At 47.1% G+C, this 144179-nt stretch overlaps 1 long non-coding RNA gene across 1 annotated transcript; it reads right to left on the bottom strand.

The window, feature by feature from the left end:
* Positions 1-27334: 27334 nt before the first annotated feature.
* LOC129386724 (uncharacterized) lies at positions 27335-67164 on the bottom strand. The gene is made up of 4 exons (XR_008614026.2): positions 67093-67164; positions 56926-57120; positions 32301-32406; positions 27335-27551 (listed from the first exon to the last, which is right to left on the bottom strand). It is a non-coding gene; the product is annotated as an uncharacterized lncRNA (long non-coding RNA).
* Between the last annotated feature and the right edge of the window lie 77015 nt (positions 67165-144179).

Here is a 144179-nt window from a genome sequence, read left to right as displayed (position 1 = left end):
TCTCCTCATCCGCCGGCTGCGCATGGCATGGTTTTTGTCCTGGGCTCCCTCGGACGCGCCGCAGCATTCTGTTGAGCCGTGTTATTTTGGGCCAGTTGCGCGCCCCAGTGGTGTGGAAAAATTTGGGAAATGCGCATAACAGCATCGATAATTCTGAAGGCAACATTTACGAAGAGATAGGTTCTTCTTTAAAGCCGTATGAACGGGGCATACTGATGTAAAAGGAGCTTTGAGGGGAGTTCTATACTCCAGAATATATTTCTTCCACATGATGAGATGCTTTACTTTTTTACGTCTGATCTAGTATTGTTTGTGGCATATCCCTTTGCGCGCGGCTTATTAAGCATCAGAGCTATGTGTCAAGGCCGCGTTGTGAGCTACAGAAAATATCACGTGACCGAAGGAAGGCCGGAAGCAAACCAAAGCATGTGCAGCCGTGTATCAGAGATGATCACTGATTAGCAAAGTTAAATAATGATTGATTAGTGATTGTATTAAGAATAATTAGGAGTAATTATGGTGCATTAAGGATGATTAAGGTGTACTAAGGAGAATTAGGCCGGATTAATGTCGATGAAAGTGGATTACGGTGAATGAAGGTAGATGAAGGTGCATTAGGGAGGAATATGGTGGATTAACGTGAACGAACAAGGATTAGGGAGGATTAAGGCGCATTAAGGAGGATTGTGGTGCGCTAGGGTGGATTAAAGTGAATGAAGGATGATTAGGGCGGATTAAAGAGGATTAAAGTGGATTAGAGTGGAATAAAGTTGATGAAGGTGAATTACAGTGAATGAAGGCCAATTATGGTGGATTAAGGGGAATTCAGGTGCAATAAGGAGGATCGTGCTCCCAGGACTATCAGCATCCCAATCTACACCGCCATCACCACGTATAAAGCCCCCCCCCCCCGGAATCAACACCCCCTTCAGTGGACTCGGCAGCACTTCCAAAGACAGTCACGTCAAAATGACTCGCCTTTACATCGTGCTGGTAAACAATCCTTACCTTCTTTTTGCGAAGCGAATACGTTACGCTGGTTGATGGTGCTGCCGAGTACACTTTGTTGTATTGCTTTTGCAAGTGACTGCGCACATGTCATTTTCCACCTTCTATTGCTATGTGGGGACATTGAACTAAATCCTAGACCGGGACCTAACACGCGCTTAGGCAATACAGATTCGCACAAAGAATTGCTTGAGCCATTGGGAGAGGTAAAAAATGGGCAAACAACCCTTCTAAACAAGATGAAATCAATTCACACAAGAATGGCTCAACAAGAGAAAGCGTTTGGGGAGATAAAATCAAGAATAACAAAAATTGAAGAAGCATGCGCCTCACTAGAGCCCCTTAAAGCCCAAGTTAACGAAGTCCAGTGCCTCACCCAAGAAAACGCAAACAATCTGTCAGACCTTGTACATAGGCTAGACGACAGTGAGGACAGCGCCCGTCGTTCCAATCTCGTATTTTTTGGTATGAAGGATACTGACCGCGAAACCTGGGCCAAATCCGAGAATCTCCTAATATATATTTGCACATCCGAGCTAAATCTCACAATCGAACCTATGGACATAGAACGGGCCCATCGGCTTGGTAATTTCAATATTGAGAAGAACATGCCTATTATCGTCAAATTCGCACACTTCAAAACCAAGGAACTGGTTCTTTCAAACGCAAAAGTGTTTAGGGGTACAATTCACAGCGTATCCGAAGACTACTCCCGTAACACTCGTATTGCCCGTGAAAACCGCATAGATTACGCCAAAAGTCATGAAAAAAAGTTTACGCTTTGACACGATAGGAGGGTAATCGGTACCATCACATACACATTCGATCGGGCATCGCAATCAGTGTTACATCGAACGCCATAGCTATCATCCAAACACACCCGAAAAAACACTTCCAACTCGCTCTCACTCCTTTGCACTAACATTATAAGTCTCCTGCCTAAACTCGATGCTCGATGCAATTTCATATTATGCCGATTGACTCTCCCATCAAAATATTCTTGATCTGTTCTAAAGCCTTATTTCCGCCGACAGTAATCTGCGCTTGCTATCGTGCTCCAGACAGTGATGCTTCGTTTATTCCTTCCTTCCACAACACCCTTCATATGATAACTTCGGAACTTCCACGCGCTTGTCTCTTTGTCCTAGGTGACTTCAACTTTCCCAAAATTAATTGGCAGAACCCATCTGACACCACTAATTCTTGTGCGCGCGATTTCTTGAATACTCGTCACACTTTTGGTCTGACCCATCAAGTCACCAGCCCAACAAGGCAGAATGCTCAATCATCGAACATATTAGACCTAATACTAACGTGACATACAGGAAACTTGATATCACTCTTGAATCTGCTGGGAATCAGTGACCACTCAGTAATACACGCCATGTGTTTCAACCACTTACCACACCTCACAAGAATAACTAAAACAATCACACTTTTTACGAAGGAGACTATGAAAGCATCAACAGGGAACTTGATGCGTTCCGAACCTGGTTTCTAACCGATTTTTATGATCGCACTCCTGAAACTAATTGGCTACTGTTCAAAAACTAAATGCACGCTTTAATTGAGAAACTTATACCTACCATCACCATAACAGAGCGCATGAATAACTTTGGTTCAATTCCGTGCTTAAACGCATGAATAACAAAAAGAAAGGACTTTCCCGAAGCGTCAAAAAAAAAAAAAAACAATAACCCCACCACGTGGCAAAATTATTACGAAGCAGGAAGATCCTATAACCTACAAGTATACGAAACTATACACTGATTTTTTCCTTCTACTCTACCTGACATGAGTCGTACAAACCGACGTCACTTCTGGAAGTGTATCAATCCTAACGCCATCAGAAATATAACACTGTGTGACGATGATAACCCGCGGCATGACACGATGCTGTACTAATCTCGTCACCTAGTCCACTGCATTCCTTCTCATGTAGTTTGCGGTGTCGACATTTGCGGTCTCGTTGTTTGCGGTGTCAACGCAGGCGATTCTGTAGGATTCTGTGGGACTGGAATGAGTGCAGCATTGGTCGTACGCGTGCCATTCTGCGACCGTCTGTCGAGCCTGTTTAATTTGCCATCTGAGTGCTCCACCACGCTGTTTAAGTTTTGTCATTAGCGGTTCGAGGTTCAGGCCATTGAGCTATATCTGGCTGATTACCGGAATGTAGGAACCGTCTCTCACCAGCACCACGGAGTTAACGATGTCCAAGGCCAGCATTGCGATTAGTTTGCTGCGTCTCATTGAGTCTACCGCGTTGTACAGATGTTTGAGGACCAGTCGCATCACCGCGCACCAGCGTAGACACAGACGCGTGTAAGAGATTCACTGGTCTGAAGAGGACCCCCGATTGTAGTTTGATTTTTTCTTAAGTCATATTTGTGCGTACCTAAAGACTTGCTTTTCCAACGATGCTTCCAGCATCTATGGAGATTTGTTCTAAGAGGCTCGTAGAGAGACTGCGTTAACGTCCTGCATTTTTGACATGTGTGACTTTGAATGGCGAAGCGGAAGCGGTCGAAAAGTCACTTGTGTTATTGCGAGGACTAGCGCAGAGGCGCAACTGCTTTCTATCATTTTATTATTTACTTTATTATTGTGTGTTGCCTCGCTTTTCCTCGACGCTTCCCCTAATTCTGTTATCTGTCTCTTGCAGGTAGTTGCCTCTGGCACGTTCTTCTTCTACATTAATCAGTACCTAATTTGCACTGGGACCTCACATTTGCTTTCGGTTGTCTGTTGCTGTTACCATTGTGTGCTTGCCTGAGACTTTCGAGCGCAGACATCTTCGCGTCACGGTGCCGCCTATCGCATTGTGTGCGTTTAAAAGCTTACTCGATTTGTCAGCTATCGGCTGCTCCTTCGAGAGAGTAAAAAGTCGGAGTCCTGGTGGCTGTATCGGCTGCGGGTGCCACACCTTCCACGCCTTTGCTGAGAGGACGTCCTTCGGGGATAGCTGAAAGAATTACACTGCCTCCATCCGCTTTCTTAGCAATGTTGCGTGTTGCTGTGCGCATACCTGCCGCTGCTTCAGTATTTGCATTTTGGGTCATTGGCTGGAAATCATCTTCGGTCACTTAGGAATGCCAGTACAATTTCCTTATTTGTTCAAGATAACTCACAAGGCTACTTTCAGAGGCATTGCGGAAAGGGGTCTAGTACAATAAAAACGGGAACGTAACACAAAAATAAGCACACTCAGATAAAGCTCTGTATGGAAATAGAGGCATCAGTAAAGATACCGAGAAAGTTATTGTAACAAATTCATATATCTCAAAGGACTACGATCTGCTATATGCAATAGCTATGCGAAAACGTCTGTTTAAAAAGTTATATGAAAACTGAGTTTAGATTATTACGATATGATCGAGAGATGCTCAAAAAACGAGCCGCCGCGAGAACGACGATGAAGTTGGTCGGTGCGCTCGGAGCGAGCGAGTGTCGGCCTGGCTGCCTGGCTCCAGTGTAAATACCCTGTAAATAGCCGCTTCTGTCTCCGTCTTACCACAAGCAACATTCTGGTGGAGGTCAGCGATCCCCGCCCTCACCACGGAACTCAGAAGCGGTCGGCACACCGAGCTTGTCACCATGCCTTCCGGTGACGCGCCCACCTCTGCAACGGCTTCGGCTTGTCCCACTGCTCCAATCGTCACGGTCGCCCCACATCGCGACCCAAGTGTGTTCTCTGGCCTGGAGGGCCAGGATGTTGACGACTGGATCAAACTCTATGAACACGCCAGTGCTAATAACAGGTGGAACCCAACGATTATGCTCGCCAATGTCATCTTTTATCTCGGCGGCACCCCACGCGTGTGGCACCAAACGCATGACGACGAGATAACCAGTCGGTACAATTTCAAAGAGAAGCTACGGCAACTGTTCGACGACCCCATTAGGCGCAAGGCTGCCGCGAGAAAGGCTCTTGGGTCTCGTGTTCAGTCACCTACGAAGCCGCACGTTTCCTACATCCTCGACGTCTTAGCTCTATGCCGCAAAACTGACGATGCTATGTCCGAAGCCGATAAAGTGTCACATATTCTAAAAGGCATCGCCGAGGGCGCTTTCAATTTGCTTGTTTTCGGCAACGTCTCGACTATCGGCGCCATCATCAAAGAATGCCGTCGCCTCGAACAAGCTAAGAGCCGCCGTATCACATACCAGATCACGCGGCTACCCAACACTGCTGCTACGTCGACGTGTTTGACCACGTCGAACAACCACCTGTGACGGCGTCACCCGTATTGTTCGCCGCGAACTCGAGGCCACCTGTTCGCCAGCTTTCTCTACGACGCCTCCCGATCCGGCAGCAACCACCAATGCGATGATCTAGGCTGTCGTCCGACAGGAACTTGAGAACATGAGTCCGAACTCCGTGTGTTCCACGTCTCAACCCAGCGTTCCCCAGTTGACTAGCGGCCCTCCTCGTCCTCAGCAGTCCTTTTCCGCCACATCTCGTCGCAACCCGTCCGACTGGCGTACCCCTGATGACCGGCCGATCTGCTTCCACTGCGCATCGGCCACGTCGGTCGTCACTGCCGCAACCGATGGCCACCACCGTCCACGGACATACACCGCCGCTTCCTCCCGCACCTTTGGACCTTCTGTTCCCTATACCACCCACCATGAATCCACTGCCGCTGATGCTCCTGCTCCGAACCTTCGATACAGCCGCTCGCCCTCACCTCGACGCCATCAGTCTCGTTCGCCCCAACCCCGTCGCATCTCTTCGCCGCCTATCGTCTCCCGGATCCAGCCGGAAAACTAGGCACTGCAGCTTCTGGAGGTGAAGCTGCTTTGTCGACCCTGCCCTCAAATCCTCTGCTCACGTTACCGACGAACCGAAACCTTCTTGACGTTGACGGCTATCCTGTCACGGCACTCATCGATACAGGAGCACATCTTTCAATTATGGGTGATACCTTCCGACGCCGACTGAACAAGCTCCTCACCCCAGCGTCGGCACGCGTCGTCCGCGTTGCGGATGGTTGTACTGTGCCTATCATCGGCATGTGTACGGCATGCGTCAGCATCGCCTGCCGCCACACATCTGTCGTCTTCACCGTAATTACTCATTGCCCCCGCGACCTCATTCTGGGCCTCGATTTTCTCTCCGCACATTCTGCTCTTATTGACTGCTCTTCCAGTACCCTTCGCCTTGAGTTGCCGATGCTTGCTGAACCTTCTGACGCACCCCACTGCCGCTTACGTCCCACAGGCTTTCTTCGCCTGCAGCCAAAGTCAATAGCCTACATTGAACTGTTGTCTTTTCTACCAGTTCCTGATGACGAGTCCGTCGTCACTCCTCTGCCCGACATTCCAATAAGGTATGACGTTACAGTGCCTCACAGTATACTTAAGATTACTGGGAACCGTACTCGCATGCCTGTCTGTAACTTTGGATTGGCAAAGCAAATTCTACGGCAAGGTATTTGCCTTGCCACCCTTGGTTGTCTCGGCGACTAATATGTGGCAGCGTTATCGACCGATGGTTCTCGCGAGCTTAGCAGGCCCCTCGCGCCAGCCTCGGGTTCCGATCCCAATATAAAGAAACTGGTTGCGACGGGCCTGTCGTCGGCGCAGGCTGAAGAGCTTTGCCAAGTATTATCGTCTTACCGAGATATTTTCGACATCGACGATCGTCCTTTAGGCCAGACGCTCGCGGTCAAGCATCCGATTCTTACTGGCGATGCTACGCCTATTCACCGACGACCGTATCGAGTTTCTGCGTCGGAACGCCGTGTAATTCAAAACGAAGTCAACAAAATGCTCGATAAAAACATCATTGAGCCTTCTTCGAGTGCTTGGGCGTCACCTGTGGTGTTGGTTAAGAAGGACGGCACGTGGCGCATCTGTGTAGACTACCGTCATTTGAACAACATTATTAGGAAGGACGTCTACCCGCTCCCACGTATAGACGACTCCCTTGACTGCCTGCATGGTTCCAGCTATTTCTCGTCTATTGATCTTCGTTCGGGATACTGGCAGATTGCTGTTGATGATATGGACAGAGAAAAAACCGCGTTCATCACACCGGATGGCCTATACCAATTTAAAGTAATGCCGTTTGGATTATGCAACGCCCCTGCCACCTTCGAGCGTATGATTGACTCCTTGCGCCAAGGTTTCAAATGGTCCACATGCCTCTGCTACCTCGACGACGTCATCGTCTTCTCGCCAACCTTGCACACTCACCTTGAACGTCTCACAATTATACTTAATGTATTTCGAAAGGCGAAGTTGCAACTTAACTCGTCCAAATGTCGTTTTGGCCACCGCCAAATTTCTCTTCTGGGCCATCTCGTTGACGATTCCTGAGTACAGCCTGATCCCGACAAAACTCGCGCTGTCAGAGAGTTTCCGGTTCTGAAGACAGCCGCAGACGTTCGAAGTTTTGTGGGGCTATGCTCGTAATTTGTAGGGCATGTACGGGAGGATATACGCGAGAGCCGCGATTCCCCATCCTACGACCGTACAATGCAGAGCGTCCGAAGTTTCAAACTAACTTCCAGATGCGGTGATGTGTGAGATCCCGTCAGCGTCGAATGAAGGTCGCTAGTCGATGAACTTTGACTCGTGCTCCGACGACTACAAGAAAGTAGCCTATGTCACATCAATGTTTCATAACATTTTCGAAAAACGACAACTGATGAGCCTTGTTCTGGTCACTAATGACTACCGCCTTCAGGGAAGAAACTGAGGAGAACATCCATAAAATGCTTCTACCAAGGAACGCGAATTTGGGGATTGATGAAGGCATGTTGAGTGATGTGGTGGTGGTGACACACCAGGGTGTTGCGTCCGTAGACCAGAATGAATTGCAGCGCTTATGTCTTGAACACGGTTCCTCAGAAGGCGTCGATGGCAGGAACTTCGCTCACGAGCTGTCCCACCTTTTTGAACAACTGCAAAATGTGAAGGCTGTCCTGACTTATTTGAAGCAGAGCAGACTGATGAGCCAGCTACCATACGGAGTGTGCCAGTAGATATGCATGGGGTGGAATTTTGAGCTGGCCATGATCAACTTCGCTATGAAAAGGCCTAGGAATAAAAAAAATCAGGCCGCTTGTCAGTAGCCGGATATTTTAACTATCAGGGCACGTTATGGGGCTATAGCAAGGTCAAAGTTAACGAAAGAAAGCTGTATGATGCAGGTTCAAAGCAGCGAAGTCACAGTCGGCACTCAAACCATACAACCTACTAGTATTGAGACACCATTTGTTATCTAACATGGAGTAATAAATATCACGACGTGCGCCACCACAACACAAGAGAAAATCATGGCCACTTCAGCTTAGAAATTGAAGTAGGTTGAAAACGCATAATAGTTGCGATATGGAGGACTCACGGCTTCACGCTGCGCAATCACGACTAAGCCGTTACGACCGAAGAAGGCACAGCCAACAAATTCGCAAGACCCGGAATGCTTTTGCTTGAATGTTGACAGTAAAGAACCTTTCTATCTCCTGCTAACAACCTAAGATAAGTTGACATTGTTGTCGGAAGAGGTTCTCAAACAAATGCACTATTCAGCGCACACATTAAAGAGAACTTCTATTCAAACCTCTCAGTTTCCTTTCTTTTCATTGATTTATAGCACGGGTCCTGAGTCCGTTCAATAATACAAACTTTCAATTGCTATAATAGGTGTCACGGTGTAAGGGGATAAGAAATTGACACTCACTTTAGCAAACGTGAAGAAGGTGACGATGAAAGCGTTCTTGCTCAAGAGACAGCCATTAAAATATTCACATTCTCATTTGAATGCGTTGTTACCTCGTTTTACTTGTTTTCTCCCCCGAATAATTGAGGGATCGCGTGCGCTAATGGACGCTACCTTAATAAACCCTGTCTTAAGTGCCTTAGCAGAGATAAACACCACATGTTGTTGGTTCAAGTCGCATCGAACTTTGTTGTTCAAGTGCCCTAATTGAGTTCATATCAATTAACTCTGCCTTAATAAACTTGGCTTAAACACCACAGGTCCTTGGTTCGTCTCCCAACGAAGGTCGTCGGGAAAATAATTTTGCCTTCTTTAACATGATGACCGAGATTGGAGCGCGCTATAGAAGAAGACGCCTACGAACAGGCATGAGCGCGTGTCTGTCCGAGGCGAGCTCAACCTGACTTTCTCTACCGCACACCGCGTTTTCCAGACAATTGGGGATATGAGGCACTTAAAGGTTTCATCTTAAAAACGGTTGCAGAGTATGCGTTTAACGGGTCCAATGGTTTAACATCCCCGTACAAAATTTTGCATTAAGCTGGTGGCGATAGTAGAGCAGGCTGGTAATGGGCGAACCTTGCTCTACGAGAAGATGTTTCCTGAAAGTGCTCAATATTTCATACTACATAATGTTCTTTTCATTCATAAATATGTTGTGATTTGACTTAAACAGCACAGGCGCGTAGGCTGTGTGCCCAATATATTCGTTTTAAAACAAACAAATATTGCAGCGTTTTTGATATTTACGCAAGTTCGATGTTATGTGATACATATTGCAGACAATCTTCTCTCCTAACATTCTTTTGTCTCGGCTTTCACGGACTCTACTAATATCAACACGCTCATCATATGGGCCTACATGACGGCGCTGGGCTTAATGGAGACCATGAGTACGGGTCGGCTCATGCAGCTCGGCGTCCATAACAACATAAAAGAAATAGCCGAGGTGCAGCTCACCGCGCAAATGAAGCGCCTCTCTAACACAAAGATCGGCCGAAGTGTACTGACGTCCCTGGGTTACAACTTCCATGCTCCCAGAGGGCAACCGTGTGAGATCAATGATGAAGTGCGGGCCGCCATCGACATGGACCCCTTCCCAAAGAACATGCACCCCGAATGCGACCAAGAACGGCGGCAGACGCGGGCCAAGGCCCTCACTGAAGAACACGCCCGAGACCCGCACGCCCGAAACGTGGACGCTGCGGAATACAAGCGGCAACGCTTCGTGACAGTGGTCCTTGTGGCAGCTACCGACACCAAGGCAACGGCAGCGAGCGTGCGGTGCACGGACGCCACAGACGCTTAGGAGGTTGCCATCGCTGTGGCCAATTCCGAGGCCGAGGGTGCCACCATGCTGGGTGATTCGAGGAACGCCGTGCGCAACTATGCCAAGTGGCGAGTATTCGCGCCGGCGGCCTCCTTCATTGGCAAGCTCAAGTTCCAAGACCGCGCTAGCACCATCCATACGAAGTGGCTCCCGACGCACGCCGGCGAGCGTGCATCATCACCGAACCACAACGAGACGGCCCATTCGGCAGCGCAGCGCTTACCCCGGCGTCCCCAAGAGTGACCGTTCCGTGTGGTGGTTTGAAACCAAGGACCGAGTGACCGCTTATGGCTAAGTTACCAAGTGCTAACGCTTATCTCGACGGACAATGCCGCCTGCCCACCGGGCAATCAGTCGGGAAGAGGCCGTCATCCTAAGGCACATACAGACCGGGTCACTCCACGCCCCGGCAGTGCTACACGTGCTTCACCGAAAACTCTATTCGAGTTGTGTGTGCGGTGTTTGTGCAGTAGGTCCTGCAGACCAAGGTCACATTATGTGGGACTGTGCCATGTTCCCGACCGAAACTACCTCCAGGACATGCCCGCTTGAACTTCAAAGTGCAGTGCAGTGTACAGACAACGACACTAATTTATGGGCCGTCCAGCAGCTGAGGGGTGCGATCGAAAATGCACAAGCCTCACGAACCACCACAAGCGGGCCGAACTGGGGACGTGAAGAGTAGGGCATAACCCAGGGTCGACGCTTGGCCAACGTCACGACTCGTTAAACCATCTGCTTCTGGCATAATAATCAAGATATTCCTATCTCTATCTATAACTAGCTACTGATGTGACCTACGTGGATATCATTTTCAATAATGTCAAAGCTGAAAGGCAGCAGGCAAAAGCATTCCGCAGAGACACCTAAGACTGCTTACGAGTGGCAATGCGGAAGCATTAGAGTCCCTTTGGTGAAATGTCAGCTTTCCCCGCGTTCGTTGTCGTCGGGTGCTCTCACCTTTGTTCTAAATGCGCCTCGGTAAGGTCAAACACAACGCGCCAAACTTGTCAACGCGCTCGTTTGACCGCGAGCAGTTCACAACTCGAAGGACAGAGCAGCTGCGTTCAAAAACTGAAATGTTTTTTTGTTATTTTCTATGCCCTCATGACGTCATACGACATCCTCCCCAATTGCTTTGCCGTCATGTGCCCAATGACTCACACACTAGGCCTCATCTATGACGTGTGCAATGACGCGCGAACTTACGCAAACCTTTAGTCATGCAGAACCATACAGCCGCCGTGGCGTCTGGGAAGCGTGCTCGTCTCGTACCCAGGAAGCCTGTGCTAAATTCCCACCGACCACATAATTTAGCCAATTTTACCTTCAAAGCCGTCGATTTATTTGGTTGCAGGAACCAGCCAGAGAAAGTTGAGGTGAATTTGCGTAATTTTGACGTGTTTTTACACTCTGCGCTGTCAGCCATTTCGGTACTATCGCCCGTTGGCAAAACAAAGGACGGCGCGTTTTCCCCCAATGGGGGATATAATACTTTCGCATTAATAAAGATCAACAGGATGCAGTTTCACTTTCCACATTCTGATTATGTAGACATGCCTTCAATGTAATGCATAAAGATTTTGCGAGCTTTTGTGCCTGCTTGCCGGTGTTTCTCGGTACGTGCGTACTTGTAAGAAACTGGCCGAGCAGTACACACTTCTGCACAACTTCACGACGAATGCTACTCGGAACCGTTCTGCGCTCAAATAAAGTCAATGTCAGAGAAGGAACGTCTCAAGAATTAACGACCTCAACTGTTCGCCATAAATGGGCCGAAGTAATTTCATGTGCAAAAAGTACATGCATGCAGGAGTAGACACTCGCACAATCCGACCTTTCCATACCTCATTATCAATGTCCTTATGGCGAAGATGCAAAAATAAATTGTAAGCGCTATCCAGACAACCACAAACTGAAATACAAAATAAAGATCTTCGGGTCTATCAATCGCAATGATTTCGAGAGAAGCAGAATAAAATTAACACTTCCTTTAGATATGAGAGGTGTGCGGGCCGATCATTCTTACCAAACCAAACACTGTGAAAAAAAAGTAAACTCTCAGGTATATCATCTCTTATTTCATTTATGCATGACGTTGCACAAAATATGGGAAAATAATCGTACGCTACGCTTGGCAAACACATATCGCTTCGGCAATTCTTCAGCTCTCATCGTTAAAAATATATGAATACGTCTTTCTCCCCAGAAGAAGTACTTGTTAATATGAAATGTCTGATGACCCTCAATGAAATTTCTGGAGGTAATGCAGGCTACGCAATTAGAGAAGAGAGAGAAAGCAACAACAGGAAAGGCAGGGAGTTCAACCAGAAGAGCACCTGGTTTGCTACCCTACACAGAGGGGGAAAGGGGAATAGAAAGATGAAAAAGGTGGAGAGTAAGCACTGAGCGCGCGTGGGAGCGACACTGCACACAGGGACACTATAAACGGTATCTTAAGCCGGTGTACTTCAAGTAGCTTTTCTTCTTTCAATACGTTAGCATGATTAGGGTACTTCACGTACATTTCGGGGACTACCTATATCTTCAACTAAATATGCCTGTATCAAATCGTTTCTCCTCTTGGGTAACTGACTAGTCCATGATCGAATAGGTAGCGCATTGGGTTGCTGTGCTGAGAACTGCGTTCGATAAAAACCGTCGGCCCAACTTGGGTGCATAGGTGTGTCAAATTGTACTTATGGCCAAATCAACCGCGAGTCGCTTTCACGCAGACCTGGATCACTCTAGATTTGAGATACCGAAGCTTCTGTAGTTTAAGAAAACATTTTTGTCACCAACACCGGCCACTGGGTATGTGCACGTAAATTGCTGCCGTTCTTCAATGAACACCCTTGACGCCAACTAGGGACTCTAGCGATCAGCTACCAAGAAGGTGCCGCTCTGCCGGTAAATAAAGATCCCTTAAATTTATGTGATCCTGAGTGTAATGAAGTCCAAAAACAAGAAAGGGGCTGACAGATGGAATAGTACACTGTGGTATAAAGTTTGTAAACAGGGATAAGGTGCCTCAGAAAGGCTGGCCAACGTTTCGATAGGAGGACCTATCTTCGTCAAAGGCGGCTTCGTCATCCTCGGCGTGTTAGCTTTAAAGGTATAGTGCAGTGACGTCACGTGCGGGTGTTGTCGCTGGCGGCTGGTTTTAAAGAGAGAGATTACCAGAGAAAACAAGCGCTGTCGTCCGACGTCTGTGAGCTTCATTCCCAAGACGAGGGGACAAGAGCGTGAGAGTGGGCACGCGGGGAGAAAAGAAAAGAAATGGAAGCAGAAAAAAACATGCTTTTTTTTGTGGGTGTCTGTTTCTTTTTTTTGTCTTTTGTGTTACTCGCGCACTGACCGCTTGACCGGCCGTTCTAATGCCTCAAAAACATGCCGCCAACGACTCCCCTGGAATACCCCCTAACCTTTCGCATCCCCAACACGCTCCCAAGCCCCCGTATTTCATAAAAATTTCATTTTTTTCTTTGTTTTTCTTTCACTCTCACCCCCCATTCTTTTTTGTCTGTCTTGGTGCCGCCCTGGCTTCCCCCACCTCCCCTTTCTTTTTTTTTTATTTTTTTTCTGCTTCTATTTCTTTTCTTTTCTCCCCGCGTGCCCACTCTCACGCTCTTGTCCCCTCGCCTTGGTAATGAAGCTCACAGACGTCGGACGACAGCGCTTGTTTACTCTGGTAATCTCTCTCTTTAAAACCAGCCGCCAGCGACAACACCCGCACGTGACGTCCCTGCATTAACCCTTTAAAACTAACACGCCGAGGATGACGAGGCCGCCTTTGACGAAGATAGGTCCTCCTATCGAAACGTTGGCCAGCCTTTCTGAGGCACCTTATCCCTGTTTACAAACTTTATACCTGAGTGTAATGAAAGCTACTCAACACGGGTTCCTCATGGGCACCAACCCGACACTTAGTGTCTGCGCCACAAACGTAGTGTGTGTGGACCTTTTTTTCAATGAACGTCCCACGGCAACGCTTTGGTCAACTGCGTTATGAATGCACTAGTATGTGCCACTCTTTAGTGACAATCTCGCCAACTCCAGTGCCTGAGTATGTGCCACTAGTTGTGCAGGAAGTGAGGGCAGAATATTTATCGTTCGTTGGTGTAGGTGCACCACGCTTCTCATCTCGAAGATTATGCGTGAACTTACTGGCTGTCCCACAATAGATGGTGCAAGGTCTCCAGAAAGAAGCACCAGAGGAGTGTTTTAGCCGCTTGACGCGTTCCTCAGCACTTCCCCCTTCGGGGTGCAGTCCATTTCGGAGGCCGCGTGCAGGCTTCGTGGCGGTGGCACTAGATGGCGTCGAGTTTTCTTAGGGATGGGCGAATGAGGAGCTCCAATGCAGTAGACACCTCACGCATAGTTCGTGTGGACCGCACATAATACGTTGCGCTGCGTATTCGCATAGAGTTCTCGGCTCGAAATTAAAAAAAAATAAACTCTGACTTTCCATTTCACATCTTCTAATCAACCTATTATGGCAAAATTAATGAAAATAGAATGTTGAAAAATGATGTATTAGTCTAACGATTTTACGTACATGGGACATGTCTGGATAAAAACACTTTGCCCATACAAGCCTACTGAGGACAATTTACAGAACTAGTGAACTTTCCTTATCGAAATAATTTGTTTTGGAAGACACGCCTTTGACAACGCGTTGACAAAATCTTGGTGGAGTCGTTTTCGACGAATTAGTTATTGATTATGCTGTTTTTCTGATCAGAGTTGTAATATAGTGTGTGGGATATAAAGTGCACGAATCAATGGTTTTGAGCAAAGCAATATTCAGCAATTTAAATGAGCTTATACTACAATTTAAGGGAGGAAGGGGCATTCACACATATGTGTCCCCGTGTACCATGACAGAGTCCTGGATGCCAAATGGCGGCGTTCACTTGGGGGCGGTAGTATTATGCTCTAGTAGCCGCTTGAAGTGAAAAAAAAACGTATTCTGTGATAATATTCAAAACCAAAGGGCATTTGATAAGGTGGCACAGCCGTGATGACCTTTCAGTGCATTTACCCACGCAGGACTGTCGCGATCGCCGTAGCAGTCGCGCGAGTGATCCCATACCAGCCATGAAGCGTTGTTTGTCAGTGATGTCTCAACCTGATACATAGCACCAAAGTGGATCAGAACCCAATGTGAAATAGGACTGTGCACTACGTCTTAATAAGAGCGTTTTCACCAAATTTGCTTGAGGAACGACGTGCCCAAGTCCTGCACGAACCATCGCTGACATGGACGGTAATAAAATTGTATGGCGGCAAAATCGAGCTATATGCGCCAGCGAAAACGCACTAAAGGGCGCTCTAACGAAGGATTTGCATTTACGCAGAGCAGAGGGAACTGCTACAATTTTATGAACGTTCGGAAGAATTCATATATAGAAGGTGTTCTGAAAGTAGAAAATACAGTAAGAAATAGCGAAACGCCAGCCGTTTAGGTAGATATGCGAAGCCTAGAACCTGGCACCATTTGAAGATTAATCTGCGCCAAGAACCCGAAGAACATTCCAAATGCAAACTTCTCTCATCGAGCCGTGTAAATCTACCAACATAGAGTGATCATCCCTCGTCATCCAGTGCAGAGGGCCATGCACGTCCAGATATTCAATACTCACAAGTTAACTCACTGACATAAAAAGAAGAGCTAACACATGCCCAGAAACATACAACGACAAGAAGTGCTACTGTAAAGTCAGCAGGAGCTATCAAAGATGCTCGTTTAGGGAAAAGGAAAACCTAAAATTCTGGAATTTTACGCGCGAAAACTTATGAGGAATATGAGGATTATGAGGTACGCGGAAGTAGGGGATCAAGTGCTTGAGGTTTGTTGACGACTACCTGGTAGTTATCCGCTGTCGAAACAGTTCCAAAGATATTGGAGATATTATCGGAGCCTTTGATAAAGAAGGAATGGGTCTCAGATTTGCACATGAGCTGCCCAGTACTAATGAAATTCAATTTTTCGATCTGCAGTTAAGATTAACAGCGCAACATATTTGTTGGCAATATAACCCCAGGACAAGTAAAGCAATTCTAAATTACGCCTCGGCACACTAAAAACTTGTGGAAAGAGGAATTGCTATGATGTGTTTGGGTTCCGCACTAAGAAAGTCAGGCCACCACCTCGCCAATATGAGCTTTTGGGAACAAGTCAATCGTCTAGAGATGGCCGGTTTTCCTAAATCTATTATCGTGTCAATATGTGAAGGGCTAGTGAAGAAAATAAAAAAAGGGGAAGCACCCCAAACACAGATCGAAAAAGTTAACACGTACGCAGTCATCCCTTATCTACATCAGATGACGCATGGGTTAAAAAAGACAGCCATGAAATATGGCGTTGAAGTAGTTCTTTCAGCAAAGAACTCCTTAAACAAGAGAGAGAGAGAGAATGAAGAGGAAAGGCAGGGAGGTTAACCAGATATGAGTCCAGATTTGCAATCTTGTCAATAGACCTAAACAGGCGTACAAAGGTAGATGCCGTTTCAAACACTCGGGGCCGCTTGTGGCATGCTCGGTGGGAGTGGTCTACGTCATTCCACTTTCGTGCGGCAAAATGTACTTTGGGCAGACGGGACGCTGCCTTAACATCCGCCTTAGGGAGCACCAAGGTGCGATCAGGAATGAAACAGGTTCTAATCTGGCCGCGCATTGTAGAGTTTGCTCATGCAAACCCATGTTTGAACAAACGGAAATATTGTATAAAAATATGCATCAAATTAAGCGCAAGATTGTAGAGGCCTACTTCATGCATGTGAACCCAGGCGCATGCATCAGCCAGACTTCTATCACTCTGCACGATAAAGAAACTGATTTTTCGAATGGCAAGATAGGGTAACACCCTTGTAAAGGTGTTAGCCTAGTCTGCGCTCGCATTGTGTACTTCCTCTCGTCCTTCGTCCGGGTTGCGCTGCCCACCCATAGGAACATGAAGTAGGGAACTTTGAATATTTTGACCACATGGGGTTACGTAACATGATACGTAGACACCGTAGTCACCTACACACCCACACCATAGCCACTAAACAACTAAGACAGGTAGAAAATAGATCATTAGCAATCCCCAAGTGCAACCATCGCTGGCGTTGGAAACCACCAGCTGCTCCAGAATGTTGCCTTTGGAATGTTGTCGCTCAAAAAGATCAGGGAACGCTGTTGATTGTTCCAAAAGATGGCACTAGAGCACATAGAAAAGCGAATCTGCTATAATCGCGGTACGGCTAACAAGCCTACGCACATAATTTAGCAAACGGATGATCAAGAAATAAATCGTTTGGAAATTAATTCACACATGGACCAAGGTGGCGCGAAAGTTCTAGCCCCTTTATTTTAGAAATTCAAGTAGGCTGAAGCAGGAGAGGAGTTGTGACATGGAGGACTCTCGGGGTCAGGTTAGCCAATAACAAATAAGGTATTAGGACTGCAGAACACACAGGCCAATGGACGCGCAAGACTTGAACTAGGACGCTATAGCGTAAAGCTATTCCAAGCTTTCCTATTCCGATTCTCCAATCAGGCTTCAACGGTTGGTCGAAAATTTTCGGGCCACCCCTCGGCGCCTGTCTATCACGGGACGCCACGGATACAGTTAAAACACCCTATATGATGCAATATGAGCCCACTGATTACGCATGAATGAAAGAACGAAAGAAAAATAATAAATGCTGATTCAGCGCTTTTTTCGCCACTAGTGAAAACGGCATCGTTTGACCAAATGCTATTGGTCAAATGTTTTCGGTGTGCCCACTTCGCCTTTCTGTCCCCCGACGTCAAATAACCGCAAGTGACACGTACGCACTAGAGACGCGTTAATATGCCGAACAAAAATAATTTTTTTCAGTATACCCGGAGACTGCCACCTTCCTCAAGGAATAGAAGATGGCTCCGATCGCTCTGGCAGTGGCTACTGGGAGCAGCGGAGGAGCATGATTTCATTTGCGTAAGATAAAAGAAAATTGCGGCTTAGTTTAACGTTATCGACACCTTCTGGCTCGTATTTGACATCGCTATTAGGATCAAATAAAGTTCCTTGTCTGTCTGTCTGTTTGTCTGCCAACTCGTCGGTGCTGAGTATCCATTTTAGCCTCATTTTTAACCTTCCATTGCAAGCTGCGGCGATTTTCGTCCAGCCACCGCACGCTAAGAAAACGGAAGCGGACCGATCGCAGACGTAGGCACGATGGTCCTCATCCGGTTATGTACTGTCACTGTGCTAGCTCCGCCCCATCGAAACTCTCTCTCTTTGAGTGTTGCCCCGGCTCTTGCCAGCCATTTAGTTAACAAAAACTGCGTAATGTAGGCAATGCGATTCGCTTTGAAAGCAAGAAAACTGAAATCCTGTAAACGAGAAGCGCGTTTTTGCTTTTCCAGCAATGCTGCGGGTTACCACCCGATGCTTGCCTCGGTGTTAACATCAAGGTGATGTCAAGAGACTGGAATAAAAACAGATTCGAATAGGTTTACGTTATAGACTCCCTCGCTTTACTTGAATATCTAGAGAGAAGACTATTTATTTTTTCTCCAGGCTACCTATGATTCCCTCGCACGATTGTAACAGTTTCCGAAACAACACTTTTCGTCACTCACATTAAAAATTATTAAAAATTGGACCCCTCAGTTTCCCTTAAACTCGTTCACTCATAGCACGGGTCCTGAGTCAGGCAGCTTTGATGCCTGTTTCGGTAACATACGAAGTTATTTGATTGATAGCCAAATTGATAGCCATCGCAATATTGAATTTGGCAGTGTAATGTACGCGTCTAAGCTGTGCGAAATGCAAGGGACGACATATCACCCCAATGTGTGACCCAAAATGAAAGCAGAAGAATACAGAAACGCAGACAACTGTTTCCAGCTCGTCAACAGACTCGCTAACGTACAGAGTTCTTCTGCAGACCGCTCAAGCTTGGTCTCTGGACGCTGGAAGAAAATGCTTTGTAAGAATGTTGATTGATGGTGGCTGTCAATGCAGCTTCATCATGGAAGAATTGTCTAGGAAGCTGAAAGCCACTGTGTTAGCCGAAGAACAGCTCACAATCTCGGGATTTGGAAACGTTTCAGCACCACGGAAATATTATCGGAGAGTACGAGTCACGCTGCATAGCCCGTACGACTCAAACTCACTTGAAGTAGAGGCTAAAGAAGTTCCCGAAATATGCAATAACTTGTTAGCATTAACAGAGACAAATTTACTTGCAAAGTTGAAAAGGAAGAACTTACGCTGAAGTTTCTCCTGAGCCTGGAATAAGCGTTCTTATAGGTGCGGACTATTACTGGCAGCTCGTCAGCGATAGAATTCATCGACTGGACGACTCCTTGACCACCATCGAAACTATCATAGGATGGACACTTCATGGAGGTACCCGACGTCCACTAAGTTCTACAAGCTGGAAACAGTAATGAACTTCAATATATGCCTAACGGAAGCCAATGTTTCCCATAACTGAGGTCTTTCTGGGAAGTAGAACATCTGAGACTAACGAAGACGTACTTTCCAAAGAAGACGAACACGTCCTGAAGAATTTCGTGGAAATAACTGTTGGAAACAGTGGTCGCTATCAAGTTTTGACGTAGTAGTTCTGCGGAAACCCGCAAGGTGGAGAGAAGTAATGAATAAAGGGAAAAATCAGACATCCACCCGTTCGTAGCAATTGCTACAAAGGAAACCCATACGGGTTCCTCGAAAGAAAAGCCTCATAGTTGAAGAAAAATTCGTCCTGGTCCGGGACTCGAACCCGGGACCACCGCCTTTCCGGGGCAGCCGTTCTACCATCTGAGCTAACCAGGCGGCTAGCAGATGGCAGGGCGAAGTCGAATTTGTCGACAACACACGAGGCAAAGGCAAGGTTTGACGTAGTAGTTCTGCGGAAACCCGCAAGGTGGAGAGAAGTAATGAATAAAGGGAAAATCAGACATCCACCCGTTCGTAGCAATTGCTACAAAGGAAACCTATACGGGTTCCTCGAAAGAAAAGCCTCATAGGTGAAGAAAAATTCGTCCTGGTCCGGGACTCGAACCCGGGACCAACGCCTTTCCGGGGCAGCCGCTCCTTGGCGGTGGTCCCGGGTTCGAGTCCCGGACCAGGACGAATTTTTCTTCAACTATGAGGCTTTTCTTTCGAGGAACCCGTATGGGTTTCCTTTGTAGCAATTGCTACGAACGGGTGGATGTCTGATTTTCCCTTTATTCATTACTTCTCTCCACCTTGCGGGTTTCCGCAGAACTACTACGTCAAACCTTGCCTTTGCCTCGTGTGTTGTCGACAAATTCGACTTCGCCCTGCCATCTGCTAGCCGCCTGGTTAGCTGAGATGGTAGAGCGGCTGCCCCGGAAAGGCGGTGGTCCCGGGTTCGAGTCCCGGACCAGGACGAATTTTTCTTCAACTATGAGGCTTTTCTTTCGAGGAACCCGTATGGGTTTCCTTTGTAGCAATTGCTACGAACGGGTGGATGTCTGATTTTCCCTTTATTCATCGCTATCAAGTTGAACTGCCGTGGCGCAGCAATTGGTCCCAGCTTAAAAATAACCGGGATGTCGCGTTAAAGAGGCTGTAGTCTTTGCAGAGAACGCTACATCGAGAACCAGAGTTTCAGAAGGAATATGACACTGCCATTACGAGCTACTATAACAAAGACTTCGCTCAGAAGGTCACAATGGACAGTACGAGTGAACACATTACGTACTATATGCCACACCGAGCAGGTAGTGGGACGCGACAGAACTAGGACTAAAGTACGGGTAGTATTCTACGCCTTTTCTCATGCTTCGGGCTCGCCTTCACTTAACGAAGTCTTGTGGACAGAGCCGAATTTGAACCCCAACATCCTCGACTTACTGCTGAAGTTTCGCAGCTTCAATATTTGAATTTCCGCCGACATCGAAAAAGCGTTTCTTCAAGTATCGCTGGCTGAACAAGACCGAGACGCGTTTCATTACTTCTGGTTTGAAGAAGGATCTTCCAGTATTGAATAACTGCGCATCACGTGGGTTCCTTCTGGTGCCTGCAGTAGTCCCTTTCTGCCTGCTGCAACTCCGCAACACCACTTGCAACAGGTCGAAGACAAATACCCTTCTACTGTCAAACTATTGAAAGATCTTCACAGAATGGCGGCTACTAATAGCATATTGGCTACTGAAGGACAGTCATGGAATTCTTGGGCCGAAACTATCTGCTTCAGGAGTCCAGAAAACGAAGAAGCCGATACCGAGGCAGAGACAGCGAAAAGAGAAAGCAAAGCTATTAAATGAGGAAAAGAAGATGTGGAACTTTTCGGATTTTGTCTACCGTGGGATGATTTTTATTTAGTTGTGCGTGAAATATGTAACCGAGTCAGAAAACCACAGGCTCTGCGAAATCACTTGGAGCAGCGGCATGGGAGCATTGACACATTTCGTCGGGGTTACCACACTGCTGACACGTCCGTGCTCCACCCGGCGGATGGAGGGAAGTCGTCGGGGCACAGCTCCTTGTCATTGTCGTCATCATCGTCGTCTTCGACGTCATCGTCTTCCGCCCCGCGACACTCGAGTGGGCCTGCCGGGCACCCGTCGTCAACAGCAAAGGCTCCATCTGGGTACTCATTGTCAGGGAGGCACAGCAGTGCGGTGGAAAAGCTAAAATGCCTCAACCACCCCAGTTGTCCGGGTGGAGCGAATGCCACTTCCACGACAGCCTGAAGCCATGGCCACCCGCAACAGCTCACCAGGCCGTGAAAAGGAATTACCTTCACCCCAGCAGCCGCCACCTTTAACCGCTGGAGGGCTAGGACTGCTGCCTGCGCCGGGGCCAGGGCAGGCCAATCACATAACAGCCGACGCATGCACCAGCAGCACGTCAGCAATGGTGGCTGCGACGGCTCCCACTGCGGCACTTACTTCCATCAGGAAGAGACCTTCCAGTAGTAGTTCCACCACGAGCACAGTATCAAAAGCGACACCGTCGTCCCGCGAATTACTTCAACGAAGATGGAAACACAGAGAACATGTGCTAAACAATTTCTGGAACCGGTGGCGACGAGAGTACCTCGAAGAACTTCGTTCAGCTCACATTAATGAATATAGACACTCAGAATCAATGAAGGTTGAAGACAGTAGTGATAAAAGAATTAAACTCGCCAAGACAATTGTGGATGATGGGACAAATGGCGGGCTCATTTCCTGGCAGCGACGGCAAAGTTCGCTCATGCGACGGTACGCAGATCTAGTGGCAATGCGTTCCGGAGACCGGTACAGACGCTATACCACCTAGAATCTGCTGGACAAGCTCCGCTTTGAAAAGAAACAAGCACACGCAAATTGTTCGGCCGGGAGCTGTTAATTATTATGCTCCGAAAAAGATGAGAAGAAGCCGAAGTTAGAAACGAGCGTGGAGCCCGGTGCGCGTCTGCATTTTTTTAGTTGGTTTTACAAGCGTCGAATAAAGACGTTCTCTGCTTCGGCTCCGCTTCCTGGTTTTCAACACCCGCCTACCAGAGACACTCATCTTTGAAAATGGTTCTGACGAGGGTGCAGACTTGTGCTGCATTGTTCGCTTTCCTTGAGTGACTTTTATCGAGGGATAAATGCCAAATCACAATAACACAACTGCAGGCTCCAAATGAGGTTGCAAATTCGCAAACACCGCTTGATCCCACCTGTGCAGGTCCATTTTGCTGATTTCGTCACCCAAATTGGGACCCGCCTCTCCCCCCCCCCCCCCCTGTGATGGTAAAGCCACCCGCTAAATATTGCTTTGCTAGAACACATCATCTGATGACGCCACTTCCCCGTCTTCTCAGTTTTTACCACAACACATTGTCCCTAATGTTGCAAGTATTTGTCTGTCTAATTAAACTGAACGGGACGACATTGCTAGTCACCTGTCTCCGGTTCGCAGGGCTTCTAGGAGAAATCATGGCGCATCCTTTCGCAAGGGGTTACAAACCTGATAGCAGAAAATAAACAGCCTGTTCGGTACAAATATCGTAAATTTATTTATTGGCCGATTTTTGTATTCTCTTTCTTTTTTTTCCTATTTGTCGTTGTTGTGTAGTGCTCTGTGAGCAAGGAAGCAATGCGGTTTCTGTTAGAACAACGTTTAGAAGAACAGCAAATTTTCTTTTAATGAATTATGAACGCTGCCGGGCCTCAGAACCTAGCTGCGTTTTCTTAGTCATGGATCGCATTTTCTGCCTGCGCTTCCTCGTGTTCACGGGTCTTTCCTCGTATTGAATGCGGGTGCTTTCTCGTGTTCAAAGGGTAACCGCACTTCTGAGTAACCTGGACCTACGCTCTGTGCGGCGAGCTCTGCCTCCATCACCACGTTGGGCTGCGGTCCCTTATGCTCGACCTTGGCATGCGTCCCACGTTCCGATGGGTCTTCGTCGTAGCTTACGTCAATCAGCCCATCCTAGGCTCCGGCGTCCTGACCTACGAGTATTTCGATGTCGACTATAGCATGCGTCACCATTGCCTCATGTACAGCACGACGCGCCTCTCCATTTGTCGCCTATTGCTCCCACTGGCATGCTCGCGCTGATCCCATGATGGCAGTACTCTAGAATTGCCGAACACTTTCCGGAAGTCACGAGGCTCTGCAATTTAAATGAGCCACCCAAACACAGCGTAAGCCATTGTCACGCGTGTGCCGCCTCTCGCATATCGTCCGAGCCACCTCTTCGGCGAGCGTCTGACCATCGGTAAAAGTTAATTCGATCATGTGCTCATGGTGTGCATGTGTCCTCCTTCGTGAAGAACTTGAACCTATAGAGCTTTGTCCTTAGTGCTTCAAGTGCTTCGTAAAGCACTTGAACCATTTCATCTGGTGCCCAAGAAAGAACAGAGTGAATGACGTCCGTGCGCCGACTTCCGGGCGCTCAACGCTCACCTAATTTACGATAGTTATCCCCTTTCACATATCCTATATTTCACAGGCCACATGGAAAGATGCAATATCCTTACTAAAGTGGACTTTCTCAAGGCCTTTCACCCAATTTCCGTTAAGCCTGCCGATATGCTGAAGACGGCCGTTACTACACCCAGCGGCCTCGTTGAGCAGCTTCCCATGGCGTTTGGGCTCGTCAACAAAGCTCAAACGTTTCAAAGGTTGGTTGCCGAGGTAACGCGTGTCCTCCTTGCAATATTTGCCTACATCGCGACATTCCTGTAGCAAATTACGCTTTAAGATTTAAAATCTTAAAACACTTTCAACAATTTGGCCTGCTTGCAAATTCCCAGAAATGCGTCTTCGCGTCCTCCAAGCTCGAATTTCTGAGTCACCAGATCACGGCTGTGGGAATTTGTGCATTGACATTGCACGTACAAGCCGTGAAAAAGTTCCCAGCACCCACTACCCTACGCGAACTGAGTAAGTTCTTAGGCCTAGTGAATTTCTCACGTAGCTTTATTCAGCACTGCGCCAAGCTTGTCCACCCGCTGACTGACCTTTTTCTTACAACTAAGAGTTCTTTATGCGCGAGTTCCTGCTTTCTCCAAGCTCAAGCTGCTTTCAGGGCTGTTATACGAGCCATCACCAATTCAGTATCCTCATTCACCAGAGGACTAACACGCCCACTTGCATCATATTGGATGCCTCAAGTGTGGCCATCGGCCTTGTTCTTCAACAGAAGACTGCGACTGGCCCCCACTAGGCTTTTCTTCTAGAAGTTCGAATCAGCTGAGACTCACTACAGTGTTTTTCGCCGAGAGCTGCTCGCCATAATCTGCACCATCTAGCACTTCCGACACGTCTTGGAAGGCCAGCCATATTACGTTCTCACCGACCGCAAGCTTCTGGTGTACATCTTTTGCACGATCTTTTGCACTATACGGGAGCGTCTTCTGCGTCTTACGGGAGCTTCCTCAACTGCCCTATATATCGGCGTTCAGTACTAATATCCGCCACATCAAAGGCACCAACAACGAGGCAGCCGATGCACTTTCCCACATCACCTCCCTCAGCACGTCTACATCAGCTTTAGAATGGGAACGTTTAGCTCGGGCGCAGATTGAGGATCCTGAGCTGCAAGCGCTGTGGGACCAATCCAGTTCCCGGCGTCTGTGACTCGTTTCTCACCCGTTTATGCTTGGTTCACTCTGGTACGGCATGGTAGGTACGACATGGTACGACATGGCTGCACTTCGTCCCTTAGCTGCAGCTACCTTTCGCCGTACGGCTTTGCAGTCACTTCATGGCTTCTGCTATTTCAGCATCCTAGATACTTAGCAATTCCTTACAAAGTGGTACGTCTGGCCGAGTATTAACATCATTGCTTTTTAGTGGGCACGCTTGTGCCTCGCTTGCCAGACCACCAAAGTGACGCACGAAGACTCGCCTGCAGTTTTTTTCCTGCCATCTGACTGTCGCTTTGGTCGCGTCCACCTTGATTTAGTAGGACCACTTGCTCCGTTTCACTACTGCCGCTACATTTGGAACATGATTTACCGCTTCAGACATTGGCCCAAAGCCGTGCCCGTTCCGGAGATCACTGCGGAAACAGTCTCTAGAGCTTTCGTTTCAACATAACGTTCACGCTTCGGATGGCTCAAAATTGTTGCAATCTGTCGAAGCCGGCAAATTGATTGTCCTCTCGTCGCTCCCCTCAACTGCCTACATGGCGCTAAGCACTGGCACACCACGGTATACCATCCATGTACCAACGGCATGGTTGAACTGTTCCATCGTCAGCTCAAGGCTGCCCTTACTCCGTGCGTGAATCAAAAGAAATGGGTCGACCTCATTACTACGGCGTGCTCCGCCTACGCGCCGTTCTTTGTCGAGACCTTGGCTGTTCAGCAGCCGAACTTGTCTACATTGCACCTGTGTGACTTCCTAGAGACCTTCCTTCAGTCCCCTAAACCCAGCCGCTGCAGTACCGCCAACGCCTACAGGACTGTATTCAGCAACTGCGCCACGTCCCCGCCTCGATCGTCTAACCACAGCATCTTTGTTCGTGCGGAGCTTGCGTCTTCGACTTCGACGCACGCATTTTTCAGATGGGACGCTGTATAGGCACCTGTTACACCCTGCTGTCATGGACTGTGCGGCGCTACCCTCAAGACGCCGAAATCCGCCACCATAAAATTAAATGGTCGTGAAGAGTTCGTCTCACTAGACCGCCTCAAACCGGCTTACCGCGTGACCGCGCGGTTCCTGACAACATCATTCTTGGATCAGTTAGAAAAGTCCTTCAGCACTCTCTTGAGCGGAGGTGGTCGTGATACTGTGAATGATAATATCGGAGAGACTGGTGCGCTTGTCGTTAGTTTTCAAACGGCACCTCGAGTGCCATTCTACTGCTGTAGTGATAGTGTTTTGTCTCTATGACCTATCGAAATCTCAGTGGCTTAGGGTAACAGGCCACTGTATACAGTAGAGCGTTTTAGACTTATTTAGCGCGGTCATGGTTGTGTTGAGACTTTATTTTTAAAGCAATATTGCTGTTCCTTTTCAGCATTAAGTAGTCTTCTGATATAAGTAATTCTCGCGACAATCGCAGATGCTATTCAAGAAAGTACGCAAATGGTTCTAATTAAAAATCATAATTAAACAAATAAGAAGTAAGAAATTGACCATGCCAGAGACAAGAAAGGCTCTCTCAACTTTCAAAACATAATTGGGCGTCTATTTCAATTTGGCAGGAAAACATGCCAAATGGTATAAGGGGTATTTTGGGAGGGTGGCGAGATACCAAGTAGACTGCTGCCTATCCCACGCATGGAAAAGCTACAGTAAAGGAACATTACCGCGCATGCACGCAAGAAGAGTATGCTTATTATAATTTTAATAGAGCCAATACGTTCACATAGACTCAAGAATCTCAATAGGATAGGATAGGAATAGACTTTATTTGTCCAACGGTTATTGCTGTTGGTGTCCAGGGCTGCGCTCAAACAGAAACGCAATTCCATTAGAAGCAGCTTGTCAAAGGTGCTCCAAATGCTCTGAATAAACTTTCATTCGAGCAGTGCCCTCGCCCTAGGTAGGCTGCTCAAAATGTACAATGTTTAGGTCCTCTTTAGATTGACTGAACGCCGCTTTAGGCTATCGCTGCTAAGGTTTCCTATTATATCTTTATTAGCCATGCCATGGATGGAATAGGGTAATGTGCTTTACAGCTGGTGCGGCAATAAGACTGTCCACGCAAGATAATCCACTTTGATTTTACAAAAATTGTTCTTTAGAAAGAACAGAGCAAGTATTTCTCTACACACACCCAGAAAACATGTTTGGTTTTTGCAATAGGTAAAAGGACAGAGTTTGAGAGTTGAAATAAAACAGAAACTGTTTATTAGTTCTTCATCCACAAAATTGTGGTACTCTACAGGGCGCGAACAGAGATACGTGTAACCTACAAGCGAGCGAAGAGAAATCGTCTTAGTTGTATCTAACAGGTTGTCACCCACTGACAGCACGTTGGGTAACGTCCAGTTCGACGTTTGGTCACGCAGCTGCTGTATGACGCTGGTTTGTTATTCGGACATCTAATAAGGAAAAAATGAGCAATGAGTAACTGAACACATTCCGAGTGCATATGTTATATGGTGTGTGATAACCTTAAGCTCACAATATTCAAAATTTTATAGTGGACGCAGAACTGTATTCTATGTAGGTACACCCAATGTAAAGTCCATACTCTCTGCCTAGCGGGGAAACAAGTTTGTTACTAGAGTATTAGCCGCTAAGTAAATGAAGTGTGGAAGCGAATGGTCATGGACCTAGGTGGTGACCTTGACCTTGACAGCTGCTGGATACCACAGTGTTTAAGAAAGATGCCTACCGATTATGCTGCGTACAAATTTGGCTTAGCATTTGATTACCAGAAAAATCAGGGCCCTTCTACTCTTTCAAGAAAGATCCCCAGAGAAGCTGTGTATGAGGGCCCCTAATGGCCAACTGTAGATATGGGGAGTTTTGCGTTGACAAACAGACGCGATCCTGGGGAAACTAACCCTTAACTGCTTCGCTGTAAATGACTTCTACATTCCACTTTTTTTTCGTTTCAAAATAGATCGGCGACCACTGCACATATCAAAATAATTATTTGTCCTTCTTTATGTTTTACGGCACGTTAAAAGCTGATTTACTCCTGTCCTTCATGGCTGTTCTCGCTAAATCTTTCACTAAAACCTTTTTTCTTTCAGAAAGACTTATTTGTATTTGCCATCGCACGAGCGCAATGAGGAGTATGGAAATATTGGTGAGGTTTTTAGGAACACAGCCCTGATACCTATGCTATGTTTCCGATGTACATGTTTTTCGTTAAAATGTGTGTATTGTTTAGTCCTAACAACTTAACTATTATCAAGCAAGCGTTGCCTGTTCTAGTAGCAGAAACAACTCTCCAACGGTTCTCACTAAGCCATCTATTTGAAAAGAAAATGGAACACATTCATGCATCATTTCTTCTGATGAAACCAATGGCGTGGTAAAGGTGCAGCGTATATATCATAGAATGCTAGTTTATACTTAGTGATGCTTTATAAATAAATGCACAAGCACAACGCAAAAATGCATTGAAAATGTTTGTGGAACCGTGACCAAGAAGCGACAGAAGGCAATGTGCGTTATAGTAGGTTATTATTCAGACGTCCAGAGTAGGCTAACGCTGAGTATGCTAAGAAACATAGTGAATGATTCACATCTAAAAAGTGCGCTTTTTAGTTTCCACAGAGCACGAAAGAGGGCTTGGTTTGATCGGGCGCGTAATATACTTCTATGCTTCTCATTTTATCAGCAAGCTGGAGAATATGACAATAAATTAAGAATAATGGACAAGCACTAACAAAATTATCAAAAGCACATCAGAAGCAATTTAATTTCTTTGTAAACAGAATTCCTCCGAGTCACAGTAGAATAAAAATTTGCCGTTTTGAATGCACCTGGTGACGTTTTAATTATGCTTGAAGATCTTCATCTTTTATTTAGCGTCTATAAGTGCGTCTCAGGTTATTACTACTTGGTATCCAAGTTGTTCTCGAAGAAGATTGTAGAGGAAACAACAGTACTGGACTTGATGTAGGTGAAGGCAAGGCGCAGAAGACCAGGACTTAGGAAGAAGAACACAAACGACAAGACGGGCGCCTAAACGACAAGACGGGTTCTTCTTCCTAAGTCCTGGTCTTCTGCGCCTTGCCTTTACCTACTTCAAGCACGAACCAACTAGCCCAAGCAAGAGTTTTACTAGTACTGGACACGGACGAACATCACTTTACTGAATGCCAAGTAAATAGGATAACAAAGATTTGAACTATCGAATGCCAGAACGAAGGCGCATATACGCCCATTTACAGCAGGAATGTTTATTTTCTTACAATTAGGCACCATACCTGTACCCACTATTGAAAAAGGTCACTTAATAACTAGGGTTTTAAACAAAGCATACTACATGTCCCTCAAAATGCAAGAATATACTTTTAACAACACCAAAGCTTGGCTGCGATAAAGCTCTCTTATATAAACAGATTCTGTATGGCTAGCTTTCTAGAAACGGTAAATAAATAACTGGTCTAAAAAATATTCAATATAGCAAAAATAGCTGGTCTAAAAAGACACATTCATATAGTGCCCACTGCAAGGAAACAATTTCTGGTCGTAAAAATAAATACTGACTCGCCCTTCCAACTCAGTGAATGTGGATGTCCAGCGATGCTGTTGAAAACCACCACTGCAACTGCTGGGGGTGTATCTAATGCTTCATTGCTTTAGAGTAATGGTAGTAGTAGTAATATAGAGTACTTATAGTAATGGAAGTAATGAAAATTTTTGACAGCACGCTGGCGCTGGTCGTATTGCAGCGTCCTTTTCCCTTTGTCGCTCCTATTATTCACGCTGCCTCAAGGAAGTCTATGTGTTGTCTACCCATAGCGGTGGAGCAACAACTATCACTTAAGCTGCTAGGCTGGTTTTTTATATGCGACAGGCTAATGACGCCAGTCCCTAGGTCGGAAGCTGCCGAAGTAGCGGTGGCTTGCGCAGCAGTAAGCGTTACCGGGAAAGGTATGTGGGGAGTGCTACATGCTTCGTACGGTTATCAGAAGCGCCTTATCAACAATTACGTGGTTTAGATAATTGATTCGTGCTTGTTCTCTATTCATACAAATGCTTTGCATGTTGTATATGCGTGATTCCAAAGAATGTATGCGCTTTTTATTCAATTTGCTGAGTGCTTGAAGATTGCTTCACTGCCACCGCGGCCGGCCCGGTGTTACACCACCTCCGGGATCGGCCTGCAATTTTGACCGTGGACTTCGGCACGAAAATAACCGACCAACTAGAAGAAACCAGCTTCGCTGTAAGAATGATTCATGCCTACACTGCCAAGGACACTTTAAGACAGATATGAAACAAAATCACAGGTTGTCATTTAGAAATCCAAAAAGAAAGTTTCCATCATCCAGTTTATATCTGCATTCTTTTGGAGCACTTTCTTATTGTACCACTTCTAACGATTTGATACACTCTTAATAGACATAGAAGAGCACCTGCGAACAGCACCAGTCAGTTGTTAATACATATTTCATTAGTGTCATATATTCGAAAACACGGAATAGTTTATTTTAGAGTACGAATAATTGTATTTAGAGGGTTGTATTTCATTCGTATCTAAAGGTGTAAATATTTCCATACCCTTATTATATACGTTTTGCAGGAAGAAGGTAGCGCGCAAATATAATGCAACATGGAGTATTAACGATGAACACTGATAAATGTGAATTGCATTGTATAATGGGTACTATTCAGAATATCGTCAGGAATAAAGTTGTTTTTAGGTAGGTTGAGTAATATAAAGGTATCACAGGTCGGATAATGTGGATAATAAGTCAGATATAACATAGGGTAAATCTACTTGTTGGGAACTACTTTTAGAGAAGCTTTCTTGAAGCGTTCTTAATAATGTGTTGCAAAGAAAAGCAAGATTTGGCCAGCTTACTTCTTGGAATCTGCAGTAGGCTAAGCTTCCCTAAGGATTTCTAATAAATTTCTGCGCAAAAACTTATCAGAGAAACAGTCTGTGCTGAATGGCGTTCTCCTAATTTTTCTTGACTGAGGTGGCAATAGACGAGCAATGACGCTCATTCTGGCCATTTGCCTGTAGTTAACCTGGCTTGTCTTCGATTGATGGGCGTTGGGAAACTCATTTTCGTCAGCCGATCTTCTCTTTAGCACTCTGTCCAGCACTGGACTCGAGAAATGACATGATTCGTTTGACATTCAACCATGAGACCTGCCACGCCATGTCGTTTGACACTCTTAACATGATATCGAAAATTAGTTTCTTTTGTATCGGCTGTAGTAATTAAAGGGTTCTAGAAAGTGTTAGAAAGCGTGTCTGCGGCCGGGAAGAAACTTAAGAATGCTGCCGTTCAGGCACCAAGAAAGCATGCCAACGCTGCACTGCGCATTGTTTGGCACAGCCTACACCAGGAGTCATATAATCATCTCCACAGCATGGAGCTAAACTTCGCGAGCTATATGACATATTGTCAGAGAGCAGCTACCGCTGCGGACATCAAATAAAACTTGTTCCTTTCACGCTCTCTAAACCACACAAAAATGCATGGCGACCGATCGTTTCTGCTCGAGTGGTGGTGTCATCGGCCAGATCTGATGAGATTCAGGAAAATTTCATTGTATCCCAAAAGAAAACAGTTTGCATAACAAAATCGTCACATAGCTCCTTGAATCCTTGAATCCTTGAATCCAAAATCCTTGAAGCTGTGTCAACCAACAAAGGATTTGTTTGCTGCAATATTAACACTTTTGGTTCCGGAATTCGTTTCCGTCAGGTTGATTCACGCCGGCGTTGTTACCGTCTGTGGTGTGCATAAAATTAATAAATAACTAGCTTACCCGTGAATTTCATGAGTTCCTAATGTGAAATAATTTGAGTTTCTGCGAACTTTAAGCGCTAGGCTGATAAAGTGCAGCGTTTTGACCCAATGGCTGCTAGAGATGCAGCACTCTCACTTTCTTTCCGATGTGATATTGCCTGCTGGCTTCATATCGTACGATTAAAAGAGTAAAACCATGATAAAGGCATCGTTGAAGATGCGGTGAAGACTCTACTCAGCATTCACCTATATGTAAATTCACTAGAACAGCTGATGCATAATTGTCTAGTATGAAAAGCGTGAAGATTTTTGTAGTATAGATATCACATAATGCATATTATACATTGCAATTTAGGCACTGTGGTCGCAGAGACACATATTGACACTATCCCCTCTTACCTGTGAACGATGCCAACCCTAAAGGAGCAAATCGCTTTTTCACAAGGGTCATTAAAGTACGTGTAGTCATCGCTTGAGAGCTCCTGTCCTCTGTGGGTGCAATTGTCTGGAAACCGCAAAAAAATGGTTTGCTCTTTAGATAGTGTACTCCGGTTTAGTGTAGTTTATAAAGTATAAATATATTTATTATTCCTTTTACTTCACCTCTGTGTGAGTACTTTAAGCTAATCTAGTAATCTACAGAAAGCACAAAGTGTCTATTTTACGTTCACCTATGAAATTTGCGGGATTTGCGGCCGAACCTTGCTCCTATTCATACTTCTGTTCTTCACCCCTAGCTGACGGAACGACTGTGCCGTGGACGCCAACCTACATGGATTTGCTGACTGTCAACCGTTCGTAGCAGCTACCTGCCACCACGTGTTCACTAGGATCACTGCCGGATTATCGATTCACCGCCCGTTCATCAACTGATCGCATCTGTTAAACAGTCCACAGCGAAAGCGCCATCGCTGCCAGTGGCGGCACCCCCTTCCGGAATCGCTACAAAAAGACCGAACATCAGCTGCCGAGTGGGATTTGCGGCCGAACCTTGCTTCTATTCATACTTCTGTTCTTCACCCTTAGGTGAGTTTGACGCAAATACATAGCTTCTGTAAAAAAAAAATTGTCTTGGCCGCAAATCCCCATTGTAGTTTTCTTAGCTGTCAATTCTGTTGTGATGGGTGTTGATATTTGCACATTCCGCATCCGAGTAGGTTGTTTTGTGCCACTTGGGAGGGACACTGTGTCATGTTCACCAGTATGGTTTTGTCCAGGCTGTGCTGCCTCTAGGATATGCGTAGGCTCTCGACTGATTTTGGCTGTGTCGTGTATATGGCTCCTGCTAATCTGTGCTGGTGACGTTGAGACAAATTCCGGCCCAGATAAATCTGATCAAGTTCTCGCTGCAATTAAAGGAATGAGATTAGCCAGTGAAAATTTCCAAAAAGAAGTTCTTGGAAAAATCAAAGATGTACAGCTGAGCGTTACAGAAATCAAACGGCGCTTATCTAAGCTAGAAGGCAGCTCGGGCGCTGTCACTGACATCTCTAAGGAAGTCAACGCCTTGGGCTCGATGCTGAAAGAATCTCAAGAGAGGCTTCAAAGCATATAAACAACTCAAACGCGACAGTCTAGCAAACATGTTGATGACCTCAATAATAGAATGCGTAGAAATAACTTGATCTTCAAAGGCATTGCTGAGCAGACAACGGAAACATGGAAAAATACTGAAGATGTGGTGACAAAGTTTGTAACCACGAGCTCGGGAATGTCAATTGGCGAAATTGAGCGAGCGTATAGAATAGGAGAACGAAGGGAGAACAACACCGCCCGATAATTGTGAAATTCTTAAATTTCAAAGACAAGACCTGCATTCTCAAAAATGCCCACAAACTGAAAGATCTTAAATCTGCTTCCGTTTGAATAGAAGAGGACTTTTCACCTAGGATGCAATTGATTAGGAAGTAGCTTAGAGACTTTGCTCGAAAGACGAGACATCCTGGTGAGCAATATAAACTCTTCTTTGATAAACTCCTTCTTAATGGTACCCTGTATTCATTCAACTGCACCACTAGAAAAGTGACTGCTCTTCCCAAACGCCACTCTACAGATGGGGCTGCTATTTCTAAAAACGGTATAAAAGAAATGACTACTCCCCATGAATGCGATGCGACCACTCAGGACAACTGACTAAAATATAAAGAGATGAATTCAACGTAGTCAATTCTAGTGACAACTTTATGTAGCCTCCTTCCAAAGCAAGATCATTTCTGTTCTTATGTCGAAGCATGCTCAGCTGACTTGGTGTTACGATCAGAGACTTAGTTATCTCCCGATGTTAATAATTCTGAACTATCCTTGCCCAGCCAGTTTTCATTATTTAGGAAAGACCACATTACTTCACTGGTGACGGGGTAATTATCGCCGTAAGGAAAAGCTTGCAAGCGTTTGTTATTGATACGGAATCGTGCCTGTAAATTTTTTGGATTGCGTTACGACTGTCACCGTCTGTAACTTGTGCCGTTGGGGTGTGTTATCGCCCACTTATTCAGCCGAGGAATTCCCTGAACACCTGAATGAATCTTTAACTCACATTCAGAACCCATTTCCACGCGCACCAGTATTCCTGGCTGGCGACTTCAATTATCCGAATATTGATTGGAAACATGCAAGCCCCTCCACGGCACAAGAAAGCGTAAATGCCAGAATTTTCTGGATATGTTAACACTTTTTAATCTGCACCAAATAGTTTCCACACCTACGCATGGTCATTCGCCTTTAGATCTTGCACTGACAACGCAATCAGAGAAGACATCTGTACACGTTTTAGATGGCATCAGTGACCACATGATACTGCAGTGCGATTATGCAGTAGTCAGGAAGAAACCAGAAAAACAGAAAAAAAATTATATTTCATTATACCAGAGCAAATGTTGACACTCTCCTTAATGAACTATGATTATTCTTTACAGATATTTTCCACCCTTTCAATATGCGGGATGCAAATGAGAACTGGTTGCTAATTCGTGATAAACTAACTCTGCTGAAAGATAAACACGTGCCTAAGGTCACCATTACCACATCAACAGAGAGCACATGGTTCACAAGACATGTGAAACGATGCATGAACAAAAAGAAACGGTTGTACGCAAAAGCCAAACTGACAGCATCTGAACACGATTGGAACAACTACCGCACACATGAGCAACTGTGCAAAAGGGAAATTGAATCAGCGAAGGACAAATTTTATAACAGTGACCTTTCACACATGCTAAAAAACAATCCTGAAAAATTTTGGCGGGTTGTTAATCCAAGTTACAGTTCAAACTCCTCAGTATCCATAAATAAAGAAGGTAATCTTCTTACTTCCGTTGAAGTAAGAGAGGAACTTAACCAATTTTCTGCTCAGTATTCACTCCTGAGGGCCCCTTACCTACTGACCTACAATTCCCAGCGCTGCACTCAACTATGCCTGACATAACTGTCACGCCAGAAGGCATATATTCTGACATAGACCGTCTCCCTATTATCTCGGCACCCAGCCCCGATGGGATATGTCCTAAATTGCTAAAAATAGCAAAGTCTGTAATATGCCCAATCTTAGCCGCAATTTTTCAGCAATCTATAGATGTGGCTGTGTCCCAAACGACTGGAAGATTGCGCGTGTCATACCCGTTTTCAAATCTGGTGATGCATCTAACCCGTCAAATTACAGATCAATCTCGCTAACCAACATCAGCTGTAAATTACTAGAACACATAATATCATCGGCCATTATGAGCTATCTGGCGAAGCATAACTTCTTTTTTGCGAATCAGCATGGCTTCCTCCACGGTTGATCTTGCGAAACACAACTGTTCGAATTTATTACTGACCTTCATCACGCTGTTCATGCTCACTCTAAAATAGACGCCGTATTTGTAGATTTCGCCAAAGCGTTTGATAAAGTTCCACACAAACGTCTAATAAAAAGAAAACTTGACCATCTGACCATTAATTCGAAGGTTATTTTTTGGATTAGCAATTTTTTGGCCAATCACTACCAATCAGTCTTGTTAATGGTCATTCATCCATCCTCTCCCACGTTAAATCTGGAGTACCACAAGGGTCTGTAATCGGACCTATCTTATTCTTAGTTTATACAAATGACATAAGCAATAACCTGAGTTCTACGGTCAGATTGTTTGCAGGTGATTGCGTGATATACAGGCAAATAATTGAACCTTCTGATTCACTTCACTTACAATCGGACTTAGACAAGATTAACAATTGGTGCACGCAATGGCAAATGAAAATTAATACCTCGAAAACAAAAGTCGTGACATGTACCACAAAAACTGACCCCGAACCTTCCCATTACATTCTAAACGGCATGACCGTAAAATCGGTACCTGTCATAAAATATTTAGGGATCCATTTAGCATCCGACCTTTCATGGAACATTCACATAGATACGGTCATTAACAAGGCTTCTGAAACACTCGGATTTCTCAGACGCAATCTGTGTTAAGCTAATGCAGACACTAAGTATTTAGCATACACCACATTAGTGCGCTCGCAGTTGGATTATGCGTCTTTGATTTGGAACCCATACCAAGCATACTTAATAACAAAATTGGAGTACCTTCAAAATAAAGCCGCTCGATTCATATCGAAGAACTGCTCGCGTACGACAAGTGTGACTGAAATAAAAAAAGGTCTCAAGTTACCTCTTCCTGAAAGACGTAGAAGGCTTTCCATACTGTCCTTTTTCCACGCATTATATCACAGCCACTCTTCCTTTGCTATATCCCGTCTCGCGACAGCGCATCGCATATTCCCACGCATTGACCACCAACTCAAAGTCGAACCCATCTTTGCTGGCCCTCACCTCTTTCATTAGCCGCTCGTCCTAGCCATCCGTCAATGGAATCTTCTGCCTGGCACCATTGCATCTGTCATTGATTACGAAGCGTTTGTAACGAGCCTGAAACGTCACCTTGAGCTGTAACCTTCATCCTTCCCCTGTCCCCACTTTATACATGTGTGTATATATAACACTACTCTTTGTAACAATTGAATGTTTGTTGATGATGGTTGCTATGTGTCTTTTATTTTGTTTTTCTTTTCATCATCATCATCATCATCAGCCTGGTTACGCCCACTGCAGGGCAAAGGCCTCTCCTATACTTCTCCAACAACCCCGGTCATGTACTAATTGCGGCCATGCCGTCCCTGCAAACTTCTTAATCTCATCCGCCCACCTAACTTTCTGCCGCCCCCTGCTACGCTTCCCTTCCCTTGGGATCCAGTCCGTAACTGGACTGGATTTCTTTTCAACATGCTGTTAATGGTCAGCGACTTCTGTATACATCATATTATTGCGTTGCTTTGTACTTACTGTTGTCACCCCCCCCCCCCCCTATTTTGCCTGCTGGGCCTTTAGGGTATTTGAATTTTTTAAAAAAAAGTGTTCCCAGGCTGGAGCATGTGCCTACTCAGTGATTCTAGGTCGGATGCACGCCTCATTGGACAATTTTGAAACTTGAAACTGTGACTTTTTGCGCGCAAACAAACAGGGACGAAGAATAGGGGCAACACAAGGACGAGCGCTTGTGTTGCCCCTATTCTTCGTCCATGTTTGTTTGCGCACAAAAAGTTTTAAGATGAATCTGTTCCAACTAGGCCGACTCGCAGTAAAACTGTGAATTGTTGAACAAAAAGAACCTTCTTAAGCAGTTAAATAAAAACAGCCACGCAGCACGTTTCCTTACAAGCAGTATCGAACACATTGAAATATCGATGACACAACTTTCTGTTCCATGATGTCGCGGATTCGAGTGAACCTTCGGAGCAGTCCTAAGCCAGTATCATACATCCTAAATAGCGCTGATAGTTGGCCTACACACGCAATGAAACATGCTCATCACCTTGGGTCTTATCAATAAAATTCTAGTCGAATTTCTGAAGTACAAATGAAGATAACTTCTTTCACGCGCGATACTGAATGAAAAAGACGCAAGCGTAAGATGAAATTCTTTCCAGTGGCAGGCGCTGTACCCGCAAGATGCTATTTGAGTTCACTAGACTCCATTATCAAGAAACATAACAAACCATAAACTGCGATACAAGGGTTTCATAAATAAAAAGAATTCATTTTTTACCTGGAAAGTGCTATGATGGCAGCACGTGCTCCTCAAGCAGGTGAAAGCCGCCATTCACACAGTAAAGCACAAGCTGAATAATATAAATGGGTGAGTGGAAGTGGATGCCGTTATTCACTTAACCCTCTTTTTCACTAAGTCTACAACTGTGTTGACCAGACGGTTATATACTTGTTTCCACCACTGACACTTGCATTAGGATATAGTGGCATTGACAAAAAAAAAATGTCGCATCCTAACATTCGCAGCAACAAAACATTCTTATTTATAGACAGACCATTTTTATGCGACCGTACTCGTATGCCTAATGACGGCATTATGTCAGCGGCCCCTAAAGTCTTTCGTTTTTTCAGGAACACATCATTTTTACCCAAACGTTCAAATATTTGGGGCTTTAGTTAAATATCTAGAAAAGCCATTGTGAGAGTACTTAACGGCCTCTTTGTACCCGAGAAATTTTGCGAATTAGTTATACGATGTTAATACCGCTGTTACATCATATTAACCAGGTTCGCACTATCACTAGGAGAAAAGTTTTACATTTTCTTCATTTTATGGCAGCATAAACACCAGCTTACCGATATTATATGGTAAAACAGGAGTTCCTAGATTACTGTTGCAGATTTTCACTCACTCCGGTAATTTACCGAATTACGAAAACAGCCTCTTCCGTGTAAAGCTTTGTATCGTGTGCTAGCATGTGAGCCGGATCTTGTTTTTAGCTTTAAATATTCACCTTAGGTAAGTGATTATTCACCAGTTACTTGTCAGCTGAAAATTAGTAACATACGAAGACAAAAAGAAACATTTTAGAGACTAAGTACGCCGCAAGGATAGGTCTCTCTTGGAGGAGGCACTTTTTTTGCTTGCTCATCTAAATTTACAATCTTGCGCTCTGAATACCTTCCATGAATCTATCGAAACATTTTGGAGGAAGAATAAATATTCTCATATTTCTACGTTTGGTGCTCGTGTGGTTCACCGAGCGCCGAGCCCATTATTTGATGCATTGTGGGCTCTTCGAAGTTTTTTTATAAGCTACCGGCAGAGTAATGTTGTTTCGCGAGGATTTATATCTGCCAATGCTGAACGGGTGTGATAAAAGGTAGGAGATTGATACTTGTAGCTCCAGAATACAGAAATGAACAATGTTGCAGATACATCTGGCCTGCTGCAATACGTGGACTAGCCAACACGCGGAAACAATATTTTAGATACACTTCTTCTAGCTCACCTATCTCATCAAGTTCTACCACATTCACACGAGAAATGAGCGCTCACTGAGCTGTAGTTACCATAGTTAAAACAAAATTTAATGATTCGTATGTCATGATAACATCAGTGTTTTAATGTACTACCTTTTTTCCGTACTTCACGCACTTCCAGGCAGTTATGTGTGTATAGGTTTTCATCTACCTTTCCCGCTTACGTGGCTCACTCGGCAGTTCGTTGTCAATTGGGTAACGCTTCGGTTTGTTGCGCTTAGGGAGCGTGGTTCCAACTTACCTGTGAGACCATCTTGTATCACTTAGTATGCAGCAACGTGTTGAAACGGAGCGGTCTTTAATGACCCTATTTCAATCCAAGCAACCCTGTAGACGCGCGAATGGACAGGTAGCATTGCTCGAACAAACTCTTTGACGCTGGCTTGGAGCCTTGGGTATTTCCCACATGGTGTTCGCTGGTCTTCAGTGAGCGTTCTTCATACCAACTAGGGTCACTGGGTATGCGTCATTGTTACATTCCGATTTACAGTGACGGAAAATATTCCCTAACTAATTCCATAGATGAGCGGAATCGAACACATGTCACCAGGGTTCCGCAAGAAGAGCAACCCTACACACTAGCAGGCTTTCCCACCAAAGCACCGGATGGGTGCCTCTTTCAATGAATGCCTTTGGCACCAACGCTTTAGCACACTGTCCCAAGAATGCACTTTAAATGTGCCGCTCTTCAATGAACCTCTCGCCAACTGAGGCCACTGAGTATGTGCAACTGACTGCGTGCAAGCGAAGAAACAAGTGACAGAACTCGTAAGCAACGGGCTTACGAGAAGAAGGCTTCTCATCCTGGAGGACACGCACGGATTTATCGGCCATGTCAGTAGATGGCGCAGCGTGCCCAAAAACAAGCGCGATATAGGAGCCTGGTTGCTCCATAACACGTATATGAGCGTTGGCACGCACCTGCGCGCCATGCATTTCGGGGGCAATGAAGAAGCTTCATGGGAGCTGTGTAAGTTGGCGCTGAAAGAGGAGATCATGGCAGAACACGGTTGTTACAAAATTCCTTTCGAATCAGGCAGTACGTTGTGTGTCTATATTGATGCAATGCTAACGCATTACCATCGGTACTCATCGTCAGATGGGTTCAGCGGAATTCTTTTCGAGACCAAGGGAAACTGTGGAAGCATACCTGGAAGACGTTTCGACTACCCGTCAGTTTTAAATGCCTGGTGGAATAAATGGTGTACGAATAATGGGGGACACCAAGCGTTGATCCGACGAATGTAAAAACATACGCATATCCAACGTACCTTCTATGAAACTAAAAAATTCGAAAAAGAGCAGTAACGACATATGTACGATGAATAACTTTCATGAATAGTGGTTGCTACTGCGCAAGAAACCAAAGAGTGAAGTTGAGCAACAGGCTCATCTAACCCGTGAATATATGCTGCATAGTAACACCGCATGAGAAAAATACTTCAAAGGACGGAATGATAGAATAAGACAAACCGTAAGCCATTTAGGAAGCACCTAAAGGATGTCCAAATTAGGTATCTCAAAAATCGTATGTAACGATGAACTTGATTTTTATTTTCTAGGGTTTTACGTGCGAAACCATGACATGATATGAGGCACGCCTTAATGAGGGTCTCCGCAAATTTGGACCACCTGGGGATCTTTACCATGTCCCCAATGCACGGGGCATGGAAGCTTTTGCATTTAGACCGCATTGAAATGCGGCCCCTGCAGTCGCAATTTCACCCCATGACCTAGTGCTTAGCAGCGCAATACCATAGCCGCTAAGCCACCGCGGCGGGTAATGATGAAGTTGCGGCAGATGGCGAAGTTAAATGCACGCGTCTAAATAATTTCTTCCACTGCGTATTTCTTCTAACACAGCGCTGTGTTATCATTCCCTGTTGGTAATGCAGAATTCATGACTTCAGTAGAGGTCAGCCTAAATGGTATAAAATTGCTATGCTGCGGGCTTTAATACCGGTTAGCGGGAAGCCGAGTCCCTTCGAGTCAAGTGCAGAGAGCCGCTGTGGAGCGACATTCAATCGCCCGAGCGAGGAAGGCAGCAACACTGATCTTTGGGTGTTTGTTTTTTCCTCTTAACAAGACAAGAAGCCGCAGCGATGCTTGGGCTATCTTCATCATTACAATGGCGCCGAAAGGAGGGTAGCTGTGGTGACCCACCATAATGAAGCAATTATGGGTTCATAATGGGCTTTCAGCCGGCTGACGTGGGCGGCCTCGCGACCGAGAGTCGCGGGTCGTGAGACTGCGCCAGAGGTTTAGCTATGTCGTTTACAGGAAACGTACAAGGATCGATATGGCAGCGTACGTGGTATTGAGCCAGAAGCTTAGACGAAAGGCCGGACACTGGTGGTGGCATCCACAATGAAATGAGGGGGCTGATATTGAATGTGGTATGTGGTCAGATTCTTGTCATGTGCAATCCGCAGGTGAGCTTCACCTTCCGTTGTAAAGATACAGGCAAGATGGCGGCATTAAGCGTAAATGTGCACTTTTGATAAGGGACAGCATTCGGAGTCGTCGGGTTTGTAAAACAGTATCGTATTGAGCATGCCACAAGGTTCTCGTGCATAAAACAAAAAGAATGGCGAAATACATGTGGTCGTTTGAGTCATGGTATTGTAAGCGTTCGTTACAAAAGGGTGAATCATCTTCCAGTTGAAGTGGTCCGACGCAACGTATGTATTGAGCATGTGGCCACTTGTGCCTGGTATGTCGCCACATATACTGCATGATATGCAGTATATGGAGAGAAACATTGCGTTGTTTTGCGTCGCAGGCACGGATGTATTTGCGGGAAAATCTGTACATACCGAAACACTCGAACCGCTGCCGTAACGTTGCGTAACATTTCAGCACAGCGGCGTGAGCATTCTGTGGGTTGGCAAGAGAAGCACCGAAGATGTCACGGCGCCTGTGAGGAGGTTTTTTGGAGCGGCCACTTATTCGATATATATATTGCATATATATATTCCATTATATATCGTCACATGTGTATACCATTCGATATATAGTAACGGCAATAGAGTAGGTTGTCTCGTCTGGTAAAATGAGAGGCTCGATGGCGGAGTGCGTGGGGAGGCGTGACGGTGGTAGAATTTACCGGAAGGTTGAGAAGCACAACAATCCTCGGATCCTTGTGCTACTCTGAATGCATGCGTTTGAGGTTTAGCGCTTAGATATCAGTGTACTGTGCCGAGAGAGACGCTGTGCAATGGCGTAGAGGAGGAAGAGAAAGAGCATCCGTAGTGGAGTGCTTGCGGCCAGACCTGTACACCACTTGATTATCATACTATTGCAGCCGAAGGGCCCAGTGGCCGAGATGGCCAGAGGGGTCACTGAATGACAACTTGCAAAGAGCGCGGTGGTCCGTGGCCACGTAAAAGGGTCGGCCATGAAGGTAGTACCAAACTTACTAGGAGACAAGAATATGGACAAGGACTCCTCAGTAGTGCACTATTTGGCGACAAGACGCTCGGTAGAGCCACGTTTGCGCTGCGCGAGCACTGCACGAAGGCCGGTGCCGCTTCCATTTCTTTGTACCTTCGCATGCGGTCGTCATTAGAACCGCTATAGTATAGGAGGCGAAATTAGGAGCTGGCGTAGCATTTGAAATGCGTCATCAAATTCTGAGGAACAGTGAAACAGATTGGTGCCAATTATTGTCACGAAACCTCGTGCAATGCGAAGAAGAAAGACAGAGGCCGACGACGCTCCGGCAGCTCTTCTATGTGGGTTTAGGAATTTTGCCGACAGCTCGAAGTTTTATCAGGGAGGACGCCGTCATTGGACATTATATGTTGTAAGATGGTCAAGGTGCAGGCAGTAAAACAACACTTGTGGATGTAAAGCTGAAGAAAATAGTTTCTGATGCATGTCAAGACTTGGTGGAGGCGAATAAGGCGCATGAAAACTCTGAGAAAAACATAACGATCTCATCAAGGTACATGGGCAGATGCTTCATTTGAGACAGCGAAATATGCCAGCCATCATGCGCTTAAAAGTGGTGAACGCATTGCACAGTCCGAATTTCATGACGTTAAACTCATACATCCCATAAAGAATGAAAAACGCTGTCTTATGATGATCGCACGCGGCCATCAGAACCTGTCGGTAGCCAGGTCGTAGGTCCAACGACGACAAGCATTCAGTGTCTAAACAATCGAGTGCATCGTCAATTCAGGACAAACGGTAGACTTCCTTCCATAGACGTCGCTGATACGATGGTAAATGACACAGAGTCGAACAGAACTATCTTTTGTTCACTCTCACAACTGGAGGCGACCACATACTGTGCGACGGTATATCGACGCCACGCGCGAGTATGTCATTGACTTGATCGACGATTACTACATGCTCCGCTGCTGCAACGAGATAGGCCCATTGTTGGAGGGGAGGCTGCAAACCGGCGCCGATGTCATGGATAACAATTTCTGTATGGCCCAAGGCCTGTTCTGTGCAGTCGAAGAACGCACGGATGCAGTCTAATAAATACAGCGGTTGCTTTCTGCGCTCTAGAAAAGTTGGCGTCAACACATGAATCAAAGACATTCAGGCAATCGTGAATATTTCAGACACAGTCTTCTCGCGCCGAGCGAAAGACCAGGAGAAGAGCCAAGAGGTCTCAAACACTCAGATATGCCGAGGGCATGGACACATCCGAAGGAGTCCTCGTGACGGAGAGTAAGTGGGTACGTCCACGGGTTTGGGCACTTGCATTGCTGTTGCACCAGCTGTCACGCCTTGTACGACGAATGGAAGTGGCTTAGGTGTGCGGTGAATAAAAACAGATGAGAACGTTTACAGTACCTTGGCCTCCTGAAATGATGGACGGAACTGGCTGCCGGCCGAGTTTTGTAAAGTACATACAGAGCTACATCAGCACGGGCTCAGTCAATGATGGCACTGTGGCGCGACAAAGATTCCCCAGATGAGATTGTGTGAGCAGGTAGGTAATAAAGGGAAGCTAAATGTTTAAAGGAGGTCCTGGCACACAATCCCAGTGCTGCGTGCTGCTGATGGTTTGATGGGTTCCGTGGTGGCAGTTCGAAGTAGAAGGGCAGGAGGTGCTGTGATGACCTTCCTGACCTTGGAGAAAAGTACCTCACGTATGCGGAAACTGCAGTGCCCGTGTCGATAAGTACGATTGAAGCGGATCGTTAAACCTGTATTTCTATATAGTTTTGCGGAGATAGCAGAGGCCTTCGCCATTTCCCAAGGCTTGCAGCACTCGCTTCCGAAACTATAGCAGATAGTTTCCGTCGTTGGAAGGCGGGCGATGACGAATCAGCGATATTGAATGGCGACGCGGTGATGGTGCACAATCGCTGCTGAAGTTCTGACGAGTGGTCCGGAAGTTTGGCGACAGATTCCGATCAGCAGGCTGTTGGAATGCAGACAGCTGCGAATCAAAGACGGCGGGTGGACGCGGCATGCATGGGTGACAAAAACGTGCCACATGTCCCGCAAGAGCACAGGCGAAGCATATCGGTCAGTGGTTCCTCTTGCAACATGAATCTTGCTGGCGAAAGTACTGAGTGGGCATTTAATGCACAAAGAGCACTGAAGGACGCGGTGGCATTAAGTAACTGAACATCTTCGGTCTAGCATGCAACAAGACTTCCCCAAACATCAGCGGCGTAGCACACTGAGCGTGGTGGTGGACCAGTGAAGATCCTCTGGAACCATCTCACAGATGGCCTGCTGGATGACCAAGGGCAAAAGTTGGACAAGCTCCTGGTTGAGAGGGAACAACGAAAGTCGGAGGGTGAGCTCTTCAAAAATGAAGGCTCTGGTTTGACCCAGGAGCGAATCGTCATCTGTCTTTCTGTGAGCAGTCGCTAAGTGCCACGTGAGTAAGAGCTCGGCGGGCGAGGTCTCGTTGCCAGCGTAATTTCTGAAAACTTGGTCAGTACGTGGCTACGGCTGCAACAGGGCTAGGATTATTAGCCAGCAGGACTAGAAAAGCCTTGTACTCAAATCCCTCGAGGATTTGTTTATCTTATCTTCCTGAGCCATTTTTTCCGCTTCCTCTGTTGCAGAGGTTGAAGACGTGCTCAATAGAACTCGTGAAATTATCACCTGGCTATTGCGCTTGTTTGAGAAGGTGTAGTTCGGAATTAGGCACTTGCATGGCCGGATGGCCAAATACCTGCAACAATGTAGGCTTAAAGTGATTTTATTTCGGGATGATTGCCTTGTGGTTTCAGCAGTAAATGTTGGCGCCATTCGCAAGATAAAAAAATAACGTTGGTAAGCCTTCTCGCACCGTGCCCTTTACTTTCTTTGCTTACTCGTTCTTAGGACGATTGCCAGTCCTCGAAGTCAGCTTCACCGGGTGCAAATGAGCACAGCCATACCCAATTTTATTAGCTCCTTGAAGCACTGTGAAATTTCCACGACATTTTAGCAATTATGAAAGCTTAGTGCCATTCAAAATATGTGCATTCGCGCCGCGTCCTCACTTACGCGTCTTCTCTGCCATCTTTCATGGTTGGTGGATAGACGCAAGGAATGTTTTATCATTATAATAACAATTTGCTCTCATTTCTATACGACAGTGGGGTTCTGCACCTCGTATACGCTTTCTCAGAAGTTCTTTGCAGCCTCTTTATGCAGCAGCCATGGCGAACGCCCTTATGAATGCTCACCCCATCCATGTCGTATGCTCAGCGTCTATGCGGCGTTTGCTCGCTAGTGCATTCACGTACCTTACTAGAGCGTGGTGGGGAATTAATGATGCAGTGAATAATTAGGCGTTTAGAGCATTTCGCATCGTCAACGCGTCATCAGTGCTAATATCTGTCGCCATCTTCTAAGTGCAAATGAAACCATGTTTATGACTCGTCACCACCTATGTAGTCGTAGCATCGCCAAAACAAATATCTCTGCAGAATAATAACTATAAAACATACTTTATGTTTTGCCCTCAGCATGCGATGACAATAAGCGAGGACTGGTTTTACCATATATTTCTTCCTGCGTGGGCAGAGACGCAGTTAGAAGCTCCAATCGGATCGAACTGGGCAGTCTGGGGTTTTGGCTCCGGCAATGATGCTACGTGATCGTGGTTAGGGTGGATGTTACGGTTACCCGTGGTAAACCCAACAGGTAATTCACCGTATACGACGTGCATGTGCAAAGGGCAGAACATGTTAGGTATGGCTGGAGTGTATCATGTACCAAGCAAAATATAAAGATCTCTAATCCCGGAAATAATCAGAAAGTTACACCAGAAGTATTGAAGGTTCGAGAAGCAGGAGGCGAGGCTTCGATGGGCTGAATGGCAGTAGTAGAACGGGACAGAGAATCGACACCATTGCTTCGTGCCCTCGAAGAATGCGAAGGATACCATTCGCGCCGGCGGCAAAGCCGTGCTACATGCCCAGGTAGGCCGCGCGAATAACAGATAGGCCGGTTGTCATGGGTGCGCCATGGATTGAGAACAGCGGGCGGAGACTGATGGAAATATTGGAGATGGGCGCACGGCCTGGTGTGGTGGCCGGCCGCTGCTTCGTAGGTGCATATGTTGCAGCTGCTTTCGGAGGGGAGGGAAAGGCGTTGGTAAGTCTGGATTCAGTAGCTGCCGGCGGAGGCCTTGGATTCGCGACAACGGCAGCGTACGTAAGTGGAACAGGCATAGGAGGTGGTTGGTGAGCAAGTGGTACGGCGTTAGCAACTAGTTCTTGTATCACCTGACGGGATCGGGAGTCAAGGGTGACTATGACGCTGGACTGACTGGCAGAAGGGAGTTAGCATGCCACTTCTCGTACAAATTGCTTGATTTGGTCCAAGATTGCTTAACTGCAAGGAGTAGCAATGACACCATCACTCAGAGCTGAAAGGGCGACGTCCGGAGCGAGAGCTCGGCGCGTAGGAAGACGTTGTTTGCGTAGCTCCTCATAGCTCTGGCAAAGCGTTATGAGGTCGTTCACCGTCTGAGGATTCTTTGCCAAGACTATATTGAAGGCGTCATCTTCTATGCCTTTCAAGATGTTCTTGACCTTGTCTTCTTCGGTCATATCTGTGTTGATACGCCGGCAAATGTGAACTACAACTTCAATGCAGCTGGTAAAGGTTTCGCGTTTTTGTTGGGCAGAAGAGCGAAGCTGCTTTTCATCCCGAAGTTTGCACACAGCAGGGCGACCGAATACTGCTTGAAGTGTCGTTCGGAATGCTTTCCAGGTGGAAAAGTCAGCCTCATGGTTTCGGAACCAAAGATGGGTGACCCCGAAAGTTAGAATGGAACGTAACCAAGCTTGTCAGATTCAGTCCATTTGCTGTGGGCACTCACTTGGTTGTACGATGACAGCCAGTCTTCTACGTCATGATCGTCAGTGCCATTGAATAGGGGAGGATCGCGTGTGCGTGGCGCACCAGGACAGGCGACCGATTCGGTGTCTGGGGTGGATCGGTAGGCCTAGTCTCCTGAGGCATTGTAGATGTGACAGGGATTGTTTGGGTTCAGATTTCCAGGTTTGCAAAAGGTCCAGCACCTTCCACCAAATGTCGCGAAGCACTTCGGCCAGTAAGCGTTCGCGACTACAACGATAGAGCAGCGAGAGGTACTACAGCCGATCGAGAAGCGAAACAAAGTTTTTCGCTCTCGTCGTCGTCTCTTTCATAGTCACAGCCCCACTGCTCTTTATTTTACAGTACAATATATATATATATATATATATATATATATATATATATATATATATATATATATATATATATATATATATATATATATATATATATACCATGTATGACGTTATACTACCGCAGCACCACCACACTACCCCTTCACAATCGCCACCGCGGTCACTGCACGTGCCTTGGATCTGCAGCAACCGCTGCTACAGCTGCGCCGGCACATTTGAGGCACGGAACGTCATAACCACAGAAGTGCAGAATCACCGTACAGGCGCCGTCTCCGCACTCTTTCCTCTTCTCCCGTGCCCGTCTCCAACCCTGTCCACGCGCCATCTCCCTGATACGGACGTGAGCCGCCTGAGGACCCCCTCCCCTGGGATCGCATGAGGGGGATGCATACGAGGGCTAGAGGTAAACAGCTTCACTGTAAAAACAAACGCAATTCATTACGTCCATTTTGTTTCTCCCAGGATCACAAAAATCGCTCAGTGAGGAAGAGCTGATGCCCTTTTTTTCAGCCCAAACAAGTTGGGCCAGCTCTGCCGATGTATTAACCACAAAGGACCCAAAAAAGTCACAGACCTCTGCGGTACGCACAGCACAATCATAGGATAAGCTGCAGGAGCGCCTCCATAGCAGCTCCCTTTTCGGCAGCACGCACTAGAGGGTTCGCACATTGCGAGGAGGCGCCATAAAGTATACTGAAGAGTAATTACTGTTATCGAAACTACGCGGCGCACATGTCATGCCCCTTCACCGATGGCACGATACGATGCTGTTGATGACGCTGATCATCACTTATTTGCGCCTCTTTTGAAACGAGGCGGTGACAAATAGTCACCCAACATGCTTGAGTTGACCTGTTGTACATGACTACATGTATGAATACATGGCTGCATGCAACATGCCCCTGCTAAATGCCATTGCTACATGTAACATCTAAATGGAAGTACTAAATGTGGGCACACGTAGGGAAATACAACACAACTGCAATGCAAAATTTGGACGTGTCGACGCTACGCGGCGCGCATGTCAAGTCGTTGCTAAAGCCCTTAGAATAGAGGGGATTTAGTTGTGACAAGTTGCCCGATAAGATGCTAATTAGGGTGATCATGATTATGATTTATTGGCATCCCTTTGAATCGCGGCAGTGGAAGTCACGTGACCTGCTTGATTTATTCAGGTATGCCATACATGTTATTCTTTCTAGGATTTTTTTATACATCACCTTAATTTTGTTCTTCCTCAAGACTTCTCTATCTACACTGCTCCGCTCATGTATAACTGCTGCAGTACGTGCACTTGATGTAATATTTTTACGTTGCAGAAGTCACTTAAAAGAATGTTGGTTACAAAAATTACCGAAGACAATTTGGAAATTCTAAAGTGTGCTTGGCGAAAGTCGTGTCCCCGAATTGATTCTGCTCGAAATGTTTCTCGAAGTATTTCGTAGCCACCACATGCACCATCCTCGTTTATACGTGTGTTGAGACTTCTTGAGAAGTGTTTGCCCTACACGTACTTGGGCCCGGTGCGTTGCTGTAGGTGGTTCTGGATGCACTGGGGCCGAATGTGTCATTGTCGTCTCTACTGGGGCCTGGTTGTCGGTCGTCTTCCCTCTTTTGTAGGCGTGTGCCACTTGTGCTAGAAGCGCTTCTTGATGGGCTTAGTCGCGACAACCACTGCAGTCGCTTTCGTTCCGCCTCCCTGGCTTTGATGTTCGGTGACATAGCCAGACGTTGCTGCCGTCTGCGCTCCGCTTCCCTGGCTTTGGTGTTCGGTGACATGGCCAGTAACTGCTGCTGTCTGCACTCCAATTCATTCACTTTGGTGTTCGCCAATATCGTCTACTTTCGTTCTGCTTCTCTGCCTTTGGTTCCCGACGATCTAATCAGTCGCTGTTGGCATATTCGTTCAGCCTCCCTTGCTTTCCCATCTAGTGACATGTTCAGTCGTCGCATGCGCATTCGCTCCTTGTTCTTCTGGCGTTTGATGTTGGGGGAATCCGGCATCCGCTGCCGCTTTCCCGAACCGCCTGGCGCGAAATCACTTCGCCGCTTCGGCGCCATGCGTCCCACTCACTCGGCTGCAACGAGTCATCTGGTGAAGCAACGGCGGTGCAACTGCCACCGCCAACGTGCGCGCGCTCGTTCTACCGCTACTGTTTGACGTCACGGTTGCTATGCACAGCTGCATTCCCACCGGTGCACCGGTTGCTAAGGAGGGCAGGAGGTTGGGCCGCTGCGCGGAGGAGAGGCCATAGTTGGCACGATTCCAGCGCACGGACGGACGCGACCACGAGCATGAGCCGTTAAAGTCTTTCGCCTTAATATTTACAAGAGAGGCAACGATGCATGAACAAAGTGTCTGCCGAGAGATTCCATCTACACACGTTAAATCGTTTCTTGTGACTGGCGCTACTCTTAGTTACGGCTAAACATAACCCCCGCCTGTAAGGGCACCGTGTCGTCACTAACTATAAGGGGGGTGAACTGACGGCAAAGTAAGGCTTCAGCCAGGACACATGCACAACGTCCGTTGGCACACGCGAGTCCAGCGGAGCGATCGCGTAGTTGGCATCGCCAAGCCGACGCAATAGGGTGTACGGCCCTGTGTATCCCGGCAGCAGCTTTTCAAACAAGCCAACGCGGCGACCCGGTGTCCACAGGAGGACAACGGAGCCAGGAGGAAATCGAACGTGCCGATGTCGGCTGTCGTACCGTATCTTCTGCGCAGTCTGAGACTGAATGAGGCGGGAGCCGGCAATCTCGCGTGTCGTGTGAGCCCGGGCGAAGAGGTTGAGGAAATTCAGCGGGAGTGTTCGTCGACGAAAGAAGCAGTGTGTCAAAGGCAAGGAATGGTGACGGTCGAACAGAAGGTCGAAGGGTAAAAAGCCAGCGGTCTCTTTACGGGACAAATTATAGGAGAAGGTCACGAAAGATAACGTGCTGTACCAATCACTGAGGTCATCAGAAATGTACATAGATACCATTTCTGTCAAGGTGCGATTGAGCCGCTCCCTCAGACCGTTTCTCTGCGGATGGAAGGCGGTAGAAAGCTTGTGCTCGCCTGAAGTGGCGCGAAGTACGTCTCCAATTACTCTGGACAAAAAGGTGCAGCCACGATCAGCGAAGAGCTTCCGAGTGCGCCGTGATGGAGGATGAGGTGATGTAAAAGAAAATCTGCCACCCGAATTGCGCAACTTTGGCGCAAAGCTGGCGTGATCGCGTACCGGGTCACGTAATCAGTCGCGAAAGCGACTCCCTTTTAGCAGATTTATATGTCGAAAAAGCGCCGAGGAGATCGAGACCTACGCGGACGAATGGTTCTGGGGGCACATCGATGGGGTGAATGCGTCCAGCGGGCAGAGCAGCAGGCTTTTTTGCGGCGCTGACAGGGCGTACAGGCTGCAGCTTAGCGGTGTGCAGAGCGGTACAGGCCTGACAAATATAAGCGGCGCCGTACAGGTCGTAAGAGCGTGAACCGCCGTGGTGGCCTGCAGTAGGGGTGACATGCACGTGGTCAAGAACTGATGTGCGGAGATGGCGTGGTACAAAGAGTAAATGCTCTTGTCTTTCAGGCTGCAATACTAGAAAACGTCGTCGTGAAGCACTAACATGCACCGCGTGGACTCCGAACGTCCTGAATTGAAACAATCGATGAGAACACGTAAGCAGTCATCACGTTGCTGTTCAGTGTAGATGTCATGCAGATCAAAAATGGACAAGACACAAGAGTTGGTGTCATGTGTATCATATTCAGGGCATTGGACAGGATGACGGGAGAGACAGTCAGAGTCCTTCAGAAAACGGCCTGACATGTATAAAACAGAAAATGAACATTTTTGGAGCTGTAGCACCCATCTACACAATCGTCCAGTGGGGTCTTTATGCGAAGAGAGCCTGTACAAGGTGTGGTGATGGGTAACCACGGAAAATGTGCGGCCAGATGTGTGTAACCAGTTCGGTAACTGAAAACTTCCTCTCGGTGGGTAACAGGCGGCGGGTGTATGCAATTACGCGCTGTACGTTACGCCGTCATTGAACAAGTGCAGCCCCAATTTCATGGCTACTGGCATCCGTGTGAAGTTCAGCGGCGGCATATGGATCTTAATGAAGCAGCAATGCGGGAGCCGTGAGCAAACGTACGAGGGTGGAAAACGTCCTGTTTTGAGCAAGGCCCTATATTCAAAGAACGTCCTTCTTAAGTCGGTCGGCGAGTAGGCGAGCAGTTTCGGCAAAATACTTGATATCATGACGGAAACGAGCATAGCCCAACAAAGCCTATCATGTCGGTGGTGAAAGACGGAACAGAAAAGTTTTGGACCGCGTGAATCTTGTCAGCTTGGGATTGAATGCCCGCGGCACTGAAGAGGTGGCCAAGAACGGTAATTTGACGTCGCCCTAAGTGGCAATTGGATGAGTTCAATGGCAAGCCGACGTGTGAGCAAACAGCAAGAATAGCCGATAGACACGTTAGATTAGTCATGAAGGATTGTGAAAAGACCATAACATCGTCTAGATAACACATACATAGTGGCCATCTATAGCCACGATGTAAGGAGGCAATTATTCTTTCGAAGGTTGCCGGGACCCAACCTTGAATGGGCAGAATCCATCAGGTGTTACGAAGGTTGTTTTCTCACCGCTCATGCATCTAGCGAGATCAACCAAAAGCGTCATCAGAGATCATCTATCTATGAAAAGTACTTGGCTCCGTGCAAGCAGTCCAAGGCGTCATCAATACACGGCAAGGGGTAGACATTCTCTCGTGTGATTTTGCTGAGGTGTCTGTAATCCACCCAAAAGCGCCAACTGCTATCTTATTCTTTACAAGGGCGACAGGAGAAACACACGGAATGAATTGATGGCACGATAGCGCCTTTAGTCAACGTCTTATTGACTTCTCGCTGAATCCCTTGCTGTTCAGCATGTTAAACACAGTACGGCAGGCGGCGTGTCGGACTGGTGTCTCCGGTGTAAATAACATGGGTGACCACACATATCTGGGCTAAATGGCGGCCGTCAAGGAAAAAAAATGTCGCAGTATAGTTCCAACACACGGCGTAGGGCAGCAGCTTGTGCCGCAAGATCAGGTGCGATCATCTTCCTAAGTTCTTCATGAACTGATGGGAATGACAGAGTAACGTACGTAGTGGCTTGAGGTGACAGGCGGATGCCTTCGGAAGTGCGAAACCATGGTTGTGCGACTGGTGGACTGTAACAGCGGTGGGGCAGTTCAAGTTAAATGGCACTAGACGTGTGATCAAAGAAGGCGGAATGGGACGATAAAAAGCTTAAACCGAGTTTAACGTCGTAAGGTATTGTTCTCAAAGTGCACACAAAACAGTCGTTAGGTGCCCCACAATGCTAATACGAGCGATGCACATACCAAGCATGGTAGGCGTTCCTCTCTCCGCAACGTGAAGGGCGCGTGATCCAGTGGGTGTGATAACTTTGTTAATGCGTCAGCGTAATTCGGCGTTTGACACGTGCGCACAGGTGTCAATGAGTGCTGGAACGCTGACGCCATCGACTAAGACGTCCATCAAGTTCTGTTTAGTCGGTAAAGTGATTAGATGATTTCTAAGTTGAGTCTTCAATGCAGCGTCACCTCCGGGAGCTGCATCGCTTAGTTTTCCTGAGACGGGCGTCGTGACAGCATCGCGAATGGTGGAGGATCGGCCTGCGGCGATAGGGACGATGGTCGATGAGCTGGTAGCGAATGAAACTGGGGACGTCCGAGTGGCGACGAGGGACTGTTCCGAGGAGCACGACCGTCATTGTTTGGCTGTTGAGGTGCCAATGCAGGCTGGTAATGGCGGTCGCTCTGTTCAGGGCGGTAATAACTGATGAATGATGGTCGCAGAGGGGAGGAGACAGTGCGGTTGTTACAATGGCGAGCAACGTGGCCAATATGCCGGCACGCAAAATAGATTGGCTGATTGCCTGCGGTTCGCCACTCGGCTGGATTTTGGTAGCGTGCAGAATACCGTGGACCAGTCAATGGTCCTGGAACATGATATAGCTGTGGAGCGGCAACAGCACACACAGAATGAACTCCAAGCTCTTCGCCGACTATTGCCTGCACAAATGGTGCTGTAGGCAAGTTGTTCGACTCCCTCGGTAGGAAAAAGGGCTGCAGGAGCCATAGCCTAAAGTTCTCGCCGCACTATCCGCGTCAGGTCATCTGATCATCATGGTCGCTGCACTCCTTGCCTGTCGTTACAAGAGGATGTCGCAGCTGTGTTCGGTAGACGTGCGAATGGCGTTGCGACTCTTCACCTCCTCAGAAGCGTTGACACTCTTTAGGATGTCATGCACTGTTTCGCAATTTTTGCACTTGAGGAGGTTGAAGGCATCGTCAGCGATCCCCTTGCCCAACTTTCCCAAACTTCTCTGACTCAGACATATCACTGCCTGCCTTATGGCCCAGAGCCAGCACGTCCTGGATGTAACAGACGTATGACTCTGTGGGCGCAGGTGGCTAGTTACTGCTTAGCGGTGCTCTTCAGCCAGGCGGGACGGCCGAACAAGTCCCCCAGCTTCTTTTTGCACGTATCCCAGTCGTTAATCCCTTCCTCGTGATTGTCATACCAGACCTTCGCCATGCTTTGTAGGTAGAGGTCCAAGTTAGCCAACATAATTGTCGGATCCCATTTGTTGTGGGCACTTAGACGCTCATACGTGGGCATTCAGTCTTCCACGTCGAGGTGATTGGTGCCACAGAACGTTCCTTGATCCCGAGGCTGAGCCAACACAACCGTCGGGTGATAGGTGTTTATGCGGGCCGCGCTATGTCGGGTCCTGCTACTTCCGTCTTGTTGACCGAGGTGACGACCACTGCGGAGCGCTGTTGTTGTTTTTCATAGGTGCCGCGCACCTACACGAATTTGTAGCGTTGCAGAAGTAACATATAACGATGTATTTACAACATTTACAACAGCGACAACGATGCATAAACAAGATGGCTGTCGAGACCTGTTCCACCTATAGACGTTAAATTGTATTCTTCTGACTGGCGCCACTATCGGTTGCTCCGTAACAATATTATGTAACTACAATGCAAAGCGTGCACACATCGTCGCTACGCGACGCTCATCTAGCATCACTCAAGCCTTATAACGCGTGTATAGGGTCTTTCTCTGCTACAAAATAGCAAGCTTTGGCGTGTATCATTATATGACACCTTCATTGTACTTGATCCATATTGCATTCGCCGCAGTAGAATGTGGGACAGGCCCGTCGAACCACAGCGAAGCAATCGGTCGTTTTTTTCGGCAATCTGCTGCCTGTGTTCGTAGTGTGTACGCTGCACAAGTAACAGCGCCGGACTGGGTACGTTTTTTGAAAACTTTCACGTGCTTGCCTAACTTTTGAATGTGCTTTCAGTCACTTTAAATTCTAATGCTCTTTGTTTTTCTTATTTTGCTGAAGATTCTCCTCACACGTAATAAAGAAAAAAAAAAAGGAGCCGTTGCTCAGTGGTAGAGTAGCCGACTCCCGCAAAGCGTGCCCGTGTTCGATGGCGGCGGGAAGGTGACATTTTTTTTCGCATTCCTTGCGAGCGGCGGACACCGGCGGTAGTGGACACTATCGCCAACCCAAACGGGTATTAGAATGACCCTATAACAGCTTACGCTCTAAAATCATGCATGCATTATCGGGTGCACGAGACTTCAGGAACTGTACCGTCACAGTTGCGTACGAAATCGCCCTGTCTTGCAAGAAGGCGTACATAGACCGAAGCGGACGGTACCTCAATGTTTGCCCAAGAGAACACAAAAGCAACCTTCACCAGAACCAAGCGAGCCCAATGGCGTTAAATAGTGGCATTTGTGGGTGCACATCAGACTTCGCGCAAGTAGGTTTATCGGTACATAGCGGCAAATTCACGCGTCTTTGATACCAGAAGCACACGAAATTCAAACAGGAGGCAATACATGTGGGAGCATGGCTTCAACAGCTCTAATCAACAAAATATGCAGTCGAATTCTCAGAAACTGCAGCGCAGATTGTTCTTGTGGGAAAACTAATTTTTTAAACGATGATTCACCCTTTGACATAAAAGCTTTTATCAATAATGTTCGACATCGAATCTGTATATGGCTAGGGTTCCATGCATTTTGGTTCTCAATGTACAAAAACTGTCCTCATCAATGGCTCAAAGCCCCCTAAAACAGAGGCTACAAGCAATCAGCAAAGTGAAGCAAACAGTGCTTAAATTCTTTCTATTCTTGCCTACAACATACAGAGCATCACGTCGAAAACTGTCATCATAAGTGACTCATTCCCATGTGAGAAATGGCTCATACCCCCGTAAGCAAGCAAAAAAGTTAAAAAAAGAACGCAATGACTTCTAGTCCGGTAAGGTTCATGGCTACTAACTTGGCGCGAGTTAGCTGCGATGACACTACCCCTGTAGTCGTAGGTGATTTCAATGGGGATGTGTCGGCAGCGAAAAGGCAGAAGTTTACGTGTTCCGTGTTTAAGACATATCTCTTGCGATGCCACGCCGATCCGGCCCAACAGACTACCCAGTGGCAAATGTGCATCAATTTGACGTTATCAAAGAATGTGAATGCAGTGCTGAGTGAAATAATCAATACCCATCAAGATAATTAATGAGTTCCTACCTTTGTTTAAAATTTTGTGTCACCTCTGTGCCGTGTGCTGAACCGCTTCGCTGGTCAACCACCTTCACACGGTGGAATGGCTCAGGATTTTTTTACCTTAACGATAGCCTGGACGCGTGCGGGGAGCTTTCATGATTCTATATATTGCTGTGTTGCGATAAAGACAACTTTGCCAATCAGTGCATGCGTTGCTGATCCATAATTGTCCTCGTACTGCGCATCGTTTTCCACTCTAAATGCAATACCAAGTAGGCCAAAGTCAATCCCTTAAACTTAAACTGCGAATTGAATCAGCAGCGGTAAAGCCAAACAGAAACGTGGCAGCTGCAACGAGTCGTTTTTCTGCACGCTTACAAGACCTTCTAACAAGAACTCACGTGAGAAATGATACTCACCGCATTCTTTACACGGCACGCATTCCAGGTGCCTATTCCTGCACGTTCCATCTATGCAGCCACAAGGGCGTTTCCGAAACGACACGTAGTTGTAATAATGGCACCATTGTCTTGGTACGCCCGGGCAGTAACTTTCGTATATGCCGCCTGAGCCGCACTGTCTTTTTTCTTGATTCTTTCTTGTGCAATAATATTCTGAGGAGAAAATTAATATTTTGTGCTTACAAAAAAGATCGACTTCTATGCAATTCAACAGCTCGATTCTACAGCGGTTAGTATGAAGACATTAAATTTTTGCAGAAAGACTAGACACCCTATGAAATAAAGGGATAACGATAGTTGCGGAAGGATTAAATGCGCAGCATGTGGTCTCCTGTATTTTTGTTTTGATTTGGTTGTGTTACAAAAAAATGCTGCTGTCGCGGATTCATGCTTTATAGTTTCATGTCGGTAAGTAACGCTGATAATTCAAGCGCCTGTTTTCTAGACCACGTTGCCACGTGCGTTACTATTCGCAACACTAGATACTACCGTTGCGCAAGATATAATCAACTTTGCCTGTTAAGAAAAGAACATTAAAAAAAGCATTCATTCGTGTTAAAATCCAAAACATGCACAGCTAGACATTAGGGACAAAAGTAAGTATTTTTACTGCGTGAACCAAGTTTCAACTCAAAATTTGGCCAAATACTCCGAAGTATTCGGCCTTAGAACGCTGGAAACGTTAAGCATTTGTTTATTGACCCTTATCTAGTTCATTGCAGAGCCAAGGTCATCGCATTACCAGCCAATGTGAACGAATCTGCTGCTCTTGATTGCGCTCTCCTGTCGGCGGCGCGCCGTGAAGATTTGTTTTGAGATCCCTCGTTTGTAGGGTAGGAAAATGTTAGAGTGACGCAGATTTACCGGCCCTCGTCGTTGCCACTTATGCGGCGATCAGATAATGGAAGCTCCTGCATGCAAGCGCTCTGTCGTTTCACTCATTTGTCGCTACGTGACTTAACATCAATGCTCTTAAAGCGTAAGGTGGCGTTGGCACGACTGAACTATGGTTGCAAATAGGGTTCAGTGCATCGATCTAATGTGCTCAGGGAACCTCGTTACAAACACCTCATTGGATGCACAATTCTAAATAAAGGCTTTGTTGGCTTATACCGGGTGTCCCAGTTACTTGGACCAAGTGTTCCTGAAAAAACTAAGAGTTCTTGACAAATCCTACCGACTGCATAGTAGCGGCAGTCGTGTGCACTTACAGCCACTATTTTTTTTCATCACGAAGTATTAAATAATAATTTCTATTAATTAGGGAATTTTTCAATTATTACTTGAATCCTAAACTTATCAGTACCAAAGTTGTAGGGCACCTGAAATAAACTCCGAATCAACCATTGATTTTGTGCTGAAGGGTGCCTGGTTGCTTTTTCCAAGAAAAAAACAAAAGCCTGCGAAATACATGAAATATGAAATAGATGCGCGCTTGCGCACCGCTACTCAAGCGCCTCCTAGTAACCCTTGAAAGATATACGGCAGCATTCATTTATCGCCGCATCGTATAAGGCTTCGTCATGTAGGATGGCTCGATAGGTTTCGCGACCTAACTAGCGTGGTGCGATCAGCGTCAGCCCCTGCGGACGCAAGAATGTTGCGCTCGATCATGAGGCGCTCGGGATAGCTTTAATCTTCGAGTATCATGAAACAAAGCTACAGCAGTAACTCAACCATTGTAAAAAAACCGTGTGCAAAAGAGCGAGAAGAAACAAGAAAGGAAGCTCTCGGAAGAACAGAAAAGAGCTACTCAAGAGTTTGTTTCAATAAAGAATAAAACAAAAGTACGTGAGGCATCTCATCCGCCCACAAAGAAACATCCAACGGTGCAAAGAGTTTAGCCTATCCCCACTTTGTCTCTGGAACTCCGGAAAAGAGGCAAAACAAAGCTGTTTGTTACATATTTCTGTTTGTCGCCAGATTTTTTATGTAAGAATAGCGTGACATCATGAAGGTGCATTAAACAGTCACATTTTGCACCCGTTTCAAGCGGTTATTTTCAACTGCAACTTATAGCACGTGCTCAAACAAGTCACCATCCGAAGCAATACAGTACTTGCTTCTTTCCAACACTTGCGAGTTTGCCGCTTTGACCAACGAAGTAGGAATCTCGCGGCAGACTCTATGATGTTACGGGGAAGGGAACGAAGAAGTTGGATTGGACTAGACGAAGACGAAGTCTGGCAGTTGCCTGAACGCCATATACGCCAGTTGTATATGTACGTTATTTAACACTCGTCGGCCTGCTTTCTTCCTGCAACATTTTGGTGGAAGGTGCGGGGTACAATCACGGAACTTCGCAGCGGACGTCATCTACCTGCCGCCACAGTGGCAAATCAACCGACACAAGCGACAACGCCTCAGCAGCCCGTGCCAACCGTCATCCTCACTCATCCGCGGGACCCAGGGACATTTTGTGGCACGGACAACACCGACGTCGAGGACTGGCTTACGATGTACGAACGAGTGTGCGACAACAACAAGTGGGATCCAACAATGATGCAAGCAAACGTGATATTTTACCTAAGAGGAAAGGCGAGGCAATGGTACGACACACACGAAGCTGACCTAACGAGCTGGGATGTCTGCAAAGAAAAAATGCGAGACCTGCTTGGCAGACCTGTCGGTCATCAGTTGGTGGCAAAAAAAGAACTTGCGTGTCGCGCTCAAACGTCCACAGAATCCTATGTCGTCTACATGCAGGATGTGCTGGCCCTGTGTCGCAAAGGCTGATAACATGACCGAGGCAGACAAGATTGGTCACATATTGAAAGGTATTGCAGACGATGCCTTCAATCTCCTGATCTGCAAGGATTGTGCCACTGTGGATGCAATTATAAAGGAGGGCCGGCGCTTCGAACAAGCGAAGGGCCGCCGCGTCGCTCAGACTTTCGACCGATTGCCCAATACCGCCGCGACATCTTCTTGCGAAGACCCGCCGCGCTTCGTTCAGCCCACAGGACTGGAAGAAATCACGCGCATCGTTCGCCGTGAGCTTGAAGCCATGGCTCCGGCTCCAGTCCGTTCTGACTGTCGGGAAAGCGTACCCGCTATCTCCCTTATACAAGCGGTCGTTCGGAAGGAAATAGCAAGTTTCCGCATTCCATCTCTCTGCTCGGTCCGCCATACAAACACCTACCAGATTTCTCCAGCCACTCGCTCCCAGACGCAAAGCTTTCCGCCCCCTCGTCGCAACCCAGCTGACTGGCGCACAGCGGATGATAAACCTATCTGTTTTAATTGTTCCGGTATTGGACACATATGGTTGCGGTATTGCCGCAACCATTGGTCGTCAATACTCGTGGGCCTGCTTTCTTCCTGCAACAGTATTTTTTTTTCCTTCAGGGCATCCGATGTGGTGGTTTCGCTGCTATAGACGAGATCTTCCACTCAGCCCCATGAGAAGTCCAGCGGTGTGATATCCGGTGACCTTACACACCAGGGTACAAGTTCGTGCCGGCCAATCCACTGCCCAAGGAAAACCTTGTCGAGCCACGCTCGCCAACGACTACTACTGTGCGCAGGAGCATCATTGTGTTCAAACAAGATGTTTCAAAAGTGCACAAGTGGAACATCGCAATAGAAGTCGTTCACGGGCCCTCGATGGTGTCGCTGGCGTAGCGTTGCGTCTTCAGTGGGTTTGTCAAAAAAGAGGTGTGCGATGATCTTCCCATCAAAAACAGTGCACCACAATTTAATTGATCACTGGTATTGGTGTCGTGTTTGTACCAGCCAGTGGTGATTCCTATCACTCGAGTAGTGCGCGTTGTGAAGATTATATTTGTGCGTTTCTTAATAAACTATCCTCACCCATCCAAAGTACGCGAGTGAGAAAGTCGGGCTCGTCTTCACATTTATTGAAAATCCAATGCTCAATGTCTGTTTTCAAAATCTTGGTCGGCATTTTTTTTATGAAGATGTACATGGTAAGGGGGAATATGCCCTTTTTCTAAAACGCTCCACACTGGTGACCATGAAGTTCCGGCCTCCGCAATGGCTCTGCGTACACTAGCGTGGTGGTTAGTAGCAAATAATCCCAAAACATTCGTTTCCGCTTCTTGAATTGCCGTCGAAGTCTTGTGTCGCTTTCTTTTGAAGCTAGCCGTATCCTAGAGCACTTCGCACACTGTAAGTATTTTCGCCGACTAGGGCGTCCTAAACATTGGCTCATTCGGAATAGCTTGGATCCCTACTTCCTTTCGCCGTGTGCAGCCGCCATGGCCACAACCATTTCAGCATCCTGATGAATTGGGATCGAATACTGGTCATGGCGGCCGTATTTAGATGGGGGCGAAATACGGAAACGCCCGCGTACTTAGATTTAGATGCACGTTAAAGAACCCCAGGTGGTTGAAATTTCTGGAGTCCCCCACTACGGCGGGCCTCATAATGAGAAAGTGGCTTTGGCACGAAAAACCCAATAATTTAATTTTTTTTATTCTGATCAATTGTGAAGGGCATGACTGTATTCCAGAAGAGCAGGTCACTGGCGTGGTACCGTTGAGATTTCCCGTTAACTTCTACGCACTGATATGTCAAGCAAAAATGATTGAAAATGAAAAAAAATTAAAAATGAAAAAAAGAAAAAAAAAAGAAACTGCATGTGCTGGCCGTACACAACCGCGAAAACGCATTATATATACGCAGCCTGCGCAAGAGTTGTTTCTATTGCTAAAGGGAACAAAACATACGTTCCCGGTGCGCCTATCTACAGAACAGTTGTGGAAAATACAGTCCCATGTGCGCCGTCACGGCTTCCCGGTATCCGAGTCCCCCCCATCCCCACCACCCCCACCCCCTCCCCCCACCTACGGCCCCGCTATGTTTATCAATGTGTCAGCGGCTTGTTCTCATGATGCCGCGACCATCACATAGCGTGATGACCTGTATCGAGCAACCGCCGCTGGTAAAGCCGTGCATCCGTGGTTTATCGTTTGGGAGCGCTTGAGGAGTGGCACGCGACGGCGTGCCTTTTTCAAATTTTAGATGTTTCGCGCGCTTTTGTTTTTCTCGGAAAAACCAACGAGAAAAAGCTGAGCACGAAACAAATGCTTGATTCGGAGGTTGTTCAAGTTTACCAACAACCTTTTAATTGATATGTTTGCGATTCAAGCAATAAGTAAAAAGTTCGCTAATTAAAAGCAATAAATTAAATAATACTTTGTGATGAAAAAAAAAATGTGGCTCTAAGTATACATGACTAGGGCTACTATGCAGTCGGTACAATTTGTGTAGAGCTCTTGCTCTTTTTTTTTTAAATCTTGGTTCAAGTTAACTCGGACGCCCGGTATAGCCCAGGTTTTCTTCATTGTAATGTAACCTGAGGATGATTACGCTCATACATATTTACGTAAATGTCGGATGTTTATGAGATGCAAGCTCCAGCAAACGGGCTTTTGTAGAACAAAATAATGACGTTTTTCTGGAAAAATTATTGTGTTTCACGTGCCAGAACCCCGATATGAGTGTGAGATACGCCGTAGTATGGTATTTCCAGTTAATTTTGAATTTTGAACACCAGGGGTTCCTTAACGTTCCCCCAATACACAGTACATGGATGTCTTTCTTAAATTTCGCCCACTTCGAAATGCGGCCGCCTTTGCCGGGATTTGATCCTGCGAACTCGGGCTTAGCCGCTCAACAACAAAGCCGCTATGCCATCACAGCAGGTGAATATTGACCTGGAAGGTTATGCTAGGAATTTCGATAATAAATTGCATCGAGCTGTCAATAAATCTACTATAAAGAATTGGAATAGGCAAATGGATAAATAGATATATCTGTCGATCTGTTATGAGTAATAAAGAATTAACCAAGACATAAAGATCCTACATATGACACCTACTCATACATATTTCCAAAGCACACATTCTCCAATGAAAATAAAGCGCGATATTCTACACCATAATATTTTTATTATAGCAAGAGAGAGAAAAGGAAGGAATCATCGAGAGGTTCGCCAGTGTAAGTGCCAGTTGGCTACCGTGTGCTGGGGAAAGGGTGAAAGGGAACACAATGTGATCAAAGAAACAAGTAAACAAATAAATCGAGAGAAGTTTTACGCAGAGTCCCAACTCGATTATCGGTCTCATGTATTTCTTGCGACATTAGGGCACGGGAGACATATTAGCACCAGCGCGCATGTGCTAGCCTACACGCGTGTTTAGAAGATTGGCAAGAATCTCGGGTAGGTGGCACTGTAGCTCGTAATACTCTCTCGAACCTTCAGAGCAGCGATCGTTCGTGCCCTCTGCCAGCCTTTCTGCGTGATAGCTGACACGCCCCGCGAATGCACATGGAAAGGACAGCGCGGACTATTTAGCTTACTGGGGGCTTGGTGGTGACCAGAATGTTAGCGTTCTACCAGAAACATGCTATTTGCAACCTCTCGCAACAAGACATTCCGACAGGTGTTTGGCCAATGTTGCGTACCTAATTGTAGCGCACAGGAAACTTTCGTAGTCATCGTAGTTCGGCGTTAGCGCTCCTTTAGACGCATTAAAACATATAGTTATTAAAACGATAAAAAAAATCGGGAGTAACTGATTTTTATAACCCTCCGTGCAGAAATTCTCTGTTGTACAATAAGTTACTCGGAATTAGAGAGCCAACGCGAATGTTTAAAACGCACCGCCTTGCTATATCTGCATCTACTCTGCGAAAGGTTGCCTGTTATGCTCAATTATTGTAGGCAGCCCCGCGGTCTGGAGGAAAGTGCGAAAGAGAGGGGAGTAGAAGCGTGTCGCAAGTTAACGAAGGTTGAGGGGTTTTAACGAAACCATTAGGCGGAAAGAGCAGGAGCGTATGCCGAAAGCGTGAGAAGAAAAGGGCAGTGCTGCGACAATTCTTCGAGGTGGCGCGAGAGGAGCGCGCTTTTTCTGGGAGGTCTACCGGCGGCAGCTGCTGTGAATCGCGCCCACGCGTCACCCACGCGCTGGCACTCACCTTCTGCAGATTAGCCAGACAGCCGCGCAACACTTCACCCCATTTCCAACGTGCCGCACGTGAGAGATTTTCCGTGCCAGTGAATATATTACGAAACGACCATAGCTGTAGAGCTGCGCTCTAAATTTCGCATTAGCGAGTGTCATAATCATCGGTAACCTTTTTTTTATTCTGGCACTAAGTACGGGGAACACCATGTAGCGTGTTTAAAAAACGTGAGCTTCAGTGAGATGCTGGCTTTCGCAAAGCACTTGCGCCCGTGTATTGAGACACTGAGCGTTTGCTGAACAGCCAAGCAATGCGACTGAGGGAAGCTGTAAGACACGTGGTGAAATGAAGAGTGCGCAAGCTTTTTATACTGTCAACATGCATTTATTGGAACTTGAAGTTAGGTAAATGAAGGAGAAGTTAGTTAAATCACCGGCACTCAAAAAGCACCTTCTCATGCATGCCATGATCAGTTACTCCCTGTGCTGTAGGGATGGGCACTCTGTGACGTAAGTGTGACGTTGTAGTGCTTCCTCAAATAATCTGTTTTCATCCTTGCTTTTCAGTAGCTTCGGTGACTTTGTACCTATCTTTATATTTCAATTTATTCGCTAATTCTATCAGTTGCGTAAATGCAGGGTGTAATTTTATTTGTTTACACGCAGATGTCGAAAATAACTTTGGAAGGTGAAGCTAACTGCTGGCACCTGAGTTAGGTGTATGGCGCAGCATTCCTCGAGCCGCTTTTGCGAGAAGCTCTGTATTTACACCATGATTTCTGGCCTCATAACTGACAAAACGCTCATACGCACTTAGGTTATCTGAACTATACAAGTAGCTGCTCAATTGAAAGAAAGTTCACCGACAAATACGACACTGCCTAATGCTAAATAGGAGCGTGGCTCTATACGTGTTATTTCTCGATATATTGGCTGTGGCAGACAGTTTATCTCCTAGGGCACGTTGCAAACGGAGCGAAGAATGGTGGGACTGCCTCATTGATCGCGAGATCGTGAGAGGCAGTGCGTGGGTGACGTGTGGGCTTAGTTCCTAGCAGCCACCGCAGACCTCCGCTCATGCAGCAGTTTGTTTCCATGGGTGTGACGCACGCTGCTCTGGCGCCTTCTCGAAGCCGTCGTCCCTGCAGAGCCCTTCTTGTGCTGCACTACTATTTTAGAGCGTAGCTCTTTGGCGTCCGTTCCTGGGTTTCGCGTCGTCGTCGGCGTTGTCGTCGGCCTCGTAACCAGCTCCACCCCCCTTTCATCCCCCCAGCGCTAGCAGCGACCGACTGATACCGCTGGATGCCGCTGACGCCGCTAGAGAGTCAAGATAACGTGACTGCATAGAACACCGTCGCCGCCATGCAGAAAGAGGAGGAAAGGGTCCCCCCCCCCCCTGTTCTTGTGTGGTGGATAGGGTGCTCTTCAGTTGCCGACGCACCGGTTATTTCACGTAGGCCCCGGCACGTCGACGAATACGTGACCACCTTCCCACGGCTAGACCTGGTTCTTAGCGCTGCGGAAGCGAGGGTATCATATTGTTTGTGTCGGCATCGGCGGCGTTGTCCCTGAAACCAACTCCGCAGCTGGGGTTGACTCACTATCGGCGTCAGCGGCATCAGTCAGTCGCTGCTATCTCTTCCCTCCTCCCTTTATCGTGTTGTCCGCTTGCTGCGCGCGCTTCTGCCCCCATCGTTTGCTGCTGGGTGTACACGCCGCCCCCCTCCCCCCTCTTCCTGCGAGTCTCCGGTTGTCAAAGCGCCGGCTCGAACTTAATTCCTTTCTTCGCTCCTCCTCCAATGCAACCCCTGTGCGGTGGCAATCAGAGAGCCAGATCGGTGGCGGCGGATGTGTATATGTGCACCGCCCGAGCCGAAATTGCCGCTGCCGTTCGCCCTGTGCGGTGGCAATCAGAGAGCCAGATCGGTGGCGGCGGATCTGTATATGTGCACCGCCCGAGCCGAAATTGCCGCTGCCGTTCGCCACTGCGAAATTATCTTGCTGGTAGTAGCTGCCTACTTCGCCCCTACCGCACTCACGAAAGACGTCGTGCACTTCCTGCAACTCGCATTAACCGTCCATCGATCCACACCGATGTTAGTAGTGGGGGACTTTAATGTTGACATAAAGACAAACAGCAATTTCCTAACACTTATGCGGGAGAACATCCCGTTCCTCTCGCTCGTAACGTGTCCCACGGCTGTGACAACCTCGCGAGGCACTTGTATAGATCTCGTCTTTGAGAATCAAGCATTGGTGTACCAAGTCGAACATATATCAGTCTATTTCTCCGACCACAAAGCTTCCTTCATGACTGTCAAGAACTGTTAGTGGAGTCTTTGTTAAAGGAATACGTGTGAAAAATAAAAAAAAAATTCTGTGATAGCGCATACATGTGTTGCTCGATTTCTTTGCCTCAATCTAGAGAAAAGGTGGAACAGCTTATTTGCTGCGCTCAAATTTCGCATTAGGAAGTAACGTAATCGTCAGTAATTTTTTTTATGTCACGCTTTCGCCATGCCTTCGTTGTCCACTTTCCTCCTCGCGCTCTCTTCAATATCGTTGTCTTTCATTCGCCGGTGCGCTCCACGTTCGCTCAGTTACGGGTGATGCGAAAGCTCACCGAACAAACGGGCGCCTAAGAGCGCCGCTCTAAGAACACCGGGTAGTTTAAAGCTAAGGTATTTTAGGCCGTTAGATGGCCATCTCGCTGAGTAAGTTCGGCCGATACAACAAAAACTGTATTTACCTGGGCCTATCGTGAATATCGTGTAATCAAAGGTTGATGAGCCCATCTTGACACCACTGCAAAACATATGTATTTGCAAAGGTTTTATTCTGGTTTATAACTGGCAGACCCTTGAGACAGTGCAATCCCAAGCGTAGCTTTACAGACGCCTTCTAATATATTCTAAAGTCTATATAAAATTTTGACTAATATCTTAGCACCATAAAAATAGGTCATTTCAAGGTACAGTGACATCTCGGACACAGAAACACCCAGTACACGTAATGCTGGTTACACTCTCGTAGAATATACTAGACATAGGTTTTCTAAACCCACACATGCGGGAAGTCAGCTGTTTCTTACCATTACTCTGGAGATGGCTAAGTTGTCAGAAACTATACAAATATACGCTATTTACACAGGCATAAGAAATGTGCACTGATATCGCCAGAAATACGTTACCATATTGGTAAACTGCTGGCACGCAGATTGTCACCAAAACAAGCAATACGTCCAGCGATATTTTCATCTTCAAATGAAGTATTCTCCTGTAAGATGTTTAAAGAGGTGTTTCAGCTTTGAGGAACGTCATTTTGCATAACACATCTGAACATAACGCTCAGTCAAGATGAAGGATGCCCTGCTTTGTGCGTGCTACTATTAACAAGGTGGATATGTAAGAAGCCAGTGCAGGTTCAGTGGCAGAAAAATATGAAGACCAGGAAAAATGGAGGCGTACAAGAAACAAAGTGTCCAGTAGTGGTTCAGGAAGTTTGATGGCGGTAAATTCTTCGTGCGTGTTTTTTTTTTTTCAGGACGATAGGTAGAACATCCCCCAAAATAAGAACAAGGTCTTCGTGGCGCAACCCGTCACCTCATTTCAATGTGGATGCGCATTTAATCCATCCATCCATCCATCCATCCATCCATCCATCCATCCATCCATCCATCCATCCATCCATCCATCCATCCATCCATCCATCCATCCATCCATCCATCCATCCATCCATCCATCCATCCATCCATCCATCCATCCATCCATCCATCCATCCATCCATCCATCCATCCATCCATCCATCCATCCATCCATCCATCCATCCATCCATCCATCCATCCATCCATCCATCCATCCATCCATCCATCCATCCATCCATCCATCCATCCATCCATCCATCCATCCATCCATCCATCCATCCATCCATCCATCCATCCATCCATCCATCCATCCATCCATCCATCCATCCATCCATCCATCCATCCATCCATCCATCCATCCATCCATCCATCCATCCATCCATCCATCCATCCATCCATCCATCCATCCATCCATCCATCCATCCATCCATCCATCCATCCATCCATCCATCCATCCATCCATCCATCCATCCATCCATCCATCCATCCATCCATCCATCCATCCATCCATCCATCCATCCATCCATCCATCCATCCATCCATCCATCCATCCATCCATCCATCCATCCATCCATCCATCCATCCATCCATCCATCCATCCATCCATCCATCCATCCATCCATCCATCCATCCATCCATCCATCCATCCATCCATCCATCCATCCATCCATCCATCCATCCATCCATCCATCCATCCATCCATCCATCCATCCATCCATCCATCCATCCATCCATCCATCCATCCATCCATCCATCCATCCATCCATCCATCCATCCATCCATCCATCCATCCATCCATCCATCCATCCATCCATCCATCCATCCATCCATCCATCCATCCATCCATCCATCCATCCATCCATCCATCCATCCATCCATCCATCCATCCATCCATCCATCCATCCATCCATCCATCCATCCATCCATCCATCCATCCATCCATCCATCCATCCATCCATCCATCCATCCATCCATCCATCCATCCATCCATCCATCCATCCATCCATCCATCCATCCATCCATCCATCCATCCATCCATCCATCCATCCATCCATCCATCCATCCATCCATCCATCCATCCATCCATCCATCCATCCATCCATCCATCCATCCATCCATCCATCCATCCATCCATCCATCCATCCATCCATCCATCCATCCATCCATCCATCCATCCATCCATCCATCCATCCATCCATCCATCCATCCATCCATCCATCCATCCATCCATCCATCCATCCATCCATCCATCCATCCATCCATCCATCCATCCATCCATCCATCCATCCATCCATCCATCCATCCATCCATCCATCCATCCATCCATCCATCCATCCATCCATCCATCCATCCATCCATCCATCCATCCATCCATCCATCCATCCATCCATCCATCCATCCATCCATCCATCCATCCATCCATCCATCCATCCATCCATCCATCCATCCATCCATCCATCCATCCATCCATCCATCCATCCATCCATCCATCCATCCATCCATCCATCCATCCATCCATCCATCCATCCATCCATCCATCCATCCATCCATCCATCCATCCATCCATCCATCCATCCATCCATCCATCCATCCATCCATCCATCCATCCATCCATCCATCCATCCATCCATCCATCCATCCATCCATCCATCCATCCATCCATCCATCCATCCATCCATCCATCCATCCATCCATCCATCCATCCATCCATCCATCCATCCATCCATCCATCCATCCATCCATCCATCCATCCATCCATCCATCCATCCATCCATCCATCCATCCATCCATCCATCCATCCATCCATCCATCCATCCATCCATCCATCCATCCATCCATCCATCCATCCATCCATCCATCCATCCATCCATCCATCCATCCATCCATCCATCCATCCATCCATCCATCCATCCATCCATCCATCCATCCATCCATCCATCCATCCATCCATCCATCCATCCATCCATCCATCCATCCATCCATCCATCCATCCATCCATCCATCCATCCATCCATCCATCCATCCATCCATCCATCCATCCATCCATCCATCCATCCATCCATCCATCCATCCATCCATCCATCCATCCATCCATCCATCCATCCATCCATCCATCCATCCATCCATCCATCCATCCATCCATCCATCCATCCATCCATCCATCCATCCATCCATCCATCCATCCATCCATCCATCCATCCATCCATCCATCCATCCATCCATCCATCCATCCATCCATCCATCCATCCATCCATCCATCCATCCATCCATCCATCCATCCATCCATCCATCCATCCATCCATCCATCCATCCATCCATCCATCCATCCATCCATCCATCCATCCATCCATCCATCCATCCATCCATCCATCCATCCATCCATCCATCCATCCATCCATCCATCCATCCATCCATCCATCCATCCATCCATCCATCCATCCTGAATCATCACCAGGCCATTCCTGTCTTCAGACGTTACGCATAACATTTTTTGTTCCAGTTTCCGTTGCGCAGCTATTAACTTATTCTCCAGCTTCACTGCTAGCCTGCACATTTGTGCCTAACATGTTAATACCAATAGAATGCAAAGATTTTATACTTTCTTGTGATGAATAGCGGTAAGTTCACAGGAATGAATTCGCAATGCCTGTGGTATGCGCTAAAGCCCAAATCGATTATTCTATTATTTTCCTACTCATGATCAATTTTCCCATGAATAATTGACCTCGATAAACGTAATGATTCAGGGGTTTTAGAGGCTGACTGTCAATCATGAAATCTTCTTCGCTTGACAGGCTATTTATCTTTACCTTCGTCTGAACCTTACACATTTACTTTTTTTCGTGGTTAAGGTTCTCAATGAATTGTTGTGGTCTGCCCCCATCATTGCTGAACAGTCTGAAATGACATACAAGTTTAAGGTTGCTGAGATATTCGCCTTTGATCGTCACTATTACCCCTTCCCAGTACAAATTTTTTTATACTTCTAAGCACGCAGTTACTAATACTGGAGAGATTGCGTCTCCTTCCTTGACCCCTTTCGGGGTGGGAATTTTCCCACTCTTTTTGGAGAAGAAAAGAATATGTGAAACATGTTGCACAATATCTGAAGCAGGAACTACCACTTAGGCAGAGTAGAAGCGAGTCTGGGGAGTTGCGGATACGTACGCTGTGGCTGAGCGTAAATATGGCAGACATCATCGTCATCATTATCATCATCAGCCTGTTTACGCCCACTGCAGGGCAAAGGCCTCTCCCATACTTCTCCAACTACTCCGGTCATGTACTAATTGTGGCCATGTCCCTGCAAACTTCTTGATCTCATCCGCCCACCTAACTTTCTGTCGCCCCCTGCTACGCATCCCTTCCCTTGGAATCCAGTTCGTAACCCTTAATGACCATCGGTGATCTTCCCTCCTCATTACATGTCCGGCCCATGCCCATTTCTTTTTCTTGATTTCAAATAAGATGTCATTTACTCACGTTTGTTCCCCCACCCAATCCGCTTTCTTATCCCTTAACGTTACACCTATCATTCTCCTTTCCATAGCTCGTTGCGTCGTCCTCAGTTTAAGTAGAACCCTTTTCGTAAGCCTCCAGGTTTCTGCCCCGTACGTGAGTACTGGTAAGAGACAGCGGTTATACCCTTTTCTCTTGAGGGATAATGGCAACCTGCTATTCATGATCTGAGAATGCCTGCCAAACGCACCCCAGCCAATTCTTATTCTTCTGATTATCTCAGTCTCGTGATCCGGATTCGCGGTCCCTACCTGTCCTAAGTAGATGTATTCCCTTACCACTTCCAGTGTCTCGCTACCTATCGTAACCTGCTGTTCTCTTCTGAGGCTGTTAAATATTACTTTAGTTTTCTGCAGATTAATTTTCAGACCCACCCTTCTGCTTTGCTGCTCCAGGTCAGTCAGCATGCATTGCAATCGGTCTCCTGAGTTACTAAGCAAGGCAATATCATCAGCGAATATCAAGTTGCTAAGGTATTCTCCATCGACTTTTATCCCGAATTCTTCCCACTCCAGGCCTCTGAATACCTCCTGTAGACATGCTGTGAATAACATTGGAGAGATCGCATCTCCCTGTCTGACGCCTTTCTTTATTGGGATTTTGTGGCTTTGTTTATGGAGAACTGCTGTGGCTGTGGAGCCTCTATAGATATTTTCCAGTGTTTTTACATATGGTTCATCTACACCCTGGTTCAGTAATGCCTCCATGGCTGCTGAGGTTTCGACTGAATCAAAGGCTTTTTCGTAATCAATGAAGGCTATATATAAGGGTTGGTTATATTTTGAACTTTTCTCTATCACCTGATTGATAGTGTGAGCATGGTCTATTGTTGAGTAGCCTTTACGGAATCCTGCCTGGTCCTTTGGTTGACAGCAGTCTAAGGTGTTCCTGATTCTATTTGCGATTACCTTAGTAAATACTTTGTAGGCAACTGACAGTAAGCTGATCGGTCTATAATTTTTCAAGTCATTGGCGTCCCCTTTCTTTTGGATTAAGATTATGTTAGCGTTCTTCCAAGATTCCGGTACGTTCGAGGTCATGAGACATTGTGTATATAGGGTGGCCAGTCTATCTAGGACAATGTTCCCACCATCCTTCAACAAATCTGCAGTTGCCTGATCCTCCCCATCTGCCTTCCCCCTTTGCGTAGCTCCCAAGGCTTTCTTTACTTCTTCCGGCGTTACCTGTGGAATTTCGAATTCCTCTAGACTATTCTCTCTTCCATTATCGTCATGGGTGCCACTGGTACTCTATAAATCTCTATAGAACTCTTCAGTCACTTGAACTATCTCATCCATATTAGTAACGATATTGCCGGCTTTGTCTCTTAACGGATACATCTGATTCTTGCCAATTCCTAGTTTCTTCACTGCTTTTTATTATACTTCCTTATGTCAGCTGTCTTACGCTTGTTCATTAACTTCGAAAGTCCTGCCAGTTCTAATCTAGCTGTAGGGTTAGTGGCTTTCATACATTGGCGTTTCTTGATCAGATCTTTCGTCTCCTGCGATAGCTTACTGGTATCCTGTCTAACGGAGTTACCACCGACTTCTATTGCACACTCCTTAATGATGCCCACAAGATTGTCGTTCATTGCTTCAAAACTAAGGTCCTCTTCCTGAGTTAAAGCCGAATACCTGTTCTGTAGCTTGATCTGGAATTCCTCTATTTTTCCTCTTACCGCTAACTCATTTATTGGCTTTTTATGCACCAGTTTCTTCCGTTGCCTCCTTAAGTCTAGGCTAATTCGAGTTCTTACCATCCTATTGTCACTGCAGCGCACCTTGCCGAGCACGTCTACATCTTGTATGATGCCAGGGTTCGCGCAGAGTATGAAGTCGATTTCATTTCTAGTCTCACCATTCGGGCTCCTCCACGTCCACTTTCGGCTAACCCGCTTCCGGAAAAAGGTATTCATTATCCGCATATTATTTTGTTCTGGAAACTCTACTAATAACTCTCCCCTGCTATTCCTGGAGCCTATGCCATATTCCCCCACTCACTTGTCTCAAGCCTGCTTCTTGCCTACCTTGGCATTGAAGTCGCCCATCAGTATAGTATATTTTGTTTTGACTTTACCCATCGCCGATTCCACGTCTTCATAAAAGCTTTCGACTTCCTGGTCATCATGACTGGATGTAGGGGCGAAGACCTGTACTACCTTCAATTTGTACCTCTTATTAAGTTTCACAACAAGACCTGCCACCCTTTCGTTAATGCTATAGAATTCGTGTATGTTACCAGCTATATCCTTATTAATCAGGAATCCGACTCCTAGTTCTCGTCTCTCCGCTAAGACCCGGTAGCACAGTACGTGACCGCTTTTTAGCACTGTATATGCTTGTTTTGTCCTCCTAACCTCACTGAGCCCTATTATATCTGATTTACTGCCCTCTAATTCCTCGAATAACACTGCTACACTCGCCTCACTAGATAACGTTCTAACGTTAAACGTTGCCAGGTTCAGATTCCGATGGCGGCCTGTCTGGAGCCAGGTATACTTAGCACCCTCTGCTGCGGCACAGATCTGACCGCCGCCGTGGTCAGTTGCTTCTCGGCTGCTGGGGACTGAGGGCCGGGGTTTGATTGTTGTGTTCATATAGGAGGTTGTGGCCAAGTACTGCACCAGGGTGGCCAATCCTGCTCTGGTGAGAGAGTTCGTTACTGGTTCTGGTCACCGGGGATCAGGGCGCACTCCAGGCCTGTTTGTGCAATTTTCCCAACACACGTTTTAACTCGACAGCGTTAAGGAGCTCGTGTCGCAGAAAAGTCGGTGTTGTCGGCGTCGGTGTCGGCGTCGGCGGCGTTGGCCGTGAGCGATAAATCCCAGCAGGCACTTCATGAATAAAAAACAACTAGCAAGATGGGCTGGGTGGGAATCGAACCAGGGTCTCCGGAGTGTGAGACGGAGACGTTACCACTGAGCCACGAGTTTTTTTTTTTTTTTTTCTTTATTGCCTCGCTTTTCACAGAGTTTACGCGATCAGAAGAACAGATTAACAAGATAATAGTGCCGAGAACCGTCAGCTGTTTGCTGACTACAAGCCATCAGTATTTCGGCATCTGCAACAACATTTCTAATCTTGGAACCCACTCTGGTACATACGACTGCACCTTCTGCACTTCGACAAAATGGGACACCGATTCGCAAAAATATTCGCGAACCGGTCTAGCGTCAATATCCGCATTGTGTACAGCCGTCCGAGTTCGCCATATACTGTGCAGGCCCAGGAGCATAACCAGATCGAAAGGCACACCATCGTCGTTTTCGACCGTGAGATAACGGATTCGATGCTTCCAAGCGGTACAGAAGCGCCTCTAGTGAACGCGGTGTTGCCTTAGAAACGAGCTGTTTCTAAGGCTCAGGCGTGAGTCGCTTGCTCAGGCGCACATTTCGTTGTCGCGCCGAACGCTGCGTTGCTCGGTGAGTCGCTTGCTCAGGCGCACATTTCGTTGTCGCGCCGAACGCTGCGTTGCTCGACGCTCACCGCGTCTGATGCGGGGCGCGTAGTCGCTGCATCGTAGCGCGTCTTACACCCCTTGGCGGGTCGACGGGAACGCTGTCGCGTTCCACTCTTGAAGGCGAAGCTTAAGCGTCCTCCAATTTTTTTTTCTGGTGGAGAATTGTGCGGCACCGGGGTTATAACCGCGGTCCTCTTGCACGCGAGCCGGATACTCTACCGCCCGCACAGGAGTTGTACGCCTCATTTAACCTACAGTGGGGCCTTATTTGATCAGTCAAAGTGGACCAATCTGAGCTCGGTTATACCGCACGGATGGCGCTCAATTAGAGAACCTGGTATTGATGGCCTGCACATGTGTTGCCATACATAATAAAGAAGATTTGTTTCTTTTTCGCTTTTCTTTAAAAAGGGGGGATATATAAGAAAAATAAAAACACAGGTGATTTTAACTCGTGACCCTTGGATGTTGTCCGGAAAGATAGCTCAGTCGGTTGGTCCGTCAAACTCCAGGTTTTATTGAAACGCCATAGCTCCTGTCCAGAGCCTCATATTTACGTGGAAAGGGACTGATGTTGTCCGCGATGTTGGATCCCGAGTGGTTGGAAGGCATACTTTCTTGGAAAAATGGCCGCCCGTGGAGAAGAGCGAACTCGTGCGGCTTTAGAGACTAGGAAAAGCTTGATCACGTGCTCGGCGAGCGCGTGATCGAATGCGAGCGCTGGTGCTTTGTCTCTGCGTGTAGTAGTTAAGAGAGCCAGTTTAAGGGAGGAGAAGAAGAAAGGAAAGGAAAGTTTCTGAAGCGAAATTGGAGCGCCGTGGATTTAAAGCGCACCCGCGGTAGACAAACGGAAGGCGATATAAGCGTGCGTGGCCATGATACGCCCACGACAAACTGCATTAAAATATTTAGACTTGAGGGAAAGCTTCGTTAACAAACGATAACACGGCAATCAGCACTCGAATACGACGAGAGAAATTATTGAGACGTGGAAAATTCGCTTGAAATAAGTATCGTTTGCGAGACAGGTGCTTGTACGTATTGAACTTTTTAAAAGATGAGGGGAATATGCGCTCAGCGAGAGGACGGCGTCCGCACGAGACCACCTCCAGGCACCTTACTGAGACATGGAGGGCTTTGTGGCCGGAACAAAGCCCCCGACTCTGCCGGCCAAGCGCAGAAAACGTGCGTTCCGATCGCTCAAGGCTTCGCGGACATAGTATAGTTCTAGAGTCTAGAAAAAGCGTAAACAGGTGCGAGCGCGGCATTCCTAGCGTGGGAAGCTGGCCCAAGTAACTGTCTCAAGGACTGCTGTTCACGAGGGCGAAATACCTTCGGGTAATTATAATAACACTAATAGGACTACTTTCGAAAAAGAGAACGTCCCAGAGGGCTTTACTACGAGTGCTATGGCTGATAATTTTCAATATATATATATATATATATATATATATATATATATATATATATATATATATATATATATATATATATATATATATATATTCATCTCATCTATGGGATCGAATGCGAGCGCTGTTGCTTTGTCTCTGCGTGTAGTAGTTAAGAGAGCCAGTTTAAGGGAGGAGAAGAAGAAAGGAAAGGAATGTTTCTGAAGCAAAATTGAAGCGCCGTGGATTTAAGGCGCACCCGCGGTAGAGAAACGGAAGGCGATATAAGCGTGCGTGGCCATGATACGCACACGACAAACTGCCTTAAAATATTTAGACTTGAGGTATATGGCAGACAGTTTCACATAAATGAAATCATGCCTAAGTAGTCAGCCAAGTGTTCGTAGCACTAGGATATTGATGTGAAGTTAGTTGAGTTCTTCTGTACAGTGCATGTAATATTTACTTACACAGACAAATAAAAATGTATCTTCGTCCTAATGGACTCAATAAATTGCAAGAAATGTACGCCACCAGTGGAGAACCCAAAACAGCATAATTCTAGCTAAATAAATGTTTTTCCTACTTCTAGGTGCATTTTAGGGAGTGCAATGAGAGTCGTACATGCTTCACATTGCTCACTTCGCGATAGCAGGCCTCAATCGACGTCTTTTTCACAACGTGAAGTTGGTTTTAGCACTGCGCAGCTGGTGCGAGGCGCCGTAGTATGGTCACCGGCTTAGAGAAAATTTTTGTGCTGAATTCACAAACAAGTATTAAGTCTTTCTTCCATCAGAGGTGGAAAAGGAAGAGGGAGCATCCTAAAAAGTAACTGAGTGACGACAGCGACGTTATTTTACCCAAAACTGATGTTAGCCTGCGGTTTAGAATAAGCATCTCTGTCAAATATTGCAACCTGTTCTTATTAATTCGAAAGCATTGTACGCCCCATAATGCAGAAAATTCGACCTTCTCCGCTACCTGTGGCTCGAGAAATCAAGCGACGTCAAAGGCGTCTTGTATGAGGTCAGAACTAATAGAGAAGATACTAAATGGTATAACAACGTTAATTAGTAACTTATGGGTACCTACGGAAAATTTAATTGAGGTTAAAAGAAGTTAGAATAAGTTTACTTAAGGTGGAGTAAAGTGAATGAAGGTGAATTATATTGGATTAAAGTGGATAAATGAGGACTAAGGTTGGCATAAATTTGAGCAAGCTGAATGAATCTGTATAAGGATAGAGTTAGGAAGGACACGTGACAATGCATGACGTCACGTCATTGGAAAGGAAACTGTTTCTGAAGTGCTCATGTATGTTGTGACGCCACGTGTCATGTCATGAAGTCACATCACGCCACCTCACGCCATGCGCTACCATTGGTTCACATGCTGCATCATATGGTGCGAGGTGTCCAGACGTGTACCATGTGCGTCATAGTAAAGGATCGTAGTAGAGAGGAGGACGTGCCGCTAACGGCATATAAACCCCGCGACACCCGGCTTCGTCAGTCTGCCAGATGCCTTTTTGGGGTGATTCACGTTCTATCTCATAAGAGAAAGTGCTTCTATGTTGACTACAACAGATTTACCACTAGTTTCCGTGCCGTGTAAACGTGGTCGACTATCCAAATACGACAACAATAGATTCCTCAACAATTGATAAACCTGAAGCTTTCGTATTCAAATCATGCAAGGATAGCTAAGTGGCCATGAGTGTTTTATTCTCTTGTCGGGGACTGCACTTCAACCGATAAAAAATTAAAGTTAGCGCTCAGCGCAAGATACACCTGCATGATTGGAGCTTATTCGTGTATTATTGTTGACTCTATCTGTTGTGCATGTTCTCACCGAACCTTGTGTAATCATAATTCATGCTGACAACAGTTATGCAGTGCCTTGTGGGAGGCACGCGGGCACCATCAATGAAGTTGGAACGTTAAACGAGTGATGTACAAAAGCGAACGTGCTTGTTTCGCTTGATCTGCTTTAACGGCAGATCAGATTTTTGATGGTCATTGATCGGTCTCGCCACTATCATTGTGCTTGACTATTACTTGTTTTTCAGGGCGCAGGTTCGTTCTATAAAGAATGAAATTTGTAACTGACAGTTCTGACACTGCGTCGTTCTTCACCGTCACTACAATGCCATTTCTGGAGCAGGTGCTTTTGCGTTCTCGAACCGGTCGCGCCCGCCAAGCCGTGATCCATGCCCGAAAACCGCATTAACGTCGTCCCCTGCCATCTAGTTAGCCCCAGCGCACAATACCTGCCACCAGAGCGTACACGCCTACCCATGACGACCAGAAAGAGCAAGACCAAGCCGGGAACCACGAGGACGAGCATCGACAGCAGCCATCATAATTCGACAGCCCAAGGAGCCACCAAATTTCCGTGGAACTTCGTTTGAAGACCCTGAAACTGGGATAGAGACATGCGAGAGCACCGGAACGCTCAATGTCTGCAGAGGCGAGGACAAGGTGCGAAATGCCTATTTTTTATTTTATGACGGTGTTCGAACCTGGTTTCAGAACAGAAAGACAACCATAGCGACATGGGACAACTTTTATTACAACATCTTCACACCCTTCACCAGTTTCATATGCAAGGAAAAAGTCGAGGTTATCTTGAACACCCGAGTGCAACTACCGATGGAGAACATCGCGTTATTTATGGATGAGATGACTCGCCTCCTCCGCAACGCTCACGACAACATGTCTGAGGAAAGTTTGCTTCCTGATGCTGGTTGCAAAAGAACAGCTATTCGCCGGATTGGTAAGCACCCCACCTAACACTGTTGGCGGGTTTGTTTCGGAGGCCACCAAAATCAAGGAGACGTTTGAAATGTGCACCAGGTAATACAACCGCGGTGCGGGGACAAACTACGCCGATGCTCAAACGCTACGGCCAGACGTCCTGCGCAAAAAAATCAAAGCAATCATACGGCAAAAGCTGCAGAAGTTGAGTCCTTGGTCGCAGCCCCAGGTGGCCTCAATCACTGATAGTGAATGAAGAACTTGAATGGGCATTGGAAGCACCAGAAGTAACCGCATCGCCGCCACCCCAGAACCTAAGCTAGAAGGGGTGACCTACGTCACCGTCGCCCGCCGTCAAAGTACCTCTCCGCGCCCTCACCAAGGTCTCATAAAGCCGCAGTTTCGTTGTCCACCGCCACTACCAACTCGATCGCCCACCGTCCCGCAGCGAAATAAGCCAAGAACCGCATACATATTCGGCCGCTTGGCACGCTCCAGACCACCGCCTGCTTGGCTACTACTGAGGGAAAGGGACTGACGTCTACCAAAGGTGTCCATACTACGAAATAGGACACCGAGGGTTCACCGTTAGCGCACCTCGACTAAATGTTGGAGAATGACCTCCTGACAATTCCGACTACATCGCCGCAATATAGTGGACAACCCGTCGAGCTACCTGGTCGCCGTTACCATGTTTTTGCATCTCACCGCTGCGCCACCTGTACACTGGCCCCACCATGGGCTGGTCGATTGGCTCTCATACGGAAAACTGAAAGCAGCAGCCGTTGGCTGCAGGAGTCTGTTCTTGGAAGTGCCGAAATCCCTCCGCCACTGACAATGACGTTGAGAGAGTCCCTTCGAGAACGCTGCAACGAGACGCCTCTAAAGCAAGACTTTTATGATACGACGAAACGTGTGGGACAACGGAATGTAGTCGTGATCTGACGCCCAGACCCAGTCGTAATGCAAGACGATGACAGACAGACCTCGACGTGTTCCTCTACGGCTGCACCGTCACCGCTCTTGTAGACCCAGGCGCCACATGCTTTGTCATCAGTGGATGCCTCGCCGCCTAGCCAAAGAAAATCAAGAGTACACGGCATGGCCATATGCGGAAAGCTGGAGGACACCTTGTAGCGCCGACTGCAATCTGCGCCTCAAGAGTCACAGTGCATGACTGGGCTTTTACTGCGACATTTGCATCCTGCAAGATTGTTCACGCGACGTAATTCTCGGTATGCGGTTCCTGAAACAACAGGGCGCAGTCATTGTCCTAAAGTCGAAGTCGACAACACTGTCCGCAGACCAACAATACCGATGGAGAGGACTTCCAATCAGCGTGCCTTCAGTGTACTTGAAGACCAAGTCAGCATTCTGCCTCGCGCAACCATCATGATTTCCGTTAGCTTAGAAGCAGCCGAAGAGATGAAAGCTGTTGTCGAGAACAACCAACACCCCCTACTCGGCCGTGAAATTGGCTTCCCAAGGGGTATTATCCAGTTATACAGAGAAAATCGCAGTTAAAGGTGACGAACTTCGGCCAGGAGTATAAACGCCTGAATAAGGGCATGAAGATCCCATACACTGAGGAAGTTGCAGCGGTGAGCGATGCATTTGTCCTCTCGTGTTCTACCGAACCTACAAAAACGGTGCGTGTTCCTGAACTAACTGTCGATATTAATCAGAGTCTTCCAGGGGATACGCACGAGCAGCTTCAGGGCCTGCTCCAGCAATACGAGGACTGCTTTTTGTTGTCACCATGAATTCGGAAAAGAGCAGCTACTACGTATCGCACAGTCACCGAATAAGTAACTCAGACACTCCGTCAAAGCCCGTACCGAGTTCTGACTCGGAAATCCAAAACCATTAAGCAGTAAGTCAGTGAAATGCTCCGCAACAAAATTATACAGCCATTGAAGAGCCAGTGGGCGTCTCCTGTTGTCTTCGTGAAGAATAATAATGAAACTCTGTGTTTCTGCATCGATTATCATCGCTTGAGCAAAATCAAGAAAAAGCACGTATAACCCTATAACGTCGTATAACGACGCATTAGACTGGCTCTGCAATGCTATGTACTTCGATGGATCTCAAGACTTTGGTGGAAAATTGAAGTCGATGAGAGGGACTGCGAGAAGACAGCGTTTATAACTGCGCACAGCTTCTTCGGAGTTCAAGGTCATGCCATTCGAATTTTTGCTGCCTCTGCAACGTTCCAGTGCACGATGGACACGCTCTTGGCAGGACTGAAGTGGCAGACTTGTATCGTCTACTTGGAAGACATTTTAGTCTTTCCCACAAATTTTGACGATGAACTGAGGTGGCTTCCAACAACACTAGAGGCGGTCAAGTAATGTGGACGCAACCTGAAGGCGAAAATGCCGTTTCGCTTACGAATAACTTCTGTTTCTAGACAACGTCACAAGCAAAACTCTAGCCTCTACTAACCCTCAGAAAACAGTTGTCATAGCTAAGTTGCCGTGGCCCGTCGACAAAGAGGCATTGAGCAAACTGCTTGTCCAGTGTACCTATTACCGGTGCTTTGTCAGATAATATTTAGGCATTTCCAGCGCATTAACCGATGTCTCAGAATCACACGGCGACATTATATGGAAAACACGGCAGGTAGACGCATTTGAGAAGCTGAAACGACGGAGGCAGTCACCTGCAGTACTTTCACACCTCGACGAAGGCGCCGAGACGGAAATCGGCTCCGGCGCCAGTAGCATTGGCTTCGGTGCCGTGCAGCTTCAATGGAAGGACTGAATATAAAGCAGAATAGCTTATGGTAGCGGGTAACAGCCGAAAGCGGGAGCGAATTATTCTACAACGGGAATTTCAGCCTTACATATACCGCAGGCACTTCAAAGTCGTAAGCGACCACCACGGCTTGTGTTGGCTAGCAAGCTTAAAGTACCCTACAGGCCGCCTAGCACGATAGAGTTTCCGACTCCATGAATTCCGATATCAAAGAGAGAGAGAGAGAGAGAGACAGAGAGAGAGAGATACAAATGAGAGAAAGGCAGGGAGGCGGTCTATAAGTGCGGGCGGAAGCATTCTGATGCCGACTGCCTGTCGCACGTCCCTATTCTCCCGCCACCGCAAGGCGAACTTGACAAGAACGCCTTACTAGGAACAGTAGCCCCAGATGACATCGCAAAACAGCAACGAGCAGACCAGGGGTATGAGTCCTTGTGAAACACTTAAAAGGCAACACTGACGTTATGCCTAGGCGTTATAGCTAGAGTATTTCGGCATGGATTATCTCAATTTTTCTTGAACAAAGATGTCCTTGTAAATAAGTGATTTTTGCCAGTTCATTCCAGCTGCCTTCTCGTTGTGCCTTCATCTCTTCTGCCCAAGGTTCTACATGCTATTCATGGGCATTCGACTGCTGGGCACACTGGATTCTGTCGTACCCTTGTGAGAATTTTAGGAGAAGCATTAATGATCGGGCCTGGCCACCAGTGTCACCCGCTATGTCAACACATACGAAAACTGTCAGGGACGCCAGACTCCGCCAACAAGGCGAGCGGGTCTGCTATGCCCAATCTAACTCCTTTGCCAACCTGGAAAGGTCGGCAAGGCGTCGGCATGGGTGGTAGCGATGAAAAACCTTACTCGCTTCTCTGCAACGCAAGCGCTGCCGAAATATGCTGCAGCCAAAGTGGTGAAATTGTTTGTTGAGAACATCAATCTACGACATGGTGCCCATGAATTCATCACCTACAGAGGAATGGCCTTCACAGCAGAGCTAACAGAACTCCTTCTGCAGAAAAGCAGCTGGAGGAAAACTGCCTGCAACCCATAGACAAATTGTCTTATAGAACATCTAGAAAGACCCTAGCCAACTCGTTAGCAACGCACGTGGTCGTCGAGCACAGAATGTTGGACGGCGTCTTCCCATATTTTACCTTTGCTTACAACAATGCAGTGCAAGAAACAACGCAGATCACGCCGTTCAAGCTGGTTTATGGAAGTATCCCGACGACGACTCTCAACGCCATTATGTCGCACGTTCCCGACGAAGAGAATCTCGACGTCGCTGCCTATCGACACCATGCCGAAGAAGCCCGACAGTTCAACCGCTTGTGCTTTATGAACCACCGCAGTAGTGGCAGCCGGCACTACAAAATTCGATGAATTTACGAGGAAAACCAACCCGGCAATCATGCTGGAGTTTGTACGCCGATACGCCAACTAGAACATGGAAACTTTTTAAACACTATTTCTAACCGTATAAGATCACCCGACATATTGGCGCACTCGACTACGAGGTCGTGCCAGATTGCACTTCGTAATCACAGTGGCGCCACGCATGAAATCTTCCACGTGGTACATCTTATTAAGCCTTTCTACGCCCCGTTGACGAATTTCCGGACTTTGTTTCTGTGTTGCTTTGTTGCTGTTTTTTTACTACGGGTACTTTTGGCATTCCATCTACTGTTTGATCTAGCATAAGGACAATGCTTTTTAAGATCTAGGCGTAGCCACGCGTCCTTATTTATCCTTCTCCTGGGGACTGCATTTCATCCGCTTAGTCTAATGTTATCGCTCTGTGGAAGAAACGCCTGCATGATTCAAACTTAATGGAATATTATCGCTGATTCTATCTGTTGTGTATGTTCTCGCCGAACTTTGTGTAATCACACTGGAAGCACGGCACGAATTTTGTAGTACATTTTCTGGAAGGTACGTGGGTACGCGCTGTTATGCTGGAAAGTTCGAGCAGTCATGCATAAAAGCCGATAAGCTTGACCCGCAGATCAGACTTTTGTGGATCGTCGACTGTGCTCGCCACCTATTTTTCTCAATATAGGTTCGTCCAGAAAAGAGCAAAGGCTGGAACTCACAAGTCTGGAGAAATCGTCGTTCTTCATCATCACTACAACGTGAAATTTATTACCATGACTGGCTGTGGTCTGCTGCCACATTTCTTTGCCGTCTGGTCTTCGCATGGCTTGTGAGTGGCGTTGCGCGCGCGGAAAGAAAATGTAGTGGCATCATTATGAGCGGTATGCTTCGCACTCTGTTACCAAAACTTTGTACTGCAACGAGACTCCTCTTTCCCGTTTCTATGATGGTGATTGATGATTGTTGTGGTCTTTCCCTTTGAATCGGCTTCCTAATAACACTCGGCGCATCTAGCGCGCCACCACCCCGAAGCATGCGCGTGGCCTCTAAAATCCATGGCGCCTGAGAAACGGATCATGTATACGCTGTGCCATCTAGTCCTACTGCTGCAAAGTCCGCGCTTGGCCTCCGAGACGAGAATCCTGGCGCCATGATGCCTCAGAACGCCGAAACGCTGAAACTGAAGACTGCGAAGTGTTTTCGTAGGATATGTGCCAGTTCCTGACATTGGTTAGTAACGAGCAATTTGTTGATGATAATCATTATGGAAGTGCCCGTGGCACATGCATCCGCGTGGAACTGATCCTTCGCATTGGGGGCTTCTGCAAGGATGACGAGCGCCAATACATGATATTCACGAACAGCCGCAAGTTTCAAACTCTCCTTTAGTATTGTGGGTTCATTGGAGCAATTTATCGTCGATAAGACAGTACGCCAGAACATTCTTCTTAATGCAACTAAGGTGGTCAAATATTCTGTCGGTTGCAGGAGAGCAGGCGACTGGGACACATTTCGCAGACAACGGCGGTACGACGGTATCTGCGGACACAAAAAAGGCACTTTTGTAACAAAGTGGGTGTTCCACAAATACAGCGGGAAGGCTCGAATCTACAGTAATTTCTCCCGGTCGGCAATCTACATTGGCACCACACAGCTTCAGAGAGTCGAGGCCCAGAATTACGTCATGCATAGCATGAGGTAAAACTACGAACTCCGCGTTAAGCGTTTCACAACACAAGCTAACTGCTTCACTGCATACACCTACAGGGCACAATAGTTCTTCACTCACTCCACGAAACATATTGGCACGGTCCCGTGAAAACAGCACTTTTCGGCCTAGCAAGCGTTTGAATTCGTAACTCATTACGGAAACGGTCGCTCCAGTGTCTACTAATGCCATTGTTGAGACGCCGTCTACACGTACACAAACCTTATTTTTAAATATGCAAATTCGCGGAGGTACTCCTGTCGTAATCGAAGACCGTCCATCGTCCTTACCTCCAACGGCCGCGCTGTCTAATTTTCCGGCGAAGGCGACGGGCACCGGGGAGACGATGACCGGCTTACGCGAGAAGCAGGCGCTGGTGTTAAGCCCCGATGGGAGGCCGGTGTACGGTTTCTCAGCGTTCCCATGGTCTCGTTGAACATACCGCTTCGATATGTGCTTGCACGGTTAACGCGTTGTTGGCCAGATATTGTTGATCGGTCATATCTCGGCGGCTGGCGGCGTTGTGGGGCCACGTTGCAGTACCTGGTGACGTGGCTCGCGGCACCACAGTTGTAGCACAAGGGCAGATGACGCTCGACGAAATGGCGCTCAAAGCGTTCAGCGGGCAAAGGTCGCCGAACTGGGTACGGCACGTCACTACGATGAACAGGAGCCATCCGCCTCTGTGCGTCACGGCTGGGGTGAAAGCGTTGCCCATATCGCTGTTCTGATGGATACCTCTTCTGTTCTGGCTGATACTTGTTCTGACGACATTGCGGCAGTATTGGGAAGTCTGGCGAATAGTTGCAAGACGCGTCGGCTTTTGGCCTGCTCGAATTGTCGGCGCTCTTTATTGATTGCGTCAACTGATGAGCAGCTCTTGCACATGAGAAGATAAACGCGTCGTCAGCAATGCCCCTAAGCTCGTACCCGACCTTCTCAGCTCCTGGCATCTCGTGATCGGCTTTACGACAAAGTACCAGCACGTCCTGGATGTGCGAGACGTAGGACCCCGTGGGGGATTGGGCACGGGAGGCCAGTTCCTGCTTTGCGGCTATTTTACGGCCGGCAGGTTTGCTACACAACTCTGTCAATTTCTCTTTTCATTGGTTCCAGCTGGTTAGCTCCTCTTCGTGGTTTTTGTACCACACCTTTGCTGTGCCTCTTAGGCAAAACAGGTTAGCTAGCATAAGCATAGGGTCCCATCTGTTGATTCCACTCAGCGTTCGTACATGGCCACCCACTCTTGAACGTCGGCGCCATCGGTCCCGCAGAAAGTTGCAGGATCCTTGGGTTGCACAATAACAACCGAAGGTGACAGTGACGTAGCTGGCGACGGTGACGTTAGAGGTAGCAACGACGTTGATCCCGCGTGCTCACCGTCATTCATGGTGCGGACGGTGATGCAACATCCACTGCGGAGCTCCGTTTCCAGCCGGGGTACCCAGCACCTACACCAATAGGTCATGGGGTGTTGCGAGTATAGGAAATGATATTTACAGTATTGGCGGCGAGGAGTTGCGGAGTCGCCATCTATCGGAAGCGCCTCGTTGGCATAGTATGAGGGATCACGCGGCGCGCTCCTCAAAGGTATTTCTGTCAGCGCTCACTGAAAACAACACGCGGGAGCTCTCTCGGACATTCCTGTAAGTACTTTCGAAACGAGATCAGTTTTTTACTGTGTTAATAATAATGTTGGGCAAACTGAAAGCACAGAATCGTTTACAGACGATATCTCTTCGCCGAATACGTACAGTGAACGCCATTGCGCGCGGTCGCCGCGATGGAGTCTCTCGAACCGGCTTCTTGCGTGAAAGGTAGGTAAACGCTGAGAGCAAACTATGTGAAATATGTTCTTATAGTGTTTTTATATAACTAAATGGAGCGTAATAGAATGAAGCCTCAATGCACCCACTGCGCGTCTGCATGCTTCTCCGCGCACCGTTTCGCTTTCGCCGCATGCGCGTTTTCGCACCGTACCATGAGCTTTAGGCCGCAAAATATGACCATTTGACAGTATACAAGCAACCATTGTTGCGTGGGCGCTATCAGAGCTCTTCAAAAATAATTTCATTCTAGAGACTTCGACGCCTAAGGGGACTGTGATGTGCCGTCGCGACGGTTCAATCTTTTTTTTTTCTTCTAAATTCTTGGACGTTTCAGTATTATTTTTCGAGGTGCGTCACGCTGTGTGTTTATCGGTGTTCTCAGAGTGCGATTTCCCGCTGCTTCTTTTTTGTAATGCATTGCATTTATTCATAACACACACATGACTATATGCCATGCTTTTTTTTTAATGTGCTTCCTACCGCTCCCTTTCCACTCCAGTGAACTTGCTAGTATCAATAGCATATACAAGTTCGTAGACCAAACCGTCATGACATTAGCCGGGCACGGGGAAGTGTCTAAGTGCGCATTTTCCGAACATCGCAGACCCGGCGCCGCAGCAGAAACCTTCCTCGCGTCTGCGCTTGCTGCATACCCGAGTTGCAGCCGATCACTGTTTGCCGGTTTTATGTTTCGCGAGCCAAACTTCACGCAGCTTCTTGTCCTGCGGCTAAGCGCGAATAAGGCTGACACAGGGCTCCATTGCGTACATCCGGCATTGCGGCACCGAGCAGTAGCCTACCATGTTGCGCGCCTCCAAAGGCAGCCGCTACCTATTGTAGTGCTTTCAAGCGTTGTAAAGGAGAAACTCGAAGCGGGAAAATCTCGCCACCAAATGAGGACCGCACCGTACTAGGGAATTTAGGCTCGTTTTCAGCTCGCTTCGGCCCTCCCGAAGCAGCCGACGCGGCCGCTATATTCACGTGATCCCTAATAGCACGTCACGCCAACGGTGGGACCAGCTTTTCGAGTGGTGGAGCTCGAGGCCAATATATACAGCAGGAGTCAGAGCAGTTAAGATGGCTGACCAACAACACGCAGCAGCCAGCATCTCTGACCTTCTTCTTCCTCTCTCTTCCTTCATCCGTCCGTAACAATATATATATATATATATATATATATATATATATATATATATATATATATATATATATATATATATATATATATATATATATATATATATATATATATATATATATATATATATTTGCGGCGTTCCCAAGAACTCGCAACGTCCATGTCTCGTTATTTCACAGCTCATCATGTTCTCTGCTCTGTCGGTTCAGCGACAACATGACGGTACAAGGTCGTAAAAGGGTCGAAAGTGCTCGAAAACGTTACTTCCTCGAAGAAAGTTTTATTATACACGAAGAAACCTTGCTCACTGCCCGGTGCGAGTAGCCAATGCCTGAGTGATCGGTGGCAGCCATCTTCTATTACCCTGCGGCTATTTAGAAAAAAAATCTGTTTTGTTGGAAAAATAATTTATCTTTACTGCGTACACGTCACTTTGACGCAGTGAGTTTTCGAAAGATTGTAGCGTCGCGTGTACAGGCAGGTGTAGTGGGTGGAGCCCGAAAACGTTTGATCAATAGCAGAGGGTTAATGGCGAATGGGCGTTGAATGAGAAATAACAAATTTTTTGTTCGATTCAGTCATGCAAAATCAGCATGTACACGCCACATCAGGCGGCGAGCTATCGCGGTTTTCATGAGGTCGCGCGGCAGAAAGGCAAAGTTTTTACCCATAGCGGAGGTGTGATTTTAGAATTGGAATAGAAAAATTTGGAATTCCTTTACGTTATAGCGCCCCTGGTTAGCGCTGTAGAGACTGCGGCTGGGCGTTTTGAAACATGCACTGCTTCCACAGTTGTGCTATCTGTACCTTTAATATGCTAAATCATTGACTTGAGGCGAACAATGAAAGTGTGGATCAGCAGTCAGCAAGAAGCGTCCGGAAATGTACGCGGACTTCCAACAAACAGCGACAGAAATGCAGAAGTCACCTTCGCTGATAATCCGTAGCCGGCAGAAGTGCACAAGCAAGAAAACGAACGTGGTAGCACCGTCAAGCTCAGCAGCTGGACTGTGCCAGGAAGAACATGGCGGACGGAAGCCACTCTCAGCCGTAAATGGGCGCTGTTCAATAAGGTGCGCAGGCTGCGCCGCAAACGTTTTCGGTACTTAGCCTTTCAAGCTCAAAAAAGGACATTAGTTAGTTTGGTTCGGTAGCCATATTGAGCTACATTCGAAGGGTCCTTCTGTATATAACCTGTAAATACACGTCTTTTCCTCCCGGTAACAATATCCCAGCACTAAAGGTGCTATTTCACAGTGACGGTGAAAAACCATCGCCCGCGATCAAGTTAGTTTTTATGTCTATGAGCACTATAACTACACTAATTTACTGCCAGAAGTGCAGACCAATACCCTTTCATTAGAGGGTCATAGGCAAGGGGAAACTTTACTGCACTACCATTGACTTAATACCATCAATATTGAAGTTTGTTGATATGCAGTCAACGTGCGCGCTGCAATTCATAACCTGTCTTAAATCAGAGGTATATTTTATCATATACATGATCACCTGAACTTGATCACCTGATCACCAAACGGTAGGCTTAGGGCTCCCAGTCATTTAGTTGGAAATATCCTAGCAATTAAAAAAAGCCCTTTACTTATTTTGAAACTCATGGAGCAGTTAAAGTAGGTAAGATCAGGTAAAGTAAGTATTTAAAGCAGTTAAAGCAGTGAAGCAGTTAAAGTAAGTAAGACCCTGTAGGTCTATAGCCAGCAGGTCACAAAGAACCCAGTTAATAAAAAAGATAATGTGTGATAGAAGAAAATTGGGTTGAATATTATCCATAATAAATTGTTCAACCGAGATATGTGCTCAAACTGCGGCTTTTTTGTGGCTAAACAATTTCGGGATTACTTTTTTGGCAACAGCCACAACAGCCGCAATTTAGTACTTAAACAGTCGCTAGAGTTTGTATATACTATTCTTTCTTATCTCCACTAAGTCCAACCACATTCACTGAAAGTAACTGAGGAGCACTGTCGCAGCTTTCATATAAGTGCACTAGGTAAAGAATTTGCCTAGCAATCAATGATTGACACATGATACGCAAGAATGTGTGAAGCTAGCTATTTTGTCCCCTGCCACAATGTAAAAGTGTGAAGAAGAATAATACGACTTAATCTGTAAGCGACTGCAAAACTTCACAAAAATGATGTTCCATGTGGGAGCATGGCATGAATAAACTTAGGGCAATTCACGCATTCCCGAGTCATAGCGTGCAAAATAATGTGTTCACATCGCACCCCAAAACGTTATACCGCACCAAAGACATGAAAACCAATGGCTTGAGACCCAAAAGGGAAGCAAGATCTATCAGTGAATTACGGCAATGTAAATTTGATACATCGTTGCAAAGTACGTACCTCTATGACTTGAAAAGCAATTACCAGTCCGGCCTTCTAGCGCGGGCACCGTACTAGTGCTCGCAGAGTTTGCAGAAACCGTAATGAGCTGGGAAGGGTGTATTCGGTGGTGTTTAAGTGCTTTTTAAAGCCATGGCCAAAGTTTAGTGCGAGTAATGCAGTTATGGTCGGCGATAAACGCCGAAAGAGCGGCTTCCTGTTCCCACTATTCTTGTGAGTTGCCCTTTTCAAAGAAAGACAGCCGCACAGACAACGTAAATTTCCAAGAAGGAATATCACTGAAGTAATTGACGTCAACCGTTTACCAGAAATAATTTAAAAGAATTTTTACCCTGTAGGTCTATGTCGACGACGGTGCACAAATGCACACGTGTACTTCTTCATCTTTCTCTTGCGGCCGCTTTCACCGCCTACCAAATGTTATACAGTGTGACTCACAGCAGGATAGTCCTGCATGTTTCTGGAATGCTCGCGATATTTGAGTCCATTGTCTGTTGTCACCAAACGTTGTGTAATGTAACTGAAAGCGCGACGCAAATTGCGTAGTACTTGCTGGAAGGCACGCGGGCACCAGCGTTGACGCTCGAACCTTCAAGATATGTATAAATATGTATAAAATATATGTATAAAAGCCGACGTGCTTGATCCGCTTATCAGAGTCGACGATCGCGAACTGTGCTCGCTGCTATCGTTATTGGACGACTCGATATTGTAGGACTCCGGTGTAATTTTCACAAGCAAGAGATCTTTAACGGGCCATCAATGCACGAGACACGGGCGTTTTTGCATTTTGCCCCCATCGAAATTCCATGGCCGGGATGTCATCGCGTGACAGCAGCTCAATACCATAGCCGTCTAGCCATCGCGGCGGTAGAGTTAAATTCGTGATTCACAGTTTTACTACTGTGCTCTTTACCGCTAATGCCACGTGGCGGCATGAATGTCTCAAGAGGGAGTTCGGAGAGTCTTAGAACATGCCAATTGTGGGACGTTGACAGACGTATTTGATGCGCACCTTATGCATGATAATTCAATTCTTTCATTCAGCAGCGCGGGAGAGCTTGCTGTCAACGTCGTTTGAACGTATTTGGGCAAAAGATACGTGAATGCGGTAGATGACGGTGCCACGTACACTGCAGTACTCCTGATAGCACGCGACGGGCATTTTATTTACAAGATGGCGACAATTATTGAAGGAAAATATCGATATAACAACCCGTTGAAACACGAAAAGAAGTGCGTCGCGTGCGTCAATTGCAACGACGCTGAGATAAGGATAAGATAATTGCCGCAAACACCAGAAGAGTGCCTTCCCCCCCAGCAAGCAAACTGAACCAAACACTGTAAAGAAATGGGGCAAAAATGATTTGCGACAAGTTGTATTTTATTTTTAAGTGATAGTAGAGAAGAAAAACAGGAATCGGGATCAGGAAGGATGTGGTCTTTCGAGACAACGCGACCCAAAAAAGGTAATTTTTGGACAGCGAAATGGCACTTCTTGAGGTTGAGCTGTAGGCCAGCTGAAGTGATAGAGGTAAGGATGTCATGTATACGGGTGAGATGTGTCGGAAAATCTTGTGAGAACACAACTATGTCATTCAGGTAACGTAAACAAGTATTGCACTTATATCTGTGAAGCATGGTATCAATCATGTGTTAGAAGTAGCGGGAGCGTTAGAGAGCCCGAAAGGCATAACGTTAAACTCGTACAGGCCATCGGGAGTGATGAAAGCTGTCTTTGGGCGGTCAGCCTCAGTCATGGGAACCTGTGAATAGCAGAGCGGAGATCTAGCGACCATAAGTATTCGGCACCTTGAAGACAGTCAAGGGCATCGTCGATCCGAGGCAGTGGGTAGACGTCTTTTCTTGTAATGCTATTTAGGCGGCGATAAGCGATACAAAGCTGAATGGTGCAATCTGTTGCGCGCTAGAACGACAGTGGACGACCAAGGGCTTTGAAAAGGCTGAATGACGCCACGCTGCAGAATGTCGTTCACTTGTTCCGTTATAACTCGGCGCTCTTCTGCGTAAACGCCATAGGCACGCTGTCGCAGGGGGGCATGGGAGCAAGGGGGGAAAATGCGCAACACGTGACCAGCAATGCCACAGACGAAGTAAATGGACCTGTTGTCTGGAGTGCGCCAAGTGTCAGCTCGACGAAGAAGCTGGGGTGATTGTCGTCGAACGCGACCAGGGGGAACGCGGTATCTCGGTAGTGAGACGGAATATGACGGTGGGGGTGGGTTGACGACAGCGGCAGCATAGTTGAGTGGCGGGGGTGTGACCCTCGACGGAAGTCGGCACGAGAGAATGGTGCCGTCAGAGATGCGAATAAAGGCAGGTAGTCAACATAGGAGAGCGGTGCCGTCACAGGAGCTGACGCGTGATTGGGGGCAAGTACGTCAGATATTTGGGCACGGATGGCTTGTTGCACGGCCGGAGACAGTGTTGCGGCCGGCCCCTGGGTGGGAGGGAGCAGCGACAGGCCGGCGGGTCACTTCTTCGTGAATGAAATACTTGAGCTGCCGGACAAGAGCAGAAGGATCGGTATGGCCAGCGGCAAGTGCAATGGCCGAGACCGAGCCAGCCTGTGGGACGTTTTAGCGGGAAATGTTAAGTTGGCGGCGCAATTCATCGAAACTCTGACACAGGTAGAAGAGTACGGCGACGCTGGTTGGGCTCTTGGCCAGCAGCATTTGAAACGCGTCATTCTCAATACCCTGGAGGATATGGTTGACATTTTGGTCCTCCGCTAACACGGCTGCAAAGATCGAAGATGTCCTCCATATAGCTGGGGAAAGTCTCGCCCAGTTGCTGTGCTCGCTGGCGTACACGCTGTGCGGCGCATTGCTTGCGGACAGCGGGGCGGGCAAACACTTCGGTCAAATGTGCCTTGCATGCTGACCAAGTCGAAATGTCAGATTCGTGATTCTTAAACCAAATATTTGTGGCGTCAGCTGGGTAAAATATGACGTTATTCAGTTTACACTGGTCGTTCCACTTATTGTGAGCGCTTACACGTTCATAGGAAGACAGTTAGTCTTCCACGTCATGTTCACAGGTCCCGCAAAAAAAGGCCGGAGCGCGCTGACGGAGAACGCCGGCGCAAGTGAGTGACAGGGGCAGCCATGGGTACAGTCGGTACGGAGGCCGCATCAGTCATGGTATTGGAGGGCAACGTACGATTGCAGAGCTCCAGGTTTACTTGAGGGATGCCAGCAATCTACACCAAATGTAATGCTTTTTATTTAAAACTGAGAAGCACGAGATCAGCTGCAGCCTAGCAGCAGCGAACAGCCCGATTTGGTTTGGTTTGGTTAGATGCCTGTAGTTATAGCACAACCCACTACGGGGGATTGGCCATGAATCGGGCGGCAGTGGGTCGAAAAAGATGCTCTCTTGCAAATTACAGCACGGGTCGTTGTCGTCGTCTCCGAGCTGCTATCGGAAAGACGAGGCGCGCCTACTTCATTACAAGAGAAATAAAGTGGGCAGGCGGTTAATTTGCGGTGAGTGAGATTAGAACCCACAGCTTCCGCATTACGCGTGCCTTGTACTACGAAATTCCCTACTGTGATGTCTATCAATTTGGCCGCCATCTTGCGTATTTATCTGTAGTAGATGAAGCCCTGGGAGTCTCACCCAGCGACACTAAAGACCATGGCGGGTGGATGCGGAGCCTGCCGTTATGCCAGATCGCGCCGAGTAACACGTGAACTGAAGGCCACGTGAGAGGAAGGGGTGCTAATAACTTCGTATGTTACCTAAAGAGGTATCAAGGCTGCCACACCCAGGACCCTTGCTATGAATGAACGAGTTTAAGGGAAAGCGAGGGGTCCCATCTTTAGTTCTTTTTAATGTGAGTGGTGAAAACTCTTTTGTTTGGCAATCTCTTACGACAACTGCGTGACGGAATCTTAGGTAGCTTGCATCAGAAAGAAATATTCTTCGCTTTCGACGTACTACCCAAACGAGTGGCATATAACGTAACCTATTCCAATCTGTATGTATTTCAAACTCCTGACGTCAAATTGACGTAACCATTGACGCAAGCATTGGGCGGTAACCCACAACATTGCTAGAAAAGCCCAATCAATCGTGCTCTTGTTTAGAGGATTTCAGTTGTTTTGCTTTCAAAGCGAATAGCAATGCCTGTATTGAAGTTTTTGTTATCTACATCGCTGGCGAGAGGCGCCAACAACACTCATAGGGAGAGAGTTTCGTTGGGGCCAAGCCAGCACTTTGAAAGTACATATCCGGCTGAGGAGGGTGGTCTGCGTTGGGTCCACTTCCCTTTCTTAGCATGCGATGGCTGATTGAAAAGTGCAGCGGCATGCAATGGAAGGTTAAAAGTGACGCTGAAATGGATACTCACCAAAGACAAGTTGGTAGAGCGATGTCATATAGGTACCGAAAGTTCTCGATAACGTAATTGCGCAAGACGCATTTTGTTTTATTTTACACAAATGAAACCATGCTCCTCGGCTGCTCCGAGTAGCCAGGGCCAGAGCGATGGGCGGGCAGCCATCTTCTTTTCCTTGAGGAACGGGGCTGCCTCCGGCTATTCAGAAAAAATTTTGTTTTTGTTCGGCATAATAATGCGTCTCTAGTGCGCACACGTCACTCTGACCCGGGGCATACTCGTGGTTTTGTGACGTCGCATGACAGACAGGCGAAGTGGGCGCAGGCCGATAACGTTTGACCAATAGCCTCTGGTCAAACGAGGCCGTTTTTACTAATAACGAAAAAAAAACTATCCGATAAGCACTTATTATTTTTCTTTCATTCTGTTTAATCATGCATAATCAGTGTGCACATATTGTATCATATGAGGTGTTCTTGTGGTTTTCGTGGCATCGTGTGACAGACAGGTGCAGGGGGGTGGCGCGAAATTTTTTCGACCAACCGTTAACGCGCCGAATCAAGCATGGGGTTACCCGGAAACATTGGCAAAGGGCAGGGACTTAATGCAAGATGCTACCGACTTGGGACTAAATCTAATCACCGACCCAGCATACCCTACAAGAATAGGCAACTCGATCACCCGAGACACAACGCCCGATCTCACTTTCGTCAGGAGTAATGGCGGTGGTATGGCGGACTTCGAATGGCGAAACACGGGCCACGAATTGGGAAGTGACCATTACATTGTGGAGGTCGCTGTCCCGCTCGGTGGTAACGACGAAGTTGGCAGAAGCTGTCGGAAACATAGATTTACTGACTGCGACGCATTTCGAGGATTGTTACCCGAGGAGCAAACCGAAATTACGGACATTGAGGAGTGGTCCACCAAGATTGTAAACAAGGTAGAAAAGGCCACCAAGGAAGTCGAGACCGACGAGTGTATCCACAGGGTCGACAGCCGCCTCGCCCGCCTCATCGCAGTCAAGCAGTCCATCCTGTCAAGGTGGAAGAAGCAGAGGACAAACAGAACGCTACGCAAGAAGGTCGCCGAAATCAACCGCGAGATCGAGTCCCACAGCCGAGTGCTATGGACACAGCAACGGAATGAGGTTTGTAACGCAGCGGACGGCCAGATGTACTGCGGCAAGACGTGGAGTATGCTGAGGCATCTTTTGAATGCGACCACGACCAAGTCTCACCAGCACCACAACTTGGCCAAGCTCATCCACAGGGCGCTGACCGAGGACGGGGAAGACGAAGTGAAGAAACGCCTCGACGACAAGTACCTCCCGGTCACTCCCACAGAGACGCACCCGGACTACCTAGGCGAAGCAAACGAGTGGCTAGATCGAGACATTGAAATATGGGAAGTAAGGGTTGCCCTGCACGATCTCAACAGCAACTCCACCGCTGGTCCCGACCGCGTTACGAACAGAGCGCTAAAAAATCTTAACGAAGCGGCCATCGAGAACCTCACGGCATACTTCAACACTTGCTGGCGAGCCGGGTCATTACCCTGGCAGTGGAAAGCAGCCAAGACCATCTCGATTCCCAAGCCGGGCAAGCCACCCTACATTGCAAACACCCGGCCGATCTCGCTTGCGTCCTGTGTGGGCAAAGCGTTGGAGCATGTACTCATGAACAGGTGGCAGAGGTACCTGGAAGGTACCTGGAAGGTACCTGGAACACCGTCATAGGGTTCCCAAACAAGCTCGGAACTCAGGACGCCATGATACAACTGAAAAATGAAATCCTCGATGACACTACCAATACGAAAGACAAGCCAGCCATCTTGGGTTTGGATCTGCAGAGCGCTTTTGACAATGTGAGACACTCTGCGATTCTGGCCCAGGTGTCACGGCTAAACATGGGCAAGAGAACATATGCGTACATCAAAGATTTTTTGACGGAGCGGACTACCGAAATCATCGCCGGTGACCTGCGGCTCCAAAAGAAGAAGCTCGGCAGTGTCGGGACCCCCCAGGGCTCAGTCATCTCGCCATTACTTTTCAACCTTGTAATTATAGGGGTGGCCGAGCGCCTCTAACGAGTCGCGCGTGTCCGACACACCATCTATGCCAACGACATAACGTTCTGGGTCCCAGGAGGTAGCGACGGACACATCGAGAATACATCGCAAGAGGCGGTTGACGCTACCGAGGAGCAGCTGGACGGGTCTGGGCTCGTCTGCTCCCCAAGCAAGTCTGAGCTGTTGGTGATTCCTCCGAAAAGGGCAGCTAGGAAGACGAAAGGCAACGAACCTGCGAGAGAGCAAGACACAATAAAGATCAAGACGAGTGGTGGTCACATGATCCCGGTTGTCGAGAAGATCCGAGTGCTGGGGATGCTGATTGAGCGCAAACGAGTCAACGGCGAGACGGTCAACCGTCTGGCGGCCAAAGTCACCCCGGCCATCCGCCTCATTAAGAGGGTGTCGCACAGAACAGCAGGCATGAAGGAAGAAAGCCTCACCCGGCTGGTGGAATCCTTCGCTATAAGCCACATTACATACGTTGCTGCTTTCCACAACTGGAGGCAGTGCGAACGAAATAAGATCAATGCGCTCATACGCAAAGCGTACAAAGCTGCACTCGGACTTCTCGACTGCACAAGCACCGACAAGTTCCTGGCCCTGGGAGTGCGTAACACCCTGGAGGAAATCGCCGTGGCGCAGAGGACCACTCAGCTCGCGCGGCTATCGGAAACAAGAACGGGCAGACAAGTGCTGCGCGATCTAGGCCTGGGACCAAAGGAAAGGGGACCCCAAAATACAGAAGTGCCTGTACCGGACGCAATTAGTAGACGGCTACGGTTATGCCCGGTGCCAAGAAATATGAACCCTGAGTTCAACAAAGCGCGGCGGGCGGCGAGGGCCAAGGCGCTCATCGATCTCCATGCCAAAGACACGGGTGCCGTGTTTGTGAACGTGGCAGAGTATCCACATGACAGAAAGGCATTCGCCGCTGCAGTCGTCGGGGCATCGACCGGTGCAACGAGAACAGCGGCGAGTGTGCGGACTCGAGGGGCGCATCAAGCTGAGGAGGTGGCCATTGGTCTGGCCATCGCCGACCCCGAGTGCACGACTGTGCTGTGTGATTCTAGGACGGCAGTGAAAAGTTACGCCAGAGCAAGGGTGTGTGGTGAAGCCACGCGTGTGTTGCGTGTGGTCAACCTCGCGAGTGAAAGTCGGTGTGTGGTGATAAAGTGGTTTCCGGCCCACATGGGCCGTGATGTGTCGGATCGCGGCAACGCTAACCACAACGAGACGGCGAACGCGGCGGCGCAAGGACTAGCCAACCGTGCCGCTGCTACTACAGCTGACCCGTCGTGGTGGTAGGAAACCAAGGACAAGATGCCTTGCTACAACGAAATTGTGAAATGGTACCGACTAGAGCGAAGGACTATGCCGCCACCTCATCCGGGCTTGACCCGTAAGGAGGCGGTTTTATATCGACAACTTCAAACATGGTCGTTATTCACCCCGGTGCTGATGAGGCACGTGTGTCCAAGTGTTTATGAAAGTGATCTCTGTTGTGTGTGCCGAAAGGAAAGAGCCACTGCAGCTCACATCCTTTGGGACTTTGCTAAGAATCCGCATGAAGCTGCAACGATGACAACGATCCCGCCGCGGCTCGAGGCCGCAACGAGGTGCTATGACCAAGATGTCCAAACCCAGGCCGTCCAGCAGATCTCGGCGGCCCTCGAAAGGGAACGACCGAGCGAAACCGGAGTGAGGCTGCCACCCCAAAAGAGGGGCAGGCGCGGTCGACCAAAGGGAACAGTGCGGCCGCGGCCGAAGTAGAGGCGCCACACGCCGCGAAGACGCCCTGGCCGCGTCACGGTAACGCCTCCCTAACAGGGGAAGGCTAACCGTTCTGCAGGCGTTCACAACAAAGTTTCTTCACTCACTCACTCAAACCAACCGTTGAAGCCTGATTCGAGAATTAGAACAGAAAAGTTTCGAGTAGCTTTACGTTATCGCGCCCTAGTCTTAGTCTTAAGCCTTTATTGGCCTGTGTAGTATGCGGCACTAGAACTTTATTTGTTATTGGCTAAACTGAAGCCGGGAGTTCTCCACGTTGAAAATCCTGTCTTGTTTCCGCCTACTTGAATTTGTAGAATGAAGGGGCTGTAGCGCGATTATTGCGGATTGGCGTTTTTATGTGCTCTAGTACCATTTTTGGAATGATCAATAGCATTCCATGATGTTCTTTATGAGCGACAACATTCCAAAAGCTCCTAGAGTAGCTGGTGGTTTCCAACGGCAGCGCTGGTTGCACTTGTGGATTGGTAATGTTCCTTTCCCTACCAGTCTTAGTTGCTTAGTGGCCATGGTGTTGGTGTGTACCTGGCTATGGTGTGTACGTAGCGTGTTACGTAACCGCATGTGGTCAAAATTTTCCGAGTCGCCTACTTCGGCGTGCCTCATAAGCAAGATCGGGGTTTTGGCGCGTAAAATTCCAGAACTTTAGATGTTTCTTTTTGCCTAAACGAGTATTTTTGATAGCTCCTGCTGTGCTTACAGTATCAGTTCTTGTGGTCGTACTTTTCTCGGCATGTGTTAGCTCTTCGTTTTACGTTAGCGAGTTAACTTGTCATGATTGAATAGCTGGTCGTGCATGGCCCTTTGCACTGGATGACAAGAGATGGTCGCTCTTTGTTGGCAGGTATACACAGCGCCATGAGGGAAGTGGGTATTTGGAATGTTCTTCAGATCAATTAGACGTGCTTCTTCGGAAAGCATACAAGCAAGCGCTTGGCCTACCACCGGGAACAGCGACACTCAAGCTTGAAACCCTAGGAGTCCATAATACAATAAAAGAAATTATATATGCCCGCCTCACAAGCCAACGAGAACGTCTAGCCCCCACACCAACAGGACGAACAGTCCTAGCACGCCTAGGCAACCCCACACACGGCAAAGGTCCCGAACAAACAATCCATCTGGCCCCCAACTTCGTGGAGCGCATCAAGGTAGGCCCAATACCCAGAAACATGCAACCAGAACGTGATGTCGGCCTTAGCCGAGCTCGCGCAAAGACTCTACAGAAAAAATATGGCAGTCTTCCCACCACACTATACACAGAGGCCGCGCAGTACCCCCAAAAAGCAGCCATGATGACCAGCGGTGTCGACCATAACCTTCAAGAGGTCGTCTCGATGAGGGTCCGCACTGACAGCGCCCTCGGAGTGGAGGAGACAGCCATTGCGTGGCCGTGATTGCCTCCAGTCTGACTAAGGAGTACGTCACAATTATTACTGACTCCCAGGCAGCTTGCCCTAGCTACGCGAGAGTCAGAATATCTTCAATCGCCAACCGACTCCTCAAGGAAGCGTCACAATTCCCGGACGTTGAAATAGTATGGCCTCCACGACACGAGTCCCTCCGTGGAAATCACCGAGCGCACGCTGTAGCCCGAGATCATGCCTCGCGGGCGCCACAAGACAAGGATACCGCGGCATCTATGGAACCCATACCTTTCAATACAACGCCAAACTACAACACCTCAGATTGAACAGACGACAATACCCACTTCAACATAAGACCCTCTCACGTGAAGACGCCGTAACATGCCGAAATTACACACCAATACATACCTCCTTTTAAGCAGAATTCACGCAATATACCCTGCACTATACTCATAAAGATGTCCCCTTTGTAACGACTACGCCTCCCTAGATCACACCACATGGGCTTGCCCCAACGTGAAGGCAGCCCTGCATATACCCAAACCCACACCTGAGCAGTGGGAGGCCGTGCTGACAAGCTCGGACCTTCGTAACCAGCAGCAACTGGTGCGGTTACGAGCCGCAGGAACCCTGAACTAAGGGCGCTTCACGCACAAGAAGAAATATACCTGGTTGTCCTTTCTTCTTTCGTGAAATGTTTTTCCTCCTCCTCCTCCTTCTCGGGGTCTTGGTGCAGAATAATCTTCAACTGGTGAGAGGCTCTGTTGCTCGCATATCTACGTAATCGGCTGGCGTTTTGCCATCTCTTACTGTATATTCTGCTTTGAGGACACCTTCCATATATGAATTCGTCCGAACGTTCATTAAATTGTAGCAGTTTCATCTGTTGTGCGTAGGCGCAAATTCTCTGCTAGAGAGCCCTTGAGTGCGCTTTCGCTCTTGCATAGCTCGACTTTGCCGCCATACAATTTTATTACCGTCCATGTCGGCGATGGTTCGTGCAGGACGTGGGCACGTTGTTCCTTAAGCAAATTTGGCGAAAACACTCTCAATTGCGTAGTTTCTTTACGTGTAATTACGCTGTTAGAATGTTTGACTTGTAGTGCACAGTCCTCTATCACATTCAGTTCTGATGCACATTCGTGCTAATTGTCATGTTGAAACATCAGTGACAAACAACGCTTCATGGCTAGTATGGGATCACTCGCGCGACTGCTACGCCGATCGCGACAGTCCTGCGTGGGTAAATGCACTTGAAAGTCATCACCGCTGCGCCACCTTATCAAATGCCGTTTGCTTCTAAATGTTATTAGAGAATACAAATTTATTCATTTCAAGTGGCTAGTAGAGCATGACACCACCGCCCCCAAGCGAATTTGGCATACACGACTCTGTCATGGTACACGGGGACAGTTTGGCAGCGGTGCGCAAACGGAAAGCACGTCGCTAATTCCCTCTGCTCTTTGCAGCATCAAACGTCTGCATTTCGTCACACGTGCCTGAGCTCCGTCGGACTACACTGCGCAACCACTCCTGCCTGGACACAGCGGATTTCCTGCAGTACCTGGGCCGCAATCGGCGTCCAATCGGCGCCCGACAGCTGTTTTCCACGAGCATATAAACTGCGACACTTCTGGATCTGCAACAGTTTGGCAGCGGTGCGCAAACGGAAAGCACGTCGCTAATTCCCTCTGCTCTTTGCAGGTGAGCGACTTGAACAGATTTTTATTATTGCATAGTTTGTTGCACTGTAGCGCACTGCTGCCAAACTTGAAAACTTGAATCATTTGCGTATTTGCTTTTCTGCCGTTCCTGTGCCATGTCGAAAGAAAAAGAAATCATGAAGGCTTTAGAAGATTTCAAACGTGAGATGAGGGCCGAGTTGCGTTCCGTCAAGGATAGCTTGAAGTTCTGTAGCGACACTTGTGACGAGACGAAAGTTATCAGCTCTGATATCAAGGCGCTAAGAAAGGAGATTAGCGATCTTGTAAGCTGTAATGAAAATCTTCGATCTGAAAACAAACGCTTGGCCCAAAAGTGGAAGAACTTGAACAATACAGCCGCCTAAACAACCTAGAAATCAAAGGTGTGAAGTCAGATATTGAACCCAGAGAAGTAATTGAGAAACTTGGCGAGGCCATCAATGAAGAAGTTTCTATCGCCGACTTAGACACGTGTCACAAACTTCCCATCAGTAGTAAAGGCGAAACCAACATTTTGGTCCGCTTTGTCCGCCGAGATAAGCGCCATGCATTTCTTTCTAAGGCTAGAAAGCACACGCTATCTAACAGGGACCTTGGTCTCAATGATAGCGGGCGCATCTATGTCAATGAACACTTGACTTACGGCAACAAACAACTGCTGGGAGCAACCATTGCCCGTAAGAAAGAAGTTGGTTGGAAATTTGTTTGGACGAACGGAGGCAAAATCTTTGCACGCAGGGATGAAACTTCTGACACAATAAAAATTTGTGCGTGATCTGACCTCAGTAAAATGACCCATTAGGCGTCCACATCTTTGTCAGCTGGTGACTAGCCAGTCGATATCATGGATTGCCCGCCCCACTGTATTCATTGTGATGCTTCTTACTTTAACAGTAAGTTTACTCCTCTCACAGAAATGTTCTCTGCTATGCATATTAATGTCCGCAGTATGAAGAACAAACGCGACGGTCTAGATATGTTTCTTGGATCAATAAACCGACCGTTTGATGTGCTTTTGTTTACCGAAACATGGCTTACAACGCACGATGATCATCTTCCATTCAAACATTACCAGTATCATGGCCTCCTTCGTTCGAATATGAGGGGTGGTGGTCTTGCCGTGTATGTAAAAAGTTGTTATCCACAGTGTGTGTTAGACGAAATTTCTGTAACAAATTCCAATGTTGAGTGTTTAGCCGTATCACTGTCCAGTGTCATTGTAGCTGTTGTATACAGACCTCCCGCAGGCAACAAACTACCTTTTTTCAAATTTTTCGAAAACTTACTCTTGAACCTCGCCAATTCCCGGTTGCCTTTTGTAATAATGGGTGATATTAATATTAACCTCATGCACGATGATCGCAGTACGCGAGAATTTAATAGCCTTATTGTATCTTATGGTTGTTTAAATACTATAAACAAGCCTACCAGAATTAGCGTTGCTACAGCTTCCCTGCTGGATGTTTGCGTCACAAATATGGTGTCGCCAGAAACGCAGTCTGGCCTGTTATCTTGTGAAATCAGTGACCACATCCCGATTTTTTGTTTTCTTCCTGTGAAACGCATTAAGACAGTATCGAAAAATGCCACGAGGGTAACTAGGGTAATTTCCGATGAAAATTTCATCAAATTTATGACTCTTATTCAGAATGTATGTTGGGAGAACGTATACAGCATATCTGACGTCAACGCGGCGTATACTGCTTTTCTTGCCAAGTTCATGGAATGTTATAATGCTGCATTTCCTGCAATTGAGGTGAAACACAATTTCAGAAAATCTAGAAAGCCATGGGTTGATAAGATGTTATATAACAGGATACGTATTAAAAATAAAATGTATCATGACTTTGTACATACTCGCGATGCAGTCCTTTTTAGAGAATTCAAAAAATTCAGGAATAAACTAAATAAAGACCTCAAGTTTGCAAAAACAGCTTACTATACAAAACGGTTCTCCAGAATTTATAATGATCGCAAGAAAGTTTGGAGTGAGATAAACGAACTAATAAACAAACACAAGTGCAGGGACCACTCGGAAATCGCTGCATCTAATTCCCAAGCTCACGGAACTCAATTAGCTAACACAATAAACCATTTCTTCATTGAAGCTGGCAAGCCTGCATTAGATCAAGCTCTGTCTAATGCTCCCGTATGCAACCTCATTATCACTTTACCTAACTCTATTTCGTTGCTGCCTGTGATCCCACAAGAAGTAGCTACCTACATTGGGAAAATAAAAAACAATGTCTCAGCAGGCCATGACGACATCAAAGCAATACCGTTGAAGTATGTGTCTGCATTAATATGCGAGGTTCTAGCGTATATTATAAATTTGATGTTTACAAGTGGTACGTTCCCAGATGAATTGAAGATTGCTCGTGTTTGTCCTATATATAAAGGAGGAAATAGAAATGAAATCACAAACTATCGTCCCATCTCCGTGTTATCAGTGTTATCGAAGGTATTTGAAGGAGCTATTAATAGTAGATTAGAAACGTTCTTTAGCCTACATAACATTATTAACCCTTCTCAGTATGGTTTTTTGAAAAATAAATCTTCTGAGCAAGCACTACTCGCCGTTAAAGAAAAAATCATTGACAACATTGAATCCAGAGCATACACTCTCGGTCTGTTCTTAGACCTCCGGAAAGCTTTTGACTGCGTACAGCATGAAATTATTTTGAGTAAGCTGAACAGTTACGGTATACGCGGAATAGCTCTAAACTTGCTGAAAAGTTACTTAAATAACAGAATACAATACGTTAAATGGAATAATTTTGTTTCGGACCGTTTGCGCATTACCCAAGGGGTTCCGCAGGGGTCTATATTAGGTCCACTTTTGTTCTTATTGTATATAAATGACATCTGTAACATACCTGATTCCCCAGATTTGGTTATGTACGCTGACGATACAAATATTTTTTTCACATCACGCACTCTGCCGGAATTAGAAACTATCGTGAACGCTTATTTGGTAAAATTATACGCTTGGATGCAGGCGAATAAGTTCAGTTTAAACTTGTCAAAAACGAGGTACATAATTTTCAGACCCATTAATGCCTCAGTTCATTACACACTTAACCTAATATACGCCAACACAAAACTGCAACAGGTAACAACTCAGAAATTTCTTGGTGTCTGGTTTAATGAGCACTTATCATGGAACACACATATTTCAAAACTTATTACGGACCTTAGTAAAACTGTAGGTTGTCTTTACCGGATCAGCGATCTCTTGCCAGTTTCCCTAAAGGTGTCCATATACTATGCACTATTTTTTTCCAAATTGTCCTATTGTGCACTGGTCTGGGGCACTACAACAATAAGTAACTTACAGAAGTTATTGCTTTTACAAAAGAAGGCATTGCGGGCTATTGAGGGTTACCATGGTAGGCCCGAAAACCTACCAACATTACCACTCTATCATAAGCATAATTTACTTAAAGCAAACCATGTTTACACATATCGCCTGTTACAGTACATCCATCGTAATCGTTTGTATTCCATTGCTCCAAACCGCCCTCCTTCTAAATATCCCCTTCGGCAACACAGAAACTTGGTCCCTAAAACGAGGACAAATTACGGCAAACAAAAGCTCGATTACCAAATTACAGTTGTTCTCAATAACCCATCTTTAAGCGTCATGTTTGATCTCTCTAAGAACAAATTTAAAAAAGACATAAAAAAGTTACTAATTAGCACTGACTCAATATGATGTCAGTTTTTCACTTAGCGAAGCGTCTCTTGTTTTCGTATCAAGTTGTTTATGTGTGTGTTTTCTTTATCGACCACATGCCATGTTTATACACTGCCTTTGATTTATGGTGCACTGTCTTTGTATTAAAAGTAATATTTTTTCACGGTAATATTGTCGTTTCATGAAATGTAGTTTGTTCACTATCATACTATGATGCAATGTATTTGATGCAATGTTGTTTTGATGCAATGTATTTTTCACTATCATACTATGTTAATATTTATTTCTGTGTTGCTCACTGCTGTATTGGCTGTTTTGGGGAACTGTGACCTCGTCAGGCTTTACCGCCTTTTGTCGCAGTTCCCTCTTTCATCTTTGAAAGAAAATAAACCTCAACTTCAACTTCAACTTCAACTTCATATGTGTGTGAATGCCCCTTCCAATCTTAAATTGTAGTTTAAGCTCGTTTAAATTGTAGAATCTTGGTTTGCTCAAAACCAATGATTCGTGCACTTTATATCCCACACACTATCTTACATCTCTGATGAGAAAAACTGCATAATAAATACCTAATTCATCGAAGGCGACTCCACCAAGATTTTCTGAGCGCGTTGTCACAGGCATGTCTTCCGAAACAAATATTTTCGATAAGGAAAGCTTACTAGTTCTGTAAATTGTCCTCAGTAGGCTTGTAGGGGCAAAGTGTATTTATCCAGACATGTCCCATGTGCGTAAAATCGTTAGACTGATAAATCATTTTGTCAACATTCTATTTTCATTAATTTTGCCATAATAGGTTGATTAGTAGATGTGAAATAGAAAGCCAGAGTTTATTTTTTTTTAAATTTCGAACCGAGAACTCTATGCCAATACGCAGCGCAACGTGTTACTTACGGTCCAAACGAACTATGCGTGACGTCTGTACTGCATTGGGACTCCCCATTCGCGCATCCTTAACAAAACTTGGCGCCATCTAGTGCCACCGCCGCGAAGTCTGCGCGCGGCCTCCGAAATGCACGGCACGCCGATCGGGGTAAGTACTGAGGAACGCGTCAAGCGGCTGCAAAGCTCCTCTCATGCTTCGTTCTGGAGACGCTGCGCCATCTGTTTTGGCACAGCCGATAAGCTCACGTATGGTCTTCAAGACGAGAAGCGCGGTGCGCCTACGCCAGCGAACGATACAAATTCTTCCCTCACTTCCTGCACAACTAGTGGAACATACTAAGGGACCGGAGTTGGCGCGATTGGCATTGAAGAGTGGCACATGCTAGTGCATTCATGGCGCAGCTGACCAAAGCGTTGCCGTGGGACGTTCATTGAAAAAAGGTCCATACACGGTACGTTTGTGGCGCAGCCTACTAAAGCGTCTGGTTGACGTCCATGAGGAACCCGTGTTAAGTAGCCTTGATTACACTCAGCATCGATAAATTTAAGGGATCTTTATTTAACGGCAGAACGGCACCTTCACGGTGGCTGATCGCTAGAGTCCCTAGTTGGCGTCAAGGGGCTTCATTGAAGAACGGCAGCCACTTACGTGCGCATACTCAGTGGCCGATGTTGGCGACAAAAAGGTTTTCTTAAACAACAGAACCTTCGGTGTCTCAAATCTAGAGTGATCCAGGTCTGCGCGAAAGTGATTCGCGGTTGAGCTGCCCATATGCACAAATTCAACACACAAGCATTGACCCAAGTTAGGCCGACGGTTGGTACCGGACGCAGCTCTCAGCTCGGCAACCCGATGCGACACCTATTCGACCGTAGACTAGGCAGTTACCGAAGAAGAAAAACGGTTTGATACAAAGATATTTGCTTGAATAGATAGATAGTCCCCGAAAAGTCCGTAAAATATGCTAAGTATGCTAACGCATTGAAAGCACCAAAGCTACTTTAAGTGCACCGGCTTAAGAGACCGTGTTTAGTGTCCATGTGTATAGTGTCCCTCCCACAAACACTCAGTGATTACTCTCTCTCATTTTCCGCTATATATTCCCCTCTGTCCTACCCCCAGTGTAGGGTAGCAAACCAAATGCTCTTCTGGTTTACCTCCAGCCTTTCTTGTCGTTCCTTTCCCTCTCTGCTCTAATTGCGTAACCTGCATTACCTCCAGAAATTTCGTTGAGAATCATCTGACATTTCATATAAACGGGTTCCTCTCCTCGGGAGAAAAAACGAATTCATACGTTTTCAACTATGACAGCTGAAGAATTGCCGAAGCGGTATGAGTTTGCCAAACATAGCGCTCGGTTGTTTTCATAAAGATTGTGAAACGTGACCCATAAATGAAATAAGACATGATATACCTGATAGGTTACTATTTTTTTCAGTCTTTGGTTTGGTTAGAGTGATCGGCGGGACCTCCTCTCATATCTGCAGCAAGTGTAAATTTTAATATGCTTCTCTCGAAATCCTTGCGAATGACAGACCCGAATATCTTTAGTTTCTATTTCAGTTTTTGGATATCTAGTTACTGCTTACGATTGATTGTTGCATTTTCGCAATAAGGACATTTATAATGGGGTATAGAAAAGTGAAGGATGGAGTGTGTGAGTGCGCGAGTGTCTACTCCTGCATTCATGTACTTTTTGCTCAAGAGCGTCTGCACGATGTACGCGGGAAGCATTTCTGCGATTCTAAACGAATGCATGCGAAGAATAATGCTTGAAGTGCGCAGCAAATCTATCTGTTGACGTCACACAAGTGGAATCTCTAAAGATGCTCTGAACTCTCTTATGACAATTACTTGTTTCTCAGGTCAATTATTCCTAAGACGTACCTGCTCTGACATTTACTTTATTAGCGCTCAGTATTGTTCCGAGCAATATCGTCATGAAGGTCTTTAAACGTGTGTGCAGCTCTGCCATTTTCTTACAAGCACGCACGTTTCGCAGAAACACCGACAAAGAGGCGCAGAAGATTGGAAGTCCTTCCGTATTATATTAAAGGCATGTCTACGCAAACCGGAGTGGCAACTGAAACTGCATTTTATTTATGTTTATTATTGCGAAAGCATTATATCCCCCATTGGGCGCAAACGCAGTGTCGTTCGCTTCGCCAACGAGTGATGGTGCCAAAAATGGCTGATTGCACAGTGTGTAAAACACGTCAAAATTACGCACATTGACACCAAATTTCTCTCGTTGGTTCCTGTAAACAAATAAATTGATGGCTTTGACGGTAACATTTGCTAAATTTCGTGCTCGGTGGAAATATAGCGCAGGCTTCCTGGTTACGAGGCGAGCACGCTTCCCAGACACCATGGCGGCTCCACGTTTCTGCATGACTAAAGTTGTGCCTAAGTGCACGCGTCATTGCATAAGTCACGTCAAAAGATGAGGTCTAGTGCGTCCGTCATTGGGCACACGATGGCATTGCCAATAGGGAGGAGGTCTTACGACATCATGAGGACATCGAAAAAAAAATCAAACATTATAGTTTTTGAAAGCCGCTGGGCGGTCCTTCGAACCATGAACTCCTCGCGGGCGAACGAGCGCGTTGACACGCTTGGAGCATTGTGTTTGACTTTACGGAGGCACATTTAGAAAGCAGGTGAGAGCACGCGAGGACCACGAACACGCGGAAAGACGACATTTCACCAAATGTACTCTAATGCTTTCGCATTGCCACACGTAAGCAGTCTCAAGTTTCCCTGGGGAGTGTTTTTGCGTGCTGACATTTCAGCTTTGACATTATCGAAAAATAATTCCACTTCAGTCACATCAGTAGCTAGCTGTGCATAGGAAGTATAATAACTTGATTAAAATGCCGGCAACCGACGGTTTAGGTGGTCGTGACGTTGGCCAAGCGTCGACACGGGGTTAACACCTACTGTGCACTACGTGCGTTCGGCCAGCTTGTGGTGGCTCGTGAGCCTTGTGATTTTCGAGCGCAGGCCGGAATTGCTGCACGGCCCATAGTTGAGCGTCCTTCTCTGTAGACTGTACTGCACTTTGAAGTTCTGGTGGGTATCTCCTGTAGGTAGCTTCGGTTGGGAACCTGGCACAGTCCCACATGATGTGTCAATGGTCCGCCGGACCCACAGCACAAATATAGCACATGCTAGTCGGATAGTGTTCTGGGTGAAGCAAGTGTAGCACTGACGGGGTGAGGAGTGACCCTGTCTTTATCTGCCTTAGGATGACGTCTTCTTCCCGACTGATTGCCTGGCGGGGAGGCGGCATTGTCCATTGAGATAAGAGTTAAGACTTGGAAACTTCACCATAACTGGTCACTTGGTCCTTGGTTTCGAACCATCACACGGAACGGTCACATGTGCAAAGGAGAGAAATCATGTACTATATGACGCCGGTAGCTAAGATATTAAAATCAGAAAGCATAAACTAAGGCCATGTTCCCTATTTTGCAGTAGATGGCGACAGTTGTCCTATATTCCACACTCAGCATTTCTTTGGAGGATGCTCTATTACGAGTGTCGCAATTCCGAAATCGCCAGCAGTTTCGGTGCAGGTGGGAATACAAGCGGGTGCGAGAGGAAAAACCTGCGGGCTTTAGCTCCTTTAATTTCTGATTTTGCCTAGGTACTAAGGAGGAGTTTCTTTGCTCGTTCTGTATGAGTTTGTCCCTAGGCGTCCCTGCATTGCGGCTAGCGGTCGCGTGTGTTTGTGTTAATGGTCTACAAGTTTTTCTAGTGCTCCTTGGATGTCGCTGGCTAGTTCGGGGCATTTATTGTTCGCAACGGAAACGTAGGAAATTGTGTAATTGTCGTGAGGCGACCACTGAGCCTGTGAGATTGACGACGAGTCGGATAACATTCACACTGTGTCTAAAGGTACGTCGGACCTGCGCGAATCCAGGAATCTCAAGGTACGCCGAACGTCCAGAATAAAGGCTCGCGGTTCCTACGGCGCTCATGCATAGTCATTCATGCAGTATTATGCCTTTACTGTGCCTTACAGTGCTCTGGGTTCGATATAACTTCATTGATCCTCTCGGGGGGAGCAGTAGGGGCCGTAGTTGAGACCAGGCCTGCCGCCTGAAGCAGAACCTTCGCTTGCACAGGCTTGAAAGCTTACAGAGAGTAGTCGATTTTTAGCAAAATAAGTGTCGTTCTGCAAAAAGCGGCGCGAAAATAGTAGGTGGGCGAAGCTAAATATATGTTGGACGCACCTGATTTGCTTCCGTTTATGTAGCTTGCGTCTTCCGCCTACCAATTTTTGCACATATTTTTGCCAAAGGACGTTTACCTAACTCAAAGGGGAGCCTTAAAAATGGTTTCCAAAGGCCACGGCGAGCTGCACAGGTAAAGCTTGGCGTGGACGATGACTGTGCTCCAAGAGAGCAGGCGGGTTCTCTGCTATAGCCCCTGCGGTACCCCCAGGAAAATCAGTCGCGTTATTCTGAAGGCAGAGCGCCGTAAGACGCGAGAAAGGTATAATCCGTCACGAATGAATCAGTACGATCCCCGCAAGCCCGCGAAAGGTTTCATTCTTGACGTAGGGATGATGTCGTTATGGATGTTGCATCCTTGTCATTCCAACTTAGTCGTCACACTCTCGTTATTGCGTCGTTTTCACGATGTCGTTTTATTAGTGTCAACACTTCAGTAAGGTCGTCCCATTGTCGTCATAATATCGTCACCATACCACCTCTGTCGTTACATCGACGCCAATCTTTCTTCCTAGGTATGTCGAAATCGTACTGTGTCGTGCCGTCATCCGTTGTGCATATGTTGTCGAACCGTAGTCTTCATGCCATCGAGTCCATGCCGTCGTCCTTATACAGTCGTCATCATCCGGCCCTCGTCATGCCGTCGTCGTCACACTGACATTGTCGTATAGGTTTCATCATGCAGTCATCATTACGTCATTGTCAGCATACACTCGTCGTCATCCATTGTCCTCTTGCCATGTAACGCGATTGTCGTTATTGCTACAGCATCATGCAGTCGTCGTCATGCATTCGTTCAGATGCTGTAGGCGTGATGCCGCCATCATCATTACATTGTTCTCATTGCAACTTCGACATGCGTCTCTGGTCATGGCGTCGTCGCTAGACACCGTCATCGGACATTCATCCCACAAGATATTTTGGGCCACTGGGTCGTCGTAAGGGGATAGATAGATAGATAGATAGATAGATAGATAGATAGATAGATAGATAGATAGATAGATAGATAGATAGATAGATAGATAGATAGATAGATAGATAGATAGATAGATAGATAGATAGATAGATAGATAGATAGATAGATAGATTCAATAAGGTTGAAGTAGGCATAAAAAGCTGTTCGCATTAAATACAGCAATGTATTTAGGCGCCCAAGTTCACACTTATTTCACGGCTCCTAGCGTACATATTAGCAATATTTTAGCGCACCTACTAGATTGTAGAACCATTACAATCTTGAATAATCTCCACTTTAATCCCCACACAATGCTATACGGCTTCACATACTGCAACCGTCGTAGTCGTACGCACAGAAACCGTGAAGACACAAGCCTTCCTTCGATCAGATGGTAGCTGCCACGGCCAGCCGGTGGCGTACTCCCGACAAACGGCCAATATGCTCGGCGGGCGGCTACGCTGGTCACATCGCACGTTTCTGTAATCGTGTGCAGGAGCCTAGCGTTGCACCACCCGTGACAAGTCAATCCAACCGACCATAATACGGGCCACCGTCGACTATATCGGCGCCATTGCGCCCAACCGCAACTACCCGCTGTTCACCTTCTCCACGCCGTTGCTCACTGTCACCGATTCGACCTCGCCCCGCCACTCAGGATGAGGAAAAATAATCGTCGCAGTATAAAAGGCAAAGATTGCGACAACGTCGAATGGTCAAAGGCCTTTGCGCAGTCCCTCGAACGTGGTAGAAGTGTTTGTTGACGGCGTTCGCGCACCTGCACTAAAAGAGATAAGAAGTGGGACCACATGTACCGACACGTGATTACGATCACGTGATGGCGAGGCCTCATCGGCGCGTGCATGCTGTGAGCTACTTGATATTACACGCGGCGGTTTTGGGGTATCTGACTTCACTTTATTACCACTTTCACTTACTTGTTGCTTGGCGCAAAACGGGCGTATTGCATACAACGTATTGTGTCTAATGCTGTGCATTCTCGAATCTATACGAGGACCATCCATTACCCTTGAATTAACATTGACGCACGTATAAATGGCACACCTATATATTGACTTCGGGTTCAAATTCAACGACTGACGACTATACCTTAAAGCAGCTGCTAATACGCCCCCACGAATGCAGTGAATAACAGGCTCGCATCGAGAATGAAAATCAGCAGCTGCATTTAGGTACAGTCCTGAGCCGTTGAATCTGTCTCACGAAGTTAATATTTAGGTTTCCCGTGTGTCACCGTTCATTCCAGGGTAATGAATGGTCCTCATATACATTCGAGAATGCGCAGCTCTATTCGCATTATTTGCGCTATCTCATTAGACGCAATTGTTTGTATGCAATGGACAATACACAGCACATTTCGATGCAATACGCCCGTTTTGCGCCCAGCGGCAACTAAGTAAAAGTGATAATAAAGTGAAGACAGATACCACACTACCGCCGCTTGTTATATCAAGTAACTCACAGCGTGCACTCACTGATGAGGCCTGGCTATCACGTCTCCATAATGAGGTGTCGCCGCGTGCGGTTCCATGTTTTTCTCTTTCCCCGCACCCACGCTCCCTTCTTCACTTTTTCACACTCTTTTTTCTTAACTTTTCTTACCCTTTTCTGTTCTTGTTCAGTTCGGTTTATATTGCGAGAACAACGTTCGCCCAATTGCACAAAGTGTGCGAAGTAAAAAGAAAGCTATCTTTTTACCCTCTTTCTTCATAATGAGACACCTCTCCAGACCAATACGTACACTTTGCAGTATCAGTGTGGCGTTTGCTAGTTGGCAAGCGAATAACGCATGTATATAAGCACCGAATGCAATTTTAGCGTTTTTATCATGTTATGACAACCATTCCTTTCTGCCTGCATACAGGTAGATGTAAGCGCAAAGAGCTCGGGTGGCTTGCACGAACATTAATTAGAGAGAATATTAAAAAAGTTTAGAACAGGTTTTTAGATGTGCCCTATAAACAGTCCTAGTCCGCACGGGAACGCGTTCCTGAATTCGTTGTTATTTTCGTTATTAAATGTTCGTGAAAGGAGCTCCTGGACTCATGTGACGGTGATAGAAAAAACTCGCACTCTGCGTGTTTCATGAATGCAACGCCGCTACAAGAGAACTCTTATTAAGGAGTAAAGCATTCATAATCTTTCTAAACCCTTGTTCCTTGCAGAATATATACGTATATACGAGAAGAAGCGAAGTTTACCAGGAGGGCCAATTTTTTGGTCATATCATTAGACCAAACGAAGACAACGAGGGCACCACTGGGTAAATTACTTCTACCTAGTAATTGAATTAAAGAAATGGCAAATAATTGGAAATGAAAGTGCATGAATAAATAACTTGCCACAGGTTGGGAACGATACCACTTCTTCGCATTACGAGTTTGATGCTCTATAAATTGAGCTGGCGCGGCGCCCTTTTCCTATCGATTTTCTGGGGCATATATGTGTTACTACGAGAACTAACTCCCTCTAACCAATGGGCATCGCCCATGAGCGTCTACCTAATGAGCCGATACGATTACCCGCGTCTGACTACAGGCACTGTGCCATGGATGGCCTAGCCCGACAAATGCCGTGGCACAGTGAATGTCCATGGCGTTTCAGCATTTTGTCGATACCAGCTTTTTGCGGATCGACTTTGTCAATAAACTTATCGCTTAGTTGGCCTGGCAACAAGAAGAACCACTGTTCTCTCATTTCTGCCTGACCACGGCGGCCGCAACTCATGCAAAATAGTATGTTCCTGTGCCTCTCCATGTCACGTTATGCTATTCCAAAATAGCCAGCACGCCCTGAATACCATAACAAGAGAGCATATGAAATCAAATTTCACTGATGTAGTGCCAGGTAATCATGCGTTCTTCGAATTCAAACTTCATGCAACATCATACTGCCTCGCTCAGAAGCAGATATATAGCAATTTCTTCGTGTCTTCAGCGAAATGAGAAATTCCACCTCGTCAATCTGCATAGTTTTGTTCACTCAAGGCTAGCGCACACGCTAAATTCCTTCACAAATTACCGGAACATACTAGCAATGAAGCAGTTATAACCAGAGGGAACGCTAGGTGATGAGTACCAAAATTTTTGTTGCGGCGACGTCGTGAAATTCTGTAGAAGTGTGTACAGCTCGGCCACTTTATTACGAGCACGCGCGTTCCGCGAAACACCGGCAAACAGGCGCAAAAGTTCGGAAATCTTTCTGCATTATAGTGAAGGCATATCTACGTAAACCGGAGTGGCAAGTGAAACTGCATTCTATTTATCTTTATTAATGCGAAAGCATTATATCTCTCATTGAAGAAAACGTACCGTCGTTCGCTTCGCCAACGAGTGGTGGTACCGAAAATGGCTGACCGCGCAGAGTGTCAAAACACGTCAAAATTACGGTGATTGACGTCAAATTTCTGTGTTTGGTGCCTGTAAACATCTTAATCCATGGCTTTGAAGGTAAAATTTGCTAAATTACCCGCTCGGTGGGAGTCTAGCGCAGGCTTCCTGGGTACGAGACCAGGTCGCTTACCAGATACCCCATTGGCCCTGCGGTTCTGCATGACTAAAGGTGTGCCTATGTGCGCGCGTCATTGCACACGTCACGTCTAAATATGAGGCCTCGTGCGTGCGTCAGTAGGCATGTGATGGCACAGCCGACGGGGAGAAGGTCGTGTGACGTCATGAGGATATGAAAGAATAACAAAAAACATTATAGTATTTGAACGCCGCTGGTCGGTCCTTCGAGTTATGAACTCCACGCGGGCAAATGAGCGCAGTGACACGCTTGGCGCATTGTGTTTGACCTTACCGAGGCGCCTATGGAACGCAGCTGAGAGCACGCGAGGACAACGAACGCTCGGAAAGATGACATTTCACCAAAGGTGCTCTAATGCTTTCGCATTACCACAAGTAAGCGGTCTCAGGTGTCTCTGCGGTATGTTTTTGCCTGCTGACATTTCAGCTTTGACATTATTGAAAAAGAATTCCACTTGAGTCACATCAGTAGCTAGTTATGGATAGGGATAGGAATCACTTGGTTAATATGCCGGCAACCGATGGTTTAGCGGTTCGTGACGCTGCCCAAGCGTCAATCTGGGGTTGTGCCCTGCTGTGCACTAACCCAGTTCGGCCCGTTTGTGGTGGGTAGTGAGGCTTTTGCTTTTAAAGCGTAGACCGGCCCTACTAATCGACACGTGCTGACTGTCTTTGTCTGTAGACTGCACTACACTTTGAAGTTCAGACGGGTATGTCCTAGAGGTAGCTTCGGTTGGGAACCTGGCACAGTCCCACTTGATGCGTCATTGGTCCACCGAACCCGCTTCACAAACACCGCACACACTACTCGGAAAGAGTTCTGGGTGAAGCAAGAGCAGCACTGCCGGGGCTAGGAATAAACCGGTCTTAATATGCCTAGGATGACTGCCTCTTCCCGACAGAGTGCCGAATGGGGAGGCGGCACTGTCTGTCGATATAAGCGTTAACACTTGGAAACTTCGCCATAGCTGTTCACTCGGTCCTTGGTTTCTAACCAGGTCACGGAACGGTCACTCTCGGGAGCGCGGGGGTAAGCACCCGCGCCGCCGAAAGGGCCCTCTCGTTGTGGTTTGGTGAGGATGCACACTCGCCAGCGTGCGCCTGGATCCACTTGTAAGGATGGTGCTGCCGCGATCTTGGAGCTGGAGCTTACCGATGATGGCGGCCGCCGGCGCGCTTACTCACCCCTTGGCATTGCTGCGCACGGAGTTCCTCGAGTCGCTGAGCACGGTGCGACACTCGGCCTCGGAGATCACTAGAGCGATGGCAACCTCCTCGGCGTCTTTGGCGTCCGTGCACCACACGCTCGTTGCCGTTGTCTTGGTGCCGGTAGCCGCTACCACGACCACAGCCGCGAATACTTCCCCATCATATTCCGCAGCGTCCACGTACCGGGCGTGCGGGTCTTGGGCGTGTGATTGGGTTAGGGCCTTGGCCCGCGCGAGCCACCGTTCTTGGTTGTACTCGGGCAGCATTTTCTTCGGGATGGGGTCTCCTTCGATGTGGGCCCGCGCCTCTCCTTGATCTCGCACGGTAGCCGGCTGGGAGCTTGGAGGTTGGAATCCGTTGACGTCAGTATACTTCGGCCCGTCTTTGAGTCAGACAGGCGCTTCACTTGCGTGGTGAACTCCGCCTCGGCTATTTTTCTAGGGTGTTATGGACGCCGAGCTGCAGGAGCCGAGCCGTACTCGTGGTTCTATGAAGACCAGCACCGTCTCATCAGCGTGTTCATCTTGGTCCTGTCAGTGACACCCGAGCTAAAAGAATGTTAGCAGAGAAGATTGCCTGCAATATGCATCGCATCACATCGAACTTACGTAAATATTAGAAACGCTGCAATATTTGATCTCTTTAAAACAAATATATTGGGCACACAGCCTGCGAACCTATGCTGTTCAATTCAAATCACAACACATATATGAATAAAAAGAACATAATGTTGTATGGAATATTGAGCATTTCCAGGAAACCTCTCCTGGTAGAGCACGAAAGCTATGTCAACTTTTCTTAGGCAGTTAGCATCAGATAGAAATCTTCTTTGCTCTCAACATTATAGGAAAAGTTTTTTCCGTCTTGAGCATTTGTAGCCTGGGCGTTCATCCGTCGTAATGGCTTAGTCGTGATTCCGTAATGTGAAGCCGGGTGTCCTCCACATCGCAACTATTGTGCGTTTAACACCTACTACGATTTATAAAGTAAAGTGGCCAAGATTTTCTCTTGTGTTGTGGTTGCGTACGCTGCGATATTTATTACTCCTTGTTAGATAACGCATACTACCTGAATACTTGTAGGTTGTGTGGTTCGAGTGCCGAAATGCAACTTTACTGCTTTGAACCTGCATCATACAGCTTTCTTTCGATATCGCTTACCTTGCTGTAATCCCATAATGTGCTCTGGTAGTTAACATATCCGACTACTGACATGGGCCTGCTATTTTATTCTGTGGCCTTTTCATAACCAAGTTGATCATGGCCAGCTCCCAATCTCACAGCACGCATTCCTTCTGGCACACTTCGTATGACAGCTGGCTCGTCAGTTCGTTCTTTTTTGAAGAACTCAGGACATTCTCAAATTTTCGCAGTTGTTCCAAAAGGTGGGGCAGCTCATGAGCGAGGTACCTGCCATCGAGGTGTTTCTAGGAACAGTGTTCCAGACATAAGCACTGAAATTCATTGTAGTGTACGGATGTACCGCGTGAAATATGTTGGCGCCATGGTGTGTCACGAACAGCCCATTACTCAACATGCCTTCATCCATCCGCAAATCCGCTCTTCTTGGTAGAAACACTTTACCGGTGTTCTCCTGCGTTTCTTTTCTCTCGGGGCGGTAGTCATTACTGCCCACAACAAGGCTCCTCAGTTTCCATTTTTGCGTAACGTTATGAAAGATTGATGTGGCATAGGCTACGTTATTGTAGTCGTCAGGCCACATGTCAAAGTTTATCTATTAGCCACCTTCATTTAACGCTGACTGGATCTCACTCATCACCACTTCTTCGATTTACTTTGAAACTTCGGGTGCTCTGCACGGTACGCTCGTAGGATGCGGAATCACATTTCTTGCGGATATGCTGCTGTACATGGCATCAGTGCCAAACAGTTCGTCGGCAACTTTTAGGTACCCGTCGTCGCAAACAACGTCAAATGGCTACATGTCTTCGCTGCACCACTTGGCGCACGAAGTTGTCCAATTCCCCTTAACGCTAGATAAAACCTGGGATTCTTTCTCGGTGAAGAAGGAGGACATGCCAATGGTGTCATGTACAGTCTTGCACTTGTGGCGGATATGGTGCGACGTTCTCGTTTTCACACCATCATAGGCGAAGAAAGTTTTGCAGCTTTTGCACTACACATGCCTAACTGGTGATGGGTGTTCACATCAATGACTCCAAAGAAATGTTTGCATACCTGGATTTATTTTAAAACTTGTTTGGTTAGGAGCTTTAGTTTCCCGGCAGCGACCTTGTTCCATGATTAAACTGTAATGATGGTGCCATGTGTACAGGAGAGAAATCGCGAACAATATAACACCGGCAACTAAGGTAATAAACTCACAAAGCGTAAAGCAAATCCATTTTCCCTCATTTTCAGTAGATGGTGACGTTTGTCCTATGTTCCACATGGAGCTTTTCTTTGCAGGAGGTTCTATTACGAGTGTCGCATTTCAGGAACCGCCAGCCGTTGCTGCGTAGACGCGAATACAAGCAGGTGCGAGAGATAAATCTGGGGTGTTCTTCTCCTTTGATGTGTGACTTTGCCTGCGTACTTCGGAGGAGTTTCCTTGCGAGGCGACATTGAACCTTTGAGATTTACGACGAGTCGGATAACTTTCACGCTGTGTCTAAAGGTACGACGGACGTACACGAATTCAGGGAGCTCAAGCTACGTCCAGCGTCAAGAATAAAGGCTCTCGCTAACTGCGGCACTAGTGCTGAGTCATTCATGCAGGATTATGCCATTGTTTTGCCTTGCAGCGCTCTGCCTTCGAAATAACGTCATTGATTCTCCAGGGGGAGCAACGGGGCCCCCATAGAGACCGGGGCTGCCGCCGGAACCAGAACCTTCGCTTGCACAGGCTTGAACCCTCACGAATAGCAGCCTCCTTTTTAGTAAAATAAATGTCCTTCTGCAAAAACAGGCGCGAAAATAGGTAGGCGGGCGAATCTAAAGATATGTCGGACGTACCTGATTTGCTTCCGCTTCACTACCTTGAGCCTTCCGATTACCAATATTTGCACATGTTTTTGCCGAAGGACGTTTACTTAACTCAAACGGGAGCCTTAAAAATTGTTTCGATAGGCCACCGCAGGCAGCGCACGAAGAACCTGGCGTGGACGAAGACACTGCTCCAGGAGAGCAGGCCCAGTCTCTACTAGAGCCCCCGCTACTCCCGGGGAAAAATATGTCTTGTTATTCAGCAGGCAGACCGGCGTAAGGGGCAAGAAAGGTATAAACCGGCACGACTTACTCAGCACAAGACCCGCAGGCGCGAGAAAGTCTTCATTCTTGACGTGGTGATGATGCTGTTATTGACGTTTCATCGTTGTCATCCCAGCTTTGTCATCAAACTTTCAGCATAGCGTCGTTTTCACAATGTTGTTTTATAAGTGTCAACAGATCGTCCCATTGTTGTCATGATTTCGTCACCACACGACGTCTGTCGTTACATCGGTGCCAATTATTCTTCCTAAGTAACTCGAAATGGTACTGTGTCATGCCGACATCCCTGGTGCATCCATTGTGGAACCGTCGCCATCATGCCGTTGTGTCCATACAACCTTCGTCTTACAGTCGTGATCATCCGACTCTCGTCATGTCGTTGTCGCAACGCTGACGTTGTCATACCGGTTTCATTATACAGTCATCATTAGGCCATTGTCAACATACACTCATCGTCATCCAATGGTCCTCTTGCCTTGTAACGCAATTGTCGTTATTGCAACATTACCATGCAGCCGTCGTCATGCATTTCTTCAGCTGCTGGCCGCGTGATGCCGCCATGGTCATTACATTATCCTTATTGCAACTTCGACATGCGACTCTCGTCATGGCGTCGTCGTTAGCCATCGTCATCGGACATTCATCAGAGAAGATAGTTTGGGCCATTGGGTTGTCATAAGGGGATAGATAGATAGATAGATAGATAGATAGATAGATAGATAGATAGATAGATAGATAGATAGATAGATAGATAGATAGATAGATAGATAGATAGATAGATAGATAGATAGATAGATAGATAGATAGATAGATAGATAGATAGATAGATAGATAGATAGATAGATAGATAGATAGATAGATAGATAGATAGATAGATAGGCAGGCAGGCTCAGTAGGGTTGAAGAAGGCAAAAAAATTTATTCGCATAAAATACAGCAATGTATTTAGGCCAGCTAGTTCACACTTATTTGACGAATCCTAACATTAGAATTAGCAATATTTTTGCATATCTACTAGGTAGTAGCACCATCATAATCTTGAAGAAATAATACCCACTTTACTCCCCACACAATGCCATACGAGCCCACATACCGCAACCGTCGTATCCGTATGCACAGCAACCATGAGGACACAAGCTTCTCTTCGATCACATTAAGCGTGGATTAATGGGTGGCTGTGGAAAGTATGAATACCTCCTGCTTTGGCTCATAGGTGGCAACCGTTGATGCACGCACGCTTTCGAGCACTTGCAGCCGAACTCAAGTTTTGCTGTATATTCTCATGAAAGCGTCCCTTGTAGAAATGAAACCAAGGCTGCAGTTGCTGTGTACAGCTTTTTCTGGCTGCAGAACCCCTCACGCACATCGCCAACATCGGAAACGGTCCCTCGGAAACGGTCCCAACAAAGCCATCCCGATCTGCTGAAATGGTCGGCAAGTAGGTTGGATCGGCCGCAGTAATCATGCAGGCCTTGTCGGTGGTGTCCTGTGTCGCTGACAGCCTTGGCATGTCTTGACGTAACGGGCGACGTCGGCGGTCAGACGCGGCCAATAATACATTTCCTGTATCCTCGACAGCGTTCGGGAGAATCCGAGGTGCCCAGTGGTTGGATCGTAATGTAGGGCGTAGAGTACTTCTGGACGCAGCGCTGACGGAATAACAAGAAGGTAGCTGGCGCGGACTGGTGAGTAGTTCTTCTTTACGGTCAGGTTGTTTTGTAATGTGAACGAAGATAATCCGCGCTTACCTGCCCTAGGTACTACGTCGGCGTTCCCTTCCAAATACTCGACGAGGCCTTTTAGCTCCGGGTCTGCTCGTTGCTGTTTAGTGAAGTCTTCTGCGCTTATTATTCCGAGGAAGGCGTCGTCATCCTCGTCGTCTTCCGGCGGGGTATCGATAGGGGCGCGTGATAGGCAGTCGGCGTCTGAGTGTTCTCGTGTGGACTTGTAGATTACCGTGGCGTCATATTCTTGCAGTTTGAGGCTCCCCTTCGCCAGCCAGGGTCATCTAGGTTAGCTAGCCAACACAACGTGTGATGCTTGCTGACGCCTCTGAATGGCCTGCCATAGAATTAAGGGCGGAATTTTGCTGTAGCCCTAATGATGGCGAGGCATTCCTTTTCAGTCGTAGAATAATTACCTTGCGCTTTTGACAGCGACCGGCGAGCATAAGATATCACCCGTTCATGTCCGTCTTTCTTCTGGACTAGGACGGCACTGAGGCCTAGGCTACTAGCGCCAGTGTGGATCTCGGTATTGGCGCCTTCGTCGAAATGCACAAGTGCTGACAGTGACTGCATGCGTCGTTTTAGTTCTTGAAATGCGTCAGCCTGCGACGTTTGCCACTTGAACTCGACATCTGGTTTGGTTAGATGCGTTAGCGGCTCAGCGATACGTGAAAAGTCCTTGACACAGCGCCTGTAGTAGGCACACGTACCAAGGAATCTACGCACTGCCTTCTTGTCGATGGGCTGCGTGAAGTTTGCGATGGCAGCTGTTTTCTGCGGGTCAGGGCGTACTCTGAATTCGCTGATGACGTGGCCTAGGAACAGAAGCTCATCGTAAGCGAAGCGGCACTTTTCTGGCTTCAGAGTGAGCCCTGATGATTTGATGGCCTCTAGTACTGTCGTAAGCCGCCTAAGGGGTTGGTCGAAATTTCCGGCGAAGACGACGACGTCATCCAAGTAAGCAAGACAGGTCTGCCCCTTCAATCCTGCTAACACCCTGTCCAATACGCGCTGGAACGTTGCAGGTGCCGAGCACAGTCCGAATGGCATGACGTTGAGCTTGCAGAGGCCGTCTGGCGTGATGAAGGCAGTCATTTCGCGATCTCTCAGATTGACTTCTATTTGCCAGTAGCCAGACTTGAGGTCCATCGACGAGAAGTATTTAGCGTTGCAGAGCCGATCCAATGCGTCGTTTATCCGTGGAAGGCGGTATACGTCTTTCTTCGTGAGCTTCTTCAGTCGACGATAATCGATGCAGAAACGTAGGGTTCAGTCCTTTTTCTTCACCAGGACAACAGGAGATGCCCACGGGCTTTTCGACGGCTGGATGATCTCGTCGCGGGGAATTTCGTCGACTTGTTGCGCAATAGCTTCATGCTCTAGCGTCGACACTCGGTAAAGGCTCTGGTGGAGTGGTTGAGCACACTCTTTGGATATTATGCGATGCTTTGCAACTGGTGTTTGTGGAATCCTCGATGACGTGGAAAAGCAGTCCTTGTATGGTCGGAGAAGACTTGTGAGCTGTTGCTTCTTGCTCATGGGGAGACTTGGATATGCGTCGAAGTCTGGTTCGGGAGATATGGTCGTCGGGGTAGATGCGGCAGAATTCGACAGGACAAACGTTTTGTTGGTTTCGAGAATTTCCTCGATGTATGCGATCGTCGTGGCCTTGTTGTTGTGATTGAACTCCTGGCTGAAGTTTGTCAGCAACACTTTCGAGTTTCCTCCGTGTAGTCGAGCGATTCCTCTTGAGACGCAAATTTCGCGATCGGGCAGTAGACGTTGGTCGCCTTTGATGACGCCTTCTACGTCAGCAGGTATTTCGGTGCCGACCAAAATGACAATGCTGGAGCGAGGCGGGATGCTGACTTGACTTTCGAGCACGCTTAAGGCATGGGGACTACGAGAGCTTTCCGCCGGTATCGCTCGATCTTCCTACAGCGTTATCGACTTCGACTTCAGGTCGATGATTGCGCCGTGTTGGTTGAGGAAGTCCATGCCGAGAATGACGTCTCGTGAACACTGTTGGAGGATATTAAAGGTGGCAGGATAAGTCCGGTCATGAACGTAATTCTTGCGGCGCAGATTCCAGTCGGCGCAATGAGGTGTCCTCCAGCTGTCCGAATTTGAAGGCCCTCCCATGCAAACTTAGCCTTCATCAAATGGGCGGCGATGTGTCCACTCATGACGGAGTATTCGGCCCCTGTGTCGACTAAGGCGGTTGACTGCGTGGCCTTCGAGAAGCACGCCGAGGTCGGTGGTTCTTTGTCTTGCGTTACAGTTAGATCTTGGCGTCGGATCACGTCTGTGTTGCATTGACCTGTGGCTGGTATGGGACGTCGTCAGGTCGTCTTTCGTCGTCGTATTCTTTGCTTCCACACTTCGTCGGGACGGCGGCGTGTCGTTATGTCGTCGAGGTAGCTTCTTCGGCGTCTTCGTCGGCGGCGGAGGATCTTCGTCAATACGACTAACAGCAACCGCACCTCCATCGGTTGCTGCTTTCAGTTTTCCGGATATGGGCTCGCTAACCGGCCCCTGGCTGGGCCAGTGTATGGATGGCGCTGCGGCGACAGGTAGCGGTCTGGTGACGGCGAACGGAATGGTCGTCGAGGGCTCCACTGAGTAGCGGCGATTTCACGAGGGGGTTCACCTTCCCTCGGGCGCTTTGCGTTGGCGGCGAAGCCTCGCAATCCTAGGTCGCGGCATGGGCACCGGCGGTACACATGGCCGGCTTCGCCACAGTGGTAGCAGAGCGGGCGGTGGTCGGGGGCGCGCCAAATGTCCGTCTTCCTCGCGTAATTGCGCTGGGCGATGGGTGGCCGTGCTGGCGGCGGCGGCGGCGGACGAAGGAATTGCGGCGTTACAGGGCCCTGGCGCGGTCGCGGAAGGGGACCTTGACGGCGTGCGACGGCGGCGTAGGTCATCGCTTTTGGCTGGGGATGTGGTAATTGACGTTGCACCTCAGGAACTCCCAACGATCGCTGAACCTCATCTTTCACGATGTCAGCGATCGAAGCTACTTGAGGCTGCGACGAAGGCAAGACCTTGCGCAGTTCTTCGCGCAAAATGGCCCTGATGGTTTCTTGGAGATCAACAGAGCCCAGCGCTTGGATGGCGTACAGGGGCGTGAGCACTTGGCGGTTATATTGCCTAGTGCGCATTTCTCAAGCTTTCTCATTCGTCGTAGCCTCTGTCAGGAACTCAGCTACGGTCTTCGGTAGGTTTCTGGTTAGTCCCGCGAAATGTTCTTGCTTTACGCCTCGCATAAAGAAACGTACTTTTTTCTCTTCGGACATTTCCAGGTCGGCGTGCCGGAAAAGACGGGTCATCTCTTCTGTGAAGATGGCGATGGTCTCACTGGGTAGTTGGCCTCGGGTTTCCAGCAGAACTTCGGCCCTCTATTTTCGGACAACGCTCGTGAGCGTCCTCAGGAAGTTACAGCGGAACAGGTCCCATGCTGCAAGGGTGTACTCCCGGTACTCGAATCAAGTCCTCGCGGAATCTTCCAAGGAGAAGTACACATGTCGTAGCTTATCCTCTGAAGTCCAGTTTTTAAAGGTCAAGATCCTTTCCAAGGTTTCGAGCCAGGTTTCCGGATCCTCCGACGTAGCTCCACGGAAGGTAGGGGGCTCTCTGGGTTGTTGAAGTACGACGCGTGACACTGGGGCTCCCATTGTGGTTGTCTTGGCCACAATATTTTTGGTCTTCTCAGGTAGAAGTCCGTGCTCCGGGGGCAGCTCCTGTAGACGACGGCTTGCTCGATTGTCCGGGACTACGTTGGTGCTCTCTTTGCGGTCCGGGCTTGGATCACGGCTTGTCGGGGGCGTCAGGTACATGGACGAAAAGCACCTCCACCAGATGTTACGCGGTAGTGACATTAAAAAACACAGTAGCAATACTGTGAAAGACAAAACTAGCTTTTATTGAACGAACCTGGGCCTACAAAGACAGGCTACACTTAAAGCACAACGATAGCTGCGAACACAGTCGGCGATCATCGAAAATCTGATCAGCGAGTCAAGCGCGTCGGCTTTTATAGATCAGTCGTCGAATGTTCCAGAGTAACCGCTGGGACCCGCGTGTCTTCCACAAAGTTCTACACTATTCGCGTCGCGTATACATGAAATCAGATTACACAAGTTGCGGGGAAAGACAGCGGATGGAACCATCGATAACATTCCAGAAACTTATTTTACATGCAGGTGCGTCCTGCGCTGTGCGATAACATTTAGGTGGTAAGAAGTGGTCGCCCGATAAAGAAAAAGAAGTAAACGTGTCATTATTTTTATCTCTATCCATAACTAGCTACTGATGATGTGACCCACGTGAATATCGTTTTCAATATTGTCAAAGCTGAAAGGCAACAGGCAAAGAGATTCCGCAGAGACACCTAAGACTGTTACGTGTGGCAATGCGGAAGCATTAGAGTCCCTTTGGTGAAATGTCAGCTTTCCCCGCTTTCGTTGTCCTCGCGTGCTCTCACCTGTGTTCCAAATGTGCCTCGGTAAAGTCAAACACAACGCGCCAAGCTTGTCAACGCGCTCGTTTGACCGCGAGCAGTTCATAACTCGAAGGACAGACGAGCTGCGTTCAAAAACTAAAATGTTTCATATTATTTTACATGCCCTCATGACCTCACCCGACCTCCTCCCCATTCGCTATGCCTTCATGTGCCCAATGACGCACACACTAGGCCTCATCCGTGACGTGTGCAATGACGCGCGAACGTACGCACACCTTTAGTCATGCAGAACCGTAGAGCCGCCGTGGCGTCTGGGATGCGTGCTCGTCTCGTACCCAGAAAGCCCTCGCTAGATTTCCACCGAGCCCGTAATTTAGCCAATTTTACCTTCAAAGCCATCGATTTATTTGGTTGCAGGAGCCAGCCAGAGAAATTTGAAGTCAATCTGCGTAATTTTGACGTGTTTTTACACTCTGCGCTGTCAGCCATTTTCGGTCTCATCGCGCGTTGGCAAAACGAACGACGGCGCGTTTTCACCCAATGGGGGATATAATGTTTTCGCATTAATAAAGATCAACAGAATGCAGTTTCATTTGCCACTTCGGGTTATGTAGACATGCGTTCAATGTAATGCAGAAAGAATTCCGAGCTTTCGCGCCTCCTTTTCGGTGTTTCGCGGAACGTGCGTGCTTGTAAGAAAATGGCCGAGCTGTACACACTTCTGCAGAACTTCACTACGAATGCTACTCGGAACCTTTCTGCACTCAAATGAAGTGAATGTCAGAGGAGGAACGTCTTAGGAATTATTGACCTCAACTGTGCGCCATAAGTGAACCGAAGTAATTTCATGTGCGTGGCAATGACGGTGTCAAAAGCAAGAAATGCTCATAAAAGAGCTACGAGAATCTTTAAAGATTCCACTTGTTTGAAGTCAACAGATAGATTTTCTGCGCACTTCAAGCATTATTCTTTGCATTGATTCGTTTAGAAACGCAGAGAAGCTTCCTGTGTACATCTTGCAGACCTTCCTGTGCAAAAATTACATGAATGCAGGAGTAGACACTCGCGCAATCCGACCTTCACTTTTCCATACCTCATTATCAATGTCCTTATGGCATAGATGCTAAAATAAATTGTAAGCGCTATCTATATAACCACAAACTTAAATACAAAGTAAAGACCTTCGGGTCTGTCAATCGCAAAGATTTCGAGAGATGCATAATAAAATTAACACTTCCTGTAGATATGAGAGGTGTGCCGGCCGATCACTCTTACGAAACCAAACACTGTGAAAAAATAGTAAACTCTCAGTTATGTCATCTCTTATTTCATTTATGGGTGACGTTGCACAAAATATAGGAAAATAATCGAACGCTACGCTTGGCATACACATATCGCTTCGGCAATTCTTCAGGTCTCATTGTTAAAAACATATGAATACGTCTTTCTCCCCAGAAGAAGTACCCGTTAATATGAAATGTCCAATGACCCTCAATGAAATTTCTGGAGGTAATGCAGGCTACGCAATTAGAGAAGAGAGAGAAAGCAACAACAGGAAAGGCAGGGAGTTCAACCAGAAGAGCACCTGGTTTGCTACCCTACACTGAGGGGGAAAGGGGGATAGAAAGAGGAAAAAGGGTGCAAAGTAAGCACTGAGTGCGTGTGGGAGCGACACTGTACACAGGGACACTATAAACGGTCTCTTAAGGCGGTGTCCTTCAAGTAGCTTTTCTTCTTTCAATACGTTAGCATGCAGAAGGGTTGAAATCTGGGCCAGTTGGTACATACTTGAACAAAAAAACCAGTCAAAAACACAAAGGACAAGAGGAGAGGTTCACACCACAATACCAGCACGTTAGCATGGTTAGGGTACTTCACGCACATTTCGGGGACTACCTATATCTTCAACTAAATATGCCTGTATTAAACCGGTTCTCCTCTTGGGTAACTGACTAGTCCATGATCGAATAGGTAGCGCATTGGATTGGTGTGCTGAGAGCTGCGGTCGATACTAACCGTCGGTCCAACTTGGGTCAATAGGTGTGTCAAATTGTACTATGGGCAGCTGAACCGCGAATCGCTTTCACGCAGACCTGGATCACTCTAGATTTGAGAAACCAAACGTTCTGTTATTTAAAAAAACATCTTTTACTGAATTACAACAATTACTGAAAAGTAAGCCTTATAGAAAAGATCAACTCCTAAGATAATTTGGCAAAAGTGTGCTAGCTAAATATGGTAGCAAAGTTTGTTACTGGTATATTTTAGGACTTGTGGTTCGCCACTGAATATTTAATTGCGTTTAATGGAAACCACCGTTATTGCTCAGAAATTAACGCATTTCTGCAACTTAGAAAATCTTCCTAAAAAGTTCTGCTGAGCTGTTGTGACATTTGTGTAGCATTTACTGATCAAAAGCAATTACGGTAAATCAAGGCTTCTTTTGGAAAATAATGATTCCATTCGCTAAAATGCCATTATTTTGTTCCTCCCAAGGTTTAAAAATTTATTTTAAAAGAATGGCAGCGGGAACATTATTGTTTTATTCAGGATAAGGAGCAATATTCGGTATAATGTTTAATGTTCGAATTGCATTAGTTACTTTCAAATTTTTCATGACGAAAGTGCAAATAAAGAAAGGTTCTACGCTTAGCATTCAAACAATTTTCGAGATTACTAAATAAAACTAGTGAGGCACCAAGTTCCTATAAGTTTATGCATTTATTTAAACGTCCATTATCTATCTATATTGCAGTTAGTGAAAATAGCCTATCATCATTTATCTACCAACCGAACCCATTAACGTAATATTCCGGCTCATTTCAACAACAAGTCGTGTTCAGTGTGAAGTGTTTTTTGACGCGTTTATGCATACGTTCTAAGAAAAGACGCTATTTTATTGCAGTAGCAAATGTCAGTAAAGGGCAGGTTCGAAAAAATCCTTCTTACAAAGACCAGTAAACATAATAAAATTTTTGACGTCGAAAAATAATACGTTTGTGTACCTGAATATCGCCATTGAATAAAAGCAAACACAATAAGGCATAGCTTGGGATCCGAACCCAGTTACCAGTGAAGTGCCACCAGAAAATAAAAAAAAGCTGCTGCACTGGAAAATTACCGCAAGTGCATGGATAGAAAGCATGCTTATATTAGTGCCAGCGTAACAGAAATGCTTTAACACCACACTTTGAAATAAACATGTAACTCCAGTAGTGCAAGCTGGTCAATAAATATTGAGATCTGACTAAACTACAAGGTTGAGCCGTCTCATCTCTCAAGGTAAGCTGATAAAAAGGATTATACTCAGCATTTACGTTTGCCTTGCGCGGAAATGCCCCACACATAGGCTAGGCGTGCTATAGGAATGATATTCTATCCATAATAAGCGCGTTATATCAATTGAACAGGGTTAAGTTCTTGATGGCTGGTGCTATATTATGACAAGCCGCACCATGTTTATTGGACTACAGTGAAGGTGGGGTAGACAGAGCAGAAGGAAGCGAGACAGACGAGACAAGCGCTGCTAATAACTGGGAAGCTTTATTGGAAATTTTTGTTGTGGCAGGAGAATCCGTGCATGCGCCGAAGACATTCTGAAACCAGCAACCAAAAGATGTAATTCGCTTTCGTCCTGCAGAATTCTTTCTATAGAAAGCCTGGAGTCAAAATTTCCCTACAGACGGTGAAAAAAAAATAAAAGGTTCTGGAATATGTAAAACTACAAAAAATTTGACAGTTGAGGGAAAGTAAAGTGTATTTGAGTATCATTTTATCAATAGCATTTATGATTTGGCAACAAGCATAGAGAGGGATATGGTAAACAACTGGCGAGAAAGAATATATCCTCACCAGGAACTAACAGCTCCGCACCCATCCACAGCACTGTGGATAAGGCCCAATTGCACGTTTGTATACGCAGCTTCTATATGGAGGTGGCATTGGATTGTTGCCGCACCTGATAGGGGGAAAAAGCAATAGCGCACTAGAAATATTGCGATTGTAGATGTAAAGTATGTGAAAACCAAATTATCTTACGTACCAAAAAAAAAAGAGTTTGCATTTTCGCATCCACAATTTACAGCTCCTAATCTGCAATAGCTTGGGAACAAATATGCTCCCATTATGTTTACCATTACCAAACCGAAGGATGAAATTATTGGTCCTGCGTTTAGGTGACGACCTTACCCTTTACATTTGCGGATTCTGCAGTGCTTAATAAGAATGAATTTCACTTGTGCTTATATGTAGTCTTTTCTGGCATTTCTCTATGAAAAATGCACCAGACATCTATTGTTTACATTTGAAGGAGTATCTGCCACCTAAATATATCTATTAGTGAACGAAATTATATAGTTTGCATTTCAGTCCTGGGAGGTAAACTGCTTAGATTGTTGGTGCTGCCTTATGCCATACCGCTAGCCTTGGGCAATAGTATATTTATTGATTCCACGCATCCCACCCAACGTGTACATAATTTATGTATTCCAAGATTCTTTCACAAGAAAACCGTAATATTAACCTGCAATGAAAATACATGCATGCTGCGGACACCGATGGGTGGAGAGTTTAGCCGAAGAAAAGGTTAGAAATTCTGCAACAGGTTTATTATATACCAAAAGATCAAAGTGCAATAGAACACACACACAACCACACAAACGCATCCACTAGCAGAAGAATTCGGAAAGAGGTGGCAACGGATACCATTAAATTACCAAGGTTACCAATTTATTGTTTGTTTATTTCATTTATTACGCACAAGTAATTTCCCCTATGTTGTCGTGGTGTCAGTGTTTGTTGGCGTCTTATCATATGACTATTAAAGATCGGTCCCCTCGGTTAAACCCCTTTCTTCTCGTTTATTACATAACGAGGGTCTCGAATCCAGCAACACTGATGCCTTCAGGTAGCATGTGTGGGTTTATTGACCAGTTACCTTCACCCCCCCCCAAAAAAAGAAATGACATTCTCGTGACGCCTGCAGCAAAAAGGACGTTCCACGTCCGCCGCCAAGGTCTGTGAGTGGTGGCGCTGGCTAACACTCCAGAGTTCTACTAGAGCACATAAATACCCGAGAAAGGGGATGGGGAAACGGCGCCGCTGTAGCTCAATTGTTAGAGCATCGCACGCGAAATGCGAAGGTTGCGGGTTCGGTTCCCACCTGCGGCAAGTTGTTTTTGCATCCACTTTAATTTCCAATAATTTATCGTTTCTTTGGTTCATTTATTAAACACAAGTAATTTCCCATATGTTTTCCTTGGTGTCAGTGCTTGTTGGCTTATCATACTAAAAATCGGGCCCCTCGGTTAACCCCCTTTCTTCAAGGTAAAAAGTGGTACTTAAGGTACGGCCAATAGAGAAGTAGTTATTCATATCCGTTTTTTAGGCTGCACTAAAGAAATGGACGACTGTTTTGTTATTGACGGCGACATAAAGATCTCCTTTTTATTTTGTTCCTATCATGGTGTTCAGTGCTGCCCTTACCGAGTTATTGTGCGAGTCGATGCGTGTGTTAATGCAGCATGCGCAAATCAACATAAAACAAAAAAAAGTATTTTGTTTTCTGTTATGCCGTTTTGGTACTAGAAATTTGGTACTAGAAAACGTGCATCTACAGCAGGCCACCTTTTGTGGACGTACACCTTACATTATCCAATCTCGCTGCTTATATACCTAGAAAGAATGAAAACCTTCTCATGCCAAGCAACTGCTTATGGAGAGTTCTCTTCCCGCAAAATTGGGCATTGCAACAGCACCTGCTCCTAAGCAAATGACCATTCTGCTTTCAGCTTTGAAAACGAACGCTAATTTTTACACAGCTAGTTCAAAGTCGTGGGCACGTAAACGCGCTTGCAGTGTCTTACGGGTGTATTATTTTATATTTAGGTCAACTTTCTCAGCGCTTACTAGTTGTCCGGTCATCGCTCATTCGAGCGCAAATGGTGAATTTCACTTTCCGGAAGAAAACGCATTGATTATGACTACTTTTTCTGTTCATGATGCACAAAATTAAAATCAAGTTTCGTCCTCTCACATATCATTCGTTGGGATGGCGTCTTTTTTTCAATATCATCTTGGACACAAGCTTATCGTTTTGCCTATTATCGTGTGTCGTGTATCATAACTCTTTAATCAGAAGGCCGTGCCTTGCCATCTGCAAAATAGAGCTTACCTAGCCAAGGCTGAACGCACATGTGAATGCCTCCCCAAAATGACTCTATTTAAGATATTTCCAATCATCGGCCGTGCAACAAGATGAATCTTACTGTTTTGTGTGCATCTGGTTCATTTTGTCCGACAGCGCATTGAATTATACCACGATGTCATGAATTGAGCAGTGAAAATATAATTTGCTAAGTTGTACTTAAAAACACTATTTTAAGCTTCTCATTTCACCTGCGCAACCACGATTCCTTCGCACCCATCTATTTTGGTAATATATTGTGCCCCATATATCGCACTAACAAACATTTGGTATTATAGACAATTATAAATGTAGAAAGAGCGTGCAGTCTTTTTCTATCAAATTTCAGTGTTATGCAGTGTGTTTTCAACACAGAATTGTTACCCTTACACAGACAAGCTCTTGGAAACTTGACATGATGCGTGTGCCAGCGCTACTGTAGGTATATTTTATTGCCATTCGCAGCGATCAGTTGCATATGACAAAGAAAGCACTAGTGGCCATGAAGTTCACAACTGCGGTTTTTAGTAAATTTCCCTGTCTAGAGAAACGAAAAACTTTCACTACTGCGCAGCTTGTTCTCTAGAAACCTATTTATTCACGAACGCATGTATGACGTTCTTGTGCTGTGTGTGTCTAGGATTGCTAAAGGAAGGTGAAATATTTTCAGTCACAGATCCAGTTGCCGTAAGGAAACACAGACATGTTTCTAAGCCCATACGGGTTCCGTGTTCACTGTAAGGCCAACCAGATTATTTTGCCATTTTTACACTAAGATGCGACGTAGTGAGCTGTAACAAAGAGTAGCTAAGCCTCTGTCTACCCTGTTGATATCGTCTGCTTTGCGGGAGTAAGACACCCATAAGATCGAAGCATATTTATGTTTTATAACGTTTAATTACTGACGGCAACTATTTTATGATCATGGTACCTGACCAGACGACCTTTCGTGGAATTTGGGAGTACACGTCTAAATGATATGTAAGAACAGCAAAATGTGTAGTGGAGGCGACGCACAAACACATGAAAATGAAGGAAAGTGTCAATAAGTAATTGCTATGCATTACAAGAGAGAGCAATTAATGGTGAAGGTCGCTTCTCATATTTTTCTTGACAGTTCACCACTGAACTACCCTTCAACTTCCCACACCATTGCTTAAGGTGGCCATGGTTAACTGCCAGGAAGTGAGGCTTAAACACGTTGAACAATGTTTATCTTCAGCCATTCTAGTAGACTCTGGCACACGCGCTCATGAGTATGGGATTACGTGTGGAAGGAGGCGCTTATTCGACATGCGACAGTTGCGAGCTTAATCCGACACACTCCCGGTCGCCAAGTCGCTCGTTCAGCTCTAGCGTATAAAGTTTTGTATTGGTCCGGTGGTAACAACTTCTCGCTGTTGTTGACTCCTGCAAGAGCAGAGATGGCTGTCAGCACCTTTTTTTGATTTGACGAGCCCTTGTGAGTTTCCACATTTGTTGAGGTAATTTTTCGGCGCGGAGTATGACGATGTCTCTTGTCTTTGTTGTTGGGTCCCATATGGAAACTGTGGTAAGAGTGTGCTGACCGATGTTGCAATAGGTAGTCCTTCGTCCACATCTTCCACAAGTCGTTAGTTGGGTGTTTCCTGTAGGCGTGTCTTCGGGCAGAATCAGTGCGCGTCAAGTCCTTTGACACGACGTTGCTAGCCTGCGGTATTGTCGTTAGCTTCCGTCCAATGTTCAGGTTAGTAGGTCTTAGTGAGCCAGGCTCTCAGCTATTCGGCCCAACGTAGGTGAGAGGTTTCGAGTTCACCACCGCTTCTACTCCCATTAGCCCCGTCGGCAGCTCTTCATATTTAAATCGAGCTTTTCCTAGAAGCTTCTTCAGTGGACGTTTGATCGTTCTGACAAGACGCTCCCACCAGCCACCCAAGAGTAGAGCACTGGGAAGAGTAAACTTCCAGGTGATACTCTTATGGCTTAAGTATGCCTTTACGTACTCAACGGAGAGCAACTTGAAGAACCCTCCGAGTCTTTTGACTTCCTAAATATTCTTGTGTCGTCTGAATAAATGTCGGGAGGTGGACCCCCTCGTGATACAAAGCACCGTGAAGACATGAGGAAGAATCTGAAGTCATACTCTAAACTTCCAGGTGCGCTGCTTGTGATGTGACCCATGCGAAGAGTGCCAAGTAACATTTTATCTCTCAGCTAGAGTCATAGCAAATAGTGGTGCTGCAAAGTCAACTGCCATGACTTCGAATGGGTTGATTGACGTTAAACAACGGTTTGCGATATGTAGGAGCTAATGGAGAGTCGCCAGTGTTTAACACCAATGAACGTCAACTTCGTGGGAGGATGACTGGAAGACCTCTTCAGATGTGTCAAGGCGCAACAGGTGTTCTCGGCATGCAAGAATGGGTTGATGTCATTGATAGGAGAGGTCGCGTTTGCTGACGTACTTGCGTAAATCAAGCTTGCATCTTCGGTGAAGGCTTGTTGCTGTAAACGCCTAATTTATTATTTTCTGCGTCAGCTATCTCTTCCGCTACTAAAAAAAATATGTTAGCGCTCTGCTTTTGCATTGGAACTGTTTGACGGACATGAATATCCATGTCATGACCCTGAGTAATTTTTCGATCCTGCTGTAGCTTTCAACATCCAAGACTCATATCTATACTGTCTGGCATGAACTCACAACGTGAACAGCAGTCATTTGACCGATTATTCTATCGTCCGCATCGACAGGTTCTAGGAGTAGTAGCGGCTATCTGTCTTCTGACTCGCATAGCCAGTCTGGTCCATGGGACCACGTGAGGTTAGAAAATAAATTATCCATTCAAGTTCTACTAGATTCAGCTGCTGGATTCAGCTGACCCGGACAATACTCGACATGGAAGGACCGTTTCTTAAAAGGAAGCTATCTTTCCGTTTTCCTTCGACATTTGCACTGCTGCTGATGCTGCTGTCTTGCATGCCATGTGGAGGGCTGGATGAGAGATAGGCGATGTCAACCATGTTTCGTTTGGGTGGGGCCACAGTGCTCTTTGACTCGCCCTAAGGCTCGCAATAATGCCGCCCAAAGATACGTGAGTGACGCCAAAATGCGCTGTGGACGCTGTAATTAGGTGTGACCTCCCGCAAAAGCATTGCGGAAGCGCCCGCGCTTGCTTCCGTACCCAATGACAACAGCAACAGCACTCCAGGGAGCAGGTAAGTAGAATGTGAGAGGGAATAAAGAGAGCGATGACATGCAATCGGCATTACCAGATCCTGTACTGATGTAGTCAGGAAATGGATGATTAACCTTAGCCCTCTGCGCTCGTAATAGTTCACTCAACAGCACACGAGAGAAATAAAATGCATCGTCTGAAGCAATCGCTCATTGGGGCTCGCTTCAGTAAAGAAATTAGTGAAATAATGGGTGTTCCCACTTTGCTTTGTCACATCTAGTCCACGACAGCGTGATAGTGAAATCCGACCACATTATACTGTGGATATCGAAGTCAGTGAGAGCACTCAGAACGTGATAAGTAGCCTTGCTCAGTCAAGGCTCCTGGAAGTTCCAGCAGTGGTAGTGTCCATATCTTGATAGATGCCAAACGTCGTTTCGTGATCAGCAACTCGGGCCTCGCTGAACAGCTTCGTTCGACGTAAAACGCTTGACCATACGCCGAAGGGCCTGGGCCGCAAAATGTGTTGACCTGTAGCAGCCAAGGTGTTTTGGTTGCGCTTCCAAACTAACGCCTTATGAAAACATTCTGCGAATCTGGTACTTCGCGCCCGTATTCATGCCATTCTTCTTGCAGATGCAGGCATAGCTTCTCGTCCCAGCGTATTTCAAGTATCAGTAACTTCTGGATGAAGATGCCAATGGCAAGTGTAAACTGTGCAACAAATCCTACTGAGTCAAATATCCAGGAAGCAGCTTGAAGCACGAACCACTTGCTATCATATTTTTCATACATAAATACGAGAATGCTCTTAAAAGAAAAACTGAAAGAATTCTTGTGAGGATTCCATATGATTCCGAGTACTTTCGCGCTTGTCTCGGGCAGGGCGGTTCCTCATGCTCCAATGCGTTAATCAGATCAATTGAGTTGGTCGTTCATTTTCCATAGCGTCATGCCTGGCTCCTGTTTATTCTCCTAGACTGCACAGCAGATTTGAAGTGTTTTCCAATTGACTCTGTTCCAGCCACTAAATCATGTGCGCAGAATGACTCACCGAAAAGTTTCGTGGTACAGGCTTTACTTGAAGGCACACTCTTTACATAATGAAGTAAGGTTGCCGTCAGGAGGAAGGGGCTGCATGTTGCTCCGAATGGCACTTCCGTCATTCTCCACTCCTGAATCTCTACTTCAGAGAAAGGCAGTGCTGTTTTTCTTCGAACGCAAGGAATCGAAAGTTATCTCTATCTTTCTCCGCGATTCAGATTGAAAGGGTACTTTCTCATTGTTAGCCAGCAGAGCTATAAGGCGCGTCATGAAGCGTAATAGGGCCTTCACCAGATACTGGTACAGCTTTCCACCCTTTTCAAGGCATTCATTTAATGAGACACAACCTTTGGCATGCGAACAAGCATCGAAAAATATTCTGACCTTTGTAGTCATTGTGCGTTCTCGGATCACTTCTCTGTGCTGCATATGACAAACCTTTGCTGCATCCAGGAGTGACCCTTTAAGAACATCCCCAGGTCCAGCTCACAGGTACTCCCTTTGCTGTTGTCATACTAGTATTGAGTCCTTCCTTGCTCGACAGTCAAGAGACAAAATTTCCAAAGTGTTGTTATTGTGACTTGCTTATAGTCCAAAAGCTCGAGGTCTTCCTTGCAGGGTAGCGTCGCTTCTTATCTTCCGTCCTAAAGATTAATGGTTTCTTCGAATTGCTTCAATACTGGACTCGCTTCCTCCCACTGTCGAGGCTGTCAGATATTCCCACGCTCTCGAGTTGCCCAAATCAGCAGAGGAATTTGTCGCGTTCTTGGGAACTCGTCTTGAGTGCGCAGGTCAAGATCCGCGAAGTTGGTGTATCCGACGTCATGTAGCTGGTGTATGCCTTGAAATATTCACCATAGATTAGAGTTCATATCAATAGGTATTTTATTTCTTTCGTATCGAGTGAATGGGCGTCTTGCGCTGGAGTTTGATGTATAGTAGCGGCGCCTGGTGGCGGTGCGGGAAACATCTGGGTCATACCAGCTTGGGTCGTATTGAGCCCTGGCTGTTGCGAAGCACGTTTCTAGGCTGAGTTTTGTGCCGATTCGCACTTTATTATGCCCTGTTGCAAGTGCGAAAGGGCTCGTCACTTCTCACAGACCACGCCGACCACGCTGCGAGCTCGCCCCAGCCTATAGTTTAACGAAAACGGACTCTCCGTGTGCCGTGGGACGTAATGCTGGGAGCAGAAGGAATCGGTGATGCCGATCCGGAGAGACCTAGCCCAGTCTCGAAAAGGCGTCACCGTCATTACTTCTGCGTCGTGGGCTGCCATGAACAAAAAGGCCTGAATCCCAACATCAGATTCTACCGGTTTCCTTCAAGGCCTCACGAAGTGGAGCGTCGGGTGCGCTGCATAGCTGCAGTTCGTCGCACTGAGTAAGCGAAACTTCGTGCCATGCTGACTGCTTCGCCTGTCTTGAAGCTTGCTTGATTATCTGCGTTCGAAATTTCGGTCTTTTGCACCTACAGTCCCGACAGCAGACGGACATAGCCGCAGGCATGGCTGGTAATTCATGATTCGAGACCCGGCCACAGCGACAATTAACAATTCGGCCGATGCGAAGTGGTGAAGTGTGTGCAAATGAGCACAAGTGGTCGGGCTCATTCGATGACAATTCACTACTCCACTACGAGCAGCACAGGTTAAGAGAGTTAAATACGCTCATCCTTGATCTCAAGCGAGCACGTTGAGGCAGCGCAGCAAGGCAGTATTGATTGCAGCACATCGATGTTCGAGCGCTGTCATTAAAAGCTACATCAAGCGAGCAGCGCACAAGCTCGCGCTACAGCGCGATTCGCACGCACGTGCGAGCTCATATTCATTGCATCAGTTTAGCGGCATGCAGTGTACAAAGATTGCAGGAGGCCCGCCGTTTGGCGGCATATCGAAAGACCGCTGCCGTCGCGGCGCGTACGATCGTGCGCTCGAGCAGTTTGTACATCGCGGGGCGTACCGTCGTGTGCTCGAGCAGTTCCGTACACATGGTGTCTGCTTATCACTGCTGTGGACTCATTTATAGCACGCATTTCCTCGCGTTTGTGCGCCTGAATCTAGCAGTTAACGTGCAAACCTTACCTGTAGTTCCACTTCGTACGCGACTCGCTTCACTTGCGATTGACACCGTGCTAAAACTTCGCCGCCTAATTCTTGAACGGCGTACACGTATTCGGCACTGCATAATTTCTTGCTTTTACGCAGCGTGCCACCCCTGAAAAAATCTTCGGCGCCCGATATACGCAGCAGGCCGTGCTACAACACAACCTTAAGTGGCGGGTCCATATTGTAAACGTGCTTTCCGAAGCAGACGACCGAGCTTGGTACGACACATTTTAGGACAGAGGGCGCTTTTTAGCACCTTTCTCGCAGCGCCCCCTGGGTAATGCAAGAGCCCCATACTCCCGTTATCACAGCCCAAATTTTGTCAGAACTTAGGAGAACGCTTATGCCTGCTTCCCCGACAACGATTTTTTAGAGTCATTGATCAGCGATGGCTTTCCAGATTTCTGGATTTCCACGACGAATGGTAATCTAGTTTTATTTGCCCCGATATGTTGGCAAAGCGCAAAACTTCGAGTACCTGCAAAAAAACTCCCATGCGTGTGGCTGCGTAGGCGGAGCTAGACAACGCACAACATCTCCGATGCCCAACTCGAGTTGCTTGCAAAGGTGTGAGTACAATGATGGTAGAGCCCCCACAACGGAACTTCAGCTGTCGTGACAGCCATATTCTGACGAACTTGCGCCGACTATCTCGTTCTATTGCACCTCTGATATATCGATATTGTACATATTTTATTGCGCAAGCACGGAATGTCTACAGGAGGACGCCCGTCGATGTATCTTCCACATCGCACACAGTCATGTTGGTGCTTTGATTACTTCCTGATATTGTGGCATTTGTTCGGCAATTTTACGTGTCTTCTCCCTTGCTTTTTCAGACGACACGTACTCATCACATGACGCCCTTGGCAGGTAGAACACAAAACCTTGAGACTGCTGTTAGAAGCCCTGTGGCCTTTAGTCGTGCATCGAATGCACCTTATGTTTCTAGATAAAATGCGCTTCTTTGGCGATTGTGGGAGATAAAGCGAGCGGCCTTTTGTAGACTGCTGACTCGACTTACAAAACAGAATGTTCTGAGATACTTTCATAGATTTGTTATGGAGAACTGAAGACGTGGGGCTAGAGCCGCGAAAAAGCTCAAATTTGTTTAGCACATTCTAATTATGGCTGTCTCTTCCCCGACGAATCGTGCACCCGCGTTCCTCTTAGCTATTTAATTCCATGAACAGTAAGTTTAATAGGTGTCTCAGCTCCGTAACAGACACTACATTACTGCTATCACTTGTCGTCCGTAAGGCGCAAGGCTTGTGGTACTGTACCACTATGTCGTTTGGTAAAGCCCGCAGCAACAGGCACTACAGTATGGAGGAAAATGACGTCTTGTTTACCGCAAGTGCCTCTAGTTCTCTGGCGTTGAGCTTGCAGGGAGCTGTTGTGCCACTTGAACGTACCGAAGGCAACATACTGAGCCTAGAGAAGTACACGTGTTCGAGTCGTCTTATAAACGAAGCACTTCTTGAGTATGTCGATGGCGTCCTTGTAACAAGCTTCTGTAATTGGCAAGCCTACAACTGCGGACGCTGCGTCACCTCTTAGAAGAATCTCAGGTAGTTAAGATTATCCGCCGCTGTGAAGCTTCCATTTTGGTGAATCATCTGGTGGAATCATTCGCAGAAGTCGTTCCATCGATAACAGACCACCAGCAAAAGGGCCGATGGTAAGTTTGGGTAGCTTGGTTACAAAGGTATCCGGGGTAGTGAGCGCCGATGAAATCCGTATTTGCGGCGTTGACGTGCACTGAACAACGCGACCTTGCTTGCTACGAAGCACACTCAATGCTGGTAGAGTTGTCCTCTTATTCTCAACGGTGCCATATCCTTGCTCAAACTCTTCATCTGCTATGCAGCTCTATATCTCCTCCTTGATTTCGTTGAGCTCGTCGTTCTTCATCTTCAGGCGTCCGCGATTGGCGCTGAGCTGATCTAAGGTGGCTGCTTTATCGCCGATGAGACCTCTTGACTGGTTGATTATCTTGGCGTTCCCGCATCGCCTCGACGTCCACTTCGATTTCAGCCTCTGTATGAAGGTCAATTCACTCGTAGCCTTCCGTAGTATCCCGTAGTAGTTCTCGAGTCTTCGGCACAAAATGTTCAAGATTGCGTACGATTTACTGGCAAGGAGCTATGCTTAAACGATGAGGAACAATATTTATTTTCAGCGGTTCTGGTAGACTCGGACTACGCGTGCTCGTGAGCACGGGCTCTCTGGTGGTAGGTGGCGCATCTTCCTCTTCGATCCAACACAGTTTCAAGCTTAACTCAACAGACTCCTATTAGGCCCGGTTGGTGATATTGTCACAGTCGGTAAGGTGGGAAGAGGAGGACGATGATGGTGGCCTTGGAGACGACGAAGAAGAGTGTAGCATTATCGCTGCTCTACGCTTGCTGGCTCAGCCATTAAAAGCCATAAATAAATAGACGCATGCTTCTTCTTTCCTGTAACATCTTTGGTGGACGTGCAGGGTAATCACTTACGCAAGACGGAGCTCCGCAGCGGACGTAACCTGACCGCCATGTCATCCGAAGGAGAGAGTTCAACCACGGCCCCGTCGTCGCCACCGACGGTCATCATGGCCCAGCCTCGCGACCCTGGCATGTTTTCCGGGATCGACAACGTTGACGTCGAGGACTGGTTGCAGAATTACGAACGGGTCAGCGCACACATTAGGTGGGATATTACGCTTATGCTGGCCAATATAATATTCTACCTCAAGAAAACGGCACGGGTCTGGTTCGAAACACACGAAGAACAGATTACGAGTTGAGACCAGTGCAAAGAGAAGCTTAGAGATTTGTTCGGCAAGCCCGTCGGCCGCCAACGTGCTGCGAAGAACCTTGGGACCCGCGTACAGACGTCCACTGAATCTTACGTGGCGTATATCTAGGACGTCCTCGCCCTTTACCGCAAAGTGGATAACAATATGGCGGAGGCAGACAAGGTCAGCCTCGTTTTAAAAGGCATCGCGGACGACGCGTTTAACCTGCTTGTTTACAAGAACGTAACAATGTTCAATGAGATCATTAACGACTGCCGTCAATTTGAAGACGCGAAGAGTCACCGCATAGTTCAACAGTTTACGCGTCTACCTAATACCACAGGTTCATCGACGTGCGAAGACGTTCGTCCACCGCGTGAGCCTAACTCTGCAATAACGTCGTACGTATCGTTCGGCGAGAAATCGATGCAACGTCTCCTGCAACGCCAGTGACTCAGTGCTTTGATGATTCCCGGCCGCTTGTGTTTCTCATTCAGTCAGTCGTTCGCCAAGAACTTGCCAATGTGGGTCTTCCGTCCATCTGCTCCGCCAGCCCTCCTGACTTTGCTTCGTCTGCTGCCTCTGCCCCTGTTCACCGGAGCCAATACGGTCCATATCCAAGCTATCGCAACCCGGCCGAATGGCGCACACATGACGATAGACCCATCTGCTTTTACTGTGGACGTGTGGGCCACATCTCTCGCCACTGTCGAAGTTACTGGCCATCCCACTCTCGACCAAGCTTTCCCGCCTACCGCCGCTTCCCAATGAATCCTCGCCCGCCATCCCTCTCGACCGAGATTGAAGACGCTCCTGACAACGCTCGAGCCACCGCGACCAGCCGCTCGCCATCACCACATAGTCGCCGCTCCCGTTCGCCCCAGCGGCGTCGGTCTCCATTTCAAGCTTACCGTTGCCGCTTTCCGACGGGAAACTATCTGGGGCAGCTCCTGGAGGTGACGCTGCTCTAGACCCCCGGCCTGAAATTCCTCTGCTGACCCTGCCTACTAATCGGAACCTTCTGGACGCGGACGTGGATGGTTCCCCCATTACAGCACTCTTCGACACTGGAGCCCAAACTTCCATCATGAGTGGGGAGCTTCGAACGCGCTTGAAGTACCGACTCCTGCTCCGACTTGACTGCTCCAGATCGCCGACGGTGGAACTCCGGCTGTGCTTGGAATGTGTACTGCTCCTGTCACTGTCGCCGGTCGCCACACGTCCGTTTTGTTTAGTTGGGTCGACCGTTGCCCTCACAATGTTATCCTCGGACTCGACTTTTTTGTCACTCATTCTGCTCTGAATAACTGTGTCGTCGGCGTTGTACAACTTGATCTACATCTACCTGTCCCCGTTGACCTTCTTGCTCAAGCTCCAACTCAGCTTTGTTCCGCGGATTTTATACGCCTGCCATCTCTTGCAGCAACCTGCATCCCTGTCTTTGCCTGCCCACCTGTGCCTGACGGAGACTATGTCCTTACTCCAACGACTAAAGTCCTTCTTTCTCAAAAGGTCTCCCTCCCGCACACCATCGTTTCTGCTGCGGACAATCAGACATGTCTTCCCATCTTAAATTTCGGAGAGTGCCCACAAGTTATTCCTCGAGGTATGTCTCCAGCCACGTCCTCACCGGTGCACGAGTGACACATTTCCGCTCTATCTGTTGCGCCGTCTTCAACCAATGCTCATTCTGCGCCTTCTACATCAGCCCCGACCGATGACTTTACAAAGATGATTGCACCGGGCCTCTCAACCAAACAAGCCGCAGAGCTCCGTGGTCTCCTAGCGACCTACTCCGACATTTTCGACCTGAACGATCGCCCTTTGTGTCAAACTACGGTCGTGAAGCATCGTATAAATACTGGCGATGCAGCACCTGTTCGCCCACGCCCATACCGGGTGCCGCCTTCTGAGTGACAAGTTATTCAGAGCAGGGTTTACAAGATGCTTGACAAAAGGATAATTGAACACTCTTCCAGCCCGTGGGCGTCCCATGTTCTCGTCAAACAGAAGGATAACAGCTGGCGATTCTGCGTTGACTATCGTCATCTAAACACGATCACCAAGAAAGATGTATATCCACTTCCCCGCATTGACGATGCTCTGGATTGTCTCCACGGTGCCACTCATTTTTCATCTATAGACCTTTGCTCTGGATATGGAGAAATTGCCATGGATGAAATGGAGCGTGAAAAGACTGCATTCGTCACACCAGACGGCCTATATCAGTTCCGGGTAATGCCTTTTGGCTTTTGCAATGCCCCGGCGACCTTTGAACTAATGATTGACATGCTCTTACTTGGTTTGAAATGGTCCATCTGTTTGTGCTACTTGGATGACGTCATCGTATTCTTTTCAACTTTTGCGACGAATCTTGAAAGACTTTCATCTGCTCTTTCTGTTCTTCGCACCGCTGGCTTGCAGCTCAACTCGTCCAAGTGCCACTTCGGTCACCGCCAAATAACCATGCTCGGACACCTCGTCGATTCGTCAGGCATGCGCCCCGGCCCCGCTAAAGTTCATGCTGTGCAGAATTTCCCCGTACCAACTTGTGCCAAAGATGTTCGCAGCTTTATTGGCCTTTGCTCGTACTTCAGCAGGTTTGTGGAAAATTTCACCCATGTTGCCTGTCCCCTGACTGACCTCTTGAAGAAAGACGCGCCTTTCTGTTGGGGCTCTGAACAAGCGTCTGCTTTCTCGCAGCTCATCACACTGCTCAACACTTCCTGTTCTCGCCCATTTTGACGCCTCCGCTCCGACAGAAATCCGCACTGACGCCAGTGGCTACGGCATCGGCACAGCTTTAGCTCAACGCCAATGTGGGCACGACCACGTCATCGCCTACGCCAGCCGCCTCCTCTCTGCCGCAGAGCACAGTTACTCGATTACTGAGCGCGAGTGTCTCGCCCTCATTTGGGCGGTGGGCAAGTTCCGACCCTACATATATGGTCGACCATTCACAGTTACAACCGACCACCACACCCTTTTTTGGCTTTCCTCCCTCAAGGATCTCACCGGACGCCTCGGTCGCTGGGCCCTACAGCTACAGGAATACACATAAACTATGGTCTACAAGTTGGGTCGTCTACATTAGGACGTCGACTGCCTGTCTCGTCATCCCGTCGATGATGTACCGGATGGTTTAGCGGATGTCGCACCGATCTGCGTTCTTTCGCTCTCTGCCTTGCAGGACATTGGCGCTGAATAACGACGGGATGAGTCGTTACGCCCCATTATCCAACGCCTGCTCTCTGATCTGTCTGACCGACCCCTTCATATTTCCGTACTACAATAAGGCATCCTGTGTCGCTGCAACATGCACCCCGATGTCTCATCTGCGACATATTGTACTGCAGCAACTGCACGACGTTCCCACCGCTGGACACCTTTGCGTCACACGGACCTATGACCGAATTCGGCGACGGTTTTTCTGGCCCCATCTGGACCACTCCGTCTGGCTCTATGTTGCCGCGTGTGAGTCGTGCCAACGCCGGAAAAGACCAGGTGTGCCTCCCAACGGATTGCTGCAGCCTTTGGATATATTCGCGTTGGCGGAAATAGGTGGATGACGGAATGACGGAAATAGGTGGATTGCCGTCGCTATGGACTATACAACTCGCTATGCCATTACTAGAGCCCTACCGACCAGCTGCGCCACAGACGTCGCTGATTTCCTGCTTCACAACGTTGTCTTGCACTACGGTTCACCTCGTCAGCTTCTCACCGATCGCGGCAGATACTTTCTTGCCAAAGTCATAGATGACCTACTTCGATCATGTGCTACTAAACACAAACTTACTACCGCTTACCATCCTCAAAC

Source organism: Dermacentor andersoni, chromosome 8, assembly GCF_023375885.2.
Source record: "Dermacentor andersoni chromosome 8, qqDerAnde1_hic_scaffold, whole genome shotgun sequence".
Lineage (NCBI taxonomy): Eukaryota > Metazoa > Arthropoda > Arachnida > Ixodida > Ixodidae > Dermacentor > Dermacentor andersoni.
This window is presented reverse-complemented; position numbering and strand designations above follow the sequence as displayed.